Source organism: Acanthaster planci, linkage group LG16, assembly GCF_054643075.1.
Source record: "Acanthaster planci isolate LZ-2023a linkage group LG16, COTS_SCS, whole genome shotgun sequence".
Classification (NCBI taxonomy): domain Eukaryota; kingdom Metazoa; phylum Echinodermata; class Asteroidea; order Valvatida; family Acanthasteridae; genus Acanthaster; species Acanthaster planci.
Genome location: NC_141792.1, coordinates 11,598,466 through 11,742,644, shown reverse-complemented (window position 1 = coordinate 11,742,644; position 144,179 = coordinate 11,598,466). Strand labels below are relative to the sequence as shown.

The 144,179-nt window shown below is 42.3% G+C and overlaps 7 protein-coding genes across 21 annotated transcripts in view; 4 read left to right on the top strand and 3 right to left on the bottom strand.

Annotated features, from left to right (window-relative positions):
• Positions 1-9,875, top strand: part of LOC110979030 (pleckstrin homology domain-containing family M member 1-like) — a 17,064-nt gene extending 7,189 nt beyond the window's left edge. For 8 of the 10 annotated variants that reach the window (XM_022234483.2, XM_022234480.2, XM_022234485.2 and 5 more), the window contains 9 exons: positions 828-1,655; positions 2,451-2,569; positions 3,669-3,773; positions 5,330-5,432; positions 5,969-6,091; positions 6,530-6,642; positions 6,968-7,099; positions 7,664-7,834; positions 8,358-9,875. In XM_022234483.2, the coding sequence (XP_022090175.2) occupies positions 828-1,655; positions 2,451-2,569; positions 3,669-3,773; positions 5,330-5,432; positions 5,969-6,091; positions 6,530-6,642; positions 6,968-7,099; positions 7,664-7,834; positions 8,358-8,498 (1,835 nt within the window). In that variant the 3' untranslated portion in view covers positions 8,499-9,875. The remainder of the gene's footprint in view (positions 1-827; positions 1,656-2,450; positions 2,570-3,668; positions 3,774-5,329; positions 5,433-5,968; positions 6,092-6,529; positions 6,643-6,967; positions 7,100-7,663; positions 7,835-8,357) is intronic. The other 2 variants (XM_022234486.2, XM_087147324.1) reach the window with 2 other exon arrangements.
• An 18-nt stretch (positions 9,876-9,893) lies between these two features.
• Positions 9,894-13,289, bottom strand: LOC147796496 (uncharacterized). The gene has a single exon (XM_087147336.1). The coding sequence runs from the start codon at positions 12,034-12,036 to the stop codon at positions 10,474-10,476; it is 1,563 nt and encodes a 520-aa protein (XP_087003462.1). The 5' UTR covers positions 12,037-13,289; the 3' UTR covers positions 9,894-10,473.
• A 193-nt stretch (positions 13,290-13,482) lies between these two features.
• LOC110979028 (uncharacterized) lies at positions 13,483-58,646 on the bottom strand. 5 transcript variants are annotated; one of them, XM_022234475.2, is made up of 17 exons: positions 58,053-58,643; positions 45,781-46,032; positions 43,956-44,135; positions 37,193-37,348; positions 36,013-36,204; positions 35,453-35,559; positions 33,934-34,060; positions 33,418-33,567; positions 32,778-32,878; positions 32,497-32,658; positions 29,060-29,164; positions 27,990-28,491; positions 27,376-27,384; positions 23,467-25,413; positions 18,191-19,331; positions 17,612-17,949; positions 13,483-17,171 (listed from the first exon to the last, which is right to left on the bottom strand). In XM_022234475.2, the coding sequence occupies exons 2-17, from the start codon at positions 45,991-45,993 to the stop codon at positions 16,965-16,967; spliced, it is 5,637 nt and encodes a 1,878-aa protein (XP_022090167.2). In that variant the 5' UTR covers positions 45,994-46,032; positions 58,053-58,643; the 3' UTR covers positions 13,483-16,964. The 5 variants fall into 5 exon arrangements, with proteins under 5 accessions (XP_022090167.2, XP_087003442.1, XP_087003441.1 ...); XM_087147316.1 differs by lacking the exon at positions 27,376-27,384 and having other exon boundaries at positions 43,956-44,132; positions 58,053-58,646; XM_087147315.1 differs by lacking the exon at positions 27,376-27,384 and having other exon boundaries at positions 45,781-46,029; positions 58,053-58,644.
• Positions 58,647-60,463: 1,817 nt separating this feature from the next.
• Positions 60,464-67,294, top strand: LOC110979111 (transmembrane protein 47-like). Its single transcript, XM_022234653.2, has 4 exons — positions 60,464-60,815; positions 61,431-61,572; positions 61,884-62,027; positions 63,259-67,294. Exons 1-4 carry the CDS (start codon positions 60,696-60,698, stop codon positions 63,462-63,464), a joined length of 612 nt encoding a protein of 203 aa, XP_022090345.1. The 5' UTR covers positions 60,464-60,695; the 3' UTR covers positions 63,465-67,294.
• Positions 67,295-67,507: 213 nt separating this feature from the next.
• On the top strand, positions 67,508-72,427 carry lzic (leucine zipper and CTNNBIP1 domain containing). Of its 2 annotated transcripts, none has more exons than XM_022234728.2 (7): positions 67,508-67,574; positions 68,260-68,409; positions 68,693-68,828; positions 69,437-69,535; positions 70,119-70,214; positions 70,539-70,620; positions 70,814-72,427. In XM_022234728.2, exons 2-7 carry the CDS (start codon positions 68,309-68,311, stop codon positions 70,870-70,872), a joined length of 573 nt encoding a protein of 190 aa, XP_022090420.2. In that variant the 5' UTR covers positions 67,508-67,574; positions 68,260-68,308; the 3' UTR covers positions 70,873-72,427. The 2 variants fall into 2 exon arrangements, with proteins under 2 accessions (XP_022090420.2, XP_022090419.2); XM_022234727.2 differs by having other exon boundaries at positions 67,523-67,713.
• Positions 72,428-75,860: 3,433 nt separating this feature from the next.
• Positions 75,861-135,499, top strand: LOC110979196 (calsyntenin-1-like). Its single transcript, XM_022234795.2, is given in 17 exon segments — positions 75,861-75,908; positions 75,910-76,009; positions 92,644-92,956; positions 93,610-93,827; positions 118,950-119,096; positions 119,255-119,449; positions 119,763-120,017; positions 120,402-120,577; positions 123,042-123,153; positions 124,303-124,517; positions 124,944-125,050; positions 125,238-125,446; positions 125,665-125,835; positions 126,024-126,166; positions 126,447-126,606; positions 130,025-130,191; positions 131,193-135,499. Coding segments are annotated over 17 exon segments (2,910 nt in total). The 5' UTR covers positions 75,861-75,875; the 3' UTR covers positions 131,382-135,499.
• LOC110979166 (2-phosphoxylose phosphatase 1-like) lies at positions 135,130-142,835 on the bottom strand. The gene is made up of 5 exons (XM_022234733.2): positions 142,690-142,835; positions 141,863-142,030; positions 141,038-141,187; positions 140,131-140,430; positions 135,130-139,624 (listed from the first exon to the last, which is right to left on the bottom strand). The coding sequence occupies exons 2-5, from the start codon at positions 141,942-141,944 to the stop codon at positions 138,381-138,383; spliced, it is 1,776 nt and encodes a 591-aa protein (XP_022090425.2). The 5' UTR covers positions 141,945-142,030; positions 142,690-142,835; the 3' UTR covers positions 135,130-138,380.
• Positions 142,836-144,179: the final 1,344 nt, after the last annotated feature.

Genomic DNA, 144,179 nt, shown 5'->3' with positions numbered 1-144,179 from the left:
CCGACACAGCCGATCTTGTGTACTCATATTGATTGTTCCGAGTGACTCAGGACGTAGTTCATTTTTTGTATGGGTTCTTGGAATGTCAAATTGGCTTATTCACAGTTGTATTTTTGTTGAAGTAGTACAAATACTACTCCAGCAGTAAAGCCATCACAAGTCCCTGTAAGGCCATCACAAGTCCCTGTAAGGCCATCACAAGTCCCTGTGAGGCCATCACAAGTCCCTGTGAGTCCATCACAAGTCCTTATAAGGCCATCACAAGTCCCTGTGAGTCCATCACAAGTCCTTGTAAGGCCATCACAAGTCCATGTAAGTCCATCACAAGTCCCTGTAAGGCCATCACAAGTCCCTGTAATGTCATCACAAGTCCCTGTCAGGCCATCACAAGTCCCTGTGAGTCCATCACAAGTCCCTATAAGGCCATCACAAGTCCCTGTAAGTCCATCACAAGTCCCTATAAGGCCATCACAAGTCCCTGTGAGTCCATCACAAGTCCCTATAAGGCCATCACAAGTCCCTGTAAGGCCATCACAAGTCCGTATAAGTCCATCACAAGTCCCTGTAATGCCATCACAAGTCCCTGTAAGTCCATCACTAGTCCCTGTAAGGCCATCACTAGTCGTTCAGTCTTAAGCCAATTAACAAGCTATTCAAATGAGCTGTGACAAAAGCATTCTTTTGTCATTGTCCACCCCGTTAATTATGACCGGACCTGTGAAAGGACTTGTAAACACAGCACTGTGTTCAGTGCTGTAGGTCCCTATATTCACTCAGACAGCTAAAAGTTCTTTCTGTTATTCTGAGATTTTTTCCCCCTTGTTCAGGTGGGCCTCCTCTAGGAATACATCAAGGAGACCGAACAACACAGGATCTGCTGGTGACTAAGACGAAAGGGGATGGCACCCATCCGCCTAGGGACAGGGGCCTGTCTTTTGAAGAGAGCTTCCACGAGTGTGAGATCAGCAGCACCCTCCTGCGCAGCCCCTCCGAGGATGGATCCACCCTGTTGAGAATGGGTGGGCTCACCGTTTCCACTGATGCGGACCCAACCACTCCAGAGAACGGGGGAGGCCTGCCTGCTTCGGACAAGGACCTGCCTGAAATTCGACAGGATAGCTATGAGGATAGTATCGTCATCCACATGGTATCAGAGAGTCCTGCCAACCACACTGACTCCAAAGTCGAGAGTGGCAGAGTTGAAACAGTTTATCAGGCGGCAGATGACAGCAAAGCCAAAGAATTTGAGGTGAACATGGAAGAACGTCAGACGGAAAGAAAGGAGAAACCCTCTGAACTTAATGTGAAGCAAGATGTGTCAGGCAGGGAACCAGTTAATCCATTCAGTATCCTAGAAACCAACTTACACATCCCTAGCCAGACCGACATCTACGACGCCAAAGAAAATGCAACTCCAAATCCAGAGACACCCCACGACGACCACCAAACAGGGACCCAAGAGGGCGCTGTTGAGGTGGTGCAACCACCGGCAGATGTAGCCAAGGGAAGCCCCGATGAGGGCGGCAATGAGGAAGACCCCCAGCATGTCCATGGCAACAGCCTGGGGGCCATGAGCGGCTGGTCTTCAGAGTTTCAGAACCAGCTCTCGCCGGACACGCCAAGCCAGGAATCAGTACCCCCGGATGCTTCTAAAAGTAAGCCTGCGACAGAAAGTCATAGCGATGATACGTGCCCTCATGAAAAGCCACCAGCGAGCAGCTGCATTTGCCTCCCATAGATTGTTATCATTATTAATCATTTCTGGTAATGACACCAAGAAGTGCCTTTGGCACTGTAGCTCGCAAGCCTGAAGAAACCTGTTGAGAGGAGACAAAGAGAAGCGGGAATACAGTTTGAGAGGTGGGAGGAAAACCCCAGAGGAATATTCTGGGTAAAACCCACGGAGTCATGTAGCGACTGAAAACCAAGATTCCAACCTGGACCGCAGAGGTGGAAGGCGAGAAAAGAACCACTACGCCAACCTGTACTCTCATAGCCACAGCCAAGACTTTCGGGTACAGCTCTAGTCTTGAGGCTGAGCTCAGATGTGGCTCTGGGGGGTTTAAGATGGGTTTAGGAAGTGCTGTAACTTCATCCTAGTCTCTGCTGCTTCTTAACCTTTCATTCACTTTCATCGTTTCCTTTTTTTGGTTTTGGTCTGCATTTGTCTGTGGAATTATTAAAGTGATGAGTTTCCATTTATAAGGTTAGCTACCTTTGTGGATTAAAAAAAAAAAAGAATCTACTTTATTGCCAACAATTTCACTTGCACCTAAGCTACCATCTTTTGATTTCCATAAAAACCCACAGTATCTTGAGGCAAAGTAGCATTTTCACACTTTAAGTTCCAGACTCGAAACTCATCCATGTTAAAACTGATACCGTTCTAAATATAAGCCCTAAAAATCTCAATTTGATAAATTCATCAGTTTTTGTTCATGTTCAAGCAGCACTCAGTTACAAAACCATGCTACAGCAGTATAGCCTACAGGGCCCCCAGCCCCCTACGTCATTCCCAGAAGCCTTGGATCAACGGGCAGACAACCATCAAGCCCCGCCCATAGAAGGGGTAGGTATTTACACTTTCCTTTTGTTGATATTTTGTAGTCTCAAGTTGCGCCCCATTGCCTATCTTGTGATGTGATCCCTCGGAATGAGTCACCATGGAGCTTGTGCATATATTTTCATTTTTCATTCTCGGTTTTGTTTCATTATTGAGGATCTGAGACCTCCATAGTAGGGTTGATTATAAATTCCCAAAATGAATTTTCAACTGCAAGGGGAAAAAAGCCTCTTCACTTAAAAAACATTCTCTAAACTTGCTTTGCAAGATCCAGTTACATTTTGCTTTTTTATGGCAAAGAGCTTATGCCTGTTGAGCTGCAAAGGACAGCACAGGTGTCCGGGACTTTTTGACTGTAAAATTTTGGTGGCTCTGCTTCGATGTGTGGTACCCAAGCATTCCAGTGAATGGTCAACTTGACGCCACCAGACTTAGATGTTCCTGTCACGCCAACAGCCCTCTTTTTATTCCCCCATAACCCTAATCTTACCGAATGCTTGGCTATCTGTGGGACCTTGTGGCATTGGGCAGTTTAGCATTGTAGACCACAGAAGCCAGACCCATTGATTACTTTTGCTTTCAAATGTTGTGGTGGCCGGTAGACTGGGACCCCGACACTGTTTGGCTGGAGATGACCGACCCGTTGGAATCTTTGATAAAGTTCGGATTGCTGTTGTTGCATCGCAGCAGGGTATCTGGTCAAAACACTGTGGGGTTAGAGATAGGTACAAGATGAAGGGTTCAAAATTGTTTCTGAAGTTTGTTTTATCTGAATGGAATTCACTCGTTATGTGCTCACAGTTTCACTTCTGGTGCCTAGAGGTTAATTCTTATCCCTGTCAGTGGCATAACTGGGCGGGGGGGGTATAGGCTTTTGCCCTCCCATGTGCCCTGCTCTCAACGTCGAGTGAAGGAAAAACAATTGGAGACAGTCTGCCTTGGTCAGTGTTTCAACTGTGACCAAACTCACAGAGTAAACTTACTTCCTCGAGAAGATGAGTGCTGTCAAGTGCCCCCTGCGAACTGTACCCCAGTTATGCCACTGACTCCTCAGCTTCCCTTAATCCGCTGTCGTACGTGACATAATACCTGCTTCTGGTCCTAGGCGTTAACATCTCGTGTCCGCAGTCCGTCTGACCTCGACGACTTGCCCTCAGACTTTGAGGTAATTCCTTTAAGTACCTCACCAACATCACAATACGCCGACGCTGTAAGTGGCTTCTTGATAAAGGTCAAAGCCTCTGGATTCCCAAGCCCTGCCCTTCCCCTTCCCACAAACAAAATTCATTCACTAACACTTCACGGGCAGAATCACCCATCCTGAAGACTCCAGATGAGCTTTTTTGGCATTTCCACTTTAAACCAAAACAAAGAAAATTTCCTCCAATGCCAAGAGCAACAGCTTTGCAGAAATGTGTGTTGGGAATTGTTCCATGCAGTCTATGAGATAAACTTGACAAGGAGCATGCGTACATGCACATTGTAACCTGAGCTCTTAAAACAAAGCCTTTATCTTTCTTTGCTTGTTTGTTCACAGTTTCTAACTTAAAAGCATGACGTAATTCTCTCGGGCCATTCAGACTATGGCCCGTAGAGGCAAACAATAATGTAAATGGATTTGTATCTTCCAAGCCTGCTTGGTTTTGTCATTTAAATCATGGCTCACATTTGTGGGAATTTTTTTTTAAATTCTATTTAAATTCTTTAATTCTGTCCAAAAGCTGAGCATGTTTTATGTTGATTTTAACCAATGTCTCAAAGTTCTTGTTTTGTGAGCCCATTCTGCTTACCTTGTGCATGCTTTCAGTTTTTGTCCGCCATGCTGAATCCAGTGGTTTTATACCTTGTGTTGAGCTTTACATTTTCTTTTTGTGCACATAAAAATACAGCATACCTCGCCTGGGCACGCATGAAACAAATTGTAATGGAACAAGTTATCTCCAGGCTGTCCTTGTTGTATTTTTATGTGGACTTTGCCTTGGATTTACCCTCCTTTTTTTTAGGGTCTTTGGGTTTTGGTTGCGGCAATGCACTGATGTTGTATGTGTCCATTTTAGGCATCTCTCAAAGTTTTTGTCCACCAGCGTAAACCAGTTATGCAGGCAGATGTCTGATCAGTGCAGCAGACACATGTCCACACATTTCTAGCCGAATTATTTAAATCTCCATCCAAGTATCATGCCCGTGAAACAAAACTCCTACTTTAAAGCCAAAAAGTATTCACATCTGGAAGGTCAAGCAGTTTCTCTGTGTAGGAAGAAGAGGTTGATGAAGTATAAACACAGAATCATATGGAGAACTTAAGGAGCAGGCAAAATTGAATTTGAAGTATATTAGGGCCGTTTTCCAATACTCAACTTCGGCTCCGTCGTGGGCTTCAACTGTTTTTTAACTAGTTGACTTTGAAGCTGTGAGCTCAGTAATTAGTCTAATAGTGCCACAAAATATCAAATAAGATGTAAGAGAACCAAAATTTGCAGAAATCCAATGCAATTTAAATGCTTCAGGCCCACAATCGGGGATTGATTTTGGGAATGAAGCCTGAGACGGAGACGAAGTTGAGTATTGGAAAACGGCCCAGAATAGAATTTTAAGAGTTCAAGATAACAAGAGTAGTTACTGGAGGTTAGCGACATTCTTGAGAATAAATGTATATTCTTGAGGCACGGACAGGAACAATTTATTTGTGGTACTTCTGTTGAAATGCTAAAATTGTCCGGCAGAGGAGGATGGCTGCATATTAGCGGTATACTTTCTGTCTTTCAGAGAACGCAATCTCTACTGGCGATGATCACCGAGATTGGTCGAGAGAAAGGCTTGGACAAGCAAAATTACCAGTGCAAAGGTTGCTCCAGGCCAGTTGGCATAAGTGAGTGTCAGTGTTTTAGCGAGGACCATTTTAGTGCTTGGTAAATGTTTGGATTGTGAAGCGTAGCGCGCGGTGACTGGAGCTCTCGTGGCTCGTAGCCATACTGGATTTGCGCCCTCTATCAATACTGCTGTTCGGCTGGCCTTGAGCCAAGACTGCAAACATGTGCACGCTGCCTCGGGGGAGGCTACGTTATATCCCATAATTTCACATCTGGGTCTTAACCCTTTCTGATGCTTGAAATTGGTACATTTTCAGTAATATTTCAGTTCATGTTTTGGAAAATCCATGCTGGGCGGCACAGCCACTTTGAACCTGAGAACCGGGCGGAAATTTGCAGTACCGAGTGGTGCCGCCCACCGTGGCTAGAACACTGTTGAGTGTTCTCATTTTAAGCACTTGAAGACGTGATTTTGAAGTTTGAAATTGCTGGTTTTCACCATGAGGGTGAAGGCAGAGTGGAGATTAACGTTCGTGTGGAAAGTAGAATTCATCACCTTCAGATTCTTAATTCCTAATCATTTCCCCCCCCCCAGTTTACGGAAAGGCACGGGTCTGTAGCTATGACGGCAATTACTATTGCTACGATTGTCACAAGGACGATGAAGCCGTCATTCCAGCTAGGATTCTGTACAACTGGGACTTCCGTAAGCACAAAGGTAGATATTGTTGGCTTGTCTTGGCCACAGCAGGTGCACAGCAGCCCTCTGCTGCTGATTGATTGGAAGGGAGGGATGGCCAACAGGATGGCGCAGCCCAAGAACAAGCAATTTTGGGGACTGTTTCGATTCTCTTCTTAAGGTAAAGAACCCCAAATTTAGTCTCACCTCTAAGAAAGGTCAAGAGGTTATACAAAGAAATTTTGAACTGTTTTACCCTCCCCCCCTCCCAAAATTTGGTTCTGGATTCTGTCCTGTGTTGGTGAAAAATCTGCTGAACACAGAAATGTTTGATTTAGGTGAGAGGGGTTGCCAGTCGAAATTCTATCTGATACTTAATATATTTTGACTGGTTATTAGCTTTGACAAGCAGTGGAGGTCCAAACGTAACTAACGTTACTATTCACCTCACGCACACCTTTCTCTCCTAACTTGTAGTTGCTGTGCACACCAAGTTGTTCCTGCAGCAGATTGAAGAGATGCCACTGATCGACGTTAAGGAATGCAACATGTCGCTCTACAAAGCCTCCTCTGAACTTGCCAATGTCTTGGTGAGTCTCACAAGCTCCTTCAGGAACAAGGTTTCCCCATTCAACCCTTGGCATCACTTCAGTCTGTCTAGAGCGAGCCATCTGTTGTTTATGTAGCACCTGGAGTACACAACCTAACATATTTATCGCACACTTTGAGAGTTGAAGATCTAGAGTTCTGAAAAGAAGCCTCCAAAGGGAAATTGAGACACACTGTAAATAAAACTTTTGGAAAAGCCTTAAAAAACAGTAAACAGACTAAATAACCTAAAATCTACTCCAGACAAGTTATCTTTCCTTCAGCCAAAGATTGTCCAATTTTTATCCATCCTTGATGTTTTTTCAGCGAGTACGTACTCAGCTGAAATACTTGAAGGCGTACCTGTTCACGTGTAAGCAGTCAGTTGCTGAAGGACTCCGTAAGAGAATCTGGCCACGAGAGTACATGCTGGACCATGTGCACCTGTACTCAGTCATGGTAATTTTCTTCTACTTTTTAGCGGAGCAGAACAGACAAGATAAAAACGCAGTAGTTAATTTTACTTTTGCAGTCCCTACCTCACATAACAGTCACGTGTCTTGTCCTGGTTTTTCAGTTGTTGTTCACGCTTGGTCCACACATCCTGCCTGTTTGTTTTCTTTCGTATTCTTTGTTCAGCCTTGTAATTTTGTTGTCATTGATTTGCTTTTATGTACACTCTTAAACTCTGTTATATTGCTTTGCTCAAATAAATAATATTAATAATAATAAAAATAATGTATTTTCACTCCAAATTAAATGTACTTATTAAGGGAAGGGTGTAAATGACAAAGGAAGGTTCACTCTTATGAGATTTTAGTAATTTGAGATGAAGAAACTTTTAGATGTTTTTATTTGATAGATTTTTTCATTTGGTTGATCTTTTTTCTTCAGAAAACTTCGAGCAATGCTTATTTTTGTGCCGCAAATTAACAAATTAGGGTTACATCTTGCATTGCCTGATTTAATGGAAGGAAATTTTGCAATCTTTAACATCCAATGTCTCTTTTGCACAATTCCAAGGATTTTCTCCAAGTGCAATCGGGCGTGCTGCTTCACTTTCTGAGGAAAGTCATTGTCTTTGCGGCCAAGCACGTCCAGCAGTGTGCCCTCTGTAGTCAGAAAGGCTTCATCTGTCTCATCTGCGAGAGTCCCAAGATCATCTATCCATTTGACACCGATCTGACTGTCCGAGTAAGTAGCTTGTAGCCGTCCTCTTTTTCAGGAGTATATTACTGCTTTCAACCACTTGGCAAAACGTTTTTCCTGTCCTTGTCTCCCAACCTAACCACAAACTAAGCTCTGAAAACTAATTATAATCTCAGTCTTTCTGCAATAACTATCTTGTTTGGCCTTACTCACCAGTCGGCCATATTGAATTGAATGCGAGGTTAACATTTTTTTTTGGCACCTGAGAAAAAAAAGGACTGAAATAAAACTTCGTTACAAGTTAATGTCACTTTTGCTGATGAACAATTTAAAATTTGTGGTTAAGTATATCGAAATGTTTTAAGGCACATTTTCATAAAAGTGAAACCAAGGCATGGAACCCCCAAAAGTCTGACTTACCCGATTTAACAGATTACACTGAATGAACACAAGAAATATAGCTCCCCTAGTCTTTTGCCAACCAAAGAAGTCTGAAGACCTACAGAAACGGTGACAGATTTCTTTGGACAAATCTAAATGGTCTCTTCAATCTTTATTTGCATCGCAGTGTGATACCTGTAAAACTGTTTTCCACAAGGCCTGCAAGTCAGACGTGACACCATGCCCAAAATGCAAGCGACGCCTTCTCAGAAATCAGCAACTGCAGGCGTCACCCCAAGATCTGGATTTTGCGTCCCCATTTACATAACTAGACCAAAAAAATTTAAACCCCATGACAGCTCCAGTAGGTGCAGGTATCCACAATGTAGTTATAAACATTTTTAGTTCATTGAACATGTATCTTCATAATGACATCGGCAGCACTATAAGTTACAAAAATATATCAGTCCTAACGTAGCCGAAATTATCTTCCAGAGTTCCCCAGGAGGCCTTTGGAGGATTTACATGATTAAGAAAGATCTTTTGGGACAGGTGAGAATTCTGGGTTTGCACAGTGGCTGATTTCAGAGGATTAAGACATTTTCCTGGCAAATAAGCCTGGGGACTTGTGATTCTCATCAATTTACATGAAGTGAGTCATTTGTAATCAACCTGAAACATGTATGTGCTTCGCTGTTTTTTTTTCCAACCTCGTGTCCTCCACCTATTTCAACTTTACATAAACCCCTAAGCGCTGTATGTGTTTTAAGGTTGTATTCACATTACTCAACAAAGGGCCCATTTTTCTGGAGTGACCGTGGGAAGTGACCATGGGAAACTGACCCACGCAAACCAACCACTGAAAACTGACCAGCGGAAACGGGCCGTGTGATGTGTCGGTGCCAGGTCTGCTCTGTACTTTTTGTAATCAAAGCTAGCATTTTGTTGCATCTCACCTTACCTGGTACACGACCGACCTATTGTTCGGATCCACAGGAGATAAATGAGGTTGTAACATGAATACCCGTATGTTTATGTGACTGGCTTTTTTGTTTTAATTAACACTCCATGGTGACAGTTTTGCAATCCACACGCGTCTGGTGAGGCCAATTTTAACAAAACTTCGCACACAAGTTTGTATCGCTTGGAAGATGCCTTCCTTAGCAGCCGTATATTCTTTGCTACAAGTTTAAAAGTAACACTTGTTTCACAGTTATCGTGTCATAGAGTATCTTCTGTCATGGAACTTCGGACAATTTGCAAACAGACTCAGAAATTGTTTCTGCAGCATTTATTCTACGCAACTCTGCTTACAAAATGAACTACAGAACCTTGTGCAACTGGGACAGAAAACATTGCATCAAGGAATTCAATGTGCAATATGTCATAAAACTGAGCTTCGAACAACTACATGTAATGGGCTTTTCAACCGAACATGGTCAGAGTCCACAATGGGTAGGTTGTCAACACGACTGAAAAACCAATGTCTTTAGCTGTGACTTTTCTGGAAACTGTTGGCAAACATTAGCTTATTGTGGGTAATGAAATGCTCAGATATGTACCATAACGAAATGTTTCTAATGTGTAATGTATAATTGGTGAGTTTTCAATTGTGAGGGTAATGCTAATTTAATATTGATCTATGCGATCTGTATCAAAATCCCAAGTATTACTGGTAATAAAGCAAACCAAATTGCCGAATGCACCTGTACGTTTACACAAGTCTTTGGTCTAAAGCTAATGATATTACAAGATGTGAAGAAAGCTTTTGCAATTCTAACATCTTGTCCTTTTGAGTAAAAACTGAAGTATTCCTACAGGGGAAAAATGAGATCGGGTAATAATGAACGAGATTTAAAGAGCAAAATAGACCTCGCCGTAGCTCTGGGAGGCCCGTTTCGGACACAGCCTGAAGGGAAAATAGCCTGTTCCCTTTTATCAATATGTAAAGTTGTATTAATGATTAATGTTGCCAACGGGCTTATAGGGAACAAGACAAACACGACAGTATCATGATAAAGGTATGTGGGGCAGACATTTGAACACTGCATCATTCAAGAGGCCTGAAAAGCATGTACACGTTTTACAAACTCAATACTACACCATTATTTACAAGTCCGAGAATTGGGGGTGTCATTTATACACATTTACAGATTTCTTTTTGAAAGGCCTCCCGCTGCTGACTATGTAGTTGTCTTCATTTGGAAGTCCAAGTTTCCAGTCTGCTGGAGAATTCGTTTTTCTCGGTACCACTCGCGTAGTTTGGTAACCGGTTGAGCACATCTGCAGTTTTTAAGGGAGAATCAGCCGTCGATGGCTGGTTCAGAGGACGAATTTGAAGACGACGACGATGACATGGTTTTTTCCAAAAACTCCTTTACCTTGGCCTGCAAATCGGACTGCTCACTCGCCCTCCGTTTTTCCATTATCTCGGAGAATCTCTCCCGGCAGATTTTGACTGCTTCGTCCTGGCTCTCCGGGCTGGAGTGACGTCGGCGGGACAAGGCGGCGAAGGTAGCTGGGAGGTTGAGGAGCACCTTGCGGCGCGCTTCCCGTAGCGGCTTCTCCACACGCCACTCGGAGGCCGGCGCGCTTGCCGACGGCCAAGATGGGGGAGGGGCGTTGAAGGGAGATACATGTGTAGGAACTAGAGGGTCGACGTCTGCTAGCTCAAAGACTGGCTGCATGCGTCCACTCTGAGAAATTTTGATGTTTGGGACCTGGATGCGAGAGGAGGGCGGTGGGCGTGGCATGTAAGCAGGTGTGTCCGGCCTGTCTGCGATACGGGCGTTTGTCTCATCTACTCCTTGAGGCTTCAAGGATGACAATGTAGGTTTAGGAGATCGGGGCGAAGAGGAGTGCTTGCGCTGTTCATCCGGTGAAACCGGCATCACGTTCACATCGATAGATATTTCGCTCAGACTGGCACTAGACTGTGAATTCAGTCCCAGACTCTCGTTGGAAACAGACCGGTGCAGAATCTCCGTAGATCGGTGGAAAAGCTTTGGCGAGTTGCGGGGGGAATCTCGTGGGGAGCTGTGTGGGGAATCTCGGGGAGAATCGGTCATATAGACGCTGTTGATCCAGGCGTGCCTCCCAAGGAGTTTGCTGCTCGGAAGTTTGGGAGAACCGGAACCCGGCGGCGTTGACGGGTCGCCGAAACTGCAGGTTTTGTCGACCGACCCGGGGTCGGTCTCAGGAAACAGTTTATCTGCCGTCGACGTATCGCCTTTTTTGAGTTTCAACTGCAAAAGCTGGCTGGCCAAGGCCAAGTCGTTCTCGCTGTACCTTCTCGGCCCCGCGCCCTTGGCTGCGAGGGCATCGTTACTGCGCCTGCGATCCGGGACGGCCGAGCTGATCCTGGGCAGACGATAGCGGCTGTACTCGGACAAGTCTGCTTTCCCGCCATTTTCCTCCACATTGGCGAAAGGGCTACGGTGGCAACCGCCGTTGGCGGCGTTTCGTGCCTCCAACTCCATCCACACCTTGACGGAATTGCCGGCCATGTTCAGCTCGTGGAGAGTCTTCTTCAAGTCCTCGGTGGTTCGGCGCAACAGTTTGACGGACTTCTTCTCCTTGGACTCAAGTCTTCCAAGCGTGGTCTCTAGAAGCTTCTGCTCGCCGCTGTTCAAGTTCCGGGCCTGTTCGGAGCGCCGGTCGAGCTGCCTGGCCGTCAGACCTCCGCGGTGGCTGCAGAGACTAGTACTCATGCTGTGCTTTTTGGCGTCCATCTTGGAAAGTTCTGCTCTTGTATCTGCTGGTATCAAACTGTTGGTGCATGGACGACAAGCAGAACGGTAAGTCTTCAGCGCTCGGGGATTATTTCCAGTCCCGACAAATTCCTGATTAGCATTCCATGTAAACATTCCAGTTAATCCAAATGTTTCTTGCTTCGAGGTAGCCTCCCTAAAGGTGTGAACACTTTCTGAGAAATCAAAGTCCTCTCGCTCGGCCGCAGAGTTTGTTTGCTCTTGAACTTACTGTGAGAATGACAAGGGATTACTTCTGTTTTTCCCAGTAAAGAGGTATTCCAAACATTTGCTTGTCTTTTTCAGACTATAAACATTCCGCACATTCAGCTATATAGGTACGATGTCCGAACCTCCTCCGCTGTTCAAAAGCATCTCCGACAAAGTCAACTTTCAAATACGTTCTTGGGGTTGGCCCTATAGTTTCGCGCGCTTGTAGCTTAACTTGTCGCATCCCCTACCTCAACGTTCTCCTCCAGTGACATTAAAAATTCTTTTCAGTCTCAACCAGAACATCAGTCAGAACAGTGGTCGAAGTACACCACACCTTCAGAGAGCAATAAAAATTGTGACACTTCCAGCGCGGTGTTTCGTCTGCGTCAGGCGTGAATTGGTGTCACCCATCAGTGTCGCGGACTTGGCTCCTGTAGCTTTTATTTATATTATCGCACGCTACAAACACATTTTCATGAAGTATTCACGCATATGACGCTTCCCCTTCAACCGACAGTCACCTAATAAATAACACAGTTCCCTTTGTCTAATCATTGTTCTGGTTGTAGAATGGGTCCATGGTTTAATTATTGCCGACCGCATAGGTTGTTTGACCTCATTTTCACAAGCAGCCCAGCTGCCAGCCTTTAAGGTGTTTGTGTGTCTATTTTAAGGTCCTTTGATCTTGAATTACAAACAATGCAAGTGAGACGTGATAAAGACATGGAATCAAGAAGCTTTTCTAACAGCGTGAGATCCGGTCTGTTTGTCTTGTCCATTTACAGCGGTAGACTTTACTGGGCTATTTTTGCCTCTGGATAATTAATACGACTAGAAGGCCAGTGATCCGCAAAAGTATCAAATTTTTAATACTGTAGTCGATGAGATTCACTGCATAAATTTGAGCTCAATGATTTTCTTACTCGGTAAAAAAACTGTCAAGTGGTCGCTTGGTAGAGGTATTTTAGGATATTTTCTTACTTGATGAAAATTGAAGAGTGATTTGGAGGGTGGGGTGACAAGTGAAAAGGGGAGTCGGTCAGCAGTCGCGGAAGATGTGCAATTTTTCGTAACATCTTGGCGTGGGATGTGAAATTACTCAAGGAGGCATAACATGCCTCCCCAAGACAGCACTTGTCTCCTATGCCACTCATTTAGTTTTTCGCGATAAATTCCAACAAGTGGAGTTTCGGCTCATAATAAAAAAAACTGACTCATCTTGCAACGGATACAATCAATCTCTCCCCATCGACTTTTCCCTGGTTACCCCCTCCCCAAAAACTAGTACCCAGAAATTAATTTCTGAATATGAAGGCATCTTTCAACATATTAAACCAGACAAATGTCAAGTGCGTTTTCGGGTCAATGTTTAATATGAAAATTAGTTAAGATTACGCATGTACAGTATGTTACAGAAAGATTAGAAAACAAAGCATTTCACATTGTAACATAGTTTGCATAATACATCGTACTGTATCTGTTGACACTTTTACAACATGCACACACTTTGCGATGCCGTATCATAAATACACTGAGCTCGTGGGGGCAATGTCTGAATGTTACGGCTGCGGCTGGAAATAACACATGCGCCTATAGAAGCCACTGTCTAATGGCTACACCACTTCCCATAGACGCGTGTGATACTACTAGCCGCAGCAGGTTGATTAAGACACGGCCTAGGCATGGACAAAGGCTACATTGTTGACACTCTTTGATTTAATACAAAGACAGGGTGCCTTCCTAGGGCGGAAAAGTCACGAGCTTAAGACTAAACCACGGAAAATGCCCTACTGATTTGAATAGACCAGCTCTTTCCCCAACTTGGTTTTGTCAGTATCAAAAACGTAAGACTACATCTCAATTCATCAAAGTCCCCGTGATTTAAGAACGAAAAACAACACAATACCATGAAGAAAATTCTGTTTCAAAGGAACAGATTGGGCCAAAGTACAAGACAAATTTAAGCACATTTTACAGATCCAAAGACAAATTAATATGAAAGCAAGAGAGTACAAAACGCAGTTTTTAAAAAATGGAAATTGGATAATTATTGTTTACCGTCTCTGACTTCATGGCACCCGCAAAATTGCCCTGGATTTACTGGCCAAATCCATCGAATGGTTTCAACCAATTCTCTGCCTTATGTAATACAATCAAATTGTTGTTTTTATCCTTTCAACAAGAAACATTGTTTAAATTGGTACTGTTTCACACACCCTGTACAACTGCTCTGGTAATGCTAAATTACACGTTTCAATTTATACATTTTTTAACGTAAGTATAAATGTGACAATTCTTACCAAATGTTGACCATTCTGCTGTTACAAGGAATGCAGTTGTTACGACCATTAAGGCAAGTAGCCATACTTTCCCTTGCAAGACATGCATGTTAGAATTAGTTTTTACCGAAGACTACCAAGTACATGTTAGTTAAACCGTTAACCCAGATTATAGCCTAGCTGTTTAATCCTAGTTAACCCTGTTCACCACGTGTTAAAGCAGATAGCGTCATGCTCACTGAAAGAAAGTACACAAATTGATAACCTGATAAATAAAACAAATTACACATTAAAAACAGCACTTACCAATTTGATAGCATATTAACATAGTCTGGACACTTGATTTTGGAAATGCAATAAGAGAATTCATGCTTCCTCTCATGAAATAGTTTGTCTAGGTTCAAGTCTGACTTTAAACTTTTTCCCGTTATATTGCTACATACGTGACCAGTGAATAACTATATACAGTCGTTATCAATTAAAACAACTCTTTCTGGTATATGAGACAATGTCCTTCCTGCAAGGAGAGCTTATATTTGTAAATTGATTACTATTCTTAACACTGTTGGACTTGAATCAAGTTCCCTTAACTGAGACTGGGTAACCGGAAGAGTGACCTGTTTGTCAATTTCCAAATGTTACAAAGTTAAGCATGGGTCTCACGAATCCTGCACATGTAAATTACTGGCCAGATCGTGTATTGGCCAAATGGAGAAAATGTTGAAGCCAGAATCAACTGTTGCGTAAAGGTTAAAGCAGAACCACAGGATAAGGATGTCCTCCAATCAAAAGCACATTCAATAAGTTATGTCACAAGATGAACTTAAAATTTCTCACTTTCTTGCACTCCAGCATTTTGTCATCTTTAAACACCTGCCAAACACACATAATAATTCAAAGCATGTACATGTGTAGTTACTTTAAAAATGAATACATATGCCTATTAAATATTCAAAGCAGATACGCAGATCAATTAGCATACTGGACCATCCAACTGTACAGGTATAAAGTACCAAAAGTTCGTCAGAAACCAGAAATGGGACTTTCTTTGGATTAATATCGATGTGTGCACTTCATTCGGATAGGCACATACATGTAAACACATTTTCCAATACATAAGATGCAGTCTGGAAACTAGTGATACAGCTAGTGTTCAAGTTTTGAGAGGAAATGCAAATAAAAAATTGGCAAGTTGCCACAGATGAAACTTAACATTGATTTTTGCTTCAAAAGCTGCAAATTCAACCTGGCAAGACTGCTTTGCATAGTACAAAGAAAGAAAAAATTTAATTATAGCCATCAGTACCAGATTTTGTTAAACTACCGAACTGTACAATATTGGAACTTTGTGAGATGGCCAAAATAGCTTATGTTGATTTACACAGTAAAAGCTTTTCAAAGTTGCTTTAGGTTGCAGCCATCTTTGTAATGTACCCTGAAGGCACACTATGTTACAGCAACAATTTTTACAACTGGTACCAGCCTACATGTATATAATAACTAACACACCTCACCTTTTTAAGATTTGTCTGTAAAGAAAATATGGAAGATGTCAGAAATGAAATCAAGTCTTTCATTTTACAATCATAAATCACATTTACCAGCCTCGTCTCAACAGACTAAATGAGGTATGACAAGAGTATTAATTGAAAATTCTTGATTTCGTGTTAATCGCCATCTGAACTGTGATTGTTCCAATTACTGCTCACCCACTTTCTTCATTTTGGTCCTCGTAGAACTCTACACATCTGCAAGATTTACTCTAAGTTATTGCCACCACAATCAGATGTCAAAACATTTATAGATGTACATGTTCACAAGCTACCCCCAACACCAACCACGATGTTTTCCTGAAATGGAACAGGATTATCCAAATCTTTGCTACTTGGAAAAACAGCTAAGTGCCACTTGTTGACTTTCAACAAGTTAAACAAAATGAGCATGAGTTCAGCAGAGTACAAAACGACTCACACTCCACCCCACTCCACACTTGATATTTCTCAGGGCCTCCTCAAGTAGTACCAAAATATCAGAATGAAAATGAAATTCAAGGGCAAAAACTAAGATGTCCTCAAATAACAACTCGCATTTGATGTGTATAATGATGAATTCAGTATCACCAATTCCCAATGTTGAGTGTTCGATTACCTACTTGCTTCAAAGAGACATCTTCAGAACTTAAAAGTTGACATTAAGTGTACATTCTAATCCCTGTTTATCAATTACTGAAGCACCAAATGAACGATGTGAAAGTGGAAGCCATCATTAATCATGTGCACAAAATTCTATGTGCAAAAAAGTGAAACATACCAATTCCTTCAAACATTCCAAACCTCGCTTTGTCTCTGTCTACTGCTTCATCTTGAGTTCAGAAATCAGTCTCAAGCATCACTTTGAAAATACTCCAAAACTTTGATCTCAGATGACACAGTCTAATACTTCTGTTGCAGCAAATGATGCTGCACTGAGCCTGCTGAGCCTGTGGGTCTCAAATCGGCAGACCAATGATTGTAACACAGCCAAGATTTGGAAACAATGTTTGGAAGAGCCAAATCATAAGCTGATGCTGCTCTCCGGAGACTGGCCGATGATTGCCGAGGCTATTCCGAGATCCCAGTTTGCTTCCTCCAGAGCCTGACGGCAAGTGCCATCATCCATCAGGAAGGTCCGAGTCAGGTAGCGAATTTTTAGGATTTTGATGGTCAGCGGAACATTCCAGAGGTTATCTCGCAGGACTTGAGTGCACTCCTCTAGAGAGATCTACATTTGTGAATCAAATTGAGAATTAAATCATCTAAAATTCAGTGATATGACACTGGAGTATAATTTCACTAACATTTTTAAACAAGTGAAATATTGATCTGGTTGAGAAATACAGCCATCCCAAAACCTATGACAAAGAGACAGTTTCCAGATATGCCTTCAGGATGAACTGAAATGTTTGATGCGTGCTCTACAGTAAAGTGAATGGTTTCCAACTGGCTTGAAGCAAAGATTACTTCATTGTACAAAATTTAGGTACCATGCAAACTTGCAATTTAACCAAACATTCATAAGTATCTCTTTTCATTCAATATCAAGTAAACTAACGAAAAAAATGAAACGATATTGAAAACCTGCTCAGTTAACTTTAAAGAATGGTACATTCACTGTCAAATCGCAAAAATCTAGTGATTGTGGTGTCTCTTCAATGCTCTTACCATATCAGGAAGTTCTTTTCGGACGGATTGGATGTCCAAGGCCTTCTGAGGTCCTCCATCAGGCGGCTTGGCATCCACCCCTTCAGTCTTCTCTGACCCCACCCCCTTTCCTGATCCGAACCCTGCTAAATTACTCTGCCTTCGCCTGGTGTTGGTCATGTCAATGTAGTCCTCTGAGGAGCATGCCGGTAGAGGCCGTGGGATGTGGTAGTTGTTGATGACTGACGGGGGCGGAGGATCTTTAGGGATCGGGGGGTGGACCATCGGTGCCTGGATTCTTTGTGACAGAAAGTTGTTTTGCGGGCGAGGGAAGATGTAGTTACTGGAGCCCACAGAAACTGCAGCCGATAATAAAGTTTCAAACCAAGAAATATCTGGCATAATTTTGTTGTGAAAGTGAATAACAAGTGTCTGATTTTGAAATTAGTCAAAATTTAACAGTTGCTTGAACACACAAGGCCAGAATGGCAAAACAGGTGCACCATTTCTTTACTGAATGTACATGTATGAAAGACAAATGCTGCGCTAGGGGTCATGTATAATTTGCAAGAAGTAAAATTGAAATACGTAGAATCTTACCTGGAGGTGATCTGTAAGTGCGGGCCAGAACATCTGTCAAGCTCTCTACCTCCTTGAGTCCAGGCTCTTCCTCTGGAATATCATCAGAACTTCTTGATTTCCTCTCCAAGCGATCCAGGCTCCTTGTACCTTGTCTCTCGTCGATCTCCTTGAGGGTTTCTGATCGGCTGGTGGAAGCAAGTGTGCCGCGGCGTTCTCTCAACTGCTGGGAGCTGGGGATCCTGCTGGACCAAGTGAAAGAATGGGCACTGCGACTGCGCGTCAGGGAACTGCTCCGGTTGTCATCTTTGAGAGCTGGCAGGGGCGGGAGTTCCCGCTCCGCCAGTGGTATGTTCTGCTGCACTGGCACACCCACACTGACCTGCTCCACTTCACTTAAGAACACTGAGTCTCTCTGGGGGTTCATGATCTCGTATTCTGTTTCGCGGACAAGCTCCTTTGGTTTTGAGGGTTTGCATTGGGACACTGGGATTGGAGGAGCTGGTGGGAGTCTGCTTGGCAGATCGCTTAGATCATCATTGTTAAACCTACAAACAACATAGTCCCGAGAATCATCATCATCGTCATCATCATCGTAACTGTCTTCATCACTCTGTGATGCAAGTGTATTGAGGGTTGACTCTTGTTGGATTATCCGACGGATGTCTTCAGGTGAAGCCCTTACAAGGTCCTCCATTCCATCGGCAGTACCCCTCCCTGAGTCCACCGATTGGCTAGTCAGTAAAGGAGGTCTCGAGGGCGTTTGAGCTTGAAGAAAAGGGTTTGTGGAATGTTGGTTGGGGATGATGACGTCTATGGTGTGGCCACGAGTCATTGGGTTTCTGACACCATGGGCACCAAAATTCAAAGCTCCATTGATTTGTCGCTGGGTCGGTGGTGGCATGTAGCGTTCGTCTGCTTCTCCATCACTATCATTGCCTGCATTTGGGGCGTTGGAAGGGCTTGGTAGGGGGACTGGTCTTGGGGCGAAATCAGCAAGGTCCACTCTTTCCACTTCACTGTTGGCTCGAGACGTCGCTTGGTCTGAGGCGAAACCAGGGGACCTTGCCGGCATGCTCTGGCGATATTGAGGGTGCGAGGAAGAGGAGGGTACTCGTGGTGGTGGTAGGGGTCGGGGGAACTTGGCTGTGTTTCTGTTAGTCTGGTAGACGAGAAGACATGGAGAGACAAAAACAAGACACGCAATGTGACAGGATTAGCCAGGTCATGCTACGATTGAGGTTACCAAGAGGACACTGAGCGTCAGCATTCACATACTTCCATCTTACTTTGTCAAAAGAGAAGTTTTATTCCCTTTTTTCCCTTCATTTCTTCAAAGCAACTTTTTTTCCATACCTGTACGTATTTCTTTTATATTTTACAATCTGACCAGTGAGCTGAAGCTATTGACTTCTGTTCAATGACAGAAAACAAACCTCTACCCCTGGCTATATAAACAAGGTGTGGCAAACTTCATGCATGGTAAGTGCATCACTACCGTGTCTGTAACGTGGGACTGCTACGTCGGTGGCCTCTGCCAACAGAAGCCTAACCCTTCTGATGGCTTGCCTAAAATACATGCATGTGAAAATGTAATACAGTGTAATCATGAAAAGGCTCTACGACACTGAGATTCCCAAGAAAAAAAATCAAGGTGCATTCTTTGATGTGAAAATCCGTGACAAATAACAAGCAGGGCATCGTGCATACATGTACATGCATTACCGAAATGAGACGACAAAAAGCGACGTGAAAATATTTCCACCATTTCACTAACACAGAAATATATGAATGCTAACGTCTCTTTAAAAGAGTTGTGAATACATCAAAATTATCCTCATTGAAATAAGTAAAAACTGTAAGTGGCATTGTGAGTTTTCCAGTGATTCCATAACATTAAAAGTGTTCTCTTTAAGCAAGAAAGTTTAAATAACAGATCAGATCATAAAATAAGTACGTAAAAGGAATACACAGAAACGTAAAACAACAGAAGGTTGAAATTAAAGGAATGTGATTTCAGGAAATACAGAAAAGAAAATTGAACAGGATGAAAACAATCATGCAATCATGAGGCATAAATCAGCATAAATTTGCAAATGCTTTTCCAGCAGCATTTCCGTTTACAACTCTTTCAAACATGCAACAGAAGACTTCAAACCAAACTGTTTCAATAAATAGAACTTGTTTAAAGTCCGCGCACAAGAAATGGAAGGAATTAATACTACTGGAAAGTTAATAAACAGTAACAAATAAATTGTGAGAGTAATAAACCAAACACTACACAGACATCATTTTTGAACAATCTAGAAACTGAGGATACATTTTGTCCAAGTATACATGTATGTATGTATGTATTGCATCAGCAGCCATCTTAGGGTCCATGAATGTATCTGAATCAGCTCCCTGTTGGCTACTGCTTTAGATTACAAATGCATGTACTCCGTAGGTACAATGGACACTGACGTGCAACAGTAAGAATCCATAGCCATAGGCAAAAGTACATTTAAGATACATTACCATGACAAGGTTAACAGATTGGTCACCCAATCAACAAGGCAAACCAAATAACATTTTTACACAGCACTTAGGGTGCTAAACTAAGATGGCTGCCTGTGGAAACATTTACTCATAAACAGCACACAGAGAAAACTGCAACTGAGAACAAACCACGGATATTAACTCTGACTTCTGAACTGGTTCAAATGTTAAACACTACCAGTTTTCTCTGCTTACTTTAACAGATTAGTACAAAACAATTAAGAAACGTACACGTGATAATTGACAATGAGGGTACAAAGTAAGGGTTGAAATCATAGATGTATTATCTCATCATTCTATTAACAAAATTAAAACAGTATCACAGAATTAGAAATTTATTAAAGTTTCAGGGAAACAATTTACACATTCAAGTTGACATTCAAAATGTGACAGATATTCATAAAACCAAATCATGTAGATGGTGTCACAGTCAACAGTGTTATTAAAAATATATAATGAAGAAAGGAAAGGAGGTTGGCAGTGAACATGGTCAACGAGCCATTCAAGTGAGTTGCCCCACATTAATAAGGTCAAACAGTCAATGAGGGTTGAGAGGGATGGGTTTGTACACATGTTGAGGGGCCACCACAAAATGAGGAAGAATATATAATGAATGACAAACCGTTCCACACAGAATGGCCCACATGGATTGGCATGGGTCAGATGCCAAACAGCCAATTGGAAGAGAGGGAGTAGAAAATTGAATGTGCAGATTCAGGGGCCATCCAGACGCAGGCATTATCAGTTCAAAAGGAATGCGACGAGATAGGGGGACGAAAGAGGAGAAATGGGGAGATAAAGTCAGAGATGCATCGAATCAAATGCAGAGAATTAAACGCAAACTTGCAAACACCAATAAATTAATCAAACTCAAACTACCGTACTCCCTCTTTGCACGCTGCCGCCGTAGGCACGCAGAGCCTCAATCTGGTAGCTTTACACAATAAACATAGCCGGTTCAGTGATTCTCGTGTATGTTGTGCAAGTTTGCACCTGCTGCGCATCCATGCAAGTGGGCAAAGCGATTCTGATGAACAAGCTGCAATTCCATGCCTATGCATGCCTATGGCAGCGGCATACAAAGAGTGAATAGTCACTTATGGATATCTGAGGTACACATGTTTCTGAGCGTTATCTAGGAGTTATAAGCTATTTGTACATGTACTTGCATGTTTTCTACACAAAAACCTATTCAGCATGCACAGGCTGTAATGGCTACACCCTCAATCCCTGGGGGTAATTCCAGAAGTTAGGAGTCCAGTTTTTTCTTTCATGTCCCTGTCACATCTGACATATTTTTTAAGTTCACAACACATTTTTTAATTTCCAAGAGTGATGAATTAATGCAAATTACCTGCCAAACAAACAGTAATAATTTGAAATCGATTCCAGTGATATTTCCTTGTCAAATAACAAAGGTCAGATGTACAAATGTAACAAGGACACAAAAATGTCACACTTTTGGACCCCTGATTTATGGAATTACCCATATCCATTAATGTGAGTGTAATTTTACAATGCTGCTAAGAAGGCACAAAAGATTTCTCCAAAAGCCGTACAAGCCAGCGATCTGCGATACAAATTGGGACCGCCTAAGTAACATGCTTTGACTCACATGCCCCCCCAAAAATACACTGACTTGAAATGCTGATGGTGCTCTGATTAAAACCTACTGAACAATTTATAAACCACTCAAGTCAACAAAATAGAAATCGAACCAGTACCAATATATAATGTGCCTTTTGAAAAAAAACCTTCACAATGTGGGCAACAATAATAATTATATTTTACAAGAGTGAAACCATGATGAAAGAACCAAGATACAGTGCCGAAATGCAACACAAAACTGCCAGTCATAAACCATATTTTTTTGCTCAAAATAAAATAACCCCAAGAGCTTCCCAACTAAATAATTTTTCCCAAACTCAATACAAAATTATAATGTGCATTCATGATGCCGCATTACATACAGAGCAAAATGCATAAAGACGAGTTGAAGGGAGTATGCACATGAACGTCAAGCTTTTAGCTTTTAGAACACAACCATTAACTTTCCATTAACTTGTCCCATTTTTATGGGTTTCCATTTGTTCACTTTTTGTTTTTACAAGTCAAAAACATGAATTACACACTCCCCCCAAAGTAAAACAAACTGCTACAATTAACGCCTCTAGTTGGCCATGTCGTATCACAAACCTTTCCTTCCATTTCTACTTAATTTGATAATTTGTTTCCCATAGATTTATCTGAAAGAAACGTGTTTTTGAGGCAACTGGAAAAAGAAGTTCATTTACAGAGTTCAATAGCAACTCTACTATTTTAAATAGGTTTTTTTGGGTTAATTTTCATTTAAAAAAATCTCAAGTAACGTTTCAGCATTACAGTCATTTCAGGAAAACACCATCAACGAACTATCTACACGTATACCAGTTTCGTCTGAGATCGACATGGACCCTAGGGCCTATTTCTAGAGGGCCTATTTCCACTTGATAAAGATTTATCGCATTCCTTACAACCATCTACCATCACTGATACTTCATTTAAAAACACAGGGATAACAAAAATTCCTCCAAAGAACAGTAAGCCAACAAGATCTGGACTCAAGACGCTGACTTAGATGTATCTTTATTTCCAATGGTTCCCTGGGTATGTCAATTCCCCAAGTATCAATGACGCTGAGAATGCTGATTGAATGCAATAAACCTCTAGCCAACGACAGTGTATTAACCATGCCCTTCGACCTTGGTCTGAGCTCTCACCTGGTCTTCAGGTAGATCTGGAAGTGGGCGGGCCAAGGATACACCGAAGCCAATACCACTCTCACCCCCAACAAACTTGCCGGCCGTCTCTTCAGAGGAACTGTCCCCTTCAACGGTTCGCATTGAGATGTCAGCCGAGTGGTGCTTGACCAAGCTGGGTTCATTGTCCGAATCGCTAACATCGCTTGAGCCCCGACGCTTGATACGAGCTTCACCAACGGACCGTCGCACTCGCCTTGGCATATTTTTCTCTAAGCTCTGCAGAGTTTTTGGACTCAGTTTCACATCGATGGAAGACTGACTGTCGGGACTACCAAAGACTTTACTGTCCCCCTCTGGGGAATAGTTATTGTTCAACCCTTTTGGAGAATGGGTTATCCCAGTGGGACTGTGTAACACTATGTTAGCAGTGGATTTTACCACACTAGGCTGGGGAGGTTTCTGGGAGCGGGGACCACGAGGGGGAACCTTAGGAGGTGGAGGCTTTTTAGGGCTGGGGCTTTGGGGTGCTTGCCTGGGGGGTGGTGACGGGGCATCAAACCTGCTACGTAAGGCTTTCACACCAATATTAACCTCCATTTTGTCACCTGTGACCTCCACACCTTCATCCAACGGATCCCCTGGACCAAACTGTAGCTCTCTGGAATCTCTGTCAGAGGTGCTGTTTTGCCAACCGTCCTTGTTGCTTCCATCTGAACTATCCACAGAACTCATCCTTTCCAAGACACCCACATGCCTTCTAGAGGGACTAGCTGTCGGACTGCTACTTGCATCCAAAAATGGATTTGTGGATTTTCCTGGGGAGCCTACTGCCCTAGGAGGTGAAGAAACTGCTGGGCTCGCTCTGGGTGGCAGTGTGGGGGATCCACTGATCCTCCCTCCAATCAACTTTGCATAGACTTCTTCGGCTCTGGCTGTGGCAGTTGTTTCTTTAAGACTGCGACTCCGACCAAACTGACCCCTCCTCTTGGCAAGGTCTTCCACAGCTGGACCGGAGCTGGTGACCCGCATGCTCTTGCTCCGGCCAACCTCTTTGGCAGGAGGATATTGACTGACAAAGTTGGGTTTTGTCGGCATGGGATGGAGAACATCCTCAGGATCCGCCGATGTAGCATCAGACAGTTCCTCATACTCATTTGGGCTTGAGAAGTCCCCAGATGATACCTTCTGACTCAAACTCAAGGACGGCGGACTACATGTCCTCTCTGAGGATGACGAAGATGAGGTTGACATTGATGACACAAATGGCTGCCGCGACGACACCCCATCCAAAGCCGGCGAATTGGGACTAGACTTGGCCAAACTGCTGATGTCTATGTAATCATTCTCTGCCTTGGAAGGCGGCGACGTAGACAACCTCACAAAGTTCATCTCATCCTTTTTATCCTGCACACTGTTGGCCCTATTCAGGTTGACCCTCAGCCTGACTTCTGACCCTTCGCTTCTCCCGCAGCTATCGTCTGGTGAGTCCCTATCCCCACCTGTTGCGCCTTCACCTGTGGCCACAGCAGCTGGTGAGGTACCAGTTGATGCTGGTACCCGTCTGTACGTCTTGGCTGGATTGGATGGCGAATCCTTTATGATCATGTTGTGCAACGGAGTCATACTCTCTTCCCCTGACCCATCGGTGCCCACAGCACCACCTGCTGCAGCTTTCTTCTTAGACGAGGACCTCAGGACAGACACAACACCCCCTCGGGACATTTTCCCGCCCTCGGATCCGGAAGAGCTGGATAAATGGAGAGACCCAGGGCGAGGGGTATTACCTGTTGTGGACGAGGATGACAAGGAGCCACTGTCGCTGTTGGTGCCACCCACTTCCCAGTTCTTGTTTTTATCCTCCTTCGGCACTCTTTGCGTCATTTTGCCATCTTGGATTTCCACTGTGTGTCTCCGATCGTCCCATTCACACATGAACTCATCCAGCAGTGATCCCATCTCCAAATTCTGAAAAATACCCGACATTTAGTAATAACCATAATAATCTGCAATTTGAAAAGGAAACAGGGCATGTTTTTCATGTTTTTCTAAGGGAGTTCAGGGGAGTAAATTTACTGGTGCACAATGCCTTCCTATTCTGCAGGAGTCAGGTATGAACTGTATGAATGTATACCAGTTCACTTTCATCTTGGTCTGCTGGGGCGTGTTTTGGCAACCCCTAACCAGAAACTTGTTTGTGACGTCAAAGCAATAACCAAGAACATGTTGGGAGGGGGAAGAAATGGTTACATCATCTTACAGCGGCTCAGTGGGTTTATTCAAAAAATATCTTAAAATACATCTTTTTATGAAATAGTTTAATAAATTTTTTATGGTTAGCATTTCTGCAGAAACGTGGGTGTTATCCGACGACCACGTTAACACCCTTGCCGTTGTTAGGTGTTGCTCCGGCGCCACTGAAATTGCTTTTAGCACCTGTGGATGCGGGGAGCGACGCCGGTGGTGTTGGGGCGACACATTTTGGGTGCGGTCTTCTGGTGGCACCGGGAAGTGTTATTTTTGGCACCACAGTTTCGCATGTATCTTTGTATTATTTATGTATTATTTTAATTGTAATTTTATTCTTAACATATTAATATCGGTGTTAGTTTTATTGTCTTATATTGTAAACGCCTTAGAGCCTTTTTGGATTAGGGTGCTTTGTAAGTACATGTATGGTGTAATAATAATAATAAAAATAATTACAGAGGCTAGCACAAGGAAGCAGATGACACTGTTGATGAAAATCTTTTTCACTCAGTATTCAGCATATTTCTCACTAGTGGTGCTCTCTCTTTTCCAGAAGAAAGTACTGGCATCTCTTTGATTCTCTGCTTGTAACAACAATTTTTAAAAGCCAAATTCACTTATTTGAGGGGCGACAAACACTATCTGTTTATTTTCCACCGTTTTGACCTGGCACCAAACCAACTCCAACCTTCGGTTCTCGTTCAGTCGGAACAATGATGTCACGGAGGCATAAGCTAGTCGAGAGAATGCTTAACCAATGACCAAAGCTGAAACATGTTCATGGTTCAAGTCGCCAAAACACACCCCTGTTTGTTGGATGAATTAACACTGCCAACAATACACAGCAAAGAGTTTCGTTATCTGAAACCAGCCACTGACAAGGCAGCTCTATATAAGAGTCACCCCACACCAAACATCACTTCAACTTCCTAAGAATTCATTCATTGACAAAGAGGGCTTCAATTTTTTAAGAGTCCTCTGCATAACCTAAACAATAGCATGGAGGACTTCATTTCTTTTTCCTTTCCGGCCTTTAATTTTACAGATTAAAATTGTAGCCTTTGGGAATCACAAAGTGAACCGACCAATAATATCAACTTTCAAGCAGATTTTTTATCATTACTAAATGGTGTAAAGTAACGTCAACATACACGTAGCTGCACTGAAAGAGAGCTATAAAATATTTCACATCCAAAGAATTTCCTGTTGGATCTGCTGTATGTCTCATTTTGAAAATAACTTTCCTTTCATCTTCATGGATGTAATTACGAATTGTTTTTGTTTTCCATGCGACACAGTCACTCAAAAGCTTCCCCAGAGTGACTAAGCAACGTCTTCAGGTTTTTGATAGCACGTCTTTTCAAACGAAAAAAAGAGCCTGAAATGGAATGAATTACTGTAACCAAATACTCAACCCAATTTCCAGGATTGAATGTAAGAACTATGCGTAGCTAAATGAAGTGTAACCGTACACCATGGGAAAATAATTTCACAAAGGCCGTGCAAGTTTCACGTTCACAGTGAAATTGGCAAAAATTACAGTTTTACAGTTACACCAGATTACCGACCGATTTTGAGTTTAGTTGTTTTGTGAGGGGGCTAGGAAATCAAATTTGTTAGCTCAGAAAAAAAGGTTTTGGAAGTACTGAACAAAAATGCATTGCTCGCAAGCATACTTACCAAGGAGAGCTGGATCCGACCAAGGCAGCACAGCAAATGATGAGCGACAGGGAGAGAGAGAAAGAGAAAGAAACAAAATACAGAACGAAACAAAAATAAGTTTGCAGAGGGGCCAGAGGAAGCACCAAATATGGTTGTGGTTAGTGAGGTTTGGAAAAACAAAACCGTGCAACGAGGAACTCTGACCTGCTATCGAGGGGGGAAAGAGAAACAACGTGATAAATCTGTTTTAACGTTTACATGTGCTGGCTTTCACTTTTTTTTGATTGGTATGTGGTAATGCCGTATTATTTTGCTTTCATTTTCTCAGAAATAAAAACAATTGGTACAATATATTTGACCTGAAACAAACAGTATCTACAAATATGTTAACATTTCTGCAGAACATTATAAAAACAAAACTGAATTGATGGGCATTTTGCAAAACTATTTCGCAGAATAGAAAAGTAAAAAAGTTCTCTTTCATATTTTGAATAAATGTACATTTTCTTTGTAAGTAACAACAAAAGGTAATTCTGATTTAATGTTATGGTTATTGTAAAGGTAATTGTGTCACTTGACAAAACAAATGGCCAAAGCAATTTCAAGATAGACGTCATGTGCATGCAACTCACAGAAAAGGAGTCTGGGGACGGCGGTCTCTCCATGTCGGCACTGAAAGAAGCGGTAGCCCCAGCTTCTATTGTGGCCCCAGCTTCCATTGTGGTCTCCGTCAGAGGGGAGATCTTGGGCTCCTCAGCGATCCTGGAATTGGCAGCTGCGGAGGCCAACACCTCCCTCTCCTTGGGTAAGACGGCCGGCAGCTCGCTGAGATCAGAGTCCAGCTCGTCCTGGTCGGCATGCAGCGGAGCCCCCGCACTGGCCAGTTCGGGCGTGCTGCTGGTCAGCTCACCGTTGGCCTTGAGGAGGGAGGACCGGGGTGGCAGGGACTGCACCGAGTGGCTCGGGGGCAAGGTGGCCGAGGAGCTGGCTCCGACGGGGACCTTCTGATCCGGGGGGTTAGTGCGGTAGGGGGAACGAGGTGGGGAACGGGTGGTGGAGGCTGAAGATGCCGATGAGACAGACGATGAACTACTCCAGGGCTGGCGGATCTTACTCTCCGAAGGTAGAGTCCGACTGCAAAATGAAAAACAAAAGCAGTAGTTGATTTCACCTGCATGAACACATCTTTGATGTCTCCTTCAGCAAAGACCAACTACCAGTAAATTTGTCATAACACAACTACAGAAATGTACACTTGGGGCTGGCAGTAATTTACTTCATGGGAGAGAATCTCCAGAGAATGGATTTGCTGCTGCATGCAAAAGTGAAAACTGAAGTACATACTGCATTTTCAATGCAATAAATACACCTGCCTTAATTAACTGATACTGTGCAATGTATTTCAGTTTCAGCGCCTATTCTTTGTGTGCAGTGAGCACTTCCAAGTACTGTCCGGTTGGCCAAGATTTCTTTACACATGTGCCTTGTCAACTGAAAGCTTTCACTTTCTACGATCACTGAGGTCAGAGTTTTGAACTCTGTTAAAGGTGCTGGTTCAAAGTTTGAGGCCCTGCCGTTGTCTGCCTATTTATGACTAATGAATATGAAGAACCATGCATGTCATGAATAATACTAATATCAAGCTAGCTGTGCAAGCAGATGCTGTCTACTACAAACTGACAAAGGGGCTGAAGGGGCTTACTAGTCTCCGCCGAATGTTGCGTCTCCCTGCACTGTGCCGTCTGGCCCCACATGGAATATATGCCGGGCCCCCATGGGCGTCCCAATGGCATCCGTTGTCAGCCGACTGCAAAAACAGGACAAAAATCAGAAGATTGGGTCACACAGGCGTCACAGGATCCGCTGGGTAGTTTTTGTCTGGCATGATTACTGTACACTTTGAGACAAAATGGAAGTGTTTCCGAGACCACCTGTAAATGATTGTAGAGGAACTTATTGGAGTAAATGTGCTCAAGCATCACATTTTTTCTTCTGTGTTAGTCAAGTTGTACTCAACATAATCTCAATGTTGGAGCCCTCCTAAGTTCTTATTTCTCATTTCTTAAACCTCGGCATCATGCTTGTCTTTGGTTTTACCTGATTATTAAGTCCCTGATTTTAAAGACTCAGATTTTACAAATTTAGAGACTACTGAGGTGTTAAAACAAAATACATGTAGTTCAATCCGCCCTGAACTGCAGTGCGCCCTCACCGGCAAAAGAAAGACAGGCTGGTACAAAGTTTTCCAATTGGGTTCTTGCACACATTCGGCGTGCATGCGAAGAACATAAATTCCAGAATAAATTCATAGTGCGTGCTCAGCGTACTCTGTGTTGAATACACATAAACTTGTGTGCCTATGCTGTGAGTTCATGCCAAAGGACTGGCAATTTCATGTCAAAACACGCCCTCTTGTGTCCCCGCTCAGAGTGGATATATTGCTTGCATATAACCTTTTCCAACTGTGTTAATAAAAGCTCACAAGACAACTGTTGGTCATTATGTAAATTTGGGGTCCAGAGTGTGACATTTTCTGTCCCTGTTACCTCTGACATGTATACCATTTGACAAGTTTGACAAGGGATGTATCACTGAAATTGATGTTTAACTATTTTTATTTGTTTAGCAGGTAGTTTATGCTGGTTATTCAGTCTTGGAAATGAAACAGTGAGTTCTAAACATTAACAATCAAATGCCAGACGTAACCGGGACGGGAAAAAAACGGACCCCAACCTTTTCCAGTTCACAACCCTTTAATTTTGTCTCTTTTTTCTTCACCACGAACTGCACAATCCTCAATAAAAAAATTTGCTCAAATGTGAGCCCTTGGCCTCATGTGCCCTATGTGAAGAAGAACTTTTTTTTAAAATCTGCTCTTAATTACAAACAAGATTACAAATCTGTTAATATTGCATGATCAGACAATAAAATCAATGAAGGAAAAACAGCTGGCAAAAACTCAAGCAATATGAATGTGAGGCAAACAGTAGTCCATTTCCAGTCTGTGTGATTCATTTGACACTGTGCAGTATCCAGCTTTACAGCTAGCACTTAAAGGTAAATTACTGTTCGCTGTTTCAATAACACACCTGGGTTTTTATCAAAAGAGATGGATACAAAAAATCAGAGTTGCAGATGAGGATTTTTTCTGGGTCCGGCATGTAAATGTATTACGGGGACAAGACAAGACAGGAAAGCCTAAAAATGAAAGGTATTGTCCTGGTACCAAGGCTTCTTATAATAGGTAGGTGGGCTTGTCGAGCAAGTACCATCTTCTACATATGTACATGTACTGGGAATTATGGGAAAGGACTCAACCAAAGCATTAGAACTGACAGTGAACGTTTGATCTCAGCAAGCAAAACGATATCACAGATGAGTGTTACAATGAATTGTTTGAACGATCGCCAAGTTCGATGCTTTCTGATATTTACCCATTTTCCAAATTCTGTGAATTTTGTACAGTGTCAGAAAACAAGTGCCTGTTCACTTCCTTGTTATACAGGTCAGACAGACACACCAAATCTTTGACTGTTTCATGTCTGCATTATACAGGAGTGTGTTTTTTGTTTCATGATTATTCACGCAAGTTCTGCTGAGGACCTTCAGTGATGTAAAAATGTTGGGGAAAATGTTGTTTTTTGGGATGCTTCACCTTATTTTGAGCGTGAAGTTGTTTTGGGTCTTTTTTTGCCGCTGAAAACAGTTACGGAGTTGTCCACCTTCAAAAGTCACAGACAACAGCCGTTTACTGAAGCATTTATACCACGAGACACCACTTGAAATTAAATGAAATCCCAGCCACAAAATTAGACCACATCACACTGGCTCTGAAAAATAAACCTGGCCATGTGAAAAAAAAATTAAAAATCAGCAAGGACAGATTTTAATACCAGATGACTGTGACGCCCGACAGGTGTCATCCTGTCAGTGTGATTCCCTGACTACGCATTCTTCTCAGTCACAGATTATGACTTTGACATCAACCACTATAAATGTAACCATTTCTACAAGTAACTAATACATTTCTAACAACCTCTAAGGTACGTGTCATCCTACATGCATGTACTTGTGAATCTGGCTTTTCAGAAATTCACCAGTGCGGGCCTCCAGACCAGAACATGCATCTTGTGACCGGGAAATCACTTAGTTTCTCATGTTACCGTACGCTGACATATACGTACCCATGCCAACTAGTGAGCAGAGGCCAGATGAGCCAAAGGCATGCAACCACACCAGAGAATGAGCATGAAAAGAGCAAACATGGATGGGAATGAATTAATACTACCAGAGAGATACGTTAAAGAAAACGGAACTGAGGACTTTTCATTCAACCAGCAGTCAATACTGCATATAAGCAAAACAGTCCAAGTGACACCTTAATAACATCACACTGTCCCCCCAGAGTTCCATGAGATGCCCTTGGTTTAGCTACCCTCAAAGTTGACACTTTTCCAGAAAAGCTTTTTGAAGTGAATAATTCGCTCTGCATTTCGTTTCAAACCTAGTCTGCTGAGAAATAACAGCGATGTACCAGTAGATGTAAATGTCCCTAAGAGGGGATTTTCTTAAAAGTCCATTTTAGTCATCTGACAATTCTGCATTTTAATGGATTTCAACCATGGTCAGGTCATCGTTCCTTCTCAAACCTTGCTTTCAGATGACTAAATTGCTCATTGTTAATCAATGCACTTCAGAAGTACAAAAATATTTAGAATTTGTTCAAAAAACTCTCAAGTTCTCCTGCCACACAGTTGACGCGCAGCTGACCACCTGAATCCACACACAACACAAATGTAAACGGTGTTAATCCCAACAGTCCCAAATCCTCCAATTACAATATGATTTTACATACACCCTTGGAGGTTAGGTTAATTCAAAAAAACGTCTTTTTCGCAATTAACTAACCACGGCCGAAATCATGAAACTCAATCTCTCCAATAAGTGGTTTTGCAAACAAAAACAATTCATCAATTGCAAAGCATGAGCAGTTTTTTTTTTCAATGGATGCAAAACTTGCTTGAAAGCATCAAAGCTGAAATGTGCCCAGCCATGTTTTAAATCAGCCATTTCAATCTTTGTTAAATGAGAAAATCAAGCAACCTAAGATCTCCACTTTGAGGAGCGCAAAATGTTTACCTTTTCCTTGCGTCTCTCTTGTCCGATCGGAACCCGCTCTTCCATCGGCGTAACCTACTCCCTCCAGCAGTACTGGTGCTGCCCAAGAGGGTTGTGTTGCATCGCAGGAAGGTTCCTATCTTACCACTGGCGAGGATACCGGTCCAGATCCCGGAATTTTCACTGATACAGAGGGAGTAAGAGACATCAACAGAACAAAATTTAGTTTTACAATTACTGGAGTTTACAACTGCAACAGTGAAATTTTCGTTTTTTGGAGAAATGCCATATCTTTATCTTACTTTGCATCCAAGACAGTGATGATGTCATCTGCTCGGTATGCTAGCTCGCCATCTTTGGTAGGTTTGTAGTGTGTGATGGCTCGGACTTGAACCGGCTTGGCCTGAGGAAACACAATTTACCAGTAAAATGTTTGCAACACTATACCTGAATGAAGGCCATTTCAAGCAAATGTGAGATGAAAAGCAATCCGGCATCACAAAGTACACTCATGGCCAAATCTGCAGCCGTCAGGGGTGTGAGTGGCCACTTGAAACTAAAGCTGAAAACAGCTTGTAAACAGCTGAAATGTAAAAGGTTCCCATGCGTCTGTACGGACCAGGTGTACAAAAAAGCAGAGATTGAGGGTTAACATCTCAACAAAAAAAGCTGCACTCGGCTAAAAAGCTGAATTCTCACACCCTGAGCCATGGAAATGTTTCCAAGTTTTGCAGGCCCATAGCACAAATGTGTCACTAAATAACAAATCTATGTGTCGCTTCTGTGCCCAATACAAGCTGGCCTCAAAAAGTATGAGATCAAATGTCACTGTGGCAAACTGCAAGTGTACAGTATGGAATCATCCATAGAATCAAAAGGAAGCCAAGAGCTCTTTCAAAAAACTTTCTTTCGCTGACTTCATGCCGTAAGAGCAGTTCTTACCTTGGGCAGTTCTTCGCAAATCTCGGCAAAGCTTGGCCTTTTCTCAGGCTCATGTTTCCAGCACTTCAGAAGGATGTCATAGATCTTGACGGGACAGGCATCGGGTCTTTCCAGACGTTGTAATGCTGGCTTGTCTATTGCTTTTAAAATCTATTTCAAAAGCAAATAATTATTGTTGGCATAACAAGTTCATTTCTGAGTAATCCTCAATATGTACCAATGTGAATGAAAGTTGCTGTATAGTGCTAATACTTTTTTTTAATCTTTAGTACTCTGCATTTCAACTTCACACAAATTGGAATGCTGACGTAGATTTAACATTGGCCATGAACACTCTCTCTGCGATGTTTTACACCTCTGTGGACTTCAAGTTGGCAAAATATTCATGAATGACTCACAGAGAAGTATTTACTTAGCAATTCATGACACGGTAAGAAGTGTGTTCCTTATAGTTATAAATGCTGTCTGTCTGTGAATTTTCAGACTCTGGTGTCGCGACTTTTTTTGCCTCTCTACCTCTTCTCCGGTGTACGTGGCCCACGGTTGGCGCCCGTACGTAAACATCTCCCACATCGTCACGCCAAAACTCCAGACATCGCTGGCCTTTGTGAAGGTCAGCTTAGTTAGCGCTTCCACTGGCATCCTGTGAGAAACCAGTCAAAAGTGTGAGAGAGGCAGGATGATATCTCGGCTAAATTTCCTGGACTGACTAAGCAGAAACACTGCTCAGGCCACGTCCGAATCACTTGGCTGCTGCTTAAAATTACACCCGACTCTATGGGAACTAGCTGAGGTCAGGACTATAGACTCATGCCTAATTTCAGGTCACATCCAAGTAATTCAGACATGGCCTGCATATATGACAAGCAAACAAAAACCGGAATTTTGACCAGTAACCTGTTTTTTTCTGACCTAATATTTTGTGTCAAGCACAGAGTTTTCACAGATATCTGAAAACCAAATTCCACAACCTTTCCAAGACTTTCAAGAATTAAAAATACCGGTATGACAATTTCCATGACATTTAATCCCATTTTGCCAAGAAACGTTGTTGGGTACCATGAAATGGAAGATTTTCATAGCCACTCCTACAGATTGTCAAGGATAGCCAGAAAATGTATCATTTTTCCTTTAACACATTAAAAGAGGCCCATCTAATATAACCCGTGCATGATCTTTGATTTCCTTGATTTTTTCCTCTAACAGGATTTCAGAACACTGTGTTTTTCCAGTTAGGCATGACTTTTCTATGGCATTCCTGGGCATCTTTTTTCCCGGATTTTTTTCCGGATTTTCCGTGACCGTGGGTCCCACAGCTTAGCAGATGAAAATTTTCCCAGGGGCCAAGCTTCTGCCTCAGTACCTCAGTTTTGTTTTTTCTCTCTTTTTTTTTTGGGGGGGGGGAGCATGGTTACATGTGTAAGTTTGATCAATGACCAATTAGTCCACCACTGGTTGAGTTTGCCCCCCCCCGCAACAAGGACAGAAGGGTACCACAAAAAATTTACAAGAGGCTGATAACTGATCAATGACTGAACGTGGCCTGGGTAACATCAGGAAAACCTTGTTCCGAAACAGCACACACGAGCAGGCAAGTGGGCGAGTGAAAACACAGTCAAACAGTGCGCCATTCATTTATGACTCACTGTAGTGAATGGAGTCACGGTGAACATAAAAGAAAATTCTAAATACATGTACAACATCACTCAGATAGCCTTGCACGCAGCATCTGACTACACAAGCTTGAAACCGCTAAACAAATAAACACTAACAATGTTCACAACTTCACATGTTAACCACTCTTAGAAGTGAGGTTGACCACGATCAAACAAACAAATTTGAGGTACACTGAATTCTACTAATGTTTTTGACCTTGCAATCTCCATTTTACGTGGAAAATGTAGATTCCTCATCATGACATCCAGCCATACACTTTTGAATTACTGCTTTCCCAAATTTTGCTCCCCTCAATTCAGCTAAGACTGCTATTTCAAAATAACTGACCAAAAACTCTGACAATGGTTCTCGATCTCACCAAGCTAGTGGCAGCTTCAGGTTGGGTCTCATCTCGCTGCGGTAGTTCTCCCCAAGGATCAACCTCCGAGACAGCCCAAAGTCACTGATCTTGACTTTCTTAGTACCCTGAAAGATCAATCCAAGAAACAAACAAATAAGGATTTGTAGTTAAAAATGTCATTCTTAATAAAAGCGTACTGTGCCATCCTTCTGAGCAAGTTAATAACAAGGCTGGAGGGACTGCCAATTTCGTAGAGCTGCTTAAGCACAAAATTTGCTTAAACATGGAAAAAATCCTTACTTGATAAATCAGGTTACCAGCCAATACTCCATGTGACGTATATTGTTGTGGAATGGTATTCCCCTGTCTTTTGGTTAGCATGACAATCACTTAAATTTTAAGCTGGTAACCTTTGTTTTTTTTAAGCAAGGTGTTTTTACGCTTAAGCAAACTTTGTACTCTATGAATTGGCCCCACCTGGTCTACTGTACTAAAGGACACTGAATGTTCGGTTCAAAGCATAGGCTGATGTGGATTCTTAACTTAAGAACACAGCATTGATATTGGTGGGGACTCACATCATCATCCACGAACAGCAAGATGTTCCTGGTGGCTAGGTCTCGATGGATGATGTTGGACAGGTGGAGGTACCTCATGGCGTCGGCGATCTGCCCGGCGAACTCCAGCAGGAGGGTGATGGGGAAGGAGGGGCGTAGAGTGGGCTGCTTGATGTTCTCCAGGAGGGATCGTAGGGCAGCAAACTCCGTCACCTGTCGGAGGGGGCAGAGGGTAATCAATGCAAAACTAAAATGCCCAGCACGTTAGGACAGAATGACCATGACATAAATGATCAGCATGTTACCCCTTTCTGCTCAGCAAACAAATTCTTTTCTTAGAAGTTGTTTGAAATTGACCCCAGTGACCACAAATGGTGTGTTTCCAAACTGAGGCTCAAAAACGATCTGACCTCATCACATGCTGCTTCTGTGCCAAGTACAGGAGCTGCTTACAGTATCTATCATGTGTAAATGGCTACGGCTTTATTTGATCGGGTTCCTTAGCTCAGGAATTTTTCTGAATACAGAATTACCTTGTCTACCAGCAAAAAGTCACGGTATGAATCTTTATGTCGACTGCCGCTCAGTTTTTTTTTGCTTGGTGCATTAGACTGCTGTGCATGATTCTCTACTTCCGAAAAACTTAAATGACGACTATTTGTCATCCATTGGTCCATTTCACATGGTACCCTGGACAAATTTTGTAAACAATTACCATGGAAAGTGGGCACTGAGCTTACCTTAGCAGCTCCATGGAATACAGTCAATTCACAACAGTTTGCCTCCAAGAGTTTGAAGGTGTTGACCAATCACAATGCTTGAAATATTGCGACCCATTCTAAGAGCACAACCGGTTCGACAGATTTCAAGCAGCTGTGACTGGTCAAGGAATTGGAGGCGCACTTTTGTGAACTGCCTGTATTCTGTCCTGGTTGCAATGCAAACAGGCAGCAGCACCTACGGATTTCATGCACTGTGACTGGTTAAGGTGTTATAAATTCTTGGAGGCGCACTACTGTGAACTGCCTGTATTCTGTCCTGGTTGCAGTGCAAACAGGCAGCAGCACCTACCGGTAACTACCCCCTTTCCCTTCTGCTCCTATCGTCGGTAAATCTTACTGGTACCAATAAAGTGGTTTGCACTTAAAAAAGATTTATTTCCCTTTTTCTCCTTCCTTCCAGCATCCTCCTTTCAACTCACCAGCATCAACGATGTATCCACGTCCAGAACCACTCCAAACAGCTTGACCAGATTGTCGTGATTCAGCGAGTACATGATGGCTGCCTCCTTGACAAAGTCTTGCGCTTTGTCAGCTGACAGCTTCTCCGGGCTCAGGCACTTGACTGCTACTTGAATCTGCAGACGAGATGAGGAGATGGAAACGAGATGAGTCGACGTGATTAGGTGAGTGGGAAGAGAGGGGTAGTGACTATAATAGCCCTTGTCGGCAAATATCATTTAACGTTAAAATGTGAAATCTTTTAATTTCAATTTACAACCACAGAGAATGTCACAGGAAAGCTAAATGAAAGGAATGTGAAGAAAACTCAACTTCGTCAACCAAGGACAATAACACTTTGAAGTTACCCTCATTATTACAACCTTTGGTGCAATGTTCCTTTTACAAACAGGCTTTGACATGTACAAGATTATGTGCGTGTACACGTATTCAACACTGGACACTGGACACATAATGGTGCCTCTGAATTTTGTAATGTCAAAGGAAGAACCTATTTCGAAATTTGATGAATCATGAAAGAAAAGAGAAAATTCATTTAAGGTACACGTACTTTGTAGGAAATATCCAAATAGAAGTTTAAAAATAAGATCTCCAAAAACAGTGTAACAATTTTAACATATCTAAGCAATCTTATAATGTGCTTGCCAGGAATCATACTCTCTTGAGACATTTACAGGTAAATCAAGCAAATCCTTTTACTCCAGCCACACATACTATATAAAGATTTGGGAAAAAGTCAATTCTCAAAAAAGTACACTGCCCTGATGGCCCCCATACACAGATACTGAATTTTTCCTGCAGGCACTCGGGCTATTCTGGGAAATGCCAAAGCCGGATGAACTCTCACAGCACACAATTCAACAAAATCGCCAACGTTTTCTCAACGGACGACACAACAAACTCAAAGGACTCCTTTCAAACCATCAAAAACTTAGAGCCTTTGAAAACTTTGTGTTCAATACACCTGTACTAATCACTGAAAAAAAGTCTCAATTCAACTCAAGGTTGCTGTTTTTCAAACTCGCTCCTCTGGAATGGTGATCAGCAGCGTGCAACCAGAAGATCTACCGGCTTACTGAAGCTTTTTTATTATTATTTTGGAAATTTTATTTATACATGTACATGCAGCATATTACATATACATTAATGCATGCATATGCAAAAAGTACAGAACTTCAAGGCACTTTGTACATGTACATTATTACAACAGCAGTTAAAATATGACAAAGGGTTCGACAAAATAACAAGCAATTCACCAATTAAACAAACAAAATGCATAAGTAAATGTACATGTACAGTACCAGTATTTTTGAAAACATGTAATTGATACCTGCAGCTGGTTCAGGTGTGTTTGCTTATGGAAGTCAAGTGTTACGTAACCCTTACAATCTTAAAGCAGGGTGATAGAATTTGCATGTACGGTAGTGGTACATGCACCAGAAGGGAATATTTCCTTGAACCCTGGACAAAAAAAAAAGAAAACAAATGGATGCCTTTCTCCAAGGTCTGAAAACCATTTTCCCTCGGATCTTCCTCTACCAACATGTCCAAGTACCGGTAAATAAATAATATTGTTGGTTTACAGTGCAACCAAAAATGAGGCATTATAGCCATTGGCATGAATGAACATGGTCTGTGTAGAAATGAAGGCCACTCTGAATTCCTTGAAACAACATGTCTCTAACTTCTGCATAATCTGGGTATGGAACTCCACGTGCAGAAGGAAAAAGGCAAAGTGTTTACGATAAAAACTGGTCAAAATTTAGGTACATGTACAGTAAGGCCCAACGGTGGCTACTGAACCAGTTCTACAAGTATAAAAAAGCAAAGCCAGTCTACAAGATTGTACATGTAGACATGGTTCCATTGTAACACAGCTAAAACCGGGCATGGATTTCCACGACTTTAGTGGGCAGTCACGGTAGTCATTTGTTATCACTGCAGTAGTCACAGTGACATAAACAGGGACAGGTGTCTATGGCTTTTGGAATGGACTACGTAAGTAATCTTCAACTAAAAATACTGCTTCCATTGCAATGGCCAACAAAAATGATGTGTGAATGCCACGTACATGTACAGTACTGGTACACGGTACATGTTCCCTCTGTACTGCAGTCAAGAGCAGGCATACACAATGTCTCTCCAGCTCTCCTGTGGTCCCTTTTTCACCACGAAAAATGGTGGGGGTTTTTTTTCTACTGCAGAAAGCTTGTTTTTCACAGGTTGACAGGTGCCACTACACAAGAACATCATCATAAACATACATGTACATACAGGCTACAACACTAGTGGGGTCGTCTTTTCTCAATTGTTTGGCTCGGCGAGCAGGGTTTCAGCATTCGTTGATGAGAAGCACTCACCGTGTGAGTGTAAATACCCATCTGAATAGAACCAACATGCCAGAGGTTTTTAGGCACGCAATGCTTCATAATAAATCCGGACGACAAAAAAAAGAGCGCGCATGAAAAAAGGTTAGGTTTGTCATCTTTGCAATGCGAGCTCAAAAGAGCACAGGAGGGTACATCTATTCATGCCTTCTGTACACATGTGTGGTCGCTCAACCGTGGAAACAATTTATGGGCGTGTTTAAAGAAACTGTCTCTCCAGTATCTTCTTCCCCGTAGTCTATGAGATTTTCCAGTTTTGGGGGTTTTCTCAGGCAGATCCTTTTTACATCTTCAACTAGCCATGTGTTGACTTGTTTTCTTTTTTTCTTTTTTGTTCATATTTAGACATCTTCAGATGCAGGTTTTGCTGATAAGTTACATGTAAAGGTATATGCTTAAGAACTTTACATGTAACTTACATGTACTTACTGGTACTTCTGAAGGAATTTTACAAATTTGAGCTCCCCCTTACTAAATCCCTGAACTTGACACCCAGCCTATTCCCTTTATGTCACTGCCAAACTTTAAACTTAAGCTTGACCAATTCAGGCACGTTTTAGCCTTTTAGCCAGCAGTTCCAACTCCCGGGCAGTTTTCTCAGTTCACAGTCTCTTTAAAGCTCTCGATTTTTAGATTGGCTCATTTGTGGTTTGATCCCGACACAAAGAGGGGTGCACACCTTGTTCATTATTGAGACATCAGTCACGACGCAGGTGGCGATTACTGGCAAATCGCTGAATGAATTTCTGGCCAACTAATGCAGGAAAGTAACGGGCATTCAAGCACTTCATTCACGGCATGGGGGGGAGGAGAAAATCAACAACGTGCCTTCATTTACGAAAAGTCATGCCTGTCTGCCCATATCAAAATACAAAGTGACAAACGGTTCAAACTGCTCTTAACCACAAATACTGGGAAAAGAACTGAGCCGAAAAGGGGCCACCGCTCAATAATGACCCAAACAGAGGACTCATTCCTTTCAAATTAAATTTCCTCCCCGTTCGAGGGCACTGGATAATGAAGTTATCAAAAATGATCTGTCAACTTCAATCTTACGGGGAAGGGAAGGAGATAACCTCCCATACCCTAGTAAATGTCTGAGAAGCATAATTAATTCACATACATGTACACGTACGACACGTACAGTACAACACGTACACTACATGAGTCCAGAAAAATGTACGTGTATGGTGAACCTGAGTCCATACATTACACAGGCCCAACTCCTTTCTCTTCCCAATTAATGAAGATCCTAAAATCCAGGTTCATAATGATACAGTACCCCGTACATCCACAGGTTTTTTTTATTATTTCCCCTGATGTACGTGTATATCTTTCATCAAACAGAATGAAAGACACTTGTAATCGTTCTCAAGTTTACAATCAACACAAATAAATGAAGAGTTCATCTCGAAAAAAATGAACTATGGAACAGCTCCTTTAAAGCACTCCAAATTACAATTATGTGTCAAGGACATGAACAACAGAGGAGTAATTGGATAAATTCCATGTGGGTGAGTCAAGCCAAAAGCCAACAAACCATGGAAATCCTCGTCAGTTGCAAAGAACAAAAACAAAGATGTTACATGTATGGCCACTGACTTGTGCCTCCACAACTACTGGTGGATATGTGCTCTAATCTCACACGTACGTATGATACATGTACTGTACATGTACATGTACATGCAAGTCTGAATTTACCCCATAGGCCGGCATTGCCCAAGCTTAGGTTGTTACTGACAAAGCCCAAACAAAACCAATGAGGAACACATAAGGTCAGCCCTACATGCACATGTACAGTTATGTAGGTACATGTACATATGCGTGAATAGTACGAACAAAAGTTGGCTGAAACGGTTGTCTTGTTTCCCTCACTAATTTCTTGCCGTTTTACTTTCAGTTCCTTAGTTTCTGTTCATTCTGAGAGCAGCGAGAGTTTGAATTCTGGCAGATCGATGAAGCTTTCCAAGAAAGCAAAATTTGTTTTCAATCAGTCAGGGAAAATGCTAAGGACTTCATGACATACAGGGTCACAATTTGGTTTCCAGTGTTTTATCCCTTGAGAATGTGAGAAAAAACTTCACAGAAACAGACACTGAGTCAATGTTGAAAGAAACATACGGTTACTCTTGGCATCAGGACAAATATGGTACTTCTGAATAGTATCTCAGTCTGTATGAATGTCCAATACATTAGTAATATTTGGCATATTCTTGGAGTGAGTCTACCGAGGCATGCATGTGAGTAGGGAATTGAAGATGGTCTCACGCAGACAGGATGTGGCAAGATTTACACGAACCGTTTAATGGCTTTGGCACGCCTGTATCTCTCACTTTGGCGGTACTCAAGATAATGGGCTGACAGACGAGGAGAGCTTCATTTTTCTACAAGCACGCACTTCATTTTACAGATATCAAAAGATGACTCCTTTTTCACTTGTGTTGCTAGTACAATAAACTTTTAAATAAAAAGGAGACAAATGTTTATGATATGAGAAACTCTCACTAATCTACCCTGGAATTTTCGTATGATTTCACGTTCATTATATTTTCAAAGACTTTGGGGGAATTCTTCTACCTGTGTCACACGGTACAAACATCCAATGTATACATCCAATGTATACATGTACATGTAAACCTCCTGACCACAGCCTGCAGCCCAGAAACCATTAAACTAAACAATTACTTCATTGTGTGCTTGAGATATTAAAGATACTGAAATTTCATCCTGACAAATCCCTCTGGGGCCCATACCCAGGCTTGGCAGGCCCTAAGTTTCTCTTTAACTGGCCACACACACACACACTCTCTATGGAATGGTAAGATGATATGGCATACATTGTACATGTGCTTGGCATTTTGTGGATTTGGATTTTTAAGCTCAGGAGACACAGATCATGCACATGTACGTAGCCTTTACCAATTAAGAGCTTGGACTGGAACTTGTCCCTGCTGGAGCTGAAACAATGGACCTTTCTCATGAAATATGCAAATTAGACGGGTGCATGCACGCTACTACCACTGGTTGGCAAGCGCGGCCGTCAACGCTGTCGGCAGTGTAGGCGAGCTGCTAGTAACCATAACCTGGAGCGTTGACGGTCAATCAAAACCATATTACAGCCTTTGTCCGATACTTGAGCACGCTTTTCTCGAAACGAAGTGAAGTTTTCAGTGTCCTGAGGTTAGAAAGTAACAATTCCTTGTCTTTAAGTTTGGCACTCATGTCGAACTATACAAGTACAGAAATGGCGATAGTGGCGTGCACATAAGAATTTGTATCGTTACATTATAGATTTAAGCAACTTTGCCAACTAGTGGTAGTAATGCGCCTGCCTTTTCATGGGAAAGGTCCATTACCAGTGCATGTACTCAGGATATTTACGTATGCTTCATTAATCACTGTGTTGTTTGAGATTGCTTTTTCTTTCTTGTTCAACTGACCAAAAAAAAAACTACATCGGCAAAAAAGAAAACTTCCCTCACTGAATAAATCCACACATCAAAATCCTTCGAAAGTTCACACCCTTCTCCAATGTTCAATGGGGGCAACAAAACATTTTATTTCCCTAGTCTTGGCTGCTGAAAGTAACGGTAGAAAGAAAACTCAACATTTGTAGCAATACCGGTACTAGTAGCGGAGGTGTGAGAATTCAGCTTTTTAGCTGATTTCAGCTTTTTTTTAGATGTTGACCCTGAATTGCAGCTTTTTTCAAATAGGCCTACCTGATCTGTACAAAAGAACGGGAAATTTTTACATTTCAGCTTTTCTTAGCTGTTTTCAGCTTTAATTTGAAATGGCCACTCACACCCCTGTAGGCCGTAGTAACATAAACCTTCATTCCATCATTTTTCTGGGAAAAAAAAAAGCTTGAGCTCTTTCAAAAACACAGAAAATGAAACTGTACCAGTATATTCAATGCTTCATTTGCACAAGTGACTTCACGTCTGATGGCAAACAAGGAAGTGTGCTTGAGATTTGCAGGAACAAATAGTAGTCTTTGTTTCAGTGGTAAGTGAACCTATCCTAAGGACGAAATCCTTTTGCTGAACAAAGACTAAGATTTACCCAAATTAGCGCAATGTGGAGACAACACCACTCTCTGTGATTACTTGTCCTGTCTTTCTGGCCATGCGCATCAAATTTCAAAAACATCCACTTTTCTCCGGGCTAAACAAAGTTTGACATTCTTATGTTTATGTTTGTATTTTTACTTGGCAATATCTGGATTATACACAAGTACTGGTACCTGTGGAATCCGTCAGCCAGCGGCTTGCTGCAGCACCCATAAACACATGTCATTCTGACCCATAGCCAAGTCATTTGTACCAAGCCTTACCTTCTGGCCATCTTTGTCAGTCCATATCCCCTGCATCACCTTGCCAAACTCCCCTCTGCCCAGTTCCCGGTCCAGGATGTTGATAGCTGAGGCCGGGATGATGTGACCCCCTGAGGGTGAGCTCGTCTGCGAGGGCACCCTGACGATGGTGGGTTTGGTCTTGGATACCTTGGCATTCTTCTGAAATCAAAGGAAAACCCCCTTTGCATGCTTTGGCTCACAGTATTTCACCAAATTCTGTAGCAGACACAGATTTAGGGTGGGGCTAAATTAATTAAGGTATACTCTTCTGACTTTAGTTGGACATAAATATAGCTCACCATTGATACCGTAGTTCAGGCAGTCTGTTGATTTACAGAATGAAAAACAAGTGAATGGGAACCTCAGGCTACCCAGCATTACCAGTAGGATCACAACAAAAAAAATGCAGTCACTTGGTAATATTACAGCAAAGTAGATGGGACTTTGTGCGGTTCTCAAATGGTGCATAATTTATACCACAACAGTTCCAGGAACAATGCAGGATGTTATGTTCTGCAGCAAACACGAATTTCAGAGTTCCGCAAACAGCAAAACCATAAGGGCTCCTTTAAAATTTGTGGGAACTGGATGACTCACAGATGCCACCTAACCACATCAATCTGGTTCCTGCCCCAAGGCAATGATGTTATTAACTGGGATAGGTTATTCCCATTATCCAATAGAAGACAAGGTCAAATCACTCTCCCTCCCCCCCCCATCACACCAAATCCTAAATCTAGCAAATGGGGTGCTCACTTTGTCCCCTGTGAACTCTCAGGGAACACTTTGCAATAAGGGGCTGTTTGTTTTTCTTTCTGGAGGTGTACCTACCAGCCGATTTTTCCAAGTTTAAAGTTCATTTTCCCAAATGAACTTTAAAGCTACATGTAGAGCCATCAAGAATCGTTAGACCTTCGTGTTCATACTGAACTTGACTTTTATTGAGCAAACTTTCTGCAATAGGTATAACTTTGCAACATGTCTATACCTCGGCACATCTGTAATTGGAAGAACTGCCCAACATGACATGTAGAATGTTACCACTGCTTTTTTTTCAAAAACTGTTGACATCTGACACCAGATGTGTTATAGAAAAAAAAAACGATGTACATACATGTACATGTAAACTTAAGTACTATCTAGCCCAGAAAATTGGACTGTACAGCAGCTATACGACTGACCAGACAACCTTTTCAGAAGTCACATGGCCATCAGACACTGTCTACGAGGGCCTTTTCAGGACTTGAAACTGACAGTGCAACTTTCTCTGCAACCCAGTTATCTTACCAGTGATCAACTACTTGCAGCACTCACTGAATCCTTGCTAAAACCAAGCAGACAACGGAAGTGAGAGAAGACAAGGAAGGAGGAAGTGTCAAAGAGTTTCAAGAAGGGGAGGGGAATACCCCAGAAAAGGATTTCCCCCCCCAAAAAAAAAACCCACAAACACAATGAAAACAAATTTTCACATCTTGGGTTTTCAAGACAAAGACTGTTTCCTAAACCTTGGTCTTATCTGAAGCCTCGGATTCTGGCTTTTAAGTTTTGAACTTAGTCCCTTGTTAGACTGCCGACAGATTGATGACGTTCTGTTTCACTCAGTGGCAAAAGCTTGAAGCACTGGTACATTTTGCACAATAAACTTTGGAAAATGACTCTGAAATAAAATTGAAGATCTAGAGATGAAGCAAAAAGCCCAGGCATGCATGTACCAAAGGCTACATTTAGCAATGTGCATTTAAGTCAGGCCAAGATGGCTGCCAACCAACAACTTGCCATGCCCACTGTATCCCCAAGCACTCACCCCAGGCTTGAATTTGCCCTTCTTAACTTTCTTCATGGACGCCCGTAGCCGCCGCCACTCGGGCTGAGTCATGCCCAGCTGCAGCACATCGTCGGTCTGGACGTAGGCGAGGTGATCGATGGCGGTCACCCCGAGCTTGCTGACAAAGTCCTGGTGGTACTGCTGCAGGCCCACTTCGCTCAGGAACTCATAGAGGGTGCCTTCGTAAGGCATGGTGGGGGAACCCTTAGCATGTCAGCCACTCAAGACCTGCTGGATTTAAGAGAGAAACACAAAGATGACTCACATTAGGTACTAAACAAGATGAAAAAAGTGGAATTTGCCCTGCTTTTTCTTGGCAATGTGGTTAAGTAGGGCCATCTCCAAATATGGCCTTGGCTTCAGGCCTGGGGCTAATTTCATACAGCAGCTTAAGCACAAAAGTTTCTTAAGCGTGAAAAAAAATTCCTTACAAAAAGAAAGGTTACCCGCCTGATTGTCACGCTAACCAAAAGACGGCTAAAGACCATCCCAAAACAATAGGGCCTATACGTCACATGGAGGTTTGGCTGGTTACCTGATTTATCGAGCAAGATTTCCTTTCGTTTAAGAAAATTTTTTTGTGTTAAAGCAGCTTAAGACTTTCGAGATAATCAAGACTGTTGGGTTAACTATCATGACCAAGTTAGGATACAAGGATGCCAATCCTAAAACAATGACCAAAAAAACTGAGTCGAATAGTTCTGCTTCATGCATTTCTATGCACCATCTTATCTTGTCAGGTATACATGTACATGTGAATCATAATACACAAACTTCTTTTTATACAAAAATGTTACACTGACGTACACAGGCTCTTTGCTTTTTTCCCCATCCTAAGCTACAAGGCTGTTCAATTTATAAGGACTGTTTTTTACTACACCCCTTGGGGTTTTTAGGTTGATGGAAATGTCAGATCCTTGGTCCTCAAGCCAGTTGAGAAACAGCATACATGTACATGTATATCACAGAAAATGTGCACGTTCCACATTCAACTTTATGCCTAGTAAATACCAGTACAAATCAGATTTCGTCCAGAATCTTCAGGCTAAATGACATGTACAGTAGATCACACCAATGTCTAAAAACCCAGTACATGTATGTACATGTACTGGTATGCTTCTTTTCCCTAAACAATTTTCAGTTGGTTTTACCTTTGCTCATCATAGTCTGTTGAGTTGGCCTACAAAGCTGAAAGGCTACGGCAATAAAAAAAAAACACAGGGCAATCATTTCCAATTCACCAGCCAACTCTACAATTTCAAACCCTCTGTCCCATTTTCACAATTTTTTTCAAAGGAGGTCATTTGTCCAGGAACTCAGATGTCAAAAGAGGTGTCTGGACCCAACACCTTCCCCTGGGGAATGTTTAGACTAATGGTAATTTTGTCTCCCCCCTCCAGGGTGCATATCAGGGGGTATGGCAGGGCAAGCTCTACAAGGCCCCCCTTGTAAATTGTCTGTTACCTATTTAATAAAGCCAGACATTGCAACTAACTAAGCACTCTCAAGAGCTCCCCATTGTGTGCCGGCCAGCAAAAGAAAACACTCTTTCATTGATTTGTGCCAACTCTTAAAGATTCCAATATCCATTGCCAAATAATACTTTCAAAGAATAACAATAAACAGCTTGAAGGTCAGGTTGGCAGTAAGCATTTTTTTTCATTCAACTAATGACACAGCTTCTGTGTTACAAGCTGCCCTAATTGTGTGGATTTTGTTTAGCTGATAACAATTGATACAGCACATGTAGGCCTCTGTACGAGGGCCTACAGGTGTACATGTTGAGAACTCTGGTTCATATAGACTATATTCCGATTAGACAGTTTAACTACCTGACAATCTACTGGTATCCAGCCCTTCATGTACACTACATGTGCGGGTACCGGTATGTACACATGGGTACAGGTACACATGTACATGTACTTTACATGTACAGTACATACATGTACTTGTAACCAATGTCACTTCATGCTGGCCAGTTGAAAATACCAGGAAGGATCGAGCCACATGCCCTGTGTATGATTTTTGTCGCTGTCAAATGGAAAACAAAGATTATTTTACTAAAGTCCAGCTAAACCACACCAACTCCCTGCAAATATCCCACACATGGTCATTATCAGTACCACACAAAATGTAAACAAGTGCTAGTAAATGTAGGCAGGCACTGGCTTATCGCAATTTGCAGTTTGAACACTGATTAAGACTAAACTCTTCAAATCTAAATCAGGCTACTGATAACCCAGTGGCCAATTCCCCCTCCCCCCCATAAGGGAACCCTTCCAACATGTTCAAACCACATCCACGACCTCGGGTAAAATTCCCTCCCTAAAAGCAAACCCCAGAAACATTCTACTGGTACAAGTCCACAGTGAGATCTTATAATCCAGAACTGACAGGAGAAATGAATCTGGCAGTAGACCTCAACAACCAGCCCAGGGTAAATCCATTACCAAGACTGAGTAAACATGTAACTCCCCAAATATCACACTGACTGCATGAATATCACGTACACAGTCTGTACATAAGCATGGTACATACTGTAAACCAGTTTGTACATGTGCATGTGTGTTCTGCACAGTACAAATTGACATCTATGTTATGACAGCACAGTATTAAGCATAGGTCAACACACAAAGGTCACTCACCGTGAACTTTGCCAGCATTTGTTAGGAAAAATAGGAATTACGTGTACATGTACCAAGCCGTGGAATGTATGACCATATATATAACAATCGTCTCACAGAACAAACGTGCATGTTTTCATGGTACCGGCACAAGTGTGTTCTCATTTTTTTGGTCTCTCCCGACATACCGTAAGGAAGGAACACAAATGGATACAATGCAATTTGAATAAGCTAACATTTTCATGTACACTGTAAACCTTTTACAAGTCTATTTAAGCGGTAGTCTACCTACTGTACATTTTACGAACAAAAGCACGTACACACACGGCCAATCTATTAATTGAACCCTGGTTGAATGTACATGTAGCTTACTGGTAAGTCTGTATTCTGTCGTGTACTGGTGTGGTACATGTACCGTACCTGTGCTGTGCATCCATATACATGTATGTATGAAGTGACAAGTGGCACCATCCCAAATGCGGTAGGCCTACACCCATGTATGATACGCACAGTCCCTCTTTTTTTCTTTTAAGAACATCAGTTATGTAAAGACACACCCTATACATGTATCAGTAGATGTCAATTCAGATTTCATCCCAGGCAAACCCACCGGCAACATTTCCCTTCTCCATCTACACGTAATCCCGGCACACTGTGTCAAGCTCACCACATTTCAACAACAGCTTCCAGCCTGGCCCTCAAGATGGCACATGACCACCCCGAATATGACAATGGCCTCCCAAGGGTCTCAAAAGCACCTAGAAGACATGTCATTTTCCCACGCACTTGCCTTCTGATGGGTAAATTGCGGCCCAAATTTAATGCCCCAAAATCCAAGCAGCATCTGTTTAGCTTGGGGACACTGCAAAGCATTGCCTAGCGTCTGCCAAGATCCAATTCCCTCACCTTGAACCTCAGTCGCTTCAACAAGAAAAATTACCCACAAGCCTGGGGGGTTCCCCACTAAAGATTTTCTATCCAAACAGTCTAATTCACTCCTTGTTTGTGGATGATCTCAAGGGGAACATTGCATCCTCTGCTGGAGTGCTCCAACATCAAAGAACGGAAAAAAAGTGAAAACCCAATCTCTTTATCTTTGTGATTTAGGAAGCGGGACAAGTCTGCTGTTTCTAACAGTGGGGAGATTACTTACGCTTGGCTGGCAAGAAGGAATTGATGTCAGTATTTCACAGACCTGTCAAGTGTTGATCTTTTATGCCTGGGAGTTTTAAAGGGACTGCTGATGTCCTGGTAACAGCCACAAGGGTACACGTACCATGGATGTTTTTTGGTCACAGCACAGCTCCCTTTTGCCCCAACCACCCTCCTGGAGTCCCACCGGTGGCCTATTGGACACAGATGCTACTGTACTCAGGCAGCAAGATAATTCACCACAGTCTGACATTGACAAAGTGCATGCTAAATGGGATCGCTGCTGGCTACGTACATGGATCAGACTGAGGGAGTAAATGTACATACATGTACAGGTACACATGGGTGGGGTCTCCATCTCAAGCGAGCCACATCTGGGATAAATTCACTGTGCCATAGATCCACCTACATGTACATGCACATCTGCACAGCATGAGTGTAGTCATGCTGCTGGTACATATAACATGTTTGTAAAGATAAGTACACCTCTTTCTCCAGAAATTTTTTTTTAACTTTCAACAACTACTTTCAGTTCTCTCTATGTACTGGTAGGCCAGTGCGTACGATCGTGCACCAGGAATAATTTGGTTTCATTTCATTTCTTAGTTTGCAGGTCAGTACAATAAAATGACCAAAAACAAAAACAAAAAGCCCCCCTGCCGGATTGCTAATAAGTTAACTTAATAACTATCTGGTAGCTCTCTGGTTGAAATGATCAAGTATTTCAAGGTCAACAGGGTACATGTACACATATCTGGCATGTTGAAATAAACAAAAACCACCGTTTCCCAGACTCACCCACAACAATAATCTCTTGCATTTACAAACACAGCAATCGCTCAGTCCAAATACAGGGCAAGCATTACCAAAAGTGAGGACCAGTGCAGCACACTCCTCTCCCAAAACAACATACCGTTTTGCCGCCCCTACAAACTGGGGTAGGTCAAAGTTCAGCATTAGAGAGCTGGAGGTCACATAGGTGGGAGGAGAGCCAACACGCATTCCATACGCATCCTATCATCACTTTCTGTTTACACTGAATTGAATCACACCTTATCGCACCCTTCAGGTTCAACGGCATTTATACACTTATTGTGTCAGGTTACTTTGCAATAACAGATGAAGACCACACCATACAAGCTGTTTTAATTCTACATGTAATTCCTCCATGTTTGTCCAATGAAGCTGTGAATTTTTTTAACACTAACCCCGAGTTTGATAACTTGAGTTCTAGTAAATATTCAAAATATTGCTATCACACTGCCATTTTTAAGGGCATCTAATCTGCTTAAGTTTTCACTCAAGTTTCCAAATCCTATGAAATATGTACCGGTATACTGCCATGAAAAATTGAGTGGGGGGACCCTTTAGGAAGCATATCTATGCTTTTGAGAGGTTGAAGTGCTTGTTTACATGACAAAAAATGCAGAAGTTAGAAGTGATTTTTTTTAGTTTGCTGGTCTCTGAAACCGCCCATCTTTGCGGCAGGGCTTCTACAACGTGCACACAACAGTCATTGGCTGTTTGTCCGGGCCCGGATGATTTAGACAGACCTTTCACCGGGATGCTCAACAGTGCGACAGGAAGGCATTCACAGCCAACGCTGAGAAATAAATCATACCAGAGAAGGCTAAGTAGGTACATTAACTGAGGCCCTAATCATTTTCCTCTGGATGTTTGCACATCTACAAGTGCACCTGCAGATGCTGAGGTTCAGGCATAGGGACCTGTCAAGGAGAACTTGGGTACAAGGCCTGAATTACTTGAATGTCAAGGTGTTACTAAAACTGTGGCTTTCCAGTGGTTTGGGGCAGGTCCAATTCCATTGACAAAAAATCTAAACATCTGTCTAAGTACAGTGTATTTATAAGGAGCTCTAAGGCAGAGACAAGGGGCATCATGTAATTGAGAATCAGAAGTTTAACCTCCAAGACCACCCACAAGTATTCAGATTTTTTTTTTTTTACTTCAGAGGACAAAAACAAGTCTTTAAGAATGGCAAAATGAAACCAACTTTTTTAAAGTAATGTAAAGATTGACATTGCTGACGATTGTTTCAAGATCTCAGTCATCCTGCTTTCTGTCAGAGCAAACAGTTTTCAAGACCAACTTTGGAGGATTTATTGTTTGAGGGGATGGGATTTTAGGATGAAGCTCCTTCTCCCCCCCCCGAACCAATTTTTTTTGGGGGGGTACTACTTCTGTTAGGCCCTACATGTTAACTCAAATTGACTGTGATCAAAGTGGCAAAACACTCTTACTTGTGCAAGTAGGTCTGCACGTATCCTTCATTTTCCGACAAGGATGTGGGAATGTATTACGGTTAACACTGCCCCAGCATTCTACAAAGGAAAGGAATACAGGATATCTCCAATCTGGTCGCAAATATGAACAATTTCCTCTCCTGCAATAATTCCTCAGATAAAAGCAACAGCAATTTCCTTGTACTGTGTCAACACACAGTTCGACCTCGATCATTTGGAATTGAGTTGACGGTACAGACTGGGATTTGTTTCTGGATGGCAGTGCGCACGCAACTCCTCTTGGGGTGCACTTTTGTAGTTTAATTTGCAAGAAGGAAGACAAACCAAACAAATGGCAAAGATGAATGAGCGGGGAGATAACCTTTCACTTGCTTTTGTGATGCATGCATAATTAGGGCGAAAAACAAAAGTGTAAGTTTTGGTTTCAATCAATTTGGAAAACAGTGAAAAATAAACACATAAATGTTTGTATTGGTACCGGTACCGTACATGTACGTATGTAATCAAGAGAGAATTAAACAATCAGTTACATGTAAAGTGTAGTCCAGATACAGTACATGTATGTGTTGATGACAGCGAAAGTTAAGTGGCGCAAGTGTCATATGATGAGTATATTCACACTTTCACAGAGCACCTCTGAGGCTCTGTGTAATTTTAACTGGTACCCAAGGGTTAACATGCCTCTGAAATTGAATTCTTGAGGACTATCCCGTAACATCTCAGAGAGCATGTGTGCCAGCATGCCGCCTTGAAGAAGCAACCAAGCTGCTGGAGCAGATGCCCCAAGAGGCCGGGCCAAGAAGTATCATTTTAATTGATTCAATTCCACCCTCAGTGTGGTGCTTGATATTACGAAGTGACCTTTGACCTCTGAAATCAACATTGCTCTATGGTTGAGTATGTACATTACATGAAACTGCACAAATGAACATACAAAGTTCTCAGCTACGAAGAAATTGGGTTGTTAATTGGAGATGTCCCGATATATATTTCAAGAAAACACATCAAACTTTTAGTCTATTATAAAAATCCAAATGGTCTACTCAACAACAAATTTCAAGTGCTATTCAGTCAAATCACCGTGGTCAAATACTAGTGTACGTGTACCTGCAACTCTTTTTCAAAAATGAAATCGCTGCACAAAGTTCCATTGCATCTAAACTAAAGTAAAGCATGCATGTACCGGTACATGCACATACTGTCTACTTTTAGGAGACTTTCAAAAAGGCTCCGTTCTACATGGAGGAAAATATAACTGCATGTATTTTCCTTTGTTTCATTCAGATTTTGAAAGACATTAATTCCTTTGAAACTTGCCTTTTGCTTGTCAGAGCTCAGCAAAAGCCTGACCCCTAGTGCACTTTATAACTGTCGCCTTTTCAGTCATTAGTCCTTCAAACAAAAGAAATTGATATCTTCCTGTTGTCGTGGGCATCAGCCACAGCCCTGCATCAGCCACAGCCCTGCATCAGCCACAGCCCTGCATCAGCCACAGCCCTGCATCAGCCACAGCCCTGCCAGCAAGCTCCATCGCCCACAGACAAAGGAGCAGCAGCAACATTTTTTTTTCTTTATCTGGTATGCAGATTATGTCATTTTGGGAGCCCCTGCAGTTGTTGTTCTTATCAACTCTCCCAGGCTTACTAGAGAAGGAAAGAGATGGCCTTTGATAAAAAAAAAAAGTTGACCGATTCAACATTCATAAATTGGCACGTCATTAAGTAATCACAGGGAGCCTTGCAAGTCAATAGCTCCTCCATACCGTAGACTGATTTAATTCGCTTAGACATGTACATGTACAGTACCTAGGCCATGTATGCAAACACACACTCACAGGTCTTTTGGGTGGTGAGAAACCAGACCCTCTCTCAATGTGTGGATGCAGAGAAAAGGGTCTATGGGGAAATAGGGGGCACACTTCCAAATGCATGTAGGATAACCTACTTAAATGTAAACAATGCCGACAAGACAGAGTGCTATCAAGTTTTCATGATTACATGTACAGGTGTATCTAAAGACTATCCCACATAATGGCATGTATACAATTGGAAGGCATAAACTGGTCCCGGAATCCAGCACAAACAATGCACGTCTTAAAAAAAATAAGATTTTCTACAGTGCCATGTCTAAAAAAAAAATTAATTTCAAAAACACGGCACTCACAAACATTCCATATGGATACATGTACCAGTACATAACTCATGTCCGTATATCTGTCGTGACAAAAGGAAGTTTCCAAAAGAAAAGTGAAAGAACCAAATTTAAAGATGTCACAAAGGTTACCAGAGATAATCGGTGACCTTATGTGTACATTTGCAAACACGATAAAATCTGCAAATTATCCTTATTGCATGCTGTATATGACTGTACCAGTATAATATTATTATATCCAGTAGAGCAAAGTTGAATACTGCACTGTGCATGTACAAACAGCGCTGAATTCTTAGCTACGTTCAGTCATGCAACTGCGTGACACACGTACCTGCAATCCTGCATGTGCACGTACATGTAACTTGCCATAAACAGAACCTTAAACCTTTCACGTGCCCACAGAAATTTATAGTGCAGACGTCCTGGGTGTGTTTTCTCAGAAGATAAAGCATCCACTGCATGGAAACTTGAACTGGTTGAAGCATCCTAATGATGGGATCTGAATGAAATCATCGCCCCACCCACACGTACAGGTAGAACCAGTCTATTAGGATAATGCTTGAGGTCCTCGCTGTACCAGACATGCAGTCACTGGTCGCTGTAAATATATTGAAGATTTTGATATACATGTACATTTTGTAAAGGTTTCTCTATGGACACAAACTGGAAAAAAAGATGAAATGAGTGGAATATAAAGTCAGTATACAACAACTGAATGTACCAGGGTATTTCCATACAAAGGGATTGTGGTTTATCTGTTTACAAAAATTCAGATGTTACATTTTAAATTGAAGAGAAAAAAATTTTTCCAGAGGAACACTGTTTTGTACACACAAGAAAATGCAAGATACAACCCTTGTGAAGAAAGAACATTTTTTTTCAAAAGCATAAAGAAGGTTTTGTTGTGAGATAATGAAGATCTCCAACACACTTCAGGAGGAACTGAAACGCTGAAATTTAAGTTTCAATTTGAAGTATATATTTCCCTTTATGATTTCCCTTCCCCGTTGTGTACCGGGTAACTTGCACACGGCCTAAGACATTCAAAACGAATTAACAACGAGAGATTCCAACCAGAGATGTCTAACATAATGCTGAGCTATGGCAGTTGATAGACAAAGAAGGCAGCACAGCCCAAGTTATCAATCATACAATGTACGGTATCTCCGGTCTGATTATAAAACCATATTTCACAGAGAAAATGTATTTACATCGGTCATGCTCTGCAGATAGATAGATTGAAACGCTGAGTAATCGCAAGTTGACTGCAAATGCCACACACTCAAGAATGCCGAGCAAGGCTGTCGAAATACACGTACCATGAATCACATTCAGTACCTACTACTAATGTATTCAGAATCGACAAGTATCTCCGCTATACAAATACAATGTTTTCCTTCAGAAACACTTCTATCATGACATTGACCCCAACTGCCTAGGTCCTTTTGGCTAGGACACACCCTCAGTCCTCCGAAATTCTCCAAAACCGCCCGGAGGATTTTGAAGGACCGAGGATGGTTAGGATTAGCCCTAACCATTCTTTACATGCACCTGAAAGGCAATAGAGGGATTTCACATTAGCGCCGTCTGCGCATATCTGCATCGAAACCGAGGCTCTCTGTGTTTAACTTCGTCGCGTGCACCCGCGGAGTCGACACAGTACATGCAGTATCCGGTTCGAAAGTGTGACACCACTTCAGTTTAAACCACGCCCACTGCACAAGATAAAGGACCATCGCAGGTATGTTAGTTTGCGGTCAATTGTCGTTATTTTTTCTTTTGATTTAACATGTGGAGTCATCCACGCGTCAAGTCATCCTGAAAGACTCTTCCACAAAACTTTTCAGCCTGAAAAGTCTGAATTTAACATACCTTTATGTATTTTGTGTCTTGACTCCTTACTTTCAATCCTCTGATCGTATTAAAAATTGAAGCTGACACATACAGCCTCGTTTTCAAACGCGGAAGTGCGCAGATCGACGCTAAAAGCGTCGAATTGGGATCCCTCTATACGGGCAGGCAAGGCACGGTAAGGCAAGATTTATTCCTCTGTAAAATCATAAGAGAAGTCACTGCTAAAAGGAATTGGACTTGTAAGTAGCACAGCATCTAAAACAGAAAGTTGACTACCAGTACACATGTACATGACTTTTTTTCTGAACAGGATGGCACCACCTCCCAATGTGCTGTACATGTACCCCTACATGTACTAGACTGTTTATGTTTCAGTGCACAATGACATTTGCCAGACCTGCAAAATAAAGCACATGCTGGATATTTTTGGAATCTATTTATAAACCTCTTTAGTCAAAAGGAGACTGGAGCACCAGCTTGAAATAATACACACCAATGAAATGTCAAACACGCCCACTCGAGAACAAGGCAGAACAAGTACACATTTAAGATATACTGGATAATTTGATTTTGTTGGAAGCCGTATCTGTCATTACCATAGCTGTAAACAGTTACAGGGGTCACATTTAGTAATTTACACAACAAAAAAATCAACACCTGCTAAACACAGGCACTAAGATGTTCCAAATAATATCTGCCACAGCGCAGCATCATTAGGTCCTCCTGTTTACCTGGCTCCTTCCTCAAGGGAGGATTAAGAGTCCCTCCTACCTGTACAATCCAATTAGAATTTAATTCAATAGTCCCTACAAAAGACTTAATAACCTCCTAGGGATGGGCGTCTGGGGGTGGGGTTGGGAAGGCCCATCGGGCCGAGTCATGGAATTTTGGAATGAAGAACCATTTACACTGTAGGGTTGACCACTGCCTTCTTGCAGGGGGGGGGCCAGACGCTTCCCCTCCCAAGATCTTGACTTACTTCAACCGTTCCTTCTCTATGCTATACACATCTTCCAGACAATGTACATGTACATCACACCGGTATATACTTCTGCAGACATCAAATGTGTACAAGTTCTAGTCCAATGGAGCAAAATATCTTACGGTTATCACCAAATGTTATTAATTTACAGTGCATACATACATGTACATTGTATGCTGCAAACAATACTCGGAGGACTCAAGGGAAGTTTTACTTCTTTTTATTCCCAACAATTAAAAAGCAAAAAGAAAAACCTAATAAGGCAATCCATGAAAGTTCTGGCTCACTGAAAAGATGCTTTTCGTCATCATCCTCACCATCATCCCTCAACAACCCAAGTCAGCCGTCCCTGATGATTTGTCAATCTCAAATTGATAATACTCATTAAGGTCTAGGAAAGAGTTCCATATACACTGACAACACTTGATGCCCCTGTGCACAAACCTATGAGACTTGTCTGAAATAAAGGTTTTCTAAGGAAATGGTTCAGAATTTTCTAAGTTACATTTCACTTTTTAAGACTTGTTATCAATTGGTGTTGTCTATATATGGAACTCTTTCCAAGGTCTTCAAAGCAACTAGACATTTTCGAGGTCTGTGTCATTTAATTTTGAAAAAAAGTGGATTACGTGCTCACTGACTATTTATCCATGACACATCAACTAGGAATTTACAGGGAAAAAAATCTTCATGGTGTAAATATTCTCAAATATGTGTTAAGATAGACGACTAACTGCCCATGATCCGGTTCTGCGATGTTTATCATCCACAATTTATCAGCCATGTCAGTTATCGGAATAACTTTCACTTTCATCAATTATATCTGGGGAAGCCATGAATGTATCCTAGTATGTAAAAATTCTATGTCTTTATATTTTTTATCCACCATCCATGTTACCAGGGTTACAATTTTTTTCAGCATGCCTAAAATGATAAGGCCTAATAGTAATCCTTCCTTTAAATAGTTATACGTAATTTTGGTCTTCAAAACTTGATCGGTTTAAAATTCATAACTGGCTTTTTTTTCAAATTCAACATGGGCCTAGGCTCTATTCACAGTGACCGACTGTGAATGTGATAGTAGGCCTATCAAAATCGGTCACTAGGCCTACTGATAGTTAGGCCTACCTGTCTTAGCCTGGCTTAACTTAGGCCTAGTAATAAAAACTGGACGCAAAATACCGATTAGCCCTTCAACTTTTGAATAGTATAGAGCCCACTTACTTATAAATGCTTTTCTTTCAGAAGTCAGGCGGTTGTCTTGGTCCGTATAGCGTAGCGTGTCCACTCAAGATCCGGTGCGCCTGGCCTGTTGACCGGCGTAAAATATCCGGCAGTCACGCTGTTTACTTTGACCTCCGTGAAGTCTTCGTCAGAGGGTCAACTCAGACAAATTGTCCCCACTATCCTCAGTTTATCCTCGCTGGCAACAGGAACCCCATGGAAAAATTCTCCAAATCCTAGTGGTATCCAAGGATGACGTTGGCGGTCTGGATGACTCTGCGGAAACGCTCCAAACGGAAGGAATTTGTGAGTCAATCGCTTTCCCTCCCTCAAGCGGGATCGATCGATCAAAAAGATGGCGAAAATACCGGAAGTGCGAAGGCGTACGGTACGGTACGGCTGGCTGTGCGGCGCGTGCGTGGAGCGCGCGATGGATGCGCGGGCGTGTTGCTGGGCTAGTTCAGTCTGGTTCCGCTGCATCACAGTATGTGCTCCTATTGCATCCCAAGGGGGACAGAGGAGGACAGAAAGAGACGTTGTAGATTGTCGTACATCGTGCTAGAGGGGGCTATTCTGATTGATTGGTCCATGTTTTTTTCTGTTTTAAAGAGCAGCTCTAAGGAAAACATGTTTTCTCTGATTTTATCTTGTCAAATAAATATGGAAGTGTCCAAATCGAACGCAGTGTCATATTTCTTCAGAGCTCAACTATAACAAGCTAAAAAGGGCTTTTTCCTGTTCATGCCAACTAGATACGAATTCTAACTTAAGATTGCGTCATTCGGAGAAAACGAGGTGAACCCTCGCCCTCTGTTAGCAGTGGATAAACCCTCGTGAGTGCCGCAAACAATGCATGTTGTTTAGCATGCACAAGGATGTATCCACTACGAACATACTCAAGGGGAGGGTTCCCCTCGTTCTCTCCGAATGACGCGATCTACATGCAGAATTCGCATCTTGGCATAAACAGAAGAAAAAAACCTTTTTAGCTTGTTGTAGTTGAGCTCTGGAGACAAATGACACTGCGTTTGATTTGAATGCTTCAATTTTTAAGTTAAACAGATGAAATTAGAGAAAACATGTTTCCTTAGAGGATGCTCTTTAAGAACACAAAAACGGCGACTGATACACTACTGGGGATTCTTATTATGAGGGCCTGCGTATGACGTCACGTTAGGGGGCATTTTTCTTCTTCTAGCCTAGGATAGGCTTGAGTAAACCTTTTATGCATTCATTGTTATTAAATCTAAATAACAATACATGTCCTCTGGAAGGGCGTTCAACGAAGGCCCTGTATTGGAGTGACTAGAAAATACCAAATAAATATATTAAATAAAAAGGCCTGACGTTTCGATTTTGGCACATTGAACTTTGACAAAGGCTATTGATAAAGTTTATACATGTACCAGGATCGGATGTCAGATCCAGGCACCTTGAGTCTCAGTCACATCAGAAGGTGGCAATCATGAATAAGTTAGGTTTCGATTTGGTAGTTGCCAACGGTATTTAAAAACCCTGTCCGCATATTGTTTGTTTGATGGCGCTTTCAGCTACTCAGGCTATTTGCTACACGTTTATTCATAACCTTTATTAATCAGCATCATATTACGGACTTAAGAAGAAGGTCCAGTTTTAGAGGCAGGAGGAAACCGGAGTATGATCTAGGGAAAACCTGCGAGAGCAATCGAGTACTATGACTGGAAATCAAATCAAGCCTAGACCTGGGCCTCATTGATGCAAAGCGAGGAAAGAACCGCTACGCTAACCCGCGCCCCAACCCCTTTATTTCCCAATTTTGTGATGTGACTGTTTTACTCGTTATATTCAATTAGGATTTGCTATAATTTTACTCATGAACAATTCTTCCTCTGGGCTTATGGTTTTAGTGTTTCCTACTCGGGTGAAGAGCCCCTCGGCAGAAACCGTGTTTCTTTTTGCATCTATACGGTCAAGTATATCCTGCAACATAAATGAAATGAAATTCCACCCCTTCTCCCATCTCAGTACTTCAGCTGTCCATGATTAAAGATCTTGAAGTAAACGGCCACAGTTCAGTATCCACATTGCCGTCAACAAAATACTGCCTATAAAATGCCACTTTGTCACAACTTGTTCATTATTTGAAACTCCGCATGTAACTTCTTGTGGTCTATAACTCTGTTTTCATTAATGCATTTTTTACAAACAGCAATTTATCAAACAAAAATCATTATAAAACCAAGTTTCACTGATGTCCCTGGGTCAAAGCAAACAAGCACCGCGTAGTACCAAAAAAGTCAATCGTAAACTTCATATACCGCCCTCTAGACAATCTCACCGCTCCAATTGTCATTGACGGGTACCCGGCATTTTTGTGCAGAAATCTATCTTAAAAATACGAAAACCAGTGACGCTACCCGCAAAATTGTTTGCATTGACCTATTTGACCCCAGCTCAAAGACGTGAATTTAGACGGAAATTTGACAGCACACGGGAATGGAATGTTGTACAAATTCAGCAAACAAGTAACTCCATTTTCTCGAAATTTACCTCGGCTTTCGCCTGACAGCTTCTGTTGCCGCCCAGAGAGGCATGTGTGTGCCCCATAGATAGGACTGATCGTGTTCACCGACTGGACTAATCGCGAAAATTCAACGCCTAGCCATGGACGACTCGACGACGGTGGTGACATCCTCGACGCAGGTCGTGCGTCCCTTCAAAGTCATCGCTGTGATTCTTATTGTGATTTGCGTGGCTGTTATGATCGCCGTTTTGGCAAACAATGTGCGTAAAGCAGTAGTTGTCATTGTTGAATATGGTCTTTAAAAGAAGAAGAAAAAATTAAACTTAGGCCTATCTGAGAAGGACAAAGTCAACTGTCTGGCTAATCATAAAACTTAAGCAGGCCTACTTCTATAGAGTTTCACTGCTAATGCAGGCTAGGTCTAACATAATGATGTAGGCTTACAATACATGTTGTAGGCCTACATTAGGCTTCATGCATGCAGAGGCAGTAGACTGAATTTTTCCTGTATTTCATGTAACCCTAAAAGCTAAACTACTACTGTCATGTTCATATTCAAACATTATTTTTAAGTTATGATATGATGCTGGCACAAGCCAGACTAGAAAATTGCCACCAGAGCTTAATGTTCTGCTAGCGAGTGGCTTTTTCTCTGAAAGTATTTTTTCTAGATAGTTTGACATGTTTTCGATGAATATAATAACTCATTCTTTCCAAATGCTCACTAAACCAAAAAAATCATTGACACCAAATAAACAATGTAGTTCCCACTTGCAATCTTTGAGAAAATGCCAAGTGGGAATTGCATTCAAAATTCGGAAATGGTTTCTTGGCTTAATTGAGTGCTTTTTTTTCCCCCCCTCTCCCCTGCGTAGACATGGATCACTGCGGCCGGTTTTCACCAGGGCTTGTGGAACGAATGCTACAATGGAACCCGGATTATTCCTACCCTTCCTTCTGGACTGCCAGCTACTCAGACGCCTTCGGACATTAAATGCCAAGGCGCACCTGTCATAGGCAAGGGAGAAATTTGAGTTTGTTGTTGTAGTATTTTTGTTATAACATAGCATCTCTATATTGTATTGAGAGTCAACTGTACACAACTATTGGCCCTGAGCAGAAGCACCCCCTCATTGGTTGAAAAGAGCCATGTTGGTAGGGAGTGTTCATTTGTGTTGGTAGCTAAGCCACTACAACACATGCATTTCATAGCTGTTCGTGAACCAGTGAAACGTAGTCACCACCGAAGGAGCTGCCGTTGCTGAGAAAGTTGTTCCCTCTCCTGGTCACGCTCAGGACTCATATTTGACCTTGTTTTCCTCCTGTAGGCTGGCTGTCAGCATGCCAGGCGTTGACAATAATGGCCCTCCTTCTCACCGTCATCGGCCTCGTCTTGGCAATCATTGCACTCTTCAAGGGGAAACGCTTTGCCAACTTGTACAAAATTGCTGGCGTCCTGCAGTTTGTGGCCGGTAAGAAAGTTCAGATGAGCTCTCAGTCCCTCTAAGTAACTGAAACGGGCACTTTCGGGGTAATGCATTCCAATGGGAATTTGGAGCAAGTCCTTCATTTTAAATGGTCATTCCGTCCACTTTCACTTTGGACACAGACTGAGTTGGGGGCTGACACTGGAGTTACATTTTGTGTCTCAGGGTACTCCGTTCAATGTTACAAGAAGGTTTTTAAAAAATTTGAAAGATACTGAAATGAAACATCACAGGAATGCTTGGAACATATAGCAGTGAACCAGTTTCAATGTGTTGAAGTCTGCAGGAAATTTCAGCTGATAACCTGAATCTTCCGTCAAACGAGCATTTGCTAAACTCGGCAAATATCTCTGCTACTGTGAGTAGCCTCCTGGGGTCAAAGCACTTGAGACCGCTTATCCCAAATTCGCTCGTGAGGCATCATATAATTATTGTATGACCGGTAACAGGTCAACTTGTATGTGTGCCAACTTGTACACTGACCAACTCGTACACAGATTGGTCAACTCATACACCAACCCAACTCGTACGCAAACCTACTCGTACACTGACCAACTCACATTTAGCGATCTCACAGAGCAGAAGTCATTACGCGACATAATGAGTTCCTCAGCCTAAGATATCTGCAGCTTAGTTCTATTTCCAGCTGCTGAGTTGCCACACCTTTGTGAAATCAAGAACCCCAAACACAAACCTCAGTGGCTCTTTTCAGAGCAACACTTTTTCAAAAGAGATGCATTGAAGAAATTGAAGCTGTTTGTGGCTAGGAAATCAATGAATCTGAAATAAAGCTGACAGTTGAAATACATGTACCACCAAAAATATCTCAAAATAATAATTAAGAAAGAAGATTTGCCTAAGTACATAAAACGTTCTTCAAAATCCCACTGTATTTTTTTTTTTGGGCAGTCCAGGTCGCTTTGGATGAAAAGCTACCTGGAACTCTCGCATCAAATATCTTTTGCAAGAATACGACTTTCAACGTCTCCGAGCAGAAAGCTGAATGTATTCCTAGTTTGATCACTCGTTTGGCTTACGAGTTGGTTGGCGTATGAGTCGGTCGGCTTAAGAGTTGGTTGATGTACAAAATAGTAGGAATACAAGTTGACAGGCGTACAAGTTGGTCGGCGTACGAAATGGTGCGTACGAGTTGGCAATGAAACATAGCCTCAATTGAGTCTTTTTTCCATCCATTTCTGCTTTCTTCACCTTGCAGCCGTCTTCATGCTGGTCACCTTGGCCCTTTTCCCGGTCATGTCAGTCCAGCAGGAGACCCTGCTAAACAGGAGCAACTGGGAGCTGGCCTGGGGTTACGGCCTGGGCTGGGGGGCATTCCTCCTCCAAGTGGCGTCCGGAATACTGCTCGTCTTTGCCCCTGACAAGCAGGAGATCTATTACAGCGAGAAGACGTACTACCAGTGAAAAGAGAAGAAAGTATACCATACTGAGAAGTTTGTAGTCTTTTATCGAACCCCACCAAGGCTAAGAGTGTTAGAGTTAAGCATTGGATTAGGGCAGTTCACAACTTTTACAGTTTGCCAAGAGATGGGAGTGCTTACATGGAAGATACAGGGCAGTGTTCAATCTTTGCTTGTAAACGCAAAAAAAAAAAGATAAGCTTTGCTTGGTAGCCATCTTGTAGGGCAGTTCCTTCATTCCACAGTGAAACCGCCTTTGTGCATACCCTTTTGAACAAAAAAAAGTCCTATAAGATGGCTGCCATGCAAAGCCTCAGTTAGACCTCTCTTCCACTGGTTCCTTGACACTCATGTAGTTTAAATCTAAAAGTCTGGAATCAGCAAATTTCAATATTCTTTTCAGACACTCTTGAGGTTAGGTTTACTCTCAAAAAAGCATGCCATTTGTTCGGTGCAACTTTGGTGCTGTAAATAGTTAAGCTGAGGGGAGTACTACCATATTCTACTGGGGCTTGATTTCTACTGAATACCACTGATTCCAATTGATTTCCATCGGAAGATTGTGCCATAGATTTCCTAGGATTTCCTGGGGTGCAGGAAAATTCCTAACAGACCTAAGCAATGGCTAAGGGTTTGGCTCAAATGTACTCAAATGTACCTCAGAGACACCTGTCGTGGGTCCTGCATTCAGGTTATTGGTGTACATGTAGTTCCTACATTGCTTGGAGATACCTTTTAACCCCAACCCTATATAATACTACAAATTACTAGTTATAGTACGATGTCATATTCAGTCCTGTCCCTGGTAAGAGGACATGACTTTATTGTTCTGTGAAGCCATAACATACAGTAGATAAGACAGTGTACCATACAGTGCTGTGGCAATACCGGTATGAATGCATTGTATTGTTCTCTGTACAAGTAACAATGGAAGTAACCTAGCCAGAAGTAGTAATCTGTGGCGCTAGGTCCTTCAGGCTCAGGCTATTACTTAGTATTTTGTAGTACTGTGTAGTGTAAGCCAAACAATATGCTTGGCAGTAAGGGTTAAAGAAGGCTAACATATTTCTTCAAGGTATCATCAAGCTTTGGCGTTAAGTTTACATTTGAAGCTGCAAGCTTTTTGTTTGGTTTTTAATAGATGTATCTTAAAATGCCATTTTAATTTTTTTTTATGCAGGATGTAAAATTGAACTGAAGGTAATCAGAAGTGGCTTTTCATTATTTTTAATTTTGAAAATTTTTTGATAACATGACAACAACTCTCAGTAAAAGGTGGTTTTCCCAAAAGTTAGAATTTGCAATTCAGTTTAAAGGCACAGGAAACCTCTCCAGATCTGTATTCGTAGACAGCGAATCTCTAGGATTGGCGGGCTGAAGAGTCCCTTTGCATTTACAAGTCGGTAATTCCAAGCCCAATGCACTTCTTCCTGTTGTTTTGTTTGTATTCACATTTCACAGCAGTTTCTTTTAGCAGGCAGTAATGGCTTTGACGTCCACCCCATGCCAAAAATATTGGAAAAGGACGTAGACTCGTGCATGGCAGTTGGTACCTTAGAACTCAGGATTTCCTAATGTGCACCCTTAGGGTGTGCGCGCGGTTTTGATCGGTAAAACAGTGGATATAAAGAGTGAAAAAGGAAAAAGCCTACAAGGGAAAATAGTATTCCAAGCTAGAAAGTACTGTGGTTTTCATATTAAAAATGCTTGTACCAAAGATTTGCGTGCCTGTTATTCATATGTGTTGGAATTAACAAGTAAAAATCACCTCATTTATGGCTATGGTGCGCTTTGCTGTGAAATATACAATTTTTAGCGGAAACTTTGAAGTGCATTTAGAAATTCATTTAGACTACTGCAAGTGATCTCATTGGAGGACTTCAGGTCTGTGGTTTTGAAGTGAGATGTTTAGATTATTTTCATGGAGTTGTTATATTTTCATGCCCAAGATATTTTGTAACTGTGGTCTCTTTTGATGACTTTGTCTTCACAAAAATGCTTTTGTTTTCAGGATATATCTTTCCATGTAATGCAAAACCCCCAAAACTGTTGTGCTAAACAGTTCCTTCCAAAGCACAGGAGTTCTCTTTTTATGAATTGCGGGTACAAAAAGAAATTTTTTTTCATTCTTGGGGAAGACCCATTTTTTATTCATTATTAAGAGTTGAATGGCCAATAGTAATCCTTTAACAATACTTTGATACGCTCCAATTTTCAGTTTTGTCACTGTAGTCTACAAACAAGGCAATAGAGGGTTTGCATGGCTGCCATCTTGCAGGCCAGTGCTTTTGTCCCACCAGGTATGCACAAAGGAGATGTCCTTCTGGAACAAAAGAACTGCCTTGAAAGATGGCTACCATGCAAAGCCTCTATAGAAAAGTTTGCATCTGTGTAGCTGTTCATTCAATTTTTTTTAATGCATTGTATTTGCTTGTAAATTTGGAAACTGTTGATACATCTTTGTAAATATTTTGCTCTGTAGATAGCTTCAGACACAAGGATAGTTTTGGCCATTTTTAAAGACTCAATTTCCTGTCATGGAAGTGTAATTTCCCTTGTAATTAGATTAACTTTGAGTTGATCAAAACTAGCTTTTGTTTGTTTTTTATTGGCTCACGATTTTGTTGGAGGTTAAAATTTTCATTTGCTTAAACACTTTTCATAGTTTGTTACTTTTATTTTTTTGATCAGGTTTCATTTGATTTTAAATTTATTTTTTTTAATTCATACATTTAATCATCATTCAGAAATACCATAGTTAAGTCCTTTCTATTGGCACAATGAAGCACTAATTGGCTGTGATCACCTCTTGCAGTGTCACCACCTGTGCATCAATCTCAATATAAGGCTCTCCATGCCTTACGTTTCGGAACGTCATCAGCGTCTATTCTCCTGACAGAAATTTTCCTCAATTTTGCTATGTTCAGAACTGTCCGAAATGATTCAAATGAATCCACCCAAAAGATTAAACCAATATTTCTGTTACTCATAAAATTACCGTCGCATTTAACTGAGTTAAAATGAATTGATTAGTTCATTTAGTTCGTGTGATGTTTTTTCATCTTGGAATGTGCCTTATAATAGTCTCTCACCAGCAAGAGGAACTAACCTCTAAGCTTGAAGTGAATATTAACATTCTCTTAAAAGTCCATGAAATGAAGGTCCGTTACATTAAACGTTGCATTTTAAAAGTGCTGTCACATGTGTAATACTTGTCAGTGATTTACTCATATTAGAATCTGGTGAGAACTTGTAATAAATCAGAAGTTGGTGTTTGCTTAACTTAGAGAATTTATGAAATAAAAACAGTACAGCCAGGCTTAGTTAAGACAGTTTGGAGAAAGTGTAATTTGTGAATAGATTTAATCTGACTACATTTTAAAGGTCTTTTTAAGTACAGTCATGACATGTGTTCTTTTTTCTTAAATTGAAATAAGACTAGGTGAAAAAGTTGATTTAAATATAGTACCAGTTTCCTTTAAGTGTAGCTTTAAGGAGCGAGCGAGTGTGTTAGCAAATACAATGAAAATTTGACTTTCCAACTCTAGTTATTCCACGCTAAGCTATTCAGTACAGATTTGGTCTGGTTTAAAAAGAAATCTGTCCTCAGACATCATTCTTTTGATTTAATTTCGAAACTTTGCCATCACTCTACAAATCATATAGCTTTGCATTTAACTGGTGTTCAGATTGTGTCTAATTTAAATCTGAAAGTTCGGAATCGTTGCCCAATTTTTACTAAGAATTAAGTGCTAGCATAAGCTGAAGTGCACAAAAAAGGGACATGAGAACAGCTCAATATGCCATTTGAATAAAATCATGTTTGGAAATCTCTTTTGAGTGTTTTTTGCTTTGTTTGTATTTCGTCAATAACCTTATTTATAACCGTTTGTTTTGTGGTGTTAAAAAGTAATGTGCTGGCTGGGAAAAAAGCCATGATATTTTTAAATGCGCGCTTGAGTTCATTTTACAAGGTTCCCAATGCATGAGGGCGCTATGTTAGCGCTGGAGAGGCTAGTCGGGTACCCGGACCCGGGCATGAAATGGTTCCGGATATTCATTGTCGGGAGTCGGGGTTCGTGGAGAGTTCTACTGACAGCAGGGTTGTGGAGTGGTATGTCTTTTCCTTGGTCATGTTGGGTTGTTATCAGTTTTTCTGGTCGTTATTTCCTTCTTCTAATCTAACAGTCGAGGCTTTGGGCATTCGTTTGTGAAGGAATGACCATAGCAGTCACAGCTGACACTTGTGAAAGGTGAGCTTTTCTTTACACAAAATATGAAACTGGGACTGGGCTGCTAGCTGCTGCGCCTAACTTGAAGTGCTTGGCAAGCTTGGCGACAGAAATAAGACAAAATTCAATATTGCCATTTGGGGGCTAGGCCTACTTCCAAGTCAGTGCAACCATCATGACCATGGAAGAAGGACTAAAACAGTGGCAAATTGTAGGTTTTTGTAATTCATGGTTTTTAGTGTTTGAGGATTTTTTTTCCTGGAGTAGGTAGAGGCCTAGGCCTAATTGCAGAATACACCAGGCCCACCACTCTAAAGAACGACCCCTGGAATGACTGGTATGTGGGTACAAGGTGAAAATCCCTTGAGAAGAGGGTGACACTTTGACTTGTACCTGGCTATGAGGTTGATCATGCGGGATGGAGGGGTACTCTGCAAGTGAGCCTTTTTCCCAAGGGACGTAGGATAGTCAAGAACTAATTTCCAACTGGGCCCTGTCTATACATCATCAAGCATGTTGTTGGCTTTTGTAGCCCTGTCATGAAATGAGGAATCCGTACCTTTTCAGTGAACAAGAGGAAGTCGACATAGCATAGACACTTAACTCCAAATCAAAGATGGCATCTCGGGGACAATCGGAGACGACAAAGTTGAAGCAGAACTTGGAGGAGCAGTTGGATCGACTAATGGCCCAGCTGTCAGATCTGGAAGAAGCCAGGTATAAATCCTACCCTGACTCTATCAGATACCAACTAACATTGTGCTAACCCTAATCATCTGCAATTCTTCAATATCTTCTGAATGGTTTTGAAGGATTGAGGCTGAAAGGCAAAAAAAATGTATGGCTGATTATGAAGGACGCATTGTGTCAAGATCGTGGGCTAGACCTTTCATGGTTGATATTCCACCATGCATAAATTCACGCTCAAATTATACATGAAATCATCCATACTGCTCCCGGTAGTTGTTATCCGTGTTTGCCCCCTTTTTTGTACTTCCAGAGAGGAAATGGATGACGAGGAGTACGAGGAGACGAAGCAAGACACCTTAGAGCAGCTGCAAGACTTCAAGGAGTCGCTCACCAAGATGATGGCCGGCAATATGACTCTTGTGGATGAGCTTAACGGCATGCAGATAGTAAGTAGCTTTAGCCAGCCACAACGCCAACCCACCAGCCGCTGGCTTACCAAACATATGCTTAGGACTGAGCTGGAATAAAATTTGCAACGACAACGCAGAAGGTACTGGTAATAAGCTGGAAAATGCCGGCTACAAATGTGATATGTTGGAGTGGACACTGGCTTGAAAATGTTGCACATGTGGCTGACAGATTTTGGGAATTCCGGTGCAGCATGGTTCCTTTGGAAAAATTAACTAGTTTTTGTTTGTTGTTGTTTGTTGTGTTATAAAACAGTGGATGAAGGTAGTTTCAGTCAAACTTTTAAGTTCTGTTATGTTGTTAACCCTGACATCGCCAGATCCTTCCAAATGTTCAGCTTTTGCAGTAGCATAGATGTGTGGATTCTCCACTGTTCAGCTCATCCACACTCACTCGACACAGAATTTGACATCTCCGTTTAAGGTATTAAGAATGTACAATAATGCCATTACAGTGTCCACACTGTGTGCTGAGCTAGATCTGAGGAGATTGAGGAAGACTCCTATCAGACTGGCCTCGGGAGATCAGCGGTCTCAACGTCTTTCACATCGTTGTTTGATTTGATCTCTCCCTTTTGTGCGTGAAGGCAATCCAGGCTGCAATCAGCCAGGCTTTCAAGACGCCGGAGGTCATCAGGCTCTTTGCCAAGAAACAACCGGGACAACTGCGCCAAAGACTAGCAGAGGTAACAAAGCCACCTGGGGGGGAAATTAAAGCCACCTGTCCGCACGACGTCCTGCTTCCTCATCACATCATTCTATTTTGGGTCATAAAGTTCAATCGAAGCTCTCAGGTTACAGTATTTAAACACCCTCAGAATGACTCGAGGCAGTGGTGACTGGAGGTGACTCTTCTGCAGCTCAGTGCGAAAGCCGCTGGAGGGTTTCACAGTGATCGAGTCCTTTTGGTTTCTGTGCTTACATGCTTTCATCGTGTAACTTAGCATCCTATGCCTTCAGGGTTAGTGCAGAAGTGTTCTGTAGATGCTACTTCCATAAGCACAAAAATGGCAAATCATTTGGCCAGAATTCCTTGATTAAGGAGAGCCATGAAATGCAGCCGCTGCCAAATTCAACGTCCCCATCAAGTCACCAAATTCCAGTACATATCTTGAGGACTTGATTCAGATTGGTGCTAGAGTATTCTTGGCTTTGCCTCAGGGGAACTAACCAGTCCATGGATAATCTTGTGGTGCTGTACAGTTTGCAACAGTCTGTAGTTGAGACACAGTTAACAGAAATTTGTCGGTTTTTTTATTTGGCTGCCAGGTTGAAAGAGATGGCAAAGTGCAGAAACTCTCCCACGACAGCTACACACAACAGAAGGTGGAGATCCTGTCAGCCCTCAGAAAGCTCGGAGAAAAAGTGAGGCAAATCTTGAAGGGCTTTCAGTAAAAACTGAAAACAAAAACTCAACAGAGGCACACTCATGCATCCTTGAAAGATGCCGGCTCAAATTCCTCAAATCCCACAGAAATACAGTGCCGATTCTGAATTTACATCAAAATGAAATTTGAAAGATTGCATTGGTTGGAGGACGGCGTATGGATCTACCATCAGCCATTTTGCGAAATGACCAGGAAAACGAAAAATCAAAAATGCAGGTTGAGCAAGCCACTTGGCATTTCAGTTGTTCCAAGATTATTGTATTCACCCTGCTGCCCATGTGTTCTCTCTCACCTTTTGCAGTTGACAACAGCGGAGTCAGAATTTTTGGCCAGTAATTCCAGTGAGGCCCTCAATGAATTTGAAAAGGTCACAGGAACTATGGGTAAGTTAAAAGTTTTCTCAAACAGCAAATGTGCACTAAAATGTACATGTATGTTAGTGTCGTTGTAGATGATCGTCGGAATCCTTTACTGTGGTGTTGGAACGTCGCATTATATTTCCCATTATTTCACTGATTTTGTGTATCATTTCTTCGAGCTTTGTTTTACTTTTGCCATCATTTTTCTGACCAACAGGCCCCAGCGAAAAGCTCCTTCAAGTTGCGGGTTCCCAAGTACAGCAGGCGAGCCAGTGATCAAATTGACAAACCCTGCTGTGGGCCTGGAAGACAGGTCTTAGCAAGAGGAACCTCTGCCAAGCTTTTCGGGGGGAGGGGATCAACATTTGGCCCTCCTACTCACTGCCGTTGGACCTCCTTCCCTGATCAATTTGCCAGGTTTCGCCTTGAGCTGCCTTTCTGCTGACAAACAAAATTAAGTGGCGAGTTAAAGAGTCCTCAAATAGAAACTGAAGATTTACTTCGATTGGAACTGTTAGCAACTCTTCTTTTTCTGTCCTTGCTGGTTGTCAGTTGTCCAATTTATGTTCATTTGTGTGCCTGTTTCTTGATCTACAATCCTGGTAAAATCTCGGTGGACCCCCCCCCCGGGTCCCCTCTCAATGTTAGGTCTCAACGCGTGGTCTGCGCTCCAGCTTGAGAGGAAACATTTACTGTGGGAGCGACGGACCTGGAAAGAGTATGGATAGTGACACCTGTCCCAACAAGTTTGTCCAGGATTGTAGATTACATTTCAAATGATTTCTTTCATAACTACCTTTGCAAAGAACCCATAAGACACCTGCCACAGATTATGTCGCATTATTCAGCCCATCTATACACCCCCATCTATTTGTGGTTTTGTTTCAGCCACTGTTGCAAAATTTGAAATTGATTGATTATACATACCTAACTTTTCTTTCAATATTTTCCTTTTTAGTTTGGTTTTCTTTCTTTCTTTTGCGCTTATTGAGTTCCGTGCAACTTCAGAAAAAAAGTAAAAGGCCTAGGTCATTTGAAATCAATTGACCAACTTCTGCTCAGTCCTCTAACTTCTTAAGTAAGTTTCGTTCTGCTGAAGAAGTAAGTAGTTACTTGAGGAAGTAGATTAGCCCTGCCTTTTTTGCACTTCGTACATTAGGATTTGTTGTTTGTTGCTACTGTCTTAGGTGCTCGGGGACATTTTGCCCAAAACTGTTGTGCTGTTTTGATTTATATATTTTGAGTGTTAATCAGCATACACAGCAATATTCTTTAAGGAATTTTTTCCATAATTGTGTTTGACAACCATGGTGTGTGTTAATCCAATGTATGTTAATCACTCATAAAAATTCAATCCCGTATTGTCAGTGATGTTTGTAAATCTTTCATTTGATTTAACATTCACGCAAACTTCAAATTTGAAAAACTTTGAAGTAGCATTGTGTCTTTTTATGGGAATGTGTTAAGATTTTAAAATACTGTATTTAAAATGTCTTTTTTCTTAGGTTTCAACTTTGTGATCTCCAGTTTTGTTACCCATTTGGATTTCCAGAGGAAATTCTGCATTATTGGATTGAAAATGTAATGCACCAAAGGAAAATGGCAATATTTATAAACTGTAATATATGAACAGTAACAGCAGTACTGCACATCATTTCACTTGCATTTTTTTTAATGTCACATGGGGTTTTTGAAACTGGAAGCTCTTTTACATTGCTTTCAAATGATTTGAAATCACTTTGAGATTTTATCAATTTGAAATTTCCTTTTTCTTGCAAGTGCTTTGTTTGGAAATAAATACTTCTGTTTAGAAGACGTATAAGACGGAAAACTTAGGTTTCAGTGATAAAACTTTTGTGCAATTTTAGTATTCGTTATTGAAAAGATTTTTAAAATGTCAAATCCATTATGACGATTCAGTTTAGTTGCTGTGCCACTTTTTAAAATAGTACTAATTTCAATTTATACCCCAAACCACATGAGATTCAACCTAAGATCATTTGTCCAATGCCCATTCCCAATGTTGCCTTTTAACTGGAAAAGGCCAAAATCATTGTTGATAACTTCTACCTTCCCAGATTTGTACACGTAGTATGGGAGTTGTATGCCATGTTATTAGCTCAATAGCGCCATCTGTTGATCACGCTTCATCAAACGGCCAGCGAGATGTTTTTGTGCGTCAGGAGAACGCAATCAACTTGACCTAATCGAATCAGTTTACCGGCTCCGCAAACACACAAAAAGGCAGCCCCACTGCTCTGGGATATGCCGCATCCCTAAGCTAATTAACTGGAGACTCCTCGATTGTCGTCTCCTTCCCCTATAAAGGCGAACTCCGATTGGAAATATTAAATAATACCGTCACCCTTTCCACGTTTTGGTCAGAGCAAAATTCTGTGAATTCGTGATAAACGTGTCGATGTTACGGTATTAGAGACGATGGTTTCAGCGGACTCGATCGTTTCGATAAAATATCTTTGCTAAACATTCGCCCAAAATGCCTAATTCCTTGGGGATTCAACATCAACATTGTATTCCATCTTGTCGACGGTCTCGTTTCTCAGTTCATTATCACCACTTGTTCGTCCTTTCCTTCCTATCGCATTACCCTCACCGAAACATCTCCTCCAGGTGATCATCACAGTTTCATTCATCCCTTTCATCTCCTATTCCTCATCCCTTCAGTCATCGCGGCCATCCGTATTCCTGCCGGCCATGTTTCCCCTGCACGTCATCCCCATCCTCTTCAGGTGATCCGCCACATCCTGTCATCGCCTTCCTCCTACATCTTCTTCACCCGGTTTCATCCTCAGTTTCTCATGTGCCTTTAATCTTTACATGCTCAGCAGCTTTATAGCCACCATCGTTATCGCTCTTATCGCCTTGAGTAAACGGCATAGTGCGTATGATCTTACAAGCAATGCTAATGCAGTCGTCACTCAATAACAACACACTGATATCATTCTGTTTTTGTCATAACCATTACCATGGTTACCATCATCAGCTTTATGTCCAACGTCATCTGCATCACCTCGTTACCATTTTCACAACTACTGTATAATTACCCCAATCCAAGGTTACTATTATCACCTGGGTACGATCACCTTCATCACCCTCTCTCTTCTAATAAACATCATGATCCATCTTCCTTGTTGTCATATTAACGCACTCTAAGTCATGGTCGTCTCCACATCCATCCCCTATTTTCTGCATCACTCCCAAATCGTCGTGATTTTCTTAGCCGGCTCCAATTTCATTTACTCAACGCCAAGGTGTCTGGAACGCCCCACATAAGAGAATTAGCCAATCACATTACATATTGATCAGCCAATTAGGGACGTTTAGCCCGTGCAAAAAAACAAAACAAAACAAAACAAAAAACAGAGCACCAATGGCATCCGAGTCTAAATTGGTCGATACCCTTTCAATGTCAGAAACAATCATCAGCATTGACATTCAAGGAGAAAGCGCAAGCGTTGTTTCAGGTTACCGCATCGAGAACTTACTTGCAAATAACTTACAGCTTTACATTTCTACCATTCCTTTTCCAATGGTAATTCGGTAGGCACCGTTTTGAGGCTCAGTAATTCAATGCGGATAAATTGACGCCACGTAAACGAATTTAAACATGATTTTCAAACCCAGGAATTCAGTTCCTTTGAAACATCAACGAAAAATTTTGTCCGAGAGTACCGGGATTGGAATCGGACCATTTGCATACAGTGAGCACGTTTGGGTGCTTTAAACGCTTCATTAGAGCTTATAATTTTATCGAAGGACAACAAAAAACATCACAAAAAGATTCATGGTTGGTTTGCTATTATAATGGTGTGTGGCCTTGCTCGGGTTTAACCTGCTGTGTTGAAGGTGGCACAGGAAAAACAGACGCTTACAATGGAACGCTGCATGTGAAAGAAAAATCACTGCCTAGAAAGAAGTCCATAACATGCATTTGAATTTGTTGTTGCTTTATTTGATCGTATTAAACTGAAAAGTGACACGATGGTATGCTCACCATCTATAGATCCAAAAATGATAGCAGTAACAAATGAAAACAAACCCATACAAAAACATGAAAATGTGCCAATGCAACGTTGGTTAAAAACTGAACCCCTGCGGAAACCTTTTTTTTTCTTTATAGGAAGAAATGGACCACAACTGTTGGTGATGGGGTAGCTTTATGTAGTTAATATCATCTCTGGATTAACAGTGGTTCTCCTGTCAAATATCAAACGGAAGGATTTCTTATTCAAACGATTTTCGACTAAAACGGATTCAGTATTGTCTGTCATGATCCAAACGATCGCCCCCCCCCACATTTTTTTTCAGTTAAAGTACGGCGTCTCATATCTTTGCAGTAAAACCGGAGCTTCTCACAGAATTCTTTTGATGACGTCATAAGCGGATCTTCTCGTTCAAGTTTATTGTTATTTCGGTAATATGCGTGAGGTCATTATGATGTGCGCTCCATTGTGGATCGAACTGCACAGTTGACTGATGAAACAGAACGATGAAAACGTCAGAGTCAAAGGCTTAACTTTACGCAACCCGAGTTGTGACAGTTGACATAATTTCGAAATCATAATTCCCCCCAAATCAATCAAAATAAATTTGCTATCAAAAGAACATTGAACAGGTGTACTTCAGTTTCACTTAAATGATCTTACTGTTTTCTCACCTACTCCCTCTGCAGGTTATAATAATAATGACGCATAAATAGCATTCCGCTGTTCAAAAGACAAATCATTCTTGCACTTTCTTTCTGTTTGGTACATTTATGGCATGGCAAGCTTTTCTTCCGTTGTCACGACTGCTTTGACCAGAAAGGAGTGAAACTGAGCTTACGTCAAATTGTCACTAGGTTGTAAAGGAAATGACAATGAGGAAAAGCTAATCAATACTAAAGGTCAACCACTAACAGGTAAGATCGAATAGAAGATGATGCCCGAACATTAGTGTGGAGAAAATGCAAGGCATCAGATAAGATTATATGAAACAACAACTAAATTATCCACATCCCTCTGAATTGTTTACTGAATGTATAGTTGTTGTTTATCACTTGGTGGTAATGTACTCATTCGAAACGAGATACTAAACACAAAGTACATTATGAAATCCCTTCGAGTTACCATCACACCTTCAGATTGAATGGGCTCTCCCATAACGTCACCTTATTTTGTGTCTATTTTTGAGACCGACTTTCCTGCACTGCATGACAGCGACGTGCGGCCATATTTCTGCGTAACGCGACGAACGGGCCTGGTTGGATATATAATTCTATGGTGAATATTTCGTTGAAAAAAACAAGAACCAAGAGGAGCTGAGGAAAATACTGAGATGTTACGAAGGAGTAGATGGGCAGGTGGGGCCCTTCTGGTCGTATTAATTGCCCTAAGTGGGGTGAATTGTTCAGGTAAGTTAGGTAAGACTCGACCAAAGCTCACGCTTCGACTGCATGTACATGTACACGTACGACTACGTGTATCGGAATGACCATGCCCAGCCTAGCGTGCTGCTGTGTGTTCACAGAAAATGATGTCCGTCTCAAAGTTTTTCTACGAACGATGGACATGCGTACGTAGTGTGTGGCAGGCTCGCATGCATGACTGACAAATCTGCCGATAATTAACAAATAATTTGGTGTCTTGGAAATTTGTAAGCGATAACGTTTGGTTTTCTGCCATTAATTAGTTTTTTCTTGAATGGACACACAATGGAGGAATAAGTGAATAATTGAACAATGTCACATGCACACACTGAACACCTGTCATTCTCTGCTATAGTTGGGCTGGCTCAATAAGCCACTTGAGAGTTAAATTTGAATAAAATCTGGTACACTGAGTTATCTGATTGCTCAGAAACATAACAATTTGAATTCCCCAGACTAAAGACTCTGTTGCTATACCTCGTGATTCGGGGCCAAGCTTTTGCATAGCGACCACCATCTCTGAATGGACTGGTTCCTTTGTGCCGTTCTTATCCATTGAGAACAGTGTATTGTTGCAAGGTGTCTCTTATGTAACTAAGCAAAAGCTTTCCCTGAATCGCGAGGTATAGCAACAGTGGTTTTAGTATGGAGAATTCAAGTTGTTATGTTCACGTGAATTTAAAGAACTCAGTGTACCAGATTTTATTCAAATTTAACTCGCAAATGGCTTATTATAGTTGGACTGATGCTATAGTTAGGGCATAACATGGATCAGTTCTGGAAATGATGTATACGTGTACCACAGTTCGTCTGGGTGTAATCGCCCTCTCAGAAAGAGTCTCCCACCAAACATGAAACAATTTGACATTTTGCAGTGGCAAACTTGTATCTCTGTTGGTCATCTTCAATTCTGATCTTGAGCCGATGATAGTCATACCAGTACAAAGAGATTGTCCAGACAGGGGTGAAAGTACCGGTGCAGTCAGGCGTCGGCTGCTTTCTTACCACTTTTGTTATTTGTCTAATCAAAACTGATATGGTCGGACAAAATGTTCAAAGGAAGTGTAAAAGCAAAGTCCAAAAAGTGAAACCCGGTTGGTGTTTTAGTTCTAGTTTTTGCTCTTACGACACTTGTGAGAATGAGGGTGTGTTCTCCATTGACCTTGGAAGTAGAATGAAACTGACCGATCCAGCCTGTTTTGTCTGACCACTTTGTGGGCCTGATTTCACACACTACACGTACATGTATACTGGCATTCTATCAGCCAACCCCAGGTGTCACACCACATTCGAAGAACTTGGTGCACTGCTAATGGGAACTGATGATTATACAAATGTAACCTACATGTAAGTGGACAGAATTGCTGTTTTTGTTTGTTTTTTGTTTTTAAAAAGGCAAAACCAAATCAAAAGTGCTTGCTTACTTCAGCCCTAACTACATGGCCTGATGCCCCTTGAAAGTGTGAGAATTTTCCAATGATTTCAGTTCTTAATTTACAGTGGAGAAACCTAGAATATTTTTGAAGCTTCCTTTCTCATTGCCTTGGAGAGTTTGAACAAATTACTGCAGTACCTAGTGCCGGTACATGTATGTATGTGCACGTACATTGGTACATGTCATCAGAACCTGGCATATTTTCATCATTACTTTACATGTACACTGCAGCTTACAGCACTTTTATGAACTTTAAATCTTATAATTTCTGATTTTGTGACAACTGAGATAATCGTCCAGTATTAAAGTTACACTGTTTTCCAGTTGTCCCATTCAATTGTATGCAGATTCACCGTCAGTTCAGTTCTCTGAATGCAAGCTGCTGCATGCAAGCACCCATTGTAACCGCCCGGATTTGTTTGGCTAACCTCCAAGTAAAAAGTGCTTGTGTGTACATGTATATACATGAACCTGTCTCATTGTTGAACCTGCACTGTTCCTAGGGGAGCTGGTAGCGTGTGAAACTTGGACTTTGTGGGGAGGGGGGGTGCCTCGGGAACCTTTAGAACCATTGTATTCAGAGCGAGGAGAGATCCATTAAGGTGTGAGGCTTGGATTCTTAGTTTGCTATAGAAGTCCAGATTTTGGAGTAATTGACTTCGTGGACATGTTCAAAGTGTCAGTCAATTTAAGATGTTTACATATGTTCCACCTGTTGTGCAACTTCCACTAAACTGTACATTCCTTTCAGGGACGTAGTGATCCCCATGGTGATTTTTGAAGCACACGGTGTACAACACATGTGTAAGGCTCTTTGGATGGTGAAATAACACAATATTCAAATGCAGAAACACCCAATGAAACAGCGTCAAAAGAAAAGTTGAATACCTTAAAATTACAACTTAAAATTAACTTGAACTACCGGTACCTGCATTAGTACTGATGTACTGATGTTCATCTGTGTTTGAAAAGTGGAATGTCATTGAATTTCCTTTCAGCTTTCCCATCCTATTTTTAATTGTACCCAGGAGTCTAGGGATTTTCAAATGGCAATCATAAATGTCTTTGATGTACTCTGGAATGGAAGAGCATTTAAACCTCGGGTTGTGATGAAACCAGTTGTCACAGTTTCTGTGAGGTGGTCGGCCTTTTTTTTAATTTACTGCGCTTGTCAGTGCGTAGTGATTTCCCAAACCATTAACAGAATCAGCAGCAGCTGAAGTGACCCCTGAAGTGATCGTGCGTCCACTCCTTCCATGACAGCGCCTGTCTGCACGTCACGCACTATATTTTCAGAAAGCCGCCGATAAACGCTTCAAATGTTCACAGCTGAGACGTGGCCCAGCATCCTTATGACTAATAAACTTTTTTTTCTGTGTGATTCTAGAAATCCTTGGCATAGGTTGCAGAGGATTTGTGCGGGATTTGAATAGGAAGGTACATGTAACATTGTACGTTTAGAACCCAGCTTCAACCTTTACTTGACAGTTTTGACTCAGGGCTTGAAGTCCCTTGAAAGTTTAACCCTAACAGCCCTGAATACTTAGGAGTAAAATGTGGTATTCAGTGCTGTCGCTTGTAAGAAGACATAATCTTATTGTTCTCTGAAGCCATAAAACACAATAGATAAGACAATGGACCACACAGTGCTATGGCACTATGAATGCATGGCTTTATTGTTCTCTGTATAAGTAACAATGGAGGGTGCCCTAGCCAGAAGTAGTCATTTGTAGCGCTAGGTCCTTCAGGCTCAGACTACTGCTTAGCATTTTGTAGTACTGAGTACTGTTGGCCAAATTTTATTCAGAACTGTTAGGGTTAAAAGAATTGATAGGAATTTCAATAAATTTGTTTCGTTTCCAATGGTCCCTAGCCAAAAACAAATGTCTTGAGATAAAGGATTAGTGAAATCAGAAGGAAAAAGAAGGTGATCATTGGAGGCATTCACGTTAGTGGAAAGACACATTTTCTTTTCTTTGGCATCATTAATGGAAGCTGCAGGATGGACTTCCGGATAATGATTGCCCACTGTACTCAGCTGAGAAGCAAGGATAACTCATCCTTTTCTTTAGGACCTACGGCAAAGAGAAATGGGTCAACCTACACAAGCAGATCACTTAGGTGCAAGGCCAGCCACAATCTGACCACAAGCAAAGGTGGAAGGGAGGGAGCCTTTGAACTTGACAAAGCAACAAAACAATCAGGAGTCTGCTGGAGGAACCAGCAAGGGGAGAGATGGAGAGACAGCCAAGGCAAGATCACAGTCAGTCTTGCTACCTCAGCCAAGTGATGAATCATGGAAGTGAATTCCTATGCGTCTGGAGGACAACTCCACAACTACATGTAGTATCACTATGTCACTGGTATCATGTGACATGCAGGGAAGGGTCAAGGGTGACGTAATGCACTCTGGCTTTCCGGCTGTCTAGTCCTAGTGGAAAGGACACTCGGAGATTTGTCATCTGGCTACTACATGTACCTGTACAGTTACTAAGGACAGATTACACCCCCATACCAAGTGGATCGTCGTACATGTATCATGTACGTGTATGTACATGTACTTGCATTTTTAATGAAGGACTACATGTAGTTTAATTTGCATCAATTGTCGGCCCACATCTGAGGAATAATGGTTGGATGGTGAATGTACCGGTACATGTTTACTGCTCATTTACCTGCAGTTAGTTAATCTGCGTGTGGAATTTTTGCTTTTATGTAGGCTGTAAAATATTTTTACGGGACGAAAAGAGTGAAAAATTCATATTTATGATAATGAACAAGTGTTTCTACCGGTACATGTACACTGTACCCATGAACCGGTAGTTATGCAGTGACAAAAAAAATGGAACCATATGGACTGCATTACTGGTGCAATTGAATTTTGTCGTCCGCATATTTAAAGTTTTTCCAAGGTGACGGAAAACCTGATGAATGCATTGCACATGACCTTCCATTGAGGGCTGTACATTGTCGCTTGGGGAGTTGGACTGGTCCATTCCTGTCATGATTGACATAGCTGCACCTTTGCCTGGTCCTGACTAGGTTGTGAGTGTGACATGTATCAGCAACATGCAGGCCTACATGATCAGCAGAAATTGTATTCAGGAACATTTCGCGATGCGTGCAGCTTGTGAAGAAAGATTTTACATGACGAGAATCGGAGAACAGTGCTCAGGACAGCGAGCAAAGAACTTCCAACTACACAAAAGAGTTGGCATCAGACTGCTTAGCATAATAGTCAAATATTCATACATGTACATGTATGTTCATTCCAGCACCAGATGTTACTCTTGGCTTTTCACCCATGACTGATTCCCACGCACCCGTTGCAAACGAACAACAGGAGTATAACAAAAATCACCGACCGTGACTAAAATGTGCTTCAAATCACCTTGGAGACCAGAAAGAGCAATTGCGGACTGACTTTTGGCAGTCTTACCGCTTGATTGATTCTCTTGTCACCAGAGTTCCTGAAAAGCATTTGTACTGCACGAAGGGAAAAAAAAGGGGGAAAAAAGCAAAAATACAGACAAGTGCATTTATGCAAACCCTACATGTAGCTGCATATTTCATGTGCTGTTAATTAACCCACTGTGTCCAGGTGAAATAAATTTTAAAAATGGCAAAGTATCCTATGCATGAACATGTACATGTATATGCATTCAGGTTACGGTACATGTGATGACAGTTATATGAACATGTACATTGTACACATGCACCCTGTACATGTGTACAAAATGCGAAAGTGTGTAAGTTTTTTTCCGGCTCTGAGTCATTCGATTGCGTCATGTAATGAAACTGCAAGTGCCTCAGCAGTTTGCATGTACATGCACATCGTTTGTGTACTGTTCTGATATTTAAGGCTTTTAGTTTCATTGATCAGTGAAATGAGAGCTTGGGGAAGTCCCAGTGTTTTCCCTGATAACACGTTACTTCTTACCGTAATTATCAAAGTGATGAATCTATTGGACTGTCGTAAGCGTCATGTGCTGGTTCGCAATACGGGAACATTTCCCTGTGGTGCCCTAAAAAAAGACCACAGAAAGAGGAATCTGCGTCACTTCCTTGCAGATCAGCTGATCGAAATTGTTTTCGTTTTCAGCTTCACTGAGATCCACCAGATTGTGTGTACATGTACCATATTTGTTCATGAATATAAATATTGAACTTTGACAAGTGCTTCCATCCGCATGCACCTGTACATGTGTGTACATGCACATGCACCTGTACATGTGTGTATCCCGTACGTACATGTTCATGTATCCTGAGGACATATCAGTATGGGTACATGTACATGTATGTGGAGTCGATTGCATCACCAAGCAGTAATTTAATCGGAATCGTTTTCATTTACAATACTGTTTGTGTTAAGTGAAATTTGTTAAGTGTTATTTGTTCATTTCTGCTGTCAGTGTTGCAATCTAAGCTTTTCTACATGATCTCAATCTCATTTTAATATGGATAGAGTTTGCAAGAAAAAAACTACTTTAACGTGTAAATTTTAATCGCACCACTGAAAATAAACATGCTTTCAAATGTACATGTACCTGTACATGTATGTACAGTATACATGTACATGTATATATGCATGTACACTGTTGGGTACGCCATCTCCAAGTGTGAGCAGCAGACGAACAGGTGTTGTCATTAAACCTAAATGTACATATTGCCCAACAGCTCAGTGCTTGACCCACACGTCCAGACTCTCCTCTACCCTAAAAAGAGCCATAAACACAAAGTGATGTTTCAGCGGTGTTAAGAAGTACGTGTGTATTCATCACAAGACAAAAACCATTACATTGTATTGCTCATTCCTTCTCTGTTTGAGTTCAGAGGAACTGTTGGTCAAAGGGTGGCCATTTTGTGTCAACCATTGTACAGTTGAATTTTGTGCACAAGGCTGGGGTTCCTGAACATTGCATTCATGAGTGATGGTGTACGGTGCCAGGCCATGAAGTGATTGATTTGTCAGCGTGCTGTAAGCTAAGTGTAATTAGCCTGATGTGCCTGGTCAGCAGGTTAAGATTAGCATCATGCTAAGCCTTAGTGGGAGAGATTACAAAATGCATGCCCACTTCTTCTTGCCCCTTTCTGAAGAATGAGTGAATGGGAAGCAATCGACCTGGATGACTCACTGTTGTAGGTAGTTGCTTGCCAATGTTTTTCAAGCCATGGTCAAACATCCGGTACTGTAATTCCTACCACAATGGCACCAATCTCCTGATTGGGCCGCCCACCATTTTTTTGGCATTCGGCATCTCTGGGATCGAACAGGATGGGTGGCGCATGTGGCCCTCCTGGAGACAAGGACAGGATAAGACAGGCTCGTCCCTTTGTTGGGGGAAGAATGGAAGGTGGATCAATTAACTGGTGGGAAGGGGGGTAACTTGTTGGCCAGTGTGAGATTGGCTTGAGTGGTAAATTGATCGGGAAACTGTCTTGTTTGGGTGGCCATTAATTTTGCATAGATGTTCAGAGATGAACAGCAAACATGATGGGCTGGAAACGTTCTTGAATAATGAAGTACGGACTCTGAAAACATGTACGGTATGGTACTGGTACAGCATTCAGCAGGTACATGTACGTTGTACATGTACCTGTACTGGGGTACTATACCGGTAGGTACTGTACAAATAAGAACATGTGCATACATGTACGCACATGTATGTTCTTTTACATGTAAATTAACAAAATAACTAAATAAATACAAGTTTGGTCACATGTGTAGATACGTGTACATGTATATTCGTACAGGTACGAGCACATGTTTGGTTTGCATGTAACATTTTAAGACAAATCGGACAGTCATTTTCTTGAAGCGTCCGTGACCCTTGTGATGCAGGAGTGACATACTGGTACATGTACGGAAAAGCTCTCTTGTGATGGTGCAGCATGGCGCGCCTTGCATGGATCCTACAAATTAAGGACTGAAATTCAATTTGGCCGTCGCCCCAGGATGCACAGGAGAGGGCGGCTGTAAATTGGGTAACCTCGCAAAGAGTTCTGCTAGGACCGCTTCCAGGCTACTGCAAAAACACAAGAGAGACTCCGGTTAGATGTAGGGCCTGTCACACCGTGTCCACTCTCAATGGGTTTAACACTGTTCCAGCATAGGGATTGTTACTCCATTCTGCTCATGAACTTTGGGCAGGTCATCTCCCTTCCTCCCTCCCCTGGGCTGTTTCTTATTGGACGGTACGCTTCTTTTCGAAACGCTTTTCTTGTTTGCGCATCAAAGTGACAAACAGCCGGTGAGGATTGCACCACAGTCCTGCCCCACAACACTCAGTTTTGCCCCACGGTGTCACCAGGTTGCCACGGTTACTCATCTTGCGATTAGCTATGATGCGGATGACTCATTTGAAACTGTGCATAATGAGACGGTGTCAGTGCGGTACGTGTTGACCTCAGGCATTTCAAAGAGTTCATAGGATGTGCTAATTACATACATACATCACACTCAGAAGAGATCCATGTTAACGAACTGGACAGTAAATTTCTATGCTAATTTACCGTCAGCCTTGAAGCCCGGGTTTAAGTCATGCTCTTTAATCCTGAACAATTTTTTTTTCTTATCTCTTTGCCAATATGAATGTGTTACTGCATTAGAAATGCACACATGTGCAGTTATCCCAGTGACCGGTACATGTACATGATGTACATGTACATGTATCGTTTGCTTGACTTGTATGTGAAGACATCTCGTTTGGGGTTGAACTTTTCAGGTTGTTTATTGTCCGAGGAATACTGCATCAAGCCGTTGAGAAGGCATCGTCGTCGTCTTTTATTTGTCACTTTTGTCTCATCTTTGCCGATCAAATTCTTTTCCTGGCACTTCAAAGTGAGAAAATTACCAATCTTCCGTTTCTTGTAATGAGATCCTCAGGCTTACTCCTCTGAGAAACAGAACTGAGCCCTGGCAGTGCTGCAAATTGACTCTCTGTTCAAGATATTGTACAAAATCTCAGTAGAGGTGCCAAACACACTTTGTTAAAGCCTGGTGCAAATCCCATGGCAGTTAATGTGTATTTATTTGGCTGTATATTCATCTTTACACAAAAGCTAATATTCTCTCTAGTTGCCGCTACAAACAGATCCGTGAAACTGCTTTTTAAGATTTTTAAAAGTTTGTTTGTCGTTGTTTTCTTTTTTGAGTGGCAGAAATGCACCCTGTTTATTGAGATCAGAATTTTAGCATTTCACATGTACGTGTATCGGTACCGCTATGTTTTGGGAGTTGTGCCTGTATTTTTGACGCTACATGTACATTAAAAATGAGACCCCTCAGGAACTCTGATTTACAGTGCAAAGAGTCCAAGAAAATGACAACATGAACCATTCAGAGACACCTATTTTCCCTGGAAAGCACGTACATGTACACATGTATTTGCATTATCTATAGAGATGTACATGTACACTGTGTGCTCATATCTACTACTTTTGCATTATAATTTATATTGTTTGTTGAGTACATACATTTACAAACATACATGTACAGACCAACCCATTCTCCACATACTGTGTGTACCAGTCCCGTCTTGGACATTCGGCCTAGGACTGTTGAGATTAAAATTTCAGCCAGTTTGAAAGTGTTCCTGTATCAAGAACTGGGACTCAACCTCTGGAGTGAACGATTGAGAACTGTTCCAGAAATGCCTGTTAGGCGTCATCTTCACCCATTTGTCATCTCGGCCGGCCATTCACTTGGAGCATTAAGCCATCAAAGAGCAAATTTGACCCAAATTGTTATCTCGTTTTGCTTTGGATGAGTGTTATGCACGTCCAGATGGCGGAATGATTCCGGTCGGATTCTTGGACAGGGTTTTCGGCACTAGCTCTGTAGAGCTGACAAGATCTGGGGAAAAGGATCAAGACAGACTCTCTCCCAGGCTTTGTGCATATTCTCATTGGCAGGAAACCTCGACATCATGGATGATGTGACCTGATGTGACCTCTCTGCTTGCCGACAAAACATCTGCTCTTCGCCTGCTTGCTGAAATCTCCTGAAGTTGTGGAAATGCTGAGCTTAAATTGTTCACTCTGAAGTGCCGATCGTACCATTCAAGGAGAAGTGTACCTGTACATGTACATTACGTGTGCTTCTTTGTGTAACTATACATCCTGGTCAGAGTAGAGACAAATGATAATTGGTCGATTCTGTCGGATTCAGTAGGGCTGCATTTAACTTAGCAAAGCAGTGTGCGGTACTGGTCGTTAGGGGTGAACTGTATTTGAAAGTGTACATGTACACGTCAGGGTTCCCACGGTCAGGGAATATCCTGGAAAAACGTTGTCCTGAAGAAACGTGGAAAACTCTTGGATATCAACTTAATGATTGAGATTGGTCAAGGGTTATTTTGCTGGATCGTCTTTCATGTAACAGAAGATTATTTGAGAGATTTACATGTACAGCCTACGGTATCTCGTACATGCGACTGTACCCGGTATCTTTGTCAGTCTGTGATAATTGCTACCGATACATGGCAGTTTTCCAACAACTTTTCTGTGCAAAATGGCAGTAAATGTCAAGGAAAGTGTCTTTCGTGTATTTTAGTCGTGGAAAGTCCTGAGTAAGTCCTGGGGTTTGGTTCGCACATTTCTGCTGGAACCCAGGTACACGTATAATGTCAAGGGGACAGGGAATGACCGGAGGCAATGGTTGTACCGGTACATGTAGCTGCGTCCATCCTATCCATTCCATCCTCAAAGTCCTTGGGCCAGAGAAGAAAATAAATTGCTGTGTTATCGGAAGACCCGAAGCAGTTTTGACTTCGGGAGTATCCATTCTGTGCTGGAGTTTTCCATTAGTGACTGTTTCTCTGTAAAAGTACCGGTAACGCGATACCTCCCTTTAAATGTCAAGTGCTTCAAAATGTGAAGAGAGGGGGGGGACACCATGCACTGTCTCTGCTGGGGAGAGATGTTTCAAGTTTCAGACCTTTTTTTGAAAATTTCCCCTGACCTGATTTGACCCGCATAATTGTTCCCTACACATGCGCATGGATAATTGCAAAGGACTCCAAGCCACAAGTTGACCAATTCTGGTAATATTGTATGGATTCTTGCTTGTGGCTTGAAATATTCAATCAAAACAGCGCATTGTCAAATTGTAATGTACATGTATAGGTGTACCCCCATACACGGGATCAGTGATTGACTTCAGTGATTGGAAATGATTGAATGAAGGGTTCTTTACATGTTCCATCTTTGTTCTGAAGTAAATGACAGCAGTATACTCTGTACATGTACCATAAATACCATTATGTATTTTCTTTATACACTGTTAATACCGTACATACATGTACATTGTACATAGGGGTGCAGCGAGTTGGACCCCTATAAATTAGGGGTCCAACTTGGGGACATTTTGGTGTTCTGTTACAGGTGAAACCATTCAACTTTTCTGGATGGAACTAATATTGGTACTGTTCACATTCTGTAGATAAAACAGGATTACATTGTTTCCTGTACAATATACAGTTCAATCTGCACAATGTTTGATAATGCTGTTACAATTTTACATGAAGAAAAGTTGAATGGCTCCACATGTAACAGGGCCCCAAAATGTCCCCAAGTTGGACCCCTAATTTATAGAATCGCCCATATGCACAATGTATTTTTCACGCACGTACTGTACCGGTACATGTACAGGCCCACTCATCATTTTTTCCCTTGAGCGGCACAGAGTACATTGCCATCAAATTACCTCGCTGCAGTACACCCAATCTTTTCCCCTCCCCCTGCCATTGAGTTGAATCGGCCACTTGCCCCTGGTGTCTATTGTGTGGGCCCAGGCCGAGTGCTATTGTTGACGATTTGCAGAACAAACACCGCTCAAGAAGTCCCGCTGAGATACATGTACATGTAGCTTCTCTGGTTCATGCTACATGTATGTGTACATTGGATTTATTCCTAAATTTTTTTAAAAATTTTTAATTGCTAAATTGCTGTGCTCCTCTAGGAAAGCTGAATTTTTTTCTTGACTGAAATTGCAAGCACTTAACAGTCACACTGCTTACATTTTTAACACATTGTGAGTCTCTCTATTCCGTATATCAACTATTCAGTTGATATATGAAAGCCCAGCTTTTGATTGATGGAGGTCCTACAATTTAACATTCAAAGCCTGTCTCAGTAACTTGTTTCACAATTACAGTGAATGTAAAAGACAGCCGCACATAATCAAGTACTGGTGATGACAAGATGATCAGTATACATGTACAGAGGTGGGCAAGTACCGTACGTGTACATGTACGTTTGCCTTTGTTCAAAGAATCAGACAAAAAAGTAAGCGAAGTATTGAACTGAGAAACAGGAAGTGGCTTTCCGCAGTTTCCAGATCACTTTATAGACGGTCTTTGGCCGAGCGGAATTAATTCGCAGTTACATATCGGCACAGGTGTTTTCTGAGCAATCAATACCACCGGTCGCCCCATACAATAGCAAAGTCCTGATGTTGTGACAGCGAGCGGTATTCATACGTGCTTTTTTTGTGATCGTCTGTGTTGGTTCTGGTCAGGCTACTCAAATAGAGACCTCATTACTGATGGGAAATGGGCTTAGCACTGGAATGGATTGCCGCAGCCTTGGCTTAGACTGAAGTGGAGACTTTGGTTGAGAAATAAAGCATTGGTGTACCCATATCAAACATGTTTTTATACCAAAAAAAAAAAGAGAGTCACGAAAGGGCTGTAGAGGAGCTTTCCTACCCAATGAATTGTTGGAGAAAGACTTAGTATTCAGTCTACATGTACCGGTAGCTGACATCAGGTACTGGTACCAGCCTTTTCAATTCCTCCTGGTTGAAACTTCCAGACATTGGCTCAAAACTCAAAGGAGACTTCTCACTCAGTTAAGATCAGGGAGACAGGGTACATATAGGTTGGAATCCGGTCAGAGGTGAGAAAACCTCTAGGCCCACACCCTGTCTGTGTATAATTGTACATCGCACAATCTCATGTATTTTTACACAAGTCATGTACTGTACATGTACAGTGTTCATGTAAATGTATGCACATGTGTTACTGCACATGTGTGTACATAGGATATAGTAGCCACCGTAGGTCTACCATTTGGCTTACATGTACATGTATGTCAACTCTTGTCAGTTTTCTTTTCTTATTTTGGGGGGGGCTGCTTCAGATTGGAAAGCATACTAAAATTGGTCAGCACTGTCAAGTAGAACTTGATTCCCTTTGTCACCAACATTGTTATTTCCGGAATAAAATGCTTGGCAATTGAATGACCTGTGATTTATGAAATTAGAGCCTGGCACCGTACGTACCGTACGTGTGGTTTTTGAACATCAGTGGCAGTGTGTATTGTGTGTACGCAAGGTCCCACTCCGTAACACAACCTGTCACTAACACTCATATCCTCATGCCGCAAAAAAACACCTGTTTGTTTTTAGTTACATGTACTGCAGTAATTGGCTGCCTTGGAACAATACAGTCATGGCGGCTCAGGTGGCCTTGCCCTTATTAAACACTTGAACTTTCAATCACTTCTTTAAATGTGCACTTTCAACAAGGGCACCAAATTCCCAGATTATTGTGTCTTTTTGGCAAATTGGCAAGAAGTTTGTGTAATACTGTATGGTACTTGTACTGCCATAGTTCTTGTGCTCATTGTGGTAAATATACAGTGATACACATGAACAGTGATAAGGGTATTTGGGGTCCATTTTTTTTCCATGTCCCTGTCACATCTGACGTATGATTTTGTAAATTCGGAACACATTTTCTAATTGCAAAGATTGATGAATTAATGCAAATGACCTGCCAAACAAATAGTAATATTTTCAAATCAATTCTGGTGATATTTCCATGTCAAAGGACAAAGGTCAGATGTAACAGGGAGACAACAAATGCACACTTTTGGACCCCCTAATTTCTGGAATAAACATACATACAAGTACCGGTACATATGAACATACTGTAAGCAGGTTTCTTTTTTTCTCCAATGAATTAACACGCCCCAGGATCAGAGTCCAACGCCGCACATGTTGATCTTATGATCCTTCTTGTGACAACCAAATCCACCTGACTTTCCCCAGCACTGTTACTCCTACATGCAGAGAATGCACACATGTACGTGTACAGTACGTATGTACAGCACATGTACTTGTACACTCATGTACATGTACATTGGACTGTTTGTTTTACTGGTAGCTTACTGGTGGTTCTTGGTTTACAGTTGTGAAACCTAAATTGAAAATGGATTCTCCCTGGAAAGGTCTCAAAGTTAATGGAAGTTGCTCTCAGAAATTGTATCTCAGTGTCAATTGCAGATGTAGATCGCTTCTTGCACCGGTTCTTGGCCCGGAAATACATGTAAAACTACATGTCCAACCAGGACAAAGTTGAATTTACTCCAGACGTACTAGTGCTTAAAAAACCCTCCTTTGGTTTTACAGCACACATGCAAGGTCACTCCCTTGCATGTTGGTGCAGTGCACAACATGACACAGCTGTGCTTCTTTGAGGTGTTCACCAAGTGACCCAAAGAGTGACTTCAGCATAGGAGGGTTAAATTTTAGGTACATGTACACAAATATACATGTACATAGACGTACATGTACATTGTATTGGTACATGTACATGCGTGGTTCATATTACATGTACATGTATAGAGCATCCAGCGGTGTTGATGTACAAAATGGCCGTCTTGAAAATTCTAAGGTGTACACAATCAGCACACATGTATGAACTACATGTACATTCACCCTGCTACAGTTTCCTCATGGAGCATTGCTCTGCAGACTTGGCACGAACTTGTACCGATTGCAGCTTCTACATTTTTGCCCAGTGTTCAAGTTTGATGTACACATTCAGTGAATCTAATACGCTGCCCTCTAATGGGCGGTGTTGGGTGTCATTTCTTCACATCCTGTGCTCTGTAGGGACAGGACATTTGCGGCTAGACAGTAGACAGACATCAGGGAGCAGGCAGTGACTTGCAGTTAGTCTGGCAGAAATCGTTCTAGTTTCAAGAATCGAAAGGTTTCCACCCATTTTTGTTTCATATGTACATGTACATTGTACAGTACATGTACATGTATGATAGCAGTATCTTGTAGAACTTTTATTCCTGAATAAATTAAACAGAAACCCTGAAGATTTTTCAGTAGATCTGCATGCATTTCAGAGGTCAGATGTTTCTACCGGTACATGTGCACAACTTACATGTACCGCTACCGTAAGAACTGGTTTTGAGCATTAGCGTGTATAGTGATGGCGTGGTTTGCAATATTTTGAAGATCTTTTCAATTACAGTGTAATTGGGATTGTCAGACATTGGGGCGAGTTCTGGATTTTTCCCCCATGAAGTTAAGACAAACGTTAGTTACTTCGAAACTTGCGCAAATTTTGGTAAAATAATCACTACAAATGACTCAAAAGTAACATTTTACACAGTAGAATAGTACATACATGTAGATAATTTTTCTGGAAGTTCATTTATTATGATTCGCAGGGAGAGAGGCAAATCTCCCCAGAGACCCAAACGACAGTGCCTTTCCAATGAAGAAAGCTTACCCCAGTAATAAGCACCCAGTCTGTGAGAATAGAAAACTTGTTAATTTGCTGAACATACTAGTAACTACCTGTAAATACTGTGTCATAATTGCCTACAGCTGTCACACATGTGCTCTGCATGTACCTGTTGGTGACAAGTCTAGTTTGAGAACACATGCAGTTCAGTAATTTTTTTTGTGGCCAACCCAGACTCTGTCACTTTTCCTCCTTTTGTAGCAAGGCACAGCCTGTGGGTTGGACCCAGCACCGCATCGCCCGTCATCGCTACCAGTCATGTGTTCATGAATGACTTCCTGGCCTTTTTAAAATAGTCTGGCACTGCACCCTGTCATCCCCCCCCTGACTGACCTACATTTGTATTAAATTAAAGTTGTCTAAAAATAGTCCGTGATTTGCCGGCATTCGGGATGTCTCAGAAGACTTGCAAGGTATAAGTGCAGTCTTTCCACTGTCTTTCTGGGGGGTCATTGTATCGCTGTGCCATTAAGTTTCAAAATGTTGCCATTTTTTTCCCAGAGAATATGCCTCGGGTAAAACAGTTGTGATATTGTTTTGAACTTTAACTGCAGCAACTTGTAAGATTTTTATAAAGGTCCAGAGGGACAAGTTGGGAAGGAAAAAATTGCCCTGGGATTGAGAAAGTCCTCGCACCACATTCCACTGATGTGTCTCTCTGTGAAGTGGGTTTTGTATTTAGTAATACATATGTAATTATTATTGCAGTCTAAAAGAACAATGAACATACAGAGTGTATTTTTCAATTTTTCTTAAGCTGGCAAGTGTCCCGAGCAGTTTGTACCGGTGCATGTACTTTGTAAAAGACTTGAATGGAAAGATTAAAAGTGTTTTGAATTGGATTGCGAAAGTGAGACGGAAGCCTTGAAAATTCCTTCACATAATAAAACAGTTAGAACCTTAAGCAGCTCTCATCTACCGGTACAGTGTCCCATTTTCATCAGGCAGCGTAATTGATGGATACATTACATCATCATTAAAACAAAGAGCTGCAGTTTGCATTTTCAAGTTAATTAAAACTCAAAATTGGCTGACATTGACACTTATGTCTCATAGAAGGCCACATACTGGTACATGTACATGTGTATGTGACCTGCTCTGCAAACGTGAATATTGAGTTACCAGAGCCACTTTTGAGTTTCACTTTACCTTCGACTGAGGAATTTGAGTTCTTTCTGTTGAGGTGTCACTCAGTTTCGTTTGATGAGAAAGGATGTTGTGTAGACGTTTAATGTTGAGGATTCCTATTGCTGAAACACTGTGCAAGATTCTTTCGAAGGCATTTTACTCAAAAGTGGCTCTGGCGACATGTGACTCATTTTGGTTTAGTGGGTCACGTATATTTGTTTGAAGTGGAGCAATGTTCATGTACATGTACTGTTACATATTCTCTTGCAGCATACATGTAGATGGAAGGCTGTATTATGTGGAAGTTGTGGCTATGGCTAAAGATTATAGAAACTTCTAGGTACAGCTGTAGCTGCTGCAGTTTTTGTACTTAACAAAGACACATATAAAGTCCTAGCCTTAGCCAGTTAATTCAGACATCAACCTTTGACTTGGTGTGTTGACCTTTTGACCTTCAGCTTGCCTAATTTTTTTTGTTTTCCTTGTCTCTGTCCGGTCTGTTCCAGAAGACACAACCAACACGAAGCCGTACTTTACCGAGAGGATCTACCATGGTGAGGTCAACAAGACCAGCGGCCAAGTCAGCATCCACCCCCAGCTGATAGCTCGGGATGATGACGCGGGGCCAAACGGCGAGATCGTGGAGTATCGCCTGGACCCGGAAGCGGACGTGCCATTCACTGTCTCACTGGGCGGGCAGGGACAAGCGGTCCTGAGGGCGGTGGACCCACAGTCGTTGGACTGCGAGAGGAGCCAGGCGGGCTGGCAGTTCAGCGTCCAAGCCCTGGATGGCGGAAGGCCACAGAAAACGTCACATAGGTCAGACATTTGACCTCAGCATGCCTGACCCAGCATTCTAAAACCATGTAGCTCTTATCTTGGGAATGACACCAGTACACATCGGAACAGTGCTTATTTCTGAAATTTCAGAACTGCCTGTGACCACGAAAGCTTTCTGCAGACCAGATTTGTCCTAAAGTTTACTTTTAAGGATGAAAACTAATGGCAGGGGAAAGGAACTGTCAAACATAAAAATTATCCACTTGAGCTTGGTTTGGGTACGGTGGGTCACAACTTATATTTTAACCTGCTGTATATTACAATGTACATGTACCGGTAGATTCCGGGAAGAACCCAACATGTACATGTACATCTTAACTTTCACCTGGACACAATCCATTTCTTTTCATCTTGTGAGTTTTTGTTTGCAAAATGGGCTGCATAACATGATATTATGGAAACTATTATTGTGTCTTGGTTGAACTTAAGATATAAATAAAGTATGACATTGAATTGGAAAGTTTTCAGTACTAAGGGTATTCTTTATAGGTTCTCAGGACTGCATACATGTACATGTATTTACATGTACATTGTACATGGTGTGTGTATGGTTACATCCTTGGAAGTTGAATCTTACACTGTATGATTGAAGTTTGAGTCTCATGTTCCCTTTTAATGGAAATTTGTCTTAGGACTGAAGTCCACATTGTCATCAATGACAGCAATGACAGCCCGCCGCACTTTGTCAAGAGCAGCTACTCAGGCATGGTGTTGGAGGGCATTGCGGAAGAGAACGTCGTGACTGTGGAGGCCAGGGACAGCGACTGCTCGGCAGCGTTCTCCACGATATGCCAGTACGAGATCAGCACCAGGGACGGATCCACAGTGCCCTTTGCTGTCGGCTTTGACGGTAAGTTGTAGTGCGGCGATAGTGGTTGCTTGTCTTTGGGCTGCGTCTGCAGCTACGCAGAGCATTCTGTGATGTAAATCACTGAGGGAAAGAGATTTTACCCTCAAAATCAGAAGGTCCTTTGGATCAACATGGAGAGAGCCTTTTTTTTTTTCTAGTCTGAGTGGGTTTAAGCCCCCATCCTGTCTCTCCCCCTCCCCCGGCACCCCTTCCCTCAATTTCCTGCAAAGTCTCCCGGTAAACACGATCCCTGAACAGTCAAAAAGCCCTGTGCAATTTAATATGGTAACAGTTGGAAAGGAGTCCACATGAGCTGGTTCACGAAGTCCAAGTCTGTGTGCTGATGTCCTTCCCCGCCCAGGCACCGGGGTGGTCCGCCAAGTGCTGTGACAATATCAACAAAATAACCTCAAACTAATGATCCGTTCCTCCATCGAATGCACGTACATGTACACGCTGATAACTGCCACGTCCCATCCCGTTCTTGCCCGGCAACGCTCGCCGGTTAAGGGAAGATGTACCTCTTAACACGTCGCTCGTCTCCCCCTCTGAAGACAAACCGCCAGAGCTCAGCCGGATTTATTATCATATCTCTCTCAATCAGCGATGCCTTTCGTGCGGTTCCCTCTGTTTTGTTCTCTCTGTTTTTGTCATTTGCAATGGCGCGAGCGGCCGGCACGTCAGGCGCACAGCCCACGCCGCACTATCACATTAGGGCTAGGCAATCGTATTAGTTCATAGGGCTTAAGCTTTATTAGAGCCAGTCTTGTGTGAAAGGGTGAGGGCATGAATTGATGTGAAAAAAAAAAAAGGCACAAGGCAGTCAGGCGCACAGAATTTGCCAGAGGTGCATGAATGTAGCGATCACCCCCCCTGCCCACCCTCCTTCCTTAGCAATCACCCGGGAAGGAGAGAAAAACAAAAAAAGAGGGTCATCCATAAAATTGCCAAGGACAAGGGCTGTGTTGCACAAATGTTTCCTTGTGGCGGCGTTGGGCGGGGGCTCCTTCGTTGATCAATTATGCGTTCTGCCCTGAAGTTTTTTGTTGTTTTTTTTGAGTGTGTGCTCCTGCATTTTGTTTTCTTCGTACGTTGGCATATTTCGCCGCTTGAATTTCAGCAGGAAATGCTTCGGGGCTCTCATTGATATGAGGGTTGAAATTCTTTGCATGTATAATTGGAATTAGGACAGGTTGACTTTGTAGTCAGAAACATGCGTGTACGTGGAGTGTACGTTGTACGCCACATTGTACATGTACGGTAAGATTGCACACTTGGATGGATTTTTTTTTCCCATCACTTCTTAATACAAAGGTAATGCAATAATCAAATACGGACTGGGGAGACGGGGTACCAGGAAGAAGCCTTAAAGCTTACACAAAGCCTGGTCCCATTTGTATTAATATGGGGTACCATTACTGGTACATCCAAAATTTTACCACCTATCGTGACCTATAGAGTAGGTCATTTTCTCTGTAAAAATAACACACACCTCTGTGTTCAGCCTTGCAAGATGCGTAACGATGTCAGTTTGGAATCCACGTGCAGGGAAATAGCTGTTCATTTTTACAGAAACCCATGTAACAATTGACACCGTTACAAATTGTGGTCCAACCTCAGGGAATGACCCATCAGGGCATGTACCGTCATGTATTCCTACACGTACCGCAATACCAGTACATGGATACAGAATACATCATCTTCATTAAAATTTGATGTGCTTCAAGTACCGTACACGTACATGAAGCCTAGAGCTGGTAGTGATGCATTAGAATGAAGTCTGGAATTCGGCCGTTTCACAATAGTGCACCACCAAGAGTTTGCAACACGTTGGCCAATCACAGTGTGCAAAATTTGTCAACCCAATGCACGTTTGGAAAGGGTCGAGAAATTTCACGCGTTATGATTGGCCAATGCGTTGCAAACTCTTGGTGGCGCACTCTTGTGAATCGCCCGTATTCAGTACTGCATAGATGAACATGCATGAGAACATGCAATTGTGTGCTGTGAGGTCACGTACATATACCCCAGTAGCTGTACAGTTATTTTACGATACATTTAGTTTCTTCATTTCTGTATAGTTACTAGCACAGTTAATCAGGGAAGGTGAGGAACTCAAAATTTCTGCGTATATGGGTCATTCCATGAAGTTCGGGCACAGTTTGTGACGGCGTCCCTTGTTACATCGGTAACTTTTATTGCCCTTTATTTTCACATTACAACAGATTACATGTACATGTAAATCATATTATTCAGCAAAGATGATGCACACCACTACAAGAACCTAGCAAGATTTAGAACAAGGTCAATTTAGAATCCACGTGCAGGGAAAAAAGATGTTTATTTTCACCGATGTAACAAGGGACGCCGTCACAAACTGTAAGAACATACTGGTATTGCCAATCCATGAGCCAACTAAAATTAAAAAGGATGAGAAGTACATCTACATGCACCGTATGGTACATGGACGTGGACATGCTGATGAACAGAAGTACATGTGTGTACCTTTGCTCCTGTCTGGAGTTGCTGTGTAACTTGGTTTTCAAATTATGGTGAAGGAAATTGGATGCCTTGATTGCTTGCGCTTACTTGATGTGCCAACGTTGTTGCTCACGTTTGTTGCACTTACCGATATTCTGTGTTTCCTCACCAAATATGAAAGTACAATGTACATGTATGTGTGACGGATTTTGCTCTCTGAGAATTTGGTACTTCGTCGACATTGCTTTGAGAGAAACCTCCCGAGTATAAAATTGTTTTTTTTGATGGCACATTCAAAGTGTGGTGACGGAAATTGCAACTGTCCAAACCCCCACTCGACCGGTGTTGACACAGCCAACAGCACAACAGCATGTCAATAAAAAACTGTCACGGCCTTATAACTACATGTAGAAGAGCTTTCAGCTCATGTTGTCATTCCCACGGATGACGAACATGGTACATTGTACGCCGCACACTTAAGGTGGACCCTGCGCAGCTTACATTAGAGCCGTCTGTGCACCGGCAGTACTTGTCATGTAGCCATCTTGTTTTAGAAAGCCCCCTGCTTAGTGCTTACACCACGACCTCCCCACTTATGTGTACGTTCATTTCTTGAAATGCGCTGGCACGGCTGCACTTTACGAAAGGATTGTGGGGCTTCAGATCGAGAAACCCCCCTGTACAAATTCCAGCCAGTAGCCCTCTGAAACAAGAGCCCGGGGTAAAAGTAGAAGCAATTGAAGCCGTCCAGCGGGCACCGGCCAGACAGGAATGTTTTTCCTCGGCGAGGAGGAGTTGGTTAAGAGTCTGCGGACGAGGAGGGAATCTGCACGCCGAGAGGGAAAAATGTTAGAACTGGCTTGGGCTAAAGACAAAACCCTGAAGTGAAATTTTCAAAAGAAATGTACCAAGAACTGTGGAATGAAACCGAGAAAATTGCTTATTTCATCTGCCGTCTGTGTATAGTGATGGAGTCTATTAAAGCAAGTAGCTTTTCAATTGATGAGTGCCAGATTTTGCAGCGTATGATTTGGTGTACATGTAGGTGTACTTCTACTGTCAGGTTCGCTTATAAAGATGTCCAAGATTATTAAAGATATGTGTCCACTGTACAAAGATGGTACTTTCCATATTTTTGCTAAGGGTGAAGTCTCTTTTGTGCTTCTCCACCATGGTCATTTGAGCTGAGAGCGCAAGATTATTTGCACCATCGCATTGTTTGGCATCGTGGTAAGCAATGACTTATGTCCCGGGAACCCGGCCTGTCAGTGAGCTCAATAGAGCCGTTCACGGAATGCGCAACAGCGGACAAAAGGGTGAGACAAGAAAGCGGGGTTTTCTGGAGTACAGCGACCATCCGTTACACGCCACGACCCGAGAAATCTCTACCTATCCCCTGGTCTTAATGATGACGTGTAAACTGATACATGCGACACTCAACGGCAAGCTCGGCAGCTCAGGAGGAGCAAACAGCGAGGGGCGATGAGCGGATAGGAGATAGGTTCCCTCCAACACCCCCTCCCCCCGTTCTATTTACAGCAGCCATCCTGTTTCGCAGTGTCGCGTTTCATAATACCAGATCATTCTTAATTAACCATGTTTTTAGTTTTCTTTGAAGGGAGCCAGCTGAATGGGGTCACTGGGGACTTTCTTTTTTTTGGAGATTAATGTAGTTGCTTTTACAAGATTGCCTCTTCATACTCTGCCAGGACAAGGCCAGTGCCAATGGATGTTTACTCCACGAGCCGGTGTTATTTCTAGCAACTGCACTTGTTTGTTGGTGAAGTATTTTTAGTAAGGTTCACAAAAACAGGTACATGTAAAAGCTACACGTAGGGCATGCATGTCGTCAGTCAAGGCCGCCATTGAAAGCACCGGTTGCAGTTTGTTATGGCTCATCGGTTCAACAGAATCCACACACCCATGGCTGGCGTATTGTTTCTGCGTCAGTCGTTATTGATCGCTTTTTACCAGCACTGGTACATTAACTGGTTACCCGTGGATTGTCCTGATCTTCTTTTATTCCTTAGTAACAGTGGCCAGCCTTTTTCAACTCGGATTTTTAAAAAAACAACACATGAACTATTAAAGGTTAGAATTCGCAACGTTTCCCCTTGAAAAGACAAAATTTGCTTCATTTTGGAAACCCTCTCAACAGGCAGCTTTGTGCACTGTGAAAAATGGTCCACAGTATGAAAACTGGTGATGTCATAACGATAAAGAGGTACAGTGTACGTGTAGGCAAAGGGTATGCGGACCTTCAAATCGCAGTCAGAAACATTCCGCCTGTTGACAGCGGCAGTCAATCTGTCATCAAACTGCCTCGACCTTAGACGCTTCCCAAGACCATTCCATGTTGGAAAAAAAAAAAGGCACATTATATATACTCGGTTCATAACACCAGATTCCTACGCGCTCACCCCGAAGGGGGCTTAGCGCTCGGTACCATCTGGATGCTGGCAGACAGGAAATAAGGTTCAACCTCTCTTGGCAGATGTTCAGAAATTCCTTGAGTTACATTTGTTGTTTATTGAGATACCTCTGTGCCCTATAATTGTACAAGAGGGATAAACTTCACAGGGACATAAAAAAAAATCCAGTTAATTGGTCCTTTAATGAGCAACCTTCTCTCAGTTGCTTCAAACTCCTCTGGGAAGGCTTGAGCTGATTTTGCAGAATCTGGGGGAAGAGTGCAACTACATGTAGGTCTTCTTTGTGAGACTTGATACCCTTGAAAGTTTAATTTTGTGAACCCATGAACATTAAACCTCTCGAGGAAATTTTACAGCATTCAGGAAGGTTAAAACAACTACTGTACGTTGTAAATCTTTAAAAACAGTATTCAGGGAAAGGGAATTTTCGCATGTGTGAACACAAATAGTCAGACTGATGGAATTTTCAAGTGTGGACTTGTTCACAGGTGAAACCTTGTTCTTGAAAATGCAGAACTTAACAGGCAAGAATTAGGCAAATGAAGATAAAATTTGTTAAAAATTCATTGGATGTTAACTTGTTCCTAATATACGTGTACTGCTGCATGTGTTAATCCATGCATATACCGTGTAGTGGTACATGTATGCAAGACAAATGTCATCCTAGTTCGATTTTAGGAATTAGACAAACAGCACACGCAGTCAACATATTCCACTGTTCATGCAAAAAATGACACAAACGCAGGATGGTTGGCAAAGGTTGCCAGAAACGAAAACGTTTACGTTCTTGGCCTCTGCACTTTGACATCGTGAAGTTTGTTTACATAACCTGTTGTCTGAAAACTGCCATTTGAAATGCATTCTCACCAGAAGAGGAAATTCTCTCGGCGTTATTAGCACAGAAATGGAAGTCTTCCGACTGCAGTGCATATACGTCATAAGATGAGTTGTCTACATGTTTTGACATACAAACGGAGCCCACCGCTGCTGAAATTGATGAGCCGTATTTCTCTTGACTCATCTGAGGTTGTGGGGCTCACTGTCATTATCGTTAGCTCAAGTCTGAATTATTGATTTCCCCGCACAAGCTTCCCCCAACCGCTCAGCATCAGCCGAGAAAAACAAATCTTGAAATAGATAGGAGCAGATTCATTTCCCAGGAAGCACCCCCCCTTCCATCCCTTTCTTTGCTTGTCTTGAAATCACCGTACCATCTACATGTACATGTACATGTACGTCAGCTGTCTGGGATTGTAAATTTTCCAGAGCGCAGACCTTAGGGAATTTCTGTACTTGGAATTTGCGCTGATGATGAATTCAAGCAGGTACACTAAGTAAGTGTTGTTTGGGATTGGTCTAAACAAGCTGACGGTATTACCATTTAAATCAGTCGCCAACGTGCGGATGTCCGCACATTGATGGCTATTCGTTCCTCTCAGGCGTTGTAAATATACATGTCTGGTACATATCCATGTAAGCCTTACAAAGAAGTTCTTAAATGAAACACATGTACATGTGCATTATGTACATGTATCAGTATTTGGAGATTGGTCCAGTGGAATTGGTACATGTACCGATATATAGGTTCAGTCTGTGCATGTAGGAGCCTATGTGTATGGACCGGTACCCTGGAGTACATGCAATGTGTAATGTACATGTATGCTGTTGTTTGGTGGTTGATGCATGATGGGAAGAAACTGTCTGAGCAAAGTATTTTTCCATCATTTTTGAAAGACATGTACTGGTACCCTTCAGTGAAGAGTCCAGATATTTTGTCCTGAATGGAAATTTTTCTTGTGATGCAAATTAATATTAGATGTAAAAAAGATCATTATACATGGACACGTATAGACAGGTTTCAGAATTCTGCATTGGTGTTAACCAATGATTTCATTATTCCGTCTCTTTAAAAGCTTTCGTTCTGCAAAATGACAATGATGTGCCGAGAGTTCCGGGTAAATGTTAGCCCTCGAACGGAGTAGAATAATAAATACCCGAGGCACGAAGGAATGTTTAATAATGGTGCCCCAAACACCAGGCCGCGAGCTCCGTTGGTTGGGATGGGAGGGATTATCCTTGTTTGTTAGCGGGCAGCACAGAGTGTGTTTTTCTGCAACTGAGCTCCCTTTAAAGGTAATGAAAATAAGACTTAAGTTGTCATTTAAGAAGTGATAAAGCGTACATACATGTACATGTCGGCATTGTATTTGTGATGTATCGCCGAAGCCCGTTAATTAATCGTAAACTCATTTAATGTGCTGTCACTGCAGCTTTGTAAAAACTGTACATTATGTAAAGTGCTCTCTCGATTTATGTGTCATTTTCTCAGGGTTGAGAGTTTCCTTTGCTGTTTTGTTGGAAATGTCAAGTGAGATTCTTATGTTGTGGGAAATCAAGTGAGGATTGACAACAAACATTTTGGGTGGCCTAAGTCTGTCAAAAATGGTCCTGTTACATCGAAGTGCCTCTTGAAATATTGTTAGTGTTGGGTCGGGTGTCGATCAAAAACAGCGAGTAAAGTGGTTTTACTTCAGCTGTTGCATAGAACTACTGCATGTGATAGGCAGAAGGTAGGATGTCCTTCCATTAAAAAGGAAATCGTTCCAGAAAAAAAATTTAAATTGTAAAATTAAACTTACACTGACAACTGATCAGATGGAGCTCAGACATGGACTTGTAAAAACAGTCCTGGAGTGTCCTCCACTCTTTGATAATGTATACATGTTCTGTCTTTGAGCACTTCAAACACTGGACCTTTTGCACTGAACCCCAGCTGCATGCTTTTCAATTAGTGATAGGAATGCACTGAAAGTTTGCACATGTCTGTAAAGTGATACTTTTTTGTGTGCAAGTAAAATTTCCCAGAAGTGCATGAGTGACGAATTGTCTCAACTTTCAAAATTGACACTTGAATCTCAGGATGAGAGCCCTTGAATTGAGTTATTTTGTCCCTTTAAAGGAACTAGTGTTGTTTGCCTAGAATCCTGGACTAGAATTTTTCCCACTGGAACAAAACTGTAAGTAGGCACACATGTTTACATGAGAATTTTCCAAATTTCCTCAGCTGAATAAATTGCGCCACTTTCAAAGCTGAAAAAAAAAGATTTCTTCCCTGTTCAGTGCTCTCCCGGCGGGGAGGAAAAAAAGGGGATTTTTGATAAGAAGTGTGCACTTTCCTAGCCTTTCACTTTTGCTGGCTTAAGGCTGCAATATTACGCTGCCAAGCCCGCCAAATGAAGTAAGCCAGTTAAGGAGGCGATCCGGCGTTCAAATCATAAGAAAACCACCAGGGGTTGGATAATAGAAGCAGTGACTGGTGCCCTGAGCAAGGGAAGGTGGCCTTCTGAAGAGTGCAGCAGTTGGGCTAGATTGCCGTCATGAAAAGGGAGGGGGGGAGGATGTGTGATATTTACAGGAAGAAAAGGAAAATTTAGGTCAGGGATTTCAACTTAACAAAACCTGTGTCATTGCTCAGCATTTTTTCCTTCTATGGCTGGCTCACATTTCAGTCATTCTGTGAAACAGGTTAAGACTCAATACCAGCCTGATTTAAGGAATATAGCCATCTGTGACACAAGCTTGTACAGTACATGTTCATGTATGTGTTATTAACAGTGGGAACTCACTTCCTTTTTGGTGAAATGTCATGCCCTCCTTGCTGGTACGTTTTGCTTTACATGTCTCCAAGTATGTACAGTACCAGGTACTTGGAAAAAAGAAAAGATTGAGCTGCATTGTTTTCCAAAAGGGCAGTTTGAACGAGGATGTAGACATTTATTTCCTCATTATCCTCATCAGTTTGCATCATTACGGTGATAAGTTGGCACAGAATTAGAAGAAGACATCGGTTTCTGGCACAATCATGGCCCAGCTTATGTGTACTTTATTGACACAGCATATATGCAGATCAAATCAACCTGGTGGACAGCATAAAAAGGCGAGGAAAATTATGGTCCATTTCTCCTTCGCGATGTGATACATGTTGGGCCAGTGGCAGGAAAACCGTATTTTGCTGAATTGCTGCCTCGCCGCTCGGCATCACGCGCTGTTTTTTTTTTCCCCCCTGTTATCGGTACTGTGCTCTTTCTGTGAACTTAAGTGTCATTTGGCTTCTTCTCAGGCCAGCCCGGCCAGGCCGTCAATTTAATCTCTTCACGGTTTTTAATATTGGGGACAGGCAGTGCCGGCACGGACCTCTGAGCGTCAAAATAAACTAGCATTGTCAAGCTCTTCCCCCCCTCCCTTGCTTCAGTTCTGCAGTGGGTGTTTTGCTGTTTCTTTTTGAAAGGGATCAGGACAACCATCAAGGAATTGTGGTCATTACTCATTTACTTACTACTTGACTTACACCCATAGACAGAAGAGGTTGCTTAGGTCTTGTGGTTTTTGTGCTTTTTCAGTATCTGCAAAGTTTGCTTTGAACATCAGGCTACTTGTGCATGTACATATGGTATAGTTATCTATTGGGTACATGTGTACATGTATGTACACTTTAGTACATGTGCATATATGCTTGACGTCTCCGAAAATTGGCATTGCAGTAAAACATTTTGTGTGATTTCTCGAGATAATTTGGTATTACTCATCATAGAAAAGTGTATAATGCACAGTGCGGAATGTGCTTGGGGGGTGAAATCCATGAGGGGTATATCTTAGGACGCTAGTGAGGTAACGATGATATCGACAGTCCCTTAGCAAAACACCGAAGGGAAACGAGACACCCGTAACAGACAGGTATCAAGTGGTTCCGAGGGCCTCCGGATTGCTTTCAAATTTGAAGTCGTTTGAGATGTTTTGGGGGCCTCATCATCTTGTTACTTGACGGCATGGCAGATGCCTTCCGCTCCAAGTGTTGAATACCGCCTGAGCACCCGGGGGACATTTATTACAGTTGAACGGAGGCAGGGTGGTGTTCGCCACCGTATGTGTGCCAGCAGAGAGGGTGCTGTTCAGGACCACAACATGCGACGGAAGTATCCTGTCCTTTGTTGACATTAAAATTTTCCAATCTCTCCGCCGAGTGGGCGCTTGGGTACATGTACTTAATGCAAGTCCAATTTTTCCCCTCTCTGCTTGTGATCGATGTGCCGCCATGCACTGTGTATTTGTGTCCACGTACCCACGCATATACATGTAGGCAGTTCCGGAATCTGATTCAAAATGAAGTTCACGGCATTTGTCAGTATCATCTTGGACCCATGGGGTTTTGGGGGAGACCGTGTAATTATCGTCACCAGGTTATTGACTCGCAGAGCGGAATGGAGGAACCGAGAATGTTGTCGATTTGCAGAATCCTGGTTCGGCTGGACAACTTAGGCATCTCAAAAGAAATAACATAATCAAGATAAGACCTTGCAAAAATAAGTCTTGACAAAAAATTTACTGTTAAACTTTGCAGTTACCTGTAAGATATTCTGCAGTTGGTGTTTTTATCGAAAAATGCTCCAAGCAGGTCTTCATATGAAAGTAATTGGAGAAAACAAATTGTGTATCAAATTGTAGCCTGCGTGACTGCTACAGCACGTTTATAGGTTGAAATGAGCAAATTATCTTTAATGCTATGCACGTGGGATTGTACATGTACTGGTACAAATAATTATTTGCTATTTGGATATTAGAGCGATTAATGAGCAGTATCTACGGAAATGAATAACATTTACATCTGGTGCAGTTCCCTAGTTCGTCGTTATCAACCATCTGAGAGAAAAAAAACCTCTTAAGTGCACGGTCGGCATCGCATCCCGTTCGTGAGCACATTGCGTCTGTAATTTTGCACTTTGAAAATGTTGACGGCCCTTCCTGCCTGAAACCGGGACTCGCTGTATAATAAACCGCTGTCGTGATTGATGAGGACAGAGAGAGGGAGGCTGCCGCTCCGTACATGGCTACGGGCGTTCTTGACTTCCCGCCTCCTGCAGGATGTTTGAAGGATAATACCCATCGTTTGAGAGCAATACGAATCAGCCGGAGTTTATCTTGTCAGTTGGCTCTGTAGAGACAACTCGGTCTCTTAGCAGGACGTGTTTCCTCAGAGGTCAAGTGACGTCATGAGAAACAGAGTTAAGAGGTCCTCACTGTAAACAGAGATGAGAATAGGAAACTCTTCAATGTGGACCCAACATCGGAGAGATACTTGCACTAGTAATTACAACAAACTAAACTATTTTCAGTGATTGTCACTGAGCAAGTGTGCCGAAGAGTGTTTTCTGCTTGCCAGCTCTGTGACGTTTAGATCGGGTTGTGTGTGTGAGTTTGTTTCTGCATTCAATTGGGGACCCCGAAAAATAGAGGACAATAAGGTCCCCGGTTGACAGGGGGTCCCTGATTGACAACTGTGTACAAAACATACGGATGGTCTTCTAAAAAAGTACGAACAAAAGAGGAACAATAGGGGGTCCCCAGTTGCAGGCAAAAACACACTTGGGTGTACATGTACTGTATGCCAGTTTGAATAACTGCATATGAGCCCATACGCACTGCAGTGTGCTTACCGGTGCTCTGTGCAGTGATTTGTGTCTTTTATTTTTAATTATCAAGATGTATTTTTGCGTTGGGGAGATGTTAATTATATATAACATATAACAGTCCCACCCGAGTAAGCTTGTGAGGTTTTTTTTTCGCAAGCTCTCGGACAAGCACTGAGCATACAGTGCTTATTATTAATATACGTTGGGTAAGGGCAAACCTGTTATATATTTTTAATTAGTTTTGGTAACGTGGTGGGTGTTTTGACAGTTTTGAGCAGAACGTTGTAAATGCCAGGCCCCTAAAGCACATGGGAAAGATAAAGAGAAAAAAGACAACATGATCAAGAAAAATCAAATTCGTGTCCAAGGGACACTTGTAATGTGATTGACTGTGACGTTAAAGCATTCAATTGTTTTCCAAAGAAATTACATAAATTTACATGTGCAGTTCACTCGTGTTCGTCAGGTGCATATACTATGTATGTGTAGGCCTACATGTACGTGTACCAGTATATGTGTGTGTGTTCACAGCAGTGCGCTTGTACATGGGGTACCGGAACAATGGAAGGTACCCCACAAGGCCAGTTTTGATCCTTGGGGGGTACCAAAGTGGTAACTCAAGAACCACAAGAATTTCACGAAATAGATATTTCAAATTTACTCAAAAAGGAGGAATTTTGAAGTGCCATTCATTGTCGCAAATTGAAGTGTTTTATATGAAGGACTTACGGTCGAAACGTCAACCCAGGAAACTGAATTTGGTTGAAATGGCAGTGATTTGAAATTTTTTCCGTGTTGTGTGGGAGTTTTGTACACGAGAACAAAGGAAATACCCCACAAGAATACACATGTAAGGGAGTGTGAGTTGTGAGGGTGAAATACCTGAATGATTTTGCTTCTCTCGCCACTTGACAATGCGAGGAGGGAAGTGGTTTTTCCTGACTTGCCAAAATTTTGCCCAATAAGCAGCATTCTCTTGATTGTACAGTACACATTAGCATTATGTGTACAGTTAGCATGACCACAAACATGTCCGCGTATTCTGAGTTCATTACTTATCAGTGATAATCCACCTCCATTTGTCAGTTCGTAATACCTTTTCGGGGCAAACGTCTCAATTCGACTTTGCCAGGATCGAAGAAAAGGTCAGTCCTCGCTGCCCTAGATGTATGAGCTATCTTCGGATTTTAATCACCATGATTGCCATGCCGATGGTGATACCGTCCACTGACTTCCCTCTCACATCTACTTAGGGCCTCCCTTCATGATCTCAAAGAACCTCCTTTAACCAACTCCAAGGCAAATAGTCACCCATCCCTCCTACCCGATCCTCAAAATCCAGTAACTTTCAATATTTTCTCATCAGGTCCGGAATGGTTCGCCAAATTTAACTCCCCCCACAGTGATAGATATCATATGAGACATCTTGACAAATGGGAACGTTTTGTGTGAGGAGGAGGGTTGCAATTTTATTTTTTTTTCAACGGAAGCCCTGGGGGAAAGCCGTGATGAATTTAAAGTTTAATTTTGAGCTTCACTTTCAGTAAGGCCCTATAATTTCCTTGCAAATGTGTCAGAACAGCGGTGGTGTTGTTACCGCGGCGTTCTGTAATTTATCAGGAAGCGCCTCCCTGCTCTGGGAATCGAATGAAACTTTAAAAATAGTGACAGGTTGTGGTTGCGACTTTGAGCCATCCTCCATGTAGCTTGGGTTGGTGTGCTTCCGTTGTGAGCACTCGAGAGTGCAGTATGCTGAAATGTGACTCCATAGTTAGTGTTATTTGTTGACTTTTGTGTGTTTTGTCTAACAGCGTGAGAGCATTGTAGGAATTGGAGAGCCATTAGCAAAATTGTAGAGAAACGTTAACACATCCTCAAAAACAATCGTTAATTTTTTTTATTGAGAAATGTTTCCAGTCACGTTTGAAAAGAAATTTGTCTGATTTGAAAACAAATGTATTCTATTTTGTTTAGTTACTTTTCATGTCTGCGTTGGACAAATAAATTTCCCTGATTATGATTTTGATCACTGTTATAAAAAAACAGTGCGGAGAGCTTCTTCACATGAAGTTTTTGGTGCACACGTCAGCTTGCTTTGCATGGTCGCTTTTTATATGTACATGTAAACAAGCCATCCCACGAAATGAACAATATACATAATACACCATCTACCTTGTTGAAATTTTACACTGTAATTAAATTGGCATTCAAGTGACCTTTTTCATTATTTCGTTTCACAGATGCCTCATAAATTTAAGATGGTGATGAAATACGAGATGCTGCATGTAACTGCATAGCCATTTTGTACATGTGCACGTATGTCTCATCCGCATTTTGGCGCACACAGAAATTCATATTGACAATGGAGTCGCTGACTTGTCACAATACAACCTCAGCCTCTAGACTGTTATGAATAATCATGAGCTACAGGGGGGATAAAAAAGAGAGAGTTGAGGCTTGAATAGGGAAATGTGCATGTTCTGGGGCCCCCAGTGGCTTTGGCGATGGCCCTGCTGTGAATGTGCCCTGCATAAATTTTGTCGCCTCACGGGGCCTCGCGTAGGAAGGCGAGACAGAATGAGTCATTGCAACACTGTATGCTAGTGAGCATTGCTCATCCAGTCACATCAGGGGTGAAGGGGGGTCTTTGTTCATGAATCATGCATGAGTGTGGCCACCGAACCTGCATTATATGCAGAGTGGCAGCATTTAATATGCTGAATGGGCACAGTGTAAGTTCAAAATGCATGCTGCGCACTTGAATTTTACAGAGTGATGAAGAGCACCATGAATAATTGATGAGGAGTGGCCATTGAACTAGTACACCAATTGAATCTTGCAATTTCTTTTTTTTTTTTATTGTATGCTGGCTTTTGTGTTTAAACAAATTTGGAAAAATGGGTTTTTAAGTAGATGTACATGTAGTTATTGCACTGAAACTCAACAGACAAATTTTATTAGAGCTCAGTGAGTTTGCACGTTGGCGATCACCATTGGTACATAAGAAATGTTTTCTGTTAACTGCAAAGAGAAATCAAATTTCTCCTGACGCATCCATTTACATTTTGATTTCCATCTCAGAAGCCTGTGACGGTTTAAAACTTCATTGCAGTCTGTCTCCTTCCCCCTCCCTATCTGTGACAAACAAACCCACTGGATGGGGTGAAATTCAATTTGGACATTCAGTTCACTGAAAATTGTGTAATCACGCTAACAGCCGAGCTGTCTGAATCCCATCCTGCCAATCCAGTCCCTATGACTGATGTGGAAGTTGCTCTTGGTCATTTGTATTGAGAACTACAATGTACATGTACATGTACAACATAATCACTGTCATGTACATGTACTTGATGTACACCTGTAGGTACATGTACATGATACCATGATCATACCGTCATACTTACGTGTACATGTAGATGTACATGTACACAGTGTCGTGCAAAGTGAAGTCTCCCGCTTTACATGTTCGATTTCAGTGGTATTATGATCTTCACATCGTTGCAAACATGTATACGCGCGCACATACATACATGTACATGCAGTTCGTATGTGTTGCTGAGTGTACTGTGCGCCTATAGTGTTTCATGTGCATGTTTGCGGCATTTCCGAAAGTTGAAGTCTCTCCACAGATGAGGGATTTTCCGTGTGGCGAGGTTTCTAGAGGGAGACTGGAAACATTTTGGTTGTTCTTTGTGTGGTCCTTTTTGTCCAACTCTGATACCATTTTGGGGGGTGAAAGGTTGCTCTTTTAAAGACCTTTTGGGAAAGAGCGGCGTTCATTTTACCTGAACGTGTACGTGCACCACTCGCTTTGAACATAATTTTTTTGCAAAAAGTGCCAGTTGGCCCTGCATGTATTTGGTACGCATGTACCTTGCAGGTACGTGTATCTTTGTGAACATCCAGTGTTTTCCCCCAAGATACCAGTGCATACGTGGGTAATTCCAGAAATTAAGGGTCCATTTTTTTTTTCGTGTCCCTGTCACGTCTGACATATAATTTTGTAAGTTCAGAACACATTTTCTAATTTCCAAGAGTGATGAATTAATGCAAATTACCTGCCAAACAAATAGTAATAGTTTGAAATCAATTCCGGTGATGTTTCCACATCAAATAAGAAAGGTCAGATGTAACAGGGGGTCGGGGGACACAAAAGTGTCACACTTTTGGACCCCTAATTTCTGGAATTACCCACGTGCACATGTATATTGGCTTTCTCTTGTAGGTAAGATTACTACATGTACATGTAGTTTAGAATTGTTAGTACATAGTTGTATCAGAAGAAGAGGAATTTTACCGCAGTCTTTCACTTCTTAAGGCTGCCGGTAGTTTATGCTTTCTTGCGAATGCTTACTAGAAAAAAATGGTGACATCAGTGGCATTCATGGTGTCATGGTGTCATTCACCACTTCTCCAACGTGACAGCCTCGCTGGCAAATGTGTGTGAATTCGAAATGGCAAACAGGCCCAAGCACTGAACCGAACAACATGGTGACGGCCATTCCCAGAACCTTTTTGCGTCCCACCAAGATCAGGAAAACTTGTCAGCCGGCCAAATTTTGTGGAATTTAGGGAAGCAAAATATGTACCGGTCGAAAGTGAATGTTTGGAAGGCCATGGGATCCTGTAGATGTGCGTCACCGTAGATTGTGGCCACTCTCCCCACCCCCCCTTTAGGGTTTGCCACTTTGGTGCAAGTCGGACCATCACAAATAAATTATTCCAGTGCACGGCAGCCTGAACAATTTTCCCGGCAACTGCTAGCCAAGCTTTGAATCTAATCCAATAAAAAAAAAATCCTGAGACAGTCTCCAGAACTTAAGGAAGAGAGAAAAAAATGGCCGTCGATGTCTGTAAACAGATTGCTTTGCTTTCCTCTCTTCGTCTGCTTCCTCTACAGGAAGGCATAACATGTTTTTCGGGGGGCTGACCTCTAACTTCCCAGTAGGTGGTTGTCTAGTTTTGAAATGTCGAACAAGAGATGTGCACAGGCTTAGAAGTCAGTTTACATCAGTCCTGTTTGTCTCGCAGCCTAATGAAATGTGAAATGTGTTTCTTGTTTTTGTAGGGTTTTTTTTCTCCAGCGCGATTGTTAGTGACAGAAATTTACATTTTGGAATAGAATATAATTTGAAAATACATCTAAAGGATTTAAATGGAAGGAGGAAAATGTATTTCTTATGCAGAAAACTTGTGTTTACTTTGTAGTTCATTTTATGTACATGTAATACGTATTTGAAATTCAAAAGATCCAGTATTCAGCTACACGTTCATGTGTACATGTACATGCATCATACCTGTACATGGACATGCATGTACTCACATGAATCTACATCTGTCAGTTTTATTTTGATATTTAAGTTTTCCACATGGTTAAAAAAAAGGAAACAAATCTTAAAGCTCAAGTACTGGCATGCTGGTGTTACTGATTGTATACATGTTTGAGCAGGTAGCCTGTTGGAATGCAATGTATCTATCCTGAAACAGTTGGTGAATCTTGTAAATCGAGAGCAGCTTTGAGTTATCGCGCGGTTACTTCCTCAAGGGTCTGAATTTTAGCTTTCCTTGGCCTTCAAAAGGGGGAAATTATCCTGCTTTTGTGATTCATTTTGTGGAACCTGCTCCAGGCGAAAGCGTCAGGGGTTTGGATAAGAGTAGAGTGAGCATCATGCGAGAGCAGAAATGCAAGGAGGGGCTTGTCTCACTTGGGCTTAAGTCGACAGCAGGAGGATTCATCGGATGATTCACAATGCAACGGGAGCTGGAGCCCTGTTGTCAGGAGATATCCCCCTCGTTCCAGCTCTCTTTCTCTCGTGCCCAGAGGGGAGGAACTTTCATCAACCCGATGCTCGGACTGCTCCACAATGTGTACATGTGCCATGCAGCATGAGCAGAGCGGGTTGGCAATCTCCGGCATCCATCTCCCATCGGATAGTAACTGCATCTTTCTCTCTCTTTTGTCGTTCTGCCTTTCTCGCTCAGCTGCTCAGTGCACTGCACGAGTCAGGCAGGGCTTGGCATCCGTCGCGAGCACTGCATGAATGAGAGCAGCGCTGATGAGCCGATATGGCGAACCATCAGAAGGGGAGATAGTGTCAAAGTCATTTAGAGGCTTGTACATGTAGGAATGAAACCATTTGCAGGAATTCATGCATGTACATGTATGTAATTCAGTTCCCACAGAAAAAGCCCTCAGATTGTAATAAGGGATGTACAATACAGTCAATTGAGTGCTCTTTATCAGAGAGCAGAGGAAGTCTTTATATAATAACTGCTTCAGGAATTCTTATGGTTTTTATGATTTAACACCATCCTTTTTCCTGCAGCTCCATAAATTAAGTTTCTAAACATCACTCATTGAACAATTATCCACCAAAGTCTGCTCTCTGAGTGACAACACGACAGCATTTATTCGCAGTGTGAACAAAAACATACATGTACATGTTGCTTTTTTCTAAAGCAGTAAAAAAGAGAATGTGAAACCGTGAAAGGAAGCACGCACATTGCCTTTCTATAGTCAAGCAAGGGGGAAAAAAGGGCAAGTAAATAGCACAAGTACTTCTTTGGAAATACCAACACAATAGCAGTTGAAACCACAAAATGTCAAAAGGTTAACCCGCAGAACGCTTCAACAATACGTCAGACTGGCATCTGGTTCAGCCTCATCACTGTGTATGAAAATGATGATTTGGTACCAGTATCTTAGTCAGGCACAACGTCCATCCCGAGCGTGGCCCTGCCTTTGCTGTTATAGGAATTGAGTTGTTTTTCACAGCCCTGGTGGATCAGTTGTTGAAGATAAAATACGACTAACAGAAAAATGTTATGCTGTGTTGAAAACTCTTTCTCTATTGCTGGGAATTGTTCATCAGTCAGAGATCTCATGGTTGAATATTGCTGCTTATACTGTTTCAATTTTGTGGGTTTTTTTTGGGGGGGGGTTTGAGAAAGAGGTTGTCTCACAGAATTACTAGTAGGCTGGTCGGTCATTAGGGTGAGGTAGGCATCTTAAGGGCAACTGTAGTCGGTATGATTATTTTTCTCCCCCTTTGCTTTGCGACGTTGGGTTCATAGTCACGTTCGCTTGTTAGGGCCTAAATGCAGACATGCCAGGGCAGCAAATCTGATACTGTCAGCGTTGGTCGGCCGCCCCGGAATTCACTCCGTGGAGTTGGCAGTCTGATGGATGCAGAGAAGCCATTTTTTCCTGTCTCTTTTCTTCTCCCGTGGCACGGCTTCAACGGGGTGCTGTTCAGATTCCTCTGAAAATAAAAGACACTGCAGGTGTAGCTTTGATTTGAACCAGGTATGGACTTGCTAGGCTTTGTAAGTTCGAACAAATCGTAACTTGTGTAAGACGACAGTCAGCTCCAGGCCATTAACATTTCCGAATTGCTTTTATATACTCCTACATGTCGTTATATGTACATTGTACATGTACGTGTGTTGTTACAGTATCCATAGCAGAAGAATGGGTGCACTTCCACAACCATCTTCATTGCTAGCCACGCCAAATTATTCAATTCCAAGAATGTCATCAGGAGCACGGTGTTTTGAAAAGACGAGTTTAATTTTGAGGCGGGGGTTCAGCTTGATTCAAAGTACCCCGTTGACGAATACCCCATTGATAGTCGAAACTTGCAATTCGTGAAATCAAGTGAATGTGACTACCGAATTGTTCCCCGAAGATGACATAATGGTGGAAACAGACTGCGTCATTCAAAGACACCCGTGTACTGAAGTTTCTTGAGTGTAGAGCCAGATATTATTTGCATGCTTTAATGAAGACAGTCGCTGTAAAAATATTAACTGATCAGGGACAAAGACATTAAACACAAATTGCCACCAAATCGCTGGCACTTTGCTTCAGTTCAAGTATGCTTGAACTTTAAATGGCTCTGGTTTCTGTCAAGCCTGGTTGCAGTTGTCATGCCTGTCTCCTATGGGCAAGTGTCTATACAAATTCCATGAAGCAGTCATTTTTTTTCTGTTGTCACTTTTATTTCATGGTCATGCCAGTCTTCGGCAAGTTTCGATCGTGGTCTCCTCAAGAGTATGCCGCTGGACCTCATGAATGATTATTTGCAGATGAGCGCCTGGTGAGGTCCCATTGTTGTTTTGTCTACCGGTCGCCGGACTAGTACCCGCTCCAGTGTGACAACCTTGCAGGAGACGTGACCGCTGGCAAGCGAGAATTGGCATGCATGTATTGTTGCCCGAGAACATGAAAGGAATAATGCCAGTCGTTGGCAAATTACAGCCGTTGTGAACTACACGTTGGCTCTACAGCTATGCAGCTCCATTGTCGGATTTAAATGAAGATACTCATGGTCCTATTTGTACATGTATCAGAAATGGTACAAGCTTCCCTTTGCATGTACCAAACACATGATGACTAGTGATGACATGTACAGATAGCTGTGACTATATTGTACATGTACAAACGTGCCAGCTTTGCGTACATGTACATGTTCAAAGAGTACACATTCGTGTGCACAAGCCACACAAGTGTACATGTACACATGGCCTGTTCTTCATTTTGCTGGACAGTTTTTCCCTTCGCTCTTTTGTGAAAGTAATGCCGATGCTGAGAAATGTTGAATATTTTGGGTCAGGGTTTGTCAGGCATGCCTTGCGTATGTAGCAGCATGTATCACAAGAAGCTCTGCCGAAACATGACTCGTGTTTGTCACTGCAAATAACATCAGCAGACTCGCCGGCATACGTTCAATGTACGTGTTGCAGTACATCCTACATCATAGCATGGTGGACAGCATACCGGGTATATTCCGATAATCAATGGCGCTGTTCTATGCAGTGAGCTTCACTGCAGGTATTACATAAACAGGTGTTTATTCCGTGCTCTGTTGAAGTGATATCACCAATTGGTATTGAGAAGTGCGTTCAAAATATTCTCAACTGCAAGGCCATTCAATTACTAGCTTGTCTCTGGTTTTGAATTCCCAGCACTCAGCAATTAACGTGTCTACGGTTGCAATCCCCATGCAACATCAGGGTTTTGTATCCAGAAATACTTTCAACTCTCAGTTCACAGGGTGATTTGGAAGTAGAAATAAATTTTAACCCTACACCTGCCTTTCATTAATGGCGCCTCCTTGTGTGACATGCACTTTTCTCTCCCCACTCCCACCTTCCTCATCACCAGGTAGTTGTCGTAGTTGAGCCCTCCTATCGCAGCAAGGTCACCCATCGATTATTTAACACAGCTGGCTAATTGGCCGCCAGTGCCAAGTTCAAGCTGTCTTGTGATTATTGTGACTGGATCCCCCATCCAGAACACAGATAATTAATCTGCAACATCTTTTTTTTTGTTATTCTTTATAACAGATGTTTCAAAATGCATGCAGTGGATTTTATTTCATTTGAATAGGAATTTACGTCGTACATGTGAACAGAATTTTTAGTTTATTTTTCTCAATTGCAACATCGACATGTATGCTAATGATTCTGTTGAATGGTTATGTTTCGACCTATCATTGTATCTCATATATTATTTCGATTTCAACTTTAACTGTTACATTTTTACTAATTACATGTAATTTCAATTTTTAATCGTTATATAATTGCTCAGCAATCTAAGGTCATTTTTATGGAGGGCGCTTTATAAAAATTCTGTACTATTATTGTTTTACCGGGATTTCAATGAAAATTGGAATATGGCTTTCCCAAAATGTATCAGTTTATATGCACTGTACGTACAGACCTTCCCTAGTATATAATGTACATGAACGACAGGTGATACTAGGATATGTATAGAGGGATTTCACATTAGCGCCGTCTGCGCATATCTGCATCGAAACCGAAGGTCTCTGTGTTGAACTTCCTCGCGCGCGCCCGCGGAGTCCACACAGTACATGGAGTATCTGGTTCGTAAGTGTGACGCCACTTCAGTTTAAACCACGCCCACTGCACAAGATACACGACCATCGCAGGTACGTTAGTTCGCGGTCAATTGTCGTTATTTTTTCTTTTGATTTAACATGTGGAGTCATCCTGAAAGACTCTTCCACAAAACTTTTCAGCCTGAAAAGTCTGAATTTAACATACCTTTATGTATTTTGTGTCTTGACTCCTTACTTTCAATCGTCTGATCGTATTAGGAATTGAAGCCGACACATACAGCCTTGTTTCCAAACGCGGAAATGCGCAGATCGAGGCTAAAAGCGTCGTATTGGGATCCCTCTATTGCGTACATGTGCACATAGATACGTGTAAATGTACTGCATATTAAGTTAGCAGTGCACTCAATGTAGACGTCTTTAACCACTTGACCACCGAGCTCGCTGAGGTTGTTTGGCCAGTTCAGAAATTTAGAACAGCCAGGGAAATGTGGCTTGTGGGAGTTAAGGAGAAAAAGAATCCCATTTTACTGAGTGTAAATGTTTGCATGAGAAAGGTAATGGATAGACGTGCGCAGTGCACGCAACCGTACGTGTAGTTCTCTCGAGTTTATGAGAGTGTGGTTGTCTGCAGGTGGAGAACCTTTTAACTCATGGTTTAATTGGATGGGATCACTTGTCACTCCATCAGCTTGGTGGTGCTACGGAGGGGGGGGCCGTGTGGCGAACGGTGCGGGTTACCAATGAGAGTGGATGAAGAGAGTGGACAGGCCAACCAAAATTTTACGAACATGTTTTTGAGGGAAATTTTGTTGCGCGGTAGGTGCGTTGTGATTGTCGCTAGGAGGGACAGGAAGCTTGCAAACAGCTGGATCCCAAAATTGGACCTGATGACAGTGATGGATTTTTTTTTTATTTCCTTTTCATTGGTTCGGGGAGAGAGATTAAAGACACATGCACTGAAATAGTATTGTTGATGATTCCGAAAAGCAAGTCTATCTGGAAGTTGAAACTTGAATTTAGTCATTTTAAAAAAAAGCAATGAGACTAGTGATGTTTGCTTGAATACTGTTACAAAGTACAGGTATAAGTCCAGAAATGTGATGGGACTATGTTAATCAGTTGTGAACAATAATACTGGGCTATATTCAGTTTGTTCACCCATTGAATTCATTGCATGACAAAATGCCATTTCTATGGCAACTTTGATTTTAGTCACTAATTACGGAAATCATATACATGCACTTGTTTCAGACAAGGGACTAGCAGGCTGTACTGAACATCTTTATCAATGATGCTTGAATTTTGTGGGTTTTCAGTCAGGTCCTCTTGTGGATTCTTTTTTTTTTAAAATAAAAAACAAACGAAAGAAGACAAACATCATCTAACTCCAATGCTTCAGATAAAAAGTACCTCTAGATTTCCAGATGAATAGAAAGAGAAACTTGCCAAAATTTACGGTTGACCAGGGGAGGGATATGGGCCAGTCTGTATTACTAAACCGTCTCAAAATATTAGGCATTTTATCCCCGGTGTGGGAGCACCGGTACACGCTCTGTCAATAATTGGCCACTCAACATGTCACCAGAGCATTGTAATCTAGCCCACCAAATTGAAGTGACAGTTTGGAAAGGTAGTCTTTGCCCATGCACACAGCTGAGTCGTCTTCAGGAAGAGACAAGCTATGCCTCCCTGTTACAAGTGGAATGATGCTTTTTTCCTTCAGATTCATCCTCCATAGAATTCATAATAGCCGTTGCCCACATCCAGGCTAATGGACCTTGTGAGAGCCGGAGATATTTTTCCCCCTCCGGCGAACCCTTTGCCCAGTGATTTAATTCTGATCCAAAGTGCAGCTTTAAAAACACGTTTTCAGAAGAATTCCTCTTTTTGAAGACGTCGTCGTTTTGATACTTGTGCATTGTGCAGGCAACCAGAAACTGTTTTGCCTGCACTCGAGGGAGTTAGTTTTAACCACTTCCTGCCGGGGAGCCCGGTTTCGGGCACCGTGTGTTTATATGCGTGGCTGGGGTCTCCGAAATCGGACAAAGGGAACTGGTCCTTGTAACAAAAGACTGTACTCGGAACAAAAGACCAGGCTGCTGGGCATTAGCGACATTTTTTCACTCTCAATAGTGGAGATAATGCAGCCTTGTTTTGAAATAATATACCGCGGCTTGGGGCATTTAGTGTGAGCGAATTACCATCAGGGACAAAAGGGCTCCACTACCGCAGCGATGAGCCACACAGCACCACTGCAAGCTAATCTAGCCCCTATTGAAAAGAGGTCAGCAGTGCACTGTGCCAGGTTCGTGAACAAAAGAAAGTTACATACCGCACAATCTGGGCTCTTTTTACAAGGCTGCAGGCCTGGCTGAAACACTCTGGCGTCAATAGATTTTGTCCGTCAGACTAGAGTGGCCACCAGACAGTAATTCATATGGGTGTAAATGTCCATTAATTGAAATGATGAGTTTTTGAAGACTCTTGAAAACTGAAAATCTTGAAAAAGTCCCGATTATGTGCACTGCATTTTTTCAAACCACCCGGCAGCAAGTGGTTAATACTTACAAGCTTGATAGTTATTTGGAAAACTAAGTTATTGATTTTTAATATTACTTCAAGTTCAGATTTGAAAGTTGAACTTGCACTTAACTTGCACTTCCAACAAAAAATTAACAAAAATACAGCAAAAGCAGAACTTTCTGGTTGACAAATGTAATGACAAACCTGTGCTGGTTGAGGTTGTGACATTCCATATTGCCTCCCACCTATACCTTGACGTCAGACAGAATTCAAGCCAGGCCTGGTCCACAGATTGTGTACCTTCCAGAGAATTGGAATAAAAATGAGACCCAGATGGGCTGTAAATGCTTGACAAGTGCAGGGGGAAGGGTAAGGAAAAATGAAGGAATGGGAAATCTGACCCTGGAGGTAATGAGTCCAAGCCTGTGTCAATTCAGGACACCACGCTGTTTGGGAGTCACCAAGGCTGTGGGCCCGTGAAGTGTCACGTGCGGGACATGCACAGTTCCTGGCAGCGGAAATTTCAGGGGGGAGGGATTTGAAAGTACACAAGCAATTAAAGGGACAAGGTTCGTTGCCCAAGATTATGGACTTGAATCTTGACATGATCCCAGTGGCCAGCTGTTATTGATCTAAGAGGTTAAGGCAGTTTTCTTGCAATTTGGTTGCCTTGAGTCACTCATTAAGCTACTTCATTTACTAGTTCAGTCCTTGTTCAGAACAGACTCACAGCTCTCTGCTGTTTTTGTCACGTTCTCTTCAACTCTGCCTCAAAATAATCCCAAGAATGTGACCAAGTCTCCACATGTCCTTAATGGAAATTGCTAGGAAATTTCATCGCCATGACAACCACCTTGCTGCCATGAAGAAATCGATCTCAGATGTGATTTGTTGAAATTGAAGTCTTTCACATGCTGTTTGAATAAAAAGATGGAATTCCTCATTAAATTCGATTCAGGTGCTTGCTGGAGTCGCTAACATGAGTATTGTATCAGATCCCATAGAATTTTATGCTGTACACATGTACAGAATGGATTTGATATATGTTAACTGATGGGTTAAGCGTTGGATAAAGTTTCACACTGGACAGAAGGAAGATAGGGTAAATGATCAAATTCTGTTCGAATTTCAGTTTGTTTCTGCTGAATCACCATCATGAATTTGAGATTTTTTCTGAGTTGCTGAGTGAGTGGTTCATACAGCAACAAATTAACACCCACTTAAGGGTTCAAACCCAACATACCTCTACAAGTGCCAGCCTCTCAACTGCTAAACCATCCAGCTTAGCCATTGGTGTTGGCTGGTTAGATCCATGTCACAGTCTGAGATTAAAATTTGTCATCCTTTGTCTTTCAGGCCGTATCTCAACCACCAAGGCCCTTGATGCTGAGATTCAGTCACGCTACCTCTTCAATGTTGTTGCGTATGACTGCGGAGGCCGGAGCAGTGAGCCGGTCCCCGTGACAATCACCGTCAGCAAACTGTGCTCTCCTGGATGGAAAGGTAGGGAACCAGTCGCTGTCTCTCTGATTAAAAGTAAGGAACCAATGAATCTCTGATCTGAATGTTGGAAGACCAGTCATTCTTCGGTGGTTGTAACTAGATAGGAATTGCGTTCATTCCCACTTTGAACATGAAACTTGCGACTTTTTTTTGAGCAGGTGTTCCAAGACGCATTGAGTACAGCCCAGGCTCCGGGGTGCAGCCCCTAGCTCCTATGATGCACTTGGAGACCTGCACCCAGCCCAACTGCACCACCAGCGAGGTCATCACAACAGTCAAGCTCCAGACCAGACACATCGGCTTCGGCTGCGATCGTGAAACCTACTCGGCCGATTCACAGCGAAAACTCTGCGGTGAGTTAACCTAGGGGAGGGAATTTATGAGCCGTCTGCCTGGGAGGCCATCACAGTGATCTCTGAAAGAGGCAACCATAAAGTGGCCTCTGAAAAATGATGGCCAGCATAGTGGCCTCTGAAAAAAGTGGCCACCAAAGTGGCCTCTGAAAAAAAAGTGGCCTCTGAAAAGGATGGCACCACAGTGGTCACTGGACACAATGGCCACCAAAGTGGCCCTTGAAAATGACCATCCAAGTTAGCCATCCATTAATAGAGCCACAGTTCAAGTATGGTGTAGCATTTGCTTGATTTAGCCTCTCTTCATTTACAGGTTCAGCAGCGGGAAGTTATGATCTCCTCCCCTCCCCAAGCCTGGGCCAGAAGTGGACAGAGGACCTGCTGACTGACGAGGGCCACGACAGCGAGCAGATCTACGAGTTTGACGGGGAGGAGAGCGCCGTCATCATTCCCGAGAAGTATGCCCCGTCCAACCTGACCTACCGCTTCAGTATCTCCTACTGGATGAAGCACGGTGAGACGGAGGGGCTGAATAAGGAGCACATTCTCTGCAGCTCCGACAGCGAAGGTGAGTCGTGGTCTTTAAGATGATAATTTCACATTTGTTTTAACAGTTGGCCTGAGCACTTTCCTTACTACAGCACAAATCTGGCCCGATAATACACTTGATCGTGACGATTAATTGTTAACTCCACTATTTCCATAGAGCTCCTCTGACCAATGAAAACTCATGCACTGCAGAACAATTCACCAGATCAATTGCCTCTCCTAAAACCTGCCTCGTCTATCACCAAAATGTGTCACTTTTGAAAGAAATTGGCCACCTTTTTCACATCTTGGGATTCCTAGTAGTATAAAGTTGGTCTTTGTCTCAAATTTCCTCTCTGATGTGAAACCTTTCTGGAAAGCCCTTATTTGCCCCTTACCCTCTGTCCATCTAACCCTCCCCCAGGCCTGAACCGTCACCACTACGCCGTCTTCATCCACAACTGCCGTCTGGTCCTGCTGCTGCGTCACCAGGACGAGGGCAAGAGTGACGCCTTCTTCCCCACCGAGTTTCGCTGGAAGGTGGATGAGGTCTGCGACAAGCAGTGGCATCGCTACACCTTCAATGTCGATTTCCCCTCGGTATGTCCTCCTTCCCTGTCAGGTCACTGCCCCCCCCCCAATTTTTGGTGGGGATGGGGGGGGGCCTCCTTGGAAAGCTGTGAAAATTAAGCCCTCCTAGATTTGTGAGTGGAAGGTGTGTCGAAGTGTGAACCTTAGAAAGTAATCTCGGAATTTGATGTGGGTAAAGGTTCCAAATTACATCTTGAGTGTCAGTAATGTCGGGCGAATCCAAACAGGACCTTTGAAAGAGACACCTGTGCAAGCAAGATTTGCAGTGCTATTTTCCACTAGATTAAGGGTTATGCTTTCCTTCCTTTGGAACAAGTGTTTTGCCCTCTCGCGTTGAGCTGCACAAAAATTCTCCGATCAGGTTATTTCGCATCATTGTTTTCTTGATTTTTCTCCCTTTGCGAGGCCTTCTCGTGCTCCGAGCGAGAGCCATTTTCTTTGGACCACTTCCGTTGCATCATCGTCCCTTGAGGCAGTCATTGCGTGCCTCTGTGTGTGCAATACTCATTTATAATGCATGGGCAGGGCACAGGTGCGGCATACCTGACTTAATTATGCATCAGCTGATGGCTAGACGTGAACCAGTCTGACATTCTGCCCCCCAGAGCCCTTAACACACAAAACATTGGGGTTCCTTGTCAATATCAGTTACTCTATTAATGACAGTATCACTGATCATGAAATTCGATATTTTGATTAAGTGGTTGACCGAGTACAAATCTAATACATGTTCAACCCTCATTTACATGATTCAAGAAAAAATGCACCACGGTACAGACTCGTGTACTTGATAACTTCATGTACACAGCAGCTGCATACTGGATTTTTTTTTTCAAATTGATTATTGCATACACATTATGTCAGTGGTTGTCAGTTTTCCAATTGATGGTTCCGTGCATTAGTGTTTGGCAAACACACACCCCCCCCCACACACGGACACTTGTTTGACATACGAAGTGTGGACATTCCCTTGTTGGCCTGTGGTTAAGGTAAATGCTCCTTTTTCTCCCACTAGGATAACTCCTTCGAGCTGGATTTTTGATGATGATTCCCAGGACTGTTTCTCTTCATTTTGCAACAGATAACCTTGACCCCAAAATGCCTCGAAACTGTTTTTCAGAGAGGGGGGAACATTGTGTGGACGTGTGCAAGTCCACACAACGCCATTGTACCCTGCATTATGTGGACTTTTTCTGTGCAGAAGTCCACACTATGTATGACACGCCTGTACACAAAATAATCAATTTTCCATCCCAGTGTCCGACATTAGCGTCAAAAGCAAAATATGGCCCTGAATGCAGTCAAATTTAAAAGGACTTCCAGTCAAGCCTCTAGGCATCGCTCATGATGGATTTTTTTTTCAGTCACTACATTTGACAACAGAGAGTATTGAACTGATGCACGTTTTCAAGTGATGTCATAGTAGAAGGGCCTGATTTTGTGTCTGTTGGCCGGGTTTGAAACTAGTACACCTTAAACATCACGTTTATTATCACATAAATGGAGACCAGGATATTGCATTAAGATCCCAAGAAAAGCACTCGAGCTGGAGAAAATAGCATGCTTGATTTCCCCCACGAGTCCTGGTGGGGGGCTCGGAGCAATTAGCCATCTCCCGGAAACTGATTAACAGCCAACCGTTTCATGTTTGGGGCAAAAATCCAGGTTGCGACAGTGTGGTTTTGGCATAGGGGTTGGCTTGCTGGAGCAGCATTCATGAAACAGTTGCAGACCTGCTGTCCCACAGTGCATGCATGTGTGTTTGTGATATGTTGCTAACTAGGTCTGTTCAGGTTGATATGTGCTGACTCTGCCAACAACTGATGGATGGTCTGGAAAAGTCAACAAAAATCTGGGAAGCGTAGATGCCCTTTGACCTTTCCTGCCTGAAGACTCTGGCAAGAAGGAGATCACAGACTTTGTCCACGTCTGGGTTTTGCATCATTAGCATTTCTTCATTTTCGGGTTGTTTTTGATTTTGTAGGCACCCACCAAGGCCTGATCTGTAAATTAGCTCTGTACTTTTTTTAGGTTCTTGTTCCTCTGTGGTTTCCAGTTGCTTCTGTGTTCCAGTGTGAAATTGATGAGGCTGGAAGAACCGAGGAAAGAAATGTACACAAAAAGAGAACACACAGAGGATATTTTGTCAGCGAGAAGTGAAAATGCAATTAAGCAGGCAGGGAATATGACAGTGTACTCAGTGGGGCAGGCAAGTGTGACACGACAGCCCTCTCTTGGTGAAATTGCATCAATGTCAAGTTGTTCTTGCCTGGTAACATTACTTGCCCAAAGATAACTGTGCATGAAGTATTAACACTCGTAAACAAGTAAATATTAGCTTTGTTCTGTCAGTTGCTCAGTGGGCATTACTCTAGGCTCTGTACTTGTGTTATGTATAGAGCGCCCTCAACTGGTCATGCTTAGAGCATATACATGTATATGATTGGAATGACATATTTTGTGTGCATTACAGGTGATGCTTTACATTGATGGTGAGCTGCATCAGACTAAGATGATTTCTGATGACTGGCCGCTTCACCACAGCAACTACCCAGTTGCACTGACCATTGGGGCATGCTATGATGGTGAGTTGATTTGATGTGGTGACGACCTTTGACCTATGTGAAATGACTCGTCCACATGATATTTAAATCATGTTCATGAAAATTATACTGAGAAATAAATTCAAATTTCAAAGTTAAATGACAATTTGAATGCACTAACAATAGCCCTAACAGTCCTCAGTCCTCCAACAGGTGAAGGATTGAGGACTGTTAGGGTTAATGAACCTACCGTCAGTACATGTATGCTGCCCTTTGATTTGAAGTGAACTTGAATTTGAACTGAAATTTCTGTCATCAGAGACTTTACCTTCTCCTGGTGTCGTCTTAACTATTTCCTGGTTTTCCACAATCCGAAATTTCTGTCCTCTCTCTATTAATGACAACACCCCGATTGCATTTGTGACATCCCCTTAAAAAAAAAAACATGCAACAGCGGTCCTCTGGTGGAAAATGTGTGCACCCTGTAACTGTTTCCTGCTCTGCGCACTTTGTGGTGGAGGTAGCCATAGTCTCGTAGCAGGTGGTGTGGCCATGCCCTTGTTTATCGGTAACCTCCCCCCTTCTTTTTTTTTTCTTGTACCGTTTTCTCATCCTAAACACCATTCCATGGTCCTTTTTCTCCCTCTTTTTTCTCCTTTTCATCCCTTTTTTCCCTAAATCATACTTCTTTTTAAACCTTAACCTCCTTAATAATCAACCCTCCCCCCTCTCTCCCTTCCCAACTGCATGTTCCTCTCGCTTGATAATTTCTTTGCTCCTTGTTTAATTCTTTCTGGTTCCGTATGCCCGTGTCTCTTTTCGTATCGCCTATTTTGTGGGCGCGGGGTTGTCAATTTTTTTCTCTGTTGTTGTTTTGTATGTTGTCTTGTCAATGTTCATGCCTGCTGTATGCCTCATACTTATAATTTATGCTGCCTTGTACCCTTGCCTATAAATGGCACTTACCCTTGACCCGGCTTCTCCTAACCAACCCCACCTTCCATGGCACCAATCCATTTCCCCCCTTTTTCATGCGTGTAATCCTTGACGATAACCCCTTCCTAAACTGTCGTTCTGTCTGCATTCCTCACTCTCTTCCTGCATGCTTGCCTTGTTCTTCTGTCCCCCCTCCCCAACCCCTTCCCCTTTTGCGTTTGCTGCCCCCTGCATGCCCTTCTGGTTAACCCAAAGACTTTGATACTGATGCACGCACAGGGGGCAAGGGTCGCTTCAGCGGCCACTTCCAGGGCTACTTGGCGGGATTGAGCGTGCTCCCGGGCCATGTGGAGACGGAGCCCACCATCCAGTGTATGTACAGCTGCAAGGAGGGGCTGACCGTGACCCCGGACGACCTGGCCGCGGATAGGCTCCAGTTCAACGCCATGAAGACGGAGCTGCTCATCAAGGTGAGTTTCTTCCCCCCTCCCCCCCCAAAAGTAAAACAGTCTTGCAAAATCAGGACGTGGTCAGATTACTTATTTTAAATTAAGTACACTGTATTAGGATTTTCTTTCCTAAAGTATTTTGTTCATAGGACATCACTAATAAGTGTAACTCTTCAGCCAAGTGTGACTTTCTTTTCTGACAGAGCCTGAGTATATTTTGTTCAGAAGAAAGTTACAAGCTTCAGTCACGTGCATGAGATCAGTATGCTCAGCGGTACAAAAACCACAAAGATGTCCTCCCGTCAGTGGAGATAAGATTCACACTGTTTAACTTTTTTTAACGTTCACACTGAACCATACTCAATAACACTGACTGGAAGTTTCCGTAGTATTTTGGTATGCGACAGCGGCTAACTCTTCTTACCCGTGCGGTTTGCTGTCCTCTAGGGAGATCTCAATGATGCCTCGCAGCTCCTCCGCCGTGTCTCTTACTTCAACTCCCGCAAGTTCCCCACCCCGGGACAGAGGGCCCTCACCATCAAGACCATTACCACGTAAGTTCGGGCTGATGTGTTCCGAACTCTCAGCCATTTCAGACTTTGGCGTCGCATCTCTGCAGAGAGTAGAGAAACATTGCCGTCTCTGTATTCTTAACTTGCTGCCAAAAAATATAAATTTGTAATCGATTGAACAGATCATCAGCTTGCCCTCAATTTCTTCCCCCACACCCCGGTTTTGCAGATGCAACGGCATCCCCATGCCCATGACTGACGTGTCTGCCTATGTGATGGTGGTCCAGCCGCCGGAGCCTACCATTACCATCTCGGGGCCCAGTGAGATGGCCCAGGAGACCCACGAGGTGGTGGCGGGGATCCGTCCATTCGCCTCCATCAGCATTGTCAGCACCATGTCGGAGGAGCAGGAGGAAGAAGAGGAGGCGGCTCTGGAAGGTGAGGGGAGGCGGTGTTTTGGTCAAGATCAATTTTGAACAAATTAACGTGACAATAATCAAGGATTTCTCTCTGGACATGAATTTGAGTAGGCATTGTCTATCGGACGGGTACGTAAAGTTTGGCTAAGGTTGAGTATTCTTTTGGGGTAAAGTCAAAGATAAAGGTCACGGTGACTTTAAAAATTCTCTTCCCTGTCCCTCCCCCCAAAAATGCAGAGATCGGGCAGAAGCCAGATGTCCCCCTGACCGTCTCTCACCGCCTCGACTCCTGCAACATCACCACAGGGACCTACCTCACAGGTGGTGAGCAGTTCACTATCGCTGCTGAGCTGCTAGCTTCCTACAACCTCATCAAGTTTGACTCGTCAGAAGGGGTATCAATCAAAGGTGAGGAACAAAAAAAAAACACTTCAAACATCAAAGAACTTTGGCATGAAAACTGATTGTCAGGTTATCCATATTGTCTAAAGATTGATAAATTGTAAAAGGAATGATGTGATTAAATGTGCTCACAAACTCGTTAAATTCAGTCAAACTTTGACACCTTTGTCTCTGTTTTTCCCCCTATTTCTCAGGAGTTGATACTATTGAGCATTACGTTGAGGTCCTACGTCAGGTCATATATTCTTCCTCCGACACTGAGCAGCTGTCGCATGTTTTGACCGTGACATGCACCGAACTGAATGGACGGTTCCAGAGCAATGAATACAAGATCACGGTGAGTTGGAACCATTCTCAAATTGAATCTTGCAAACACAGCCAACTGAAACAAAGGATAGGAATATGTTCAGTAAAAATAATTCAGGATTGAAAATGTGCTTCATTTACTATGTTTACACAAATTTGACTGAGTTGTCACCGTGCACCTATGGGGAAAACGGCCAGCAATCGTAAGATTTGTTTCAGTACCAAAAACTGCCTTGTTCCAAGTGCTTGCTTTGTCCGAGGCGAGTCGTTTTAACACACCCTCTACTTGCTTTGTTGGTGCCCTCCATTAGGTGAACATCCTGCGCAAGTCCATCAAGCAGGCCATCCGGCCCAACCACGACAAGGCCGCTCCCCGCTCCAACATCCTCTTCAAGCCGGGCAAGAACACCCTGGAGGAGGAGATGAAGGAGAAGATGCCGCTGACCAAGCTGGGTCAGATCACTGCATCCAGTGAGTTCAGAACCCCCCATCCCATACCTCTCTCTAAGCTACCCCCTGGGTCAGATCACCGCATCCAGTGAGTTCAGAACCCCCCATCCCATACCTCTCTCTAAGCTACCCCCTGGGTCAGATCACCGCATCCAGTGAGTTCAGAACCCCCCATCCCATACCTCTCTCTAAGCTACCCCCTTGGTCAGATCACTGCATCCAGTGAGTTCAGAACCCCCCATCCCATACCTCTCTCTAACCTACCCCCTGGGTCAGATCACTGCATCCAGTGAGTTCAGAACCCCCCATCCCACACCTCTCTCTAACCTACCCCTTTGGTCAGATCACTGCATCCAGTGAGTTCAGAACCCCCCATCCCACACCTCTCTCTAACCTACCCCCTTGGTCAGATCACTGCATCCAGTGAGTTCAGAACCCCCCATCCCATACCTCTCTCTAACCTACCCCCTGGGTCAGATCACCGCATCCAGTGAGTTCAGAACCCCCCATCCCATACCTCTCTCTAAGCTACCCCCTTGGTCAGATCACCACATCCAGTGAGTTCAGAACCCCCCATCCCATACCTCTCTCTACCCTCCCCCCTGGGTCAGATCACCGCATCCAGTGAGTTCAGAACCCCCCCATCCCATACCTCTCTCTAACCTACCCCCTGGGTCAGATCACTGCATCCAGTGAGTTCAGAACCCCCCATCCCACACCTCTCTCTAAGCTACCCCTTTGGTCAGATCACCGCATCCAGTGAGTTCAGAACCCCCCATCCCATACCTCTCTCTAACCTACCCCCTTGGTCAGATCACCGCATCCAGTGAGTTCAGAACCCCCCCATCCCATACCTCTCTCTAACCTACCCCCTTGGTCAGGTCACCACTCCAATAAATTCATTCCCTCTTCAGCTGTTGTCTTCAGGGCTTCAGTAAACTTTCTTTTCTCCTCTTTTTCTGTAACCCTGCAATTTAAAACACCTTGGAGAAGTGTACAGGCCTTACTCTGGTCTGTCTGCCTAAGTCTGCATAGGTTCATGAAGGCAATTTCGAGTCCATTCTTCGTGGCCTGATCATAAACAAGATTGCATTCTCTATTTGCGCTTTGGGTTTATGTGTGAGACACTTTGTCTAGTCCCGTTGCTAAAATTTAAGAAAAAACGTATTAGCAGGAACAATAAAAAGACTCGGCTACAGAACACGCTGTCCTAGATTATAAAATCTTGAATAAATGTTTAAAAAAATGCAAAAAAGAGAGATTGTTCAGTTCTTTGGAAAAATTTTGTAAACTGTTGCCATAAATAGCAGTACAAGTATTCTCCTGTAATGAAGTGCTTTAGAGCCCACACCTGATGTCCAGTTTGCTGTGTACTTTCCAACTACCTGTGAAGGGGACAGTGTTTACACTGACCAGGAAAGTGCCCTAGTAGTTAAGTGGCCAACAAACTACCATCCAGATCTTATCTCTTTGTTATCAGGTCTTTTGTGTCATTGTTGATATAGCAGCTGGGTTGCAGACATGCTGCCAGTGGAAGTCAGGGATAATGTTTAATTTCTGTGATCAGACAATTTCAATAGCTTCAGTCAGACAACACTAATTCCTTAATCTTTCCAGAGGCTAGCTTGAATAAACATCCATTAGCGCCGTCAACTACACCTTTAAATGTAAAATAAGAGTTGGCCATGTAGCACCAACTGCATGTGGAAATCTTTATGCAAATTGCATAGGTCAGGGCTGTGGCAGTGAGCCAATTGGTTGGCTAAAAGACAGGCAGCTCGGTAGTTATTGGCCCTGATGGTTTAGTTGTCAGTCATGGTTGGCCAATCATGTATGGTCTTATTACAGATTATTAGAGGTTGAGGCTTAGTACCACTCTCATCTCTTAGCATTCTAGAAAGCAGTGCAGGTATTGCGGGGAGTTTTTAATTACGATTCGTGCCTGCGTACATCGACATCAGTGAGATTTCCTAAAGATGAGTTCAGAATTTGTCCTCTGCAATTAAGAAACTGAGCTTATTATGGGTAAGACATACAATATGCTAGTTCCATATTTTTTAGACGTAAGACTGTTTAGTTCGGATATTGGTCTCAAATTACCCATTTTCTGGCTTGTATTCTCTCATGTAACGTGTTTATTTCAGTGAACACATAAATAGGCCTACTGCAGGAAGCTTGTCATGCAAGGTGCACACATTCACATGTAAAGCATGTACTTATTGGGTCGTTGGAGTGCCTTTGGGTATTGTGTATTGGATTCAATGAATATCAATGACTTTGTAGACAGTGTATCAGAAGGAAGGGTAACTTGGAAGAGTCCTTTCAGAAGTGACTCCATCAAAATCTTCAGATTTTATAAGAATGCTTTGCAAATCGTGTTCTCGATGCTGTGAATTTCAAATGATGGGCAGCAGATGGAACGAGTTTGCTACGTTTTGTGTGCAGGGATTGATGGAAAGCATCGTGTCTGGTGTTAAATTTTGTGCTAAGCAGCAGGATTTTTCCGTTCAACTTGACCTGGTATATCATCCACCTGTATGTTGGTTTGTGTGGAATACACTTTGCTTGTGGGCAATAACTTCCGACCTACAAATTACTGTTTCCTTGATTGTCATTTGCGTCTAATGTGTACATTCATGGTACATGTGAATCAGCGGTACATGCAATTTTCACCGTGTTCATTATATGTGTGAGCAGTGTTCAGATAGATGCTACGTGTATATGCAGACGCCAGGGCAGCCATTAACTATCTTGCTGAAGGTCAGGTGTGTATTCAGCTTCAGAGTCGACCAAGTTTACAGTTCATTACAGAGTTACGATGTTTGCGATCCAAAAGCTCATAAAAACCAAAGGCGCAGCCATAAAAATAATTGACTTGTTTCTGAAAAAGGCCATAGTCATACCCGATGACATGTCACAGTGTTTACAGAGTTACGATGTTTGCGATCCAAAAGCTCATAAAAACCAAAGGCACAGCCATAAAAAATAATTGACTTGTTTCTGAAAAAGGCCATTGTCATACCCGATGACATGTCACAGTGTTTACCTCGGACATGTCAGGCGGGAGGGAATGGAGATCACCTGTGCATATATCGCCATACGCAGCTGTCATAATCATACGAGGACCACCACGTCCGTGTCCACAAGGCAGATTGTTTTGTAAGCATCATTTAAAATTTTTCTCTAAATTATCTCCCACAACTTAAGATGGTTAGACTGTGCCCGTCACTTTGTTGTGATCAAATGTAAGTTTGTTGACCCCTGTTCTATCCCGCTATGTTCTGTAATGAACTCTGTGGTACGTCATCAGGAGACAGGGCTACTTCCCACAGTTGTCCCAGTACTGGCAAAAGTATTGTTGTGTGGATGAAAGGTGAAATCGTCAAAACAACTATTTTAGAAAAAATCTGCTGTTTTTATTCCTGTGTGGGGTTCACAGGTACAGCCATGACTATCGTGATTGTCATCTGCGTGGGGTTTTTGGTCTTCATGATCGTGCTGGGCGTGTTCCGGATCTACGCCGCCCACCGTGACAGCACCTACGACCAGCAAGACTTTGACTGGGACGACTCGGCCCTCAACATCACCGTCAACCCTATGGAAGGGGTAAGGCACAGAACATTGATGGGGTGCTTGTGGTAGAGGGAAGTGAAATTGGATCATTTGGTATCAGTTAACCCTATCTAAATTGAGGGAAAGAACAACAGAAATTGTGTGTGTGCGAGCTTGGGAACAGATCTTAAGATGGTAATCAAATTCTGAAAAACTGATTGTCAGAACTGTTGGATGTTTAGCCACTTCCAGCAAATGTAAGTGATTCTAAGAATGATACGTTGCCATGTTCCTAGGATGATTTGTTCTCCTTTGAAAAGGAGACAACAGCATTAGAAGGGAAATATGGAAGGGCTGGCTTTAGTTAGGCTCTTTTCATTGATAACAGATCAAATTCTACAGCAAGCAATAAAACCCTTGTGAATAAGCATTCTGTCCTAGTTGCCTTATTTTGTATACAGCCGTACAAATAACATGTACTTGAAATCATCTTGATGCAAAAAAAAATACATACAAGGAAAAGTAATGACACATTGAAGAGAACCACCTCATAAATTGTTGGTCAGTGAAGCATAGCGTTGTTCAGTGGGAAGTGCAAGGCTGATAGGTAGATACTGTCAGACTCAAGCATGCGGAGATCATAAATCAAGTCTTTCAAAATGGGAAACATCTGTGAAATGATGCACGACGAAAGCCTTCGTCTGGTGGTTTGCTGGTTAGATTGTTATGGAGAACAACAAGCCGTGTTTTTCTGTTGAACATTCATTAAAAGCACACTGACACATCTATGAATTGGGAATTGTTTAGGGATAGGCCACATCGATAACACTTGATTAAAGATTTTTGATTGAAAAGGCACAGTGGGCCTATGTGCTGATGACATCACTCTGGTAATGTGCACTTTCCCATGGAGCCAGTGGGAGCCATAGTTCGGTTAGCATCATACGGAGCACACTTTGTCATCAGCACCGTGGTCCGTTTCAAAAATCAAGAAAATCCCAACGCAGTTCATGTGCAATTGTACATGTGGAAAATTATATTTTTTGACTCAACAGCCAACCGAGACCCACGTGGGGGTGGACAGCGATTCCAGCGATGACGAAGACGACAGTTGCCAAGATGACCTGGATGACAGCTCCGAAGAAGACGACGACGACGATGACGAAGATGATGCCAGCGGAGAAATTGACGTCGAAATCAAAGGCACCCAGCTAGAGTGGGACGATTCCACGCTCAAGTTCTAAAACAAACAAAAAACAAAACAGGAAATCATTTAAACCTAAGGTGCATCCGTTGATGCATCTTTAATTCGCTTGATTGTTGGACACAAATATTGTAACTGTAGCGGGTAAACTCAGCAGGTAGCACATCTGTTGAGCGTATTTCAAATTATACAACATTCTAGTGTACATTTTTAATTAAAAAAAAAATTAATATCAAGGAAAAAACTTTCTGCAAGATTGAGCAAGTCTGGTAGGCAGTCTCGCCTTTGTTGGGCAGAGAGGGATTGTGTATAAATTCTTATTGAATTCCGTGATTACCTTTATTTGCACATGGGTCTGGTCATTTTTTAAACAATTTTTTTATAAAGTTAGGGACTACGCCACCTGTTCATCGAACATCCTCTCCCGTCAAACCTTTGCAAACATGTAATGAGTGTATAATAAGTGGAATTCTCACAAGTGTTGGGGTCAGGTCAGGGGTCGTTTTCAGGGAGCTGCTAAGGATACTAATATACTTAGCACAAGAAAAGGTTTGCTTAGCAGGAGCAGGGCACCAGGCAAAAATGCATGCAATGCATGCTGCTGGGGACCAAGCTGATTTGCTAGGCATTTAATTGCCTGCTTATGTGCGGCACCCACATAAGATTAGACTTGGAATCACTTACCCCTCAACTGTAATGAAATGAGATCCCCCTTTGCTGGTGCTCCATTTATTGTCTGCTGAGCATATAAAATTTCTGCTAAGCATTTGTTTATTGTCGCTCCAGGAGAAAAAGTTTACTACTTCAGTTGACCAGGGTGCTTACTGTGCTGTCCTTTTTTAAGTTTATTTAAAGAGCTCCCAGAAAAGGGGCTACATCCGAAAGAAAAGTGCTAATTGTGATGTATTCATGATGCTTTTGACTGCATTTTAAGTTTTCGTGATTTTTGTTTTGGTCCTGTGTTAATTTGGAGTAATTTATTTTCTTTCATGGTTTTATTTTTGCACGGTGTTGAACATTTTTAACAGTTTTTTTTAATGAAGCAAATTTTAATCAAAGCATTGACTCTTGGCATTGTAAGCCCAGTTTTACAAGAAAAATGAAGTCAATCTGCCTTTCGCGCATGCCCTTATTGACTTGTCAGCAAGGTACCACTTTCAAGATTTTTTCTTTCAAAATGTCATAATGTCTGCATTTAGTTCAGTGCACAACATCCAATCTGACATTTTGTTCAGGTCATAGAACTGTTTCTTGGCAAAAGAGATCATAATTTGGTGAACAGAGTCCCATGTGAAGGTCTCAAATTTTTCAACTTGTAAGCTGTACTTTTTCCGGGTAGTTTTACATATAAATTTTTTCAAATGAGTGGTGCTTTCAGATGTGTGAGAAATGATGCATTAAAGCGTCGTCGGACAGCAATACAAGAAACCAGATACTGAGAAACCCACAAAGCAATTGAACAGTTCGTAACATTTAAGTTTGTCACGACCATGCTGAGACAAAGTCTGGAGCGTATTGCTTCATGGGGTAGCTGCTTTCTTTGTAAAGAAATTCCAGTAGAATGAAAACTTTGTTGAGAGAACCAAAACCTAGAAGTTCTAGCACTTTGAGCTGAGCGCGCCCAACAAATGGTACTTCTTTATTGAAATGGTTTTTCCGTTTGTAGTTGGTTTTGAAGCTTTTAATTATTGAGGGTGGAAGACATGTCAATTGGCAGTTAAAGCATATTTAAAAGCGTTTATATTTCACCATATTTAGCTTTTAGACATTTTGTCTCATCGGCACTCCATACCTGTGACAGGCGTGCACATTGCATTTTACGAGGGCAAGTGCTTGTACGTAAGGAGGCGAAGCACCGTAACTTGCCCGGGATTTTGTGTAAAATATTCACGACGTATTAATTTGTGACCTGTTGAATTTTCAGTGAATCTGTCACGTAGTGCATGCGGTTGAGAAAAGGGGAAGCAAGAATCACCAGAAAGATTTCAGTGTTGTTAAAATATTTTAATAAACGTTTACGTGTTGATCGGTTACACTGTATATTTGTATAAAAATCATACCAGTAATCCCCATTCGTTTAGCATCCCAAACAATATACTGGACAAGATGTAACAGAATTTGCACTTTAAATGATAAGGACTTTTCTATGAGTACAAGTAGCAGAGACCTCGCTAATGTGCACGGTTTTTAAAATTTCGTTCCATCAGTAACCTCCTTTGAGCCGTCGAGTCAAGTTTTTGCATGCACTGTTACGGTAGTTCTTTGGTATTGTTTCCGGTTACTGTTACCAAAAAAGCTTGTGCAATCTTTGCATATTTTTTTTTTCTCTTGAAATACGTTCCTGTACGAAGTTAGATGACACGGCGATAGCGTACATCATTCGGTGTTGTTGAAATTGTAAAATTTTCTGTAGATGGTGTATCAATAAAAGAAGTAAGTACAACTAGCTATCCATATTACAAATCTGTGGTTTTCTAGATGAAAATGCTCTTGTGGACAGTCGCCAAAGTGTTCACCGCTGCCATAAAAACCAGCTCCTCTTGCAAATTATTGTTTTGAGTTCAGATTTGAAGGGGGTTATTTCACAACGTCACACCGATGTTTGAAGTACACTACAACAGTTTGAAATGGAGGATATACCAAATAAACTCTTGCTTGTACAGTCACTGAATGTTTTAGAGAAAAGTGTACCATGTAATTAAATTGCTGGATATATTTTTGTCTGCTTATATATAACTCGGTTTGCCATAATAACGTCTGGACATAATTTGAACCCTCCTAATACTTGTACAATGTCAGTGCTATATGGATTGATGTATCATAGCTGTGTTCAGGTTACCGTTCCTGTAGATGCACTGATCGCTATGGCAAAAAGTCAGATGCCTGCATCAGGATTGGGAGCCAGTCTTGTAGCAGACTGGCACACGTCAGTGGTAGAATGCAGGCAAACATTCTGAGAAAGTGACTTCTGTAGTTCATAGATTTAACACGTTCTCAGTTTGTATGAAGGTTTGAAAGTTTCTTGGGGAGAAAGCTGAAAGCATATATTAAAAAAAATCACACTGAAAACTGTTTATTAAATGCTGTTATCAAACATCCAGACTGGCTTTCAATCTGAAAACAAACTTTCATCACTGCACATCATGACTTCTCTGTAGATGGCTTTTTTGTGGCATTGACTTTGTGTGTTGTAAAATTTGTCGTTAGGAGTCATTCTAATCAGTATTGATATCTTGTCATGGTGTATTTTTTAATATTTACGACCCATCTTTTTGCCTGCCACGAATTGTACAAGTTATCCAGCAAATCTAGGAGATTTAAACAGAAGTGTAACACTGATTATTTGGACAGAAAAGCAGCTGCTTGTTGTACAAAGCAGAGCCCAGAATGTAGCCTGTAAGTTTTTCAATCTGGGAACTTCATCTTTGACACTACTTTTCATCTGCATTCCCCGCTTCATTTTTAGGAGAATTTTTATTCTCTCCAATACATGTACTTCTTTTGTTTTAAACCTGCACCAGCGATTCTTCTATGATTTGCATTCAAGGGTTGGTGTTGGATAGCTCTGGCGCCCTCTTTCCACCTTTGACCTCTTTGCATATTCAAATCAGCTCATGGCTCGATTGGGAGAAAATTCCTCCTTGGATCAGTCCAGCGCTCAAAGGTGGAAATGAGCTTCAACTGTAACTGAAAAATATTATGATGAAAATCCAGCCTTTCTTATCCATTTGCTTGAGAAATTTAGACTATTTTAAATCACAGCCACCCAGAAAAAATGGAGGAAAAAAAGTCAAACATATGACCTGGGTGAAGAATGTTAAATAGTTGAATACATGTTTGTCTCGTTATTCACTATCAAAAGCTACCCAAATAATGCGCCATCACATTATTAAAAGACCAGAATATATAAGAATTTCACACATGTATTAACCATCATTTTAAAATTTCAAAAGTGAAAAAAAAATGCATTTAATCAGGAACACAAAGCCCAAAAACAGTTGTTGAGTGGCATCGTGTTTTTAACACATATATTTAAGTTTTTTTACAAGTTGCATTCCTCTGATATCATGTAAACGTATTGACCCATACTAATTTTTGTTTTTCTGTTAGTTCCCTCATGTCATGTGTTTGACTAATAAAACTTTTCCCAAACCGGAACACTGCCGTGTCTGAGTAATTATTAAGGACTCCCAGAAATGCTCTTCTTTGCATGCAAGTTGCAATTGAAAAGCTGAAACGTGTTGTTTTTTTTTTTTTTTACATGTTGGTGTTATTTTCTCTGTCTGATTACAAATTTTCAAGATAACTCCACATTCCGGAGTACCGTAAAATTTTTGCACTTCACTCGGAAAATTGTGCCCTTAATTATTTCAAACGGTTTTCAGAAGAAGTCTTCACAACTTTTGTCCGGAGAGCCAAGGTTTTAAACATCTCTCAACAGCGACAGCTTTGATAATCCTACGGCAAGACGACTATTTTTTAAACAAAATGGCAGCAATTATGTCGTCTGTGCATGTTTACAAAACTCTTTTAAAATGCACAGGAAAATAAACATTTGAAATACTGGCTTTTGATAACAGATCTACAAAATGTTTCCATATTTAGTTGGCAACAAAAATAAAATTGTTAACACTGACAGGAATAAAGGTACATATATATTGCCCCTTCATGCCCACACAAAGAGTTTCCAAACCCCTGCATAAAAGAGCAACTGGGCACTTGTTTCACCACCAAAACATCTTTTACTTACTCTCCTTCACCTGTTTGACTCTGAGCAAAAAAGTCAGAAAAAAGTAAGAAGAAAAAAACACAGGTGTATTTGCACATTGTCAAAAAAGACCAACCTTTACAAAAACCTGGGGTCTAAATGTTGAATGCTTCGAGCTTCAACTATTAATATGCTCCAATACATGCTATCCTTGTCCATTTACATTTGTCCACATTTGTGTACAAGTTTATACACGGTCCTTACTAGTAGGGCATACTGCACCTACAGCGGACAAAAATTAAATATGAAAATGACATACTGCGTGATATGCAATAGAGCGCCCTCAAGAGTTTGCAACATGGCAGCCACTATATGCAATGCATGTTTGAATGGGTTGACACGACCGGAAGTGTCACCCGGCAGAGCGCGTTTGGAAAAGGTCGACACAGCGCATTGTGATTGGCCACCTTGTTGGAAACTCTTGGTGGTGCACTATGCAAAACGCCTCTATTTAAAGGCTACATTCTGTAACAGGTGACATTCTCATTTCGACATTCAAGGAATTTTCTCTTGACTGAGTTCGGGTGGCTTGTTCTCGTATGTTCACGAACAGACCGATTTGTTCTTCTTGGGTCAGCCGCTCGAATGCCGGGCACGTAAAACTGGTTATCGCTGGTAGTTAATGACAAGCAACATGGCGATGTACGCGATTCGAGAGTTTTTGAATAACTGGGCTGAATTCTTTTCTGTTTAATTAAGCAGGAATATTAATTTCTGTGTTATGGAAAATGATTAATGTTACTTTTGCAAAATTTCCTGTTTTCTCTGGCTTTGTAAGCCATCGCTCTACTTTTTACCATGTTTGCAGCTGTTCAAAAATCAAAATCTCACGAGTTTTTCCGTGTGTTCCTGTAAAACCCTGACGAGGAGGTGGTGTGTGATCCTGTTCCGAGGACAGTGTTCTTGAGTCATGTTCCCGCCATTCGAGTGCGGGAACAAGAAACCCATGTCAAGAACAGGCCGCCCGAACTCGACCGTTTCATTGCAAGGCAGTGTCAATACAGTCTACTCCACTTTGTAACAATCCCTCACAAATAGCTGCAATGCAAAGTGACACACAAGTTGAACACATTTCAGCTGTAGTGAATTTCATTGGAAACATTTACCGTGCATTTACACAGAGTATGATCTGGCCGATATTCAAGACATCCAATGAGTCCCAAAACAACCAAGAGAGGGCGCAATTTTCCCAACAAACGCAGACTCCTTTGGTAGGAACTGCACTCGGCTGGCTCAAAAACCACTATGAAATGCACACGTTACGGTCATGCCACTGCCAACAAAATGAACATTCCTGACCAACATGGCTCTTTTCAACCGATGAAGGACTGCTTCTGCTCAAGGCGGATACAATGCACAGCTTGAATCCATCTGTACTGGAAAAGACAAGACATCACCTGTACGATCCAAATACGATATAAAAAAAATTTACACATTCCGTGAGCAAGCAAGGGAGAAAAACATGCAAATTTGGAAGTCAGAGAATTGAAAGTAAGCCAAATAAAATTGCTGTAAACTGTTCCGGCCTCACATGCGTGGTCGTAACTTAACCGCACGTACAGCAGGCTGAAATAACACTTGCCCCTGACGTAACTTTGACCACCACCACTGACCACAGCAACAAGGAACGAGGCACTGACATGAACTCCGCTTACGGTTTGGTTCAGTCTTTGGTAAACCAGCTACCAAAACAGCAAGGTTGTCTCCAAATAACACGGCTGCGGCTGGCAATAACACACATGCCTATAGGAAACAGTCACCACCACATCGTAGGTTCACATTATTAAGTACAGTCCAGTAATTGAGACAACCATCATGGACTCCTTTTACAGAAGACTGATTTTAACATTTAAAATATTAATCAGTTACATCCTTGATTTAAAAGTCACCCAAACGTCACAAAAATGTAAGTGATACCCAAATCTTTTCTTACTCTTGGCCTTATGCTCATGCACTTGTATGCTGTATCACAGACAACATCTTGACAAGAAATGACGATGTGTAGGTTTTGAACATAAATGCTCACAGACCGGCGCGTATTCATGCAAGTGTCCTGGCTTGGTTGCTAGTAGGGTACCCATTAAATAAATTCAGTACGCAGAGCCAAAATGCGACTGGAGTGTACAACTCGGTCATCACAATTTGAGCTCTGAGTGGGATCTTTCACCTTTTCTAACCTCAGATACTGAAAGCATCGCCCTGTTCAAAACTGGCGGCACGTTGAATAAACTCTCAAGGCAAATTTGGCAGGCTGCAAGGTGAAAAGACATTTTAAAACGTCAACTCGCAAGCTTTTTGATAACTGTCCACGTGAAAGAACCCCATGTTATCCTTGTTGACAAACTTCAGGAAGTACCGCAGGGGGCACAGGCCATCCGCATTCAGGTTGTTCCGGCAAAAACGAACTGCACTGGTCTGGTCACGGCCGTTGTACAGCACGCGCAAGAAGAACTCGGCCGATTTGGACCACAACTCAAAGACGACGTTTGCGGCGTAAGGCGGCCAGTGATAGTCTCCCAAACCCAGTGCGTCCAGGAGCGGGGTTACGGTGATGTCGTGGCCCGAGTAGAAGACAAACTTGGGGTAGTTGGAGGCACCGTGGCTGATTTTCTTCATCTGTAAGGCGACCTGCGTCAGCAACGGGTGCATGGCCAACCGTGCTAGCTTCTGGTGGGGGCCGTGCTCCTTGCTACGCAGCTCCCGCCCGACACGGTCCGTGAAGGCGATGATTCTAGCCAAGTGTTTCTGCTCCACGCAGCCATAGGGACTGCAGGGGAGGGGCTTCTTGTGACAGATGAGGGCGGAGTAAAGTTCCTGCTGACCCGTGATTCCTGGCAAGCTCTTGGTCTTGGGCTCCTTCATGAGCAGCGCTGCTACCGATTTCAGTAGCCGCTGGACTTCCGTGGAGTTCTTCTGTGCTGCCCACTGGAGCTGCTGTTTGCTTTTTTCTAGGCGGGACTGAGCCGGGCAGGAGCAGTTCCAGTTGGAGGGACAAAAGTCGATGTTCTCGGCAACTTTCAGCCACTCACCGTGCCGGAGTTCCAGCCGCGGGAGGAAGCCAAACATGAAGGCAAAGGCGCTCTGCTGGGTGCGGGAGTTGACTGTGCTCTTGAAGCGCGTCATGTTGGGGTTACGGAAGTAGGCCCGGTGGGGAACCAGCTTGGCAGTGTAGGCCTGCCGCAGTCGCTCCCCAAGCTTCATCAGCTGCAGCCAGCCCGTGGGGGTCAGCTGGGCCAGGCCGCAGCGCCGATGCTGATGGCCGCCGATGGGCAGCTGGCGCAGGAACCAGGGCATCTGGGGCCAGGCCGGTAAGGCCTCGTCCTGGGCTGTGATGGACGCGATGAAGCGCGACAGCAGCGTCGAGGACGGTAGCTGCTCCCTTGCCGTCTCCAGGTCGCAGTTGAAGTCGGTGTCGACGGTGATGTCTGGGATGGTGAATTGGGTCATGGGGGTGCGATCACCGTGGCGTGCCACCACATGGACGTGATGCAAACCATAATCCTCACTCACTTTTCCTGAAAGTCAAAGATTTACCAACTGGTTAAACTACTAGCATTGTAGGGGATCAGGTTGGCGTAGTAGATCTATTTCACCTTCTGTCTCTGCGGTCCAGGTTCAATTCCTGGCTCAGTCCACATGTGGATTGGGTTTTCAGTCCCTACCTCATTCCAGGGGTTTTACCCAGAATATTCCTCTGAAGTTTCCCTCCCACCTCTAAAACTGTAACTGCTTCTCATTGTCTCCTCTCTACAGGTTTCTTCAGGCTAGTGAGCTACAGTGCCTAGGGTGCTTTTGAAGAATCTTGATGTCATAAGCAGAAATAATTAATAATAATAGTGGGAAGTAGCAGCACCAATGATTTTGTTCATCCCAGAAAACTGCCCAGAATTTACAAGCGTTACTTTAATTACATTTAACATCATTACAGCAATTTCAAACCCAGTCTACTGGGACAACACTGAAAATCCCTGCTCAAAATTAAGGCCAGATTTCACGGCCGTAGAAGACAACCATCCCATACCTTCTTCGCCATCAACCTCCTCCCACGGTGGGTTGCAGTACTCCTTCATCCTCTGCTGGAATTCCTCCAGCTCCACAGGAGAAAGCTCGGGGATCTCCACCATCGCCTCCCAGTTTTTCTTGGCCTTGTCCCTTCTCTTCTGAAGCTTCTCCACCTTTTTGTGGGTGACTTTCTTCTTCTCCTGTGGCTTCTTCTTGTCTGGGGTTGAAATCAATGGTTTGCTCTTCTGAGCTTCCCTGGACCAAGACCCTCCTGTTTTGTAGTTGCCTCTTTTTATCTCAACTGGACCCACATCCATTTCTAGTTTGGGGAAAATTGTGAAACAGAAGGGATTAATTCAGCAAGATGATGGTCATAGGTTTGGAAAGCTGCATTATTGGGAAGAAAGACAGATATTGTGTCCTCACAGGGACGTCAGGGTCATTAATTTCTTTTTAAGTAAGCCAGGACCACTGCAAATGAATCCTGGGCATCAAAACCTAATTTTGGATGTTGCTTAAAACATTTTTACCAAAAAGAAAAATCACAGAGTCGTGACAAAAGTGATAATTACAGAACAAAAAATTCACAACTTCTCCAAATATTCACTACATGACAAATCCACATTGAAACAAGATCATATGACCAAACACTAAGCTTTCATATGCATTCTTTAGTTACACAAATGGTTTACGTTTGCCAGGCCCCATTTATTTAAAAAAAATGGAAAAGCTTGAGTAAGGAATGCCATGCACAAAAAATCACCCACCAAAATAGACGCACAAAAAAAAGTAACCATTAAGAAACCTAAACAATATATGTAGATATTAGGAAAGGAATGTGTAATATTACAATTGGGAAATAAAGATGGGAAATTGAAAGCAGATCTGAATTAGATCGGAACATGTTATGAGCAGCCAGCACAAACCGAAGCTCTGCTGTTGTTCCAGCACAATGCGCTGCTGTTCTTTCCTGTACTGCCCCTCCCCCACGGGATACATCAGGTTGACTGGCTGTAGTTCCTGCACGGATGAGGTGGACAGCTCTTTGCTGATCTCTCCTTCTTGTTTTAACATCCCTGTAAGATGAAGACTGACCATCACATGAGGAAGTACATGTACATCTTCGGTGTACAACATGAAGCTGTGGGTGAAAGTTTGACCGTTCCTTCTGTGTCTATTGACTCTGTGAGGGGCACGGCATGATCTGCCGGTACTTTTGACAGAGACAGAACGACCCACTAGACATTTAGCAAATCTCAGCTTTTTTCTCCATGTTCATCTTGAGGTGCACAATTGGTTTCAAGCATTCATTGTCAGAACCAAATGAGAATACTCCAAGCCTCAGCCTCACGTTAGACAGTGCGATGTTTCCCGTGCGAACAGTGGACCTGCGTTGAGCTTAAGAATCTCAACTAAGGCTTGCACAACTTCTAAAATTGGGGCCTGAAGCCAAAATCAAGGACAAAGTTGAGGTCTGGGAACCCTCATCCAGTATGCACCTACTGGACTGCTTGATGCATGCAAAACCACAGGGTGTACCTATCCTATTCAATTTTCAACGGAATGTGTACAAACTCAAAACTGACAGGACAAGGGTGGACGGTAAGGAGAGGAATGGCAGGGCAGGTGACACTTCTGGAAACCAAAAGATCCCTCCGTGCAGATGCTGTTTGGTTTCCAGAAGAAAACAGCCGGGTGGTCAGTAGTTCATCACAATTCAAGAATTTGTTGATGGGGTTGGTGGTACTCACACATGGCGCAGAGGAACAGCAGCATGGCAAACAAAGCCAGGGCATGCTTCTTCCTGAATGTGTATCTCATGGTTACTGCCATACACAATGGCTATTCTGCCTTCATCATCACATCATCTTGATCCTGTCTGTCAAGTTCTTGAGCTGGCTCTGTACAAGCTAGTGACCCTGCAGAAAACAAAAGCAGTAACACTGCAAAACCTGGACTTCAGGTACTTGTAGAAACCACGGAGGTAGAAACATGTAGAAACTAGGCCTGAGCAGGGAGCCTTTGAATTGATGTTATACATGTTATAGCAAGGAATCCCACAACTCAAACCTGTTCATTGTCACTCCCTTTCACAAGTGAAGGGGGTGTATCAATCCTTGAACTATAGGGTTCGTAGTCTGCCAAGCTCCGTGGGAGTTTGCCAGACAATAGACCCCAGTTCTAGGGGTATGTTGAACCCCGCAGTTCTGCAGGCTGGGGTATGACATCGTGAAGGCTACATCATAACTTGGCAAAAAACTTACCTAAGTTCTAATACTCAGCTAGTACTACGTGTCCATGTTTGGGTTAAGCGCAATCTTGAACCTTGCGCAAATTAAATTTGCTCAAGGTTCAAGACTACGCTTTACTGAAATTTTATTGTAGGCCTACTGCATCCTGAGTTGATTTGCCATTAAATAACATCCATTCATGGGAAAATCAACTTGGATGTGAGCAGGCCTACAGTGATTTGTGCAAAACCCAGGGTACAGTGATTCAGATTACGCTAAACTTCTGAACACCCACAAAATCCTGTGATCCTGAGGACTAACTGAACATTTCTGAGCAAAGATCTTACCCTGGAAACTATTCCATTCTCCAGTGAGGAATGTTTAATTTAGTACCACAGAAAGTCGTTAAATACACCCACATAACATGAAGAAAGAAGCCGACTATCGCACTAAGTTGGCCAGCCCAGCCAGCTAGCTACACGTACGATCGATCGTGACCGGAACATAATATTAAGTGCAACAGCGCCCTCTGTTGACTACCAAAAAACTCTAATTGAGAGCCCTTCCTTTATCCAGTTCGCACACTGCTCAGTTGCGTTAAAATTAAATTTCGGGCGTTGCAATTTTCATTCACTCTTTGAGTTTTTATAATAGCCACCAAAGAAAAAGTTCAAGATTTAAAAAAATTGGTCAAAGTAGAAGTTAGCATTTAGAAAGGTCGCAGAAATTTATGTAAAAATTTGAACAAAGACAGCAATAAAAGTTGAACTGAAATATAATCAAACAATTAGAATATAATAAAATATAGAAAATATGACTATATAAATTAAAATCTAAACACCACAACTACTGGGAAAAATTCATCTAATCATGAGGGACAAAAAGACATTGTTTACATTTCTGAATACTGGTACTTGATAAAACGATTATAGAGTTCAGGCTTAGATTCCGTGGGGTGGGGTCTTGGATTGGGAAAGCATAAGTTTTCAAAAACTAGCAGAAATTAAGTTATTGATTTCACTGAGGGGCGACGCTCCCCAACTTTATGGGTGACGTCATTTACATGTATAGCGTCCTCAGAGCATAATAATGACACGTCATTATTCATCTGAATAGGCCTAATCCTCTCCTTCCGTATATCGTAGAAGGCCTGAAGTTCGTGTTACTCGCCGAATTTACCCCGAATGGAGCTCATTATCATGCTCGATTTTTCTGCAATGAGTAGAAAAGCTTTTTGGGGGGGTTTTGTTTTGTTTTTGTTTTTGTTTTTTTCAATTGTTTTCTTTTTCTTTTTTTATCTCTCATGTAGAATTAGAAGCTTATAGGAATCTCCACGATGATGCAAACTGATGCAACTCAGAAAATTGCCATGTGGGAAACCCAGTTGCGGCATAGCTTCTCTCGATCCATGGGGCCCCGTTGATGATTTTGTCAGTGCAGGGTTAATTTCCTGTCTTTTCATGACCCTTCTGAGATAAGCCGTGAAAAAGAGCCGCTGCATTCATTCATGAAAGGGGGCCGGGGACGCCAGTGTGACGGGCCGTCATCTCCAAAGCTTAATGGGGGGGGGGGGCGGATGATTTGAAAGCTTTCAAGCCCAAATCCACGTTGTGAACGCCAATAACAAGTTCGACTTTCCGCAATGAGCGAACGTTTATGTGCACTGATTGAGTCAAGATGCAATTAATCGACACTGTGTCCACTGAGGAATAAAAAAATGTATTTTTATTCCTAAATCCAGCCTAGAGTACGGCCGGTCTCTGCCAACTTCATTGGAAAGCTAAGAAACCTAAATTTTAATTACAAAGGAAGTTGTGTTGAAGAAGCAAATTTTTAA

Excerpts from the sequence above, each read along its gene's own strand:
- LOC147796496 (XM_087147336.1), bottom strand. The coding sequence starts at position 12,036 with ATGTTTACATGGAATGCTAATCAGGAATTTGTCGGGACTGGAAATAAT.
- LOC110979028 (XM_022234475.2), bottom strand. The coding sequence starts at position 45,993 with ATGCCTTACGAAGGCACCCTCTATGAGTTCCTGAGCGAAGTGGGCCTG. Across the intron at positions 36,205-37,192 it reads TGGATACATCGTTGATGCTG|GTGACGGAGTTTGCTGCCCT; the intron begins GTGAGTTGAAAG and ends CCCCTCCGACAG. Across the intron at positions 33,568-33,933 it reads CCACGTACACCGGAGAAGAG|ATTTTAAAAGCAATAGACAA; the intron begins GTAGAGAGGCAA and ends CTTTTGAAATAG.
- LOC110979111 (XM_022234653.2), top strand. The coding sequence starts at position 60,696 with ATGGACGACTCGACGACGGTGGTGACATCCTCGACGCAGGTCGTGCGT. Across the intron at positions 60,816-61,430 it reads TCGCCGTTTTGGCAAACAAT|ACATGGATCACTGCGGCCGG; the intron begins GTGCGTAAAGCA and ends TCCCCTGCGTAG. Across the intron at positions 61,573-61,883 it reads CCAAGGCGCACCTGTCATAG|GCTGGCTGTCAGCATGCCAG; the intron begins GCAAGGGAGAAA and ends TTCCTCCTGTAG.
- lzic (XM_022234728.2), top strand. The coding sequence starts at position 68,309 with ATGGCATCTCGGGGACAATCGGAGACGACAAAGTTGAAGCAGAACTTG. Across the intron at positions 69,536-70,118 it reads TGCGCCAAAGACTAGCAGAG|GTTGAAAGAGATGGCAAAGT; the intron begins GTAACAAAGCCA and ends TTTGGCTGCCAG. Across the intron at positions 70,621-70,813 it reads AAAGGTCACAGGAACTATGG|GCCCCAGCGAAAAGCTCCTT; the intron begins GTAAGTTAAAAG and ends TCTGACCAACAG.
- LOC110979166 (XM_022234733.2), bottom strand. The coding sequence starts at position 141,944 with ATGGCAGTAACCATGAGATACACATTCAGGAAGAAGCATGCCCTGGCT. Across the intron at positions 140,431-141,037 it reads GGAACAACAGCAGAGCTTCG|AAATGGATGTGGGTCCAGTT; the intron begins GTTTGTGCTGGC and ends TCCCCAAACTAG. Across the intron at positions 139,625-140,130 it reads GGAGGTTGATGGCGAAGAAG|GAAAAGTGAGTGAGGATTAT; the intron begins GTATGGGATGGT and ends TTTGACTTTCAG.